General features: G+C 70.3%; 9 protein-coding genes across 10 annotated transcripts; 5 read left to right on the forward strand and 4 right to left on the reverse strand.

Annotated features, from left to right (window-relative positions):
- Nucleotides 1-27,303: 27,303 nt before the first annotated feature.
- On the reverse strand, nt 27,304-33,360 carry OGFOD3 (2-oxoglutarate and iron dependent oxygenase domain containing 3). Its single transcript, XM_084238362.1, has 9 exons — nt 33,239-33,360; nt 31,708-31,925; nt 30,993-31,068; nt 30,254-30,296; nt 29,944-30,008; nt 29,700-29,756; nt 28,702-28,855; nt 27,823-27,946; nt 27,304-27,708 (listed from the first exon to the last, which is right to left on the reverse strand). The coding sequence occupies exons 1-9, from the start codon at nt 33,310-33,312 to the stop codon at nt 27,572-27,574; spliced, it is 948 nt and encodes a 315-aa protein (XP_084094488.1). The 5' UTR covers nt 33,313-33,360; the 3' UTR covers nt 27,304-27,571.
- An 873-nt stretch (nt 33,361-34,233) lies between these two features.
- Nucleotides 34,234-41,958, forward strand: HEXD (hexosaminidase D; the record flags this gene model as incomplete). Its single annotated transcript, XM_084238335.1, has 12 exons — nt 34,234-34,317; nt 36,257-36,366; nt 37,121-37,208; nt 38,336-38,500; nt 38,911-39,094; nt 39,538-39,609; nt 39,837-40,032; nt 40,470-40,552; nt 41,015-41,093; nt 41,172-41,273; nt 41,461-41,550; nt 41,673-41,958. 12 exons carry the CDS (start codon nt 34,234-34,236, stop codon nt 41,854-41,856), a joined length of 1,437 nt encoding a protein of 478 aa, XP_084094461.1. The 3' UTR covers nt 41,857-41,958.
- Nucleotides 41,959-42,862: 904 nt separating this feature from the next.
- On the reverse strand, nt 42,863-44,680 carry CYBC1 (cytochrome b-245 chaperone 1; the record flags this gene model as incomplete). Its single annotated transcript, XM_084238372.1, has 6 exons — nt 42,863-42,983; nt 43,138-43,282; nt 43,527-43,623; nt 44,010-44,083; nt 44,236-44,277; nt 44,596-44,680. 6 exons carry the CDS (start codon nt 44,678-44,680, stop codon nt 42,863-42,865), a joined length of 564 nt encoding a protein of 187 aa, XP_084094498.1.
- Nucleotides 44,681-45,784: 1,104 nt separating this feature from the next.
- Nucleotides 45,785-53,710, forward strand: NARF (nuclear prelamin A recognition factor; the record flags this gene model as incomplete). Its single annotated transcript, XM_084238336.1, has 11 exons — nt 45,785-45,811; nt 46,018-46,098; nt 47,818-47,961; nt 49,598-49,730; nt 50,351-50,485; nt 50,571-50,689; nt 51,711-51,840; nt 52,418-52,481; nt 53,003-53,137; nt 53,226-53,383; nt 53,469-53,710. The coding sequence occupies 11 exons, from the start codon at nt 45,785-45,787 to the stop codon at nt 53,708-53,710; spliced, it is 1,368 nt and encodes a 455-aa protein (XP_084094462.1).
- Nucleotides 53,711-60,206: 6,496 nt separating this feature from the next.
- FOXK2 (forkhead box K2) lies at nt 60,207-80,769 on the forward strand (the record flags this gene model as incomplete). Of its 2 annotated transcripts, XM_084238312.1 has the most annotated exons (9): nt 60,207-60,589; nt 69,787-69,981; nt 70,669-70,816; nt 71,499-71,645; nt 73,703-73,896; nt 74,442-74,617; nt 75,212-75,508; nt 75,594-75,803; nt 80,573-80,769. In XM_084238312.1, 9 exons carry the CDS (start codon nt 60,207-60,209, stop codon nt 80,767-80,769), a joined length of 1,947 nt encoding a protein of 648 aa, XP_084094438.1. The 2 variants fall into 2 exon arrangements, with proteins under 2 accessions (XP_084094438.1, XP_084094439.1); XM_084238313.1 differs by lacking the exon at nt 75,594-75,803.
- Nucleotides 80,770-86,584: 5,815 nt separating this feature from the next.
- On the reverse strand, nt 86,585-94,958 carry WDR45B (WD repeat domain 45B; the record flags this gene model as incomplete). The annotated part of the gene is made up of 10 exons (XM_084237603.1): nt 94,875-94,958; nt 92,310-92,384; nt 89,965-90,066; nt 88,802-88,889; nt 88,491-88,585; nt 87,802-87,992; nt 87,514-87,599; nt 87,069-87,170; nt 86,778-86,899; nt 86,585-86,691 (listed from the first exon to the last, which is right to left on the reverse strand). The coding sequence occupies exons 1-10, from the start codon at nt 94,939-94,941 to the stop codon at nt 86,585-86,587; spliced, it is 1,035 nt and encodes a 344-aa protein (XP_084093729.1). The 5' UTR covers nt 94,942-94,958.
- A 3,019-nt stretch (nt 94,959-97,977) lies between these two features.
- RAB40B (RAB40B, member RAS oncogene family) lies at nt 97,978-102,469 on the reverse strand (the record flags this gene model as incomplete). The annotated part of the gene is given in 7 exon segments (XM_084238116.1): nt 97,978-98,378; nt 99,370-99,552; nt 99,555-99,591; nt 100,043-100,120; nt 100,495-100,798; nt 100,991-101,080; nt 102,327-102,469. Coding segments are annotated over 7 exon segments (1,236 nt in total).
- Nucleotides 102,470-108,573: 6,104 nt separating this feature from the next.
- FN3KRP (fructosamine 3 kinase related protein) lies at nt 108,574-112,089 on the forward strand. Its single transcript, XM_084236725.1, has 6 exons — nt 108,574-108,726; nt 109,060-109,211; nt 109,508-109,599; nt 110,059-110,141; nt 110,765-110,887; nt 111,059-112,089. The coding sequence occupies exons 1-6, from the start codon at nt 108,586-108,588 to the stop codon at nt 111,395-111,397; spliced, it is 930 nt and encodes a 309-aa protein (XP_084092851.1). The 5' UTR covers nt 108,574-108,585; the 3' UTR covers nt 111,398-112,089.
- A 2,071-nt stretch (nt 112,090-114,160) lies between these two features.
- FN3K (fructosamine 3 kinase) lies at nt 114,161-120,492 on the forward strand (the record flags this gene model as incomplete). Its single annotated transcript, XM_084237071.1, has 6 exons — nt 114,161-114,301; nt 115,258-115,409; nt 116,634-116,738; nt 117,115-117,184; nt 119,480-119,602; nt 120,095-120,492. The coding sequence occupies 6 exons, from the start codon at nt 114,161-114,163 to the stop codon at nt 120,431-120,433; spliced, it is 930 nt and encodes a 309-aa protein (XP_084093197.1). The 3' UTR covers nt 120,434-120,492.
- Between the last annotated feature and the right edge of the window lie 1,404 nt (nt 120,493-121,896).

The raw sequence follows: 121,896 nt of genomic DNA on the forward strand, positions 1-121,896 counted from the left end.
CGGCCCCAGCGGACAGTCAGGCCCAGAGAGGCCAGGCCCGCCCGGCTCCGCTGGCCCCTCTGGCCGTGGGCCGCGTCCGGTGAGGAGCTCGCTCTCCAGAGACCCCGAGCGCCCGCACGTCGAGGGCCAGCTGAAGGTCAGCCGCCCAGGCCACGCTCTCCGTCACACGCCAGGGCCACTTTGGTGCCAGTCTTGCCTCCCTTGGGGAGGCCCTTCCAAGAGGTCGGGGTCCCCCTGCCGGGAGCCCTCCCTCCTGGGTCACCCATGGGTTCCGGCCGGCCTGCGCGGGAGCCCTGAGGCTGGGCCGTGGAGAGCCAGGAAGCCCAGGAGGAGGGGGTCGGGACCGGGAGCGGGAGGGGCGGGACCCCGGAGGGGCGGTGGTGGTTTGGGGGTGGTGACAGGCGGCCCGGGACTGGGGTTCCCACAAGAAGGCGCCGGGAAGGCAGGATGTGGCCTGCGCGCAGCAGACGTAAACAGAAACCCCCTCCCCCACCCCGCCCCCGCGTCCGCAGCGTCCAGCTCCGCTGGCCGCGTGAGGCCTGGCCAGGCTCCTCCGAGTGAGCCGCAGGCGGCTGCTGGGGTCGGGCTGGCTCCGGCTCCCGAGGCCCCGGCTGCGCGGGCAGGCGCTGGCCCGAGCGGGGACCGTCCTCAGGCGCGGCCTGGGTCAGGCGGGCGGGCGCCTCTCCGGGTCTCAGAGAAGCGGAGCCCCCAGGCTGCTCTCGGGGGGCAGCGGGCTGGACACGGCCTGGCGTGCTTGTCCCGTCGGGCCACGGCCCCCAGGGCGGGTCTGGGCAGGGAGCCCCCTCCCGCGGGGCGCGGCCTCGAGGCTGGACGCAGCGGGTGGACTCCAGGGCCTGAGCGAGAGGGGCGGGGGCTCGGGTGGGGGGGGCTGCCTCCTGAGCCAGCAGCCCCCGCCTGGGGTCCCGGCCAGCGCCCCGTGCCAGGTTGGGGGGAGGTGGGGTTCAGAGGATAGGTCCTTGGGTCAACTCTGGGCACAGTTTCACCAGAGCCCCTTCTCAACAGCGCCCCGTGTTCCCCCAAGGCAGAGAGGTCACTGCAAGGGCACAAGGGCCCCCCGACTTGCTGGAGAGTGCGTCTGGGGGTGGCCGACTGGGGCTCCGGCCCTCGGCCGCTGTGGGCACCCCTTGCCCGGTGTGGGGGCACAGCTGTGTGCCGTCACCTGGGTCAGCGCGGGGCGGGGCCCGGGCTCCTGTCGGGCCGCAGGTGGCGGCGGGGGGGGGCTGCAGGCGCAGGGCCCAGTGTGAGAACCTGTGGGGGCACCGGCCTGGCGGCTCTCTCCTCCCCGGCGGCTCCCCAGGCCGGCCCACGGGGCTCTGCGGGCAGCTGACCTTTCAGCAGAGCTGAGCCGGGCCCCTGCCTGCACAGCCTTGGCCCAGGCCTGCCGCCCCACACGGCCCTCCCAGCGCAGCCTTGTGGAGACCCAGCCCGGCCTCCGGCTGCCCCGCGCCCGCTGTCCGGGCATCCGCCGCCTCGGCCCCAAGGGGACCTGTCCCCCTGGCCTGCCCGCCAGCTGCCCTGGAGCCTGGGTGAGGCCCATCGCCCCCACTCCTGCCTGAGTGGTCCCCGACACGGGTGGGTGCCGCCCCCTGCCTTCCCTCTCGGGGCCCTGCCTCCGGGGTGCTGGCTCGGGGACCCCGGCACCCGGGCCTGCCCCACAGAGCGGCTGCCCCCGGTACGGGCCGGTGGCCGTGAGGTGCTCTTGCCCGGGTTGGGCGTCCTGTCTCTGTCGGGCCCAGGGCTGAACCCACGGCCAAGACCGCGGGTGACCCCAGGAGGGCGGGGGGGGTGGCCCGGCCCACCACAGAGGCCCACAGGCCAGAGGCGGGGTGCGGGGAGACCTGGGCTGCCCGCAGGGGCCGGTCCCGCGGCGCACTCTTGCCTCCGCCAGAAGCAGCGGCCCCGGGCCGGGCAGGGCCAGGCTCCGCCCCCGCAAGGCCGACGTGTCCTCCCGGAGCTGGTGTCCGGCCGCCAGAGCCCGGGCCGGGAGAGGGGCCCCCAGGGCCATCCTGGGGTGCGGGGCCACGCGGGGGGGTGGCCTGGCCTCTGGGACGGGCTGTGCGGTCAGGGGGCTCCCGTGTGCCGCCACCCCGGGCCTCCAGCTGGACGCACATCCGAGGCGGGTGTGTGCAGAGGCCCCACAGGGGCTCCTGCCCGGCCGGCCCAGGGGTCCTCGCACGGGGTGTGCGGCCGCAGGCAGAGGGCAGGCGCTGGGAGAGGCCCGGGGCCGGGTTCCTGGAGGCCGCGGACCCGGCCTGCTGCCCAGCCGCTGGCCGCCAGGAGGAAGGGGAGCGTGTCTGGGTGTGGCCCTCACTCCCACCCGGCTCGGCTCGGCTCTGAGAAGGGCTCGCGGGGGGAAGGTCCCCCGCCTCGGCCTGTGGTTTTGCTCCTCTCCCGTCCTCTCTGCGCGGACCCTGGGTCTCTCCAAGCGGCTCAGCCCCGCCCCTGCCCCGCCGTTTCTTTCTTTCTTTTAAGATTTATTTATTTGTGCATAGACGAGCTGGGGTACAGGCCAGAGGTGCGGGGTGAGAGGGTTCCCCAGAGAGGGCAGGGAGCAGAACAGGCGGGTCCACGGGGACACACTGCTGGGGGGCAGCGGGAGGCAGGAGGGGTCTGCTGCGGCCGTGGGCCGCTCCCTGGCCGGGGTCAGACTCAGGCTGCAGTGGCCGGGCCAGCTTGACCGCGCTGAGACTAACTCCTGCGCCCCCAGGAAGGCCCTGCCCGGCCACGGCTGACCCTCAGCTGCCGCTTCCCGCTGGTCAGGGGGCTGCGGCAGCCGCCTTCCCTGCGCCCCCCCCCCCGGCCAGCTGGGGCTCCCGCTGCTTGTTGCCTTCCGTGTCCTCCGCGGCCCGGGCTTACTTGTGGTCTCAGGTCGGGCCTTGCTGGAGCCCCTCCCGGCGGGGCCGCCCAGGTGGGGCGCGAGTCTCCCTCGCGCCGTCCCCGCAGAACCGAGCCTCTCCAGCTCGGGGGTGTCGCTGCCGGCCTGGCGCAGCCTGTCTCCGAGGAGTCGCAGGTCTGGGCTCCCCTGAGCCCTGGCGTTCTCGCCGACCCCAGCAACGGGGTGGGGGGGTGTCGTCTCCTCCCTGTTGGCCGTCCGTGTGGTCCCCTCGTGCTGGTCCTCAGGCTGGCGCTCGCTCGGGGCCGCCCCTTCTGGGGCCTTCCCTGCCCTGCCGTGCTCCTGCCCCTCAGGAGCCTGCGGCCGCCCAGGGGTGCTCCAGTGCTGCTTGGGTCTGGAGCTGTTGGTGCAAGGACTGGGGGGACCCCAGGACAGAGCCCCCAATCCATCTAGGGGGCCGGCGGCGCTCCTGTGCTGGGGGCCTGCTCCCTGGGGCTCCCTGGGCTGGCCTGAGGGCTCTGGGCTTGTTGCTGCCTCCGTGGGGCGGGGGCGGGGGCGGGGAGGGGCGCCAGGCACACCCCTGGCTCTGAGCTGGCTGAGAAACAGGCGCTGGTGTCAGAAAGGGGGAGCTTTTTTCTGCCAAGCTGGGTTGGGGCTGGGCCTCCTGCTGCCCTCTGCCCCGGGAGGAGAGGACACAGCAGGACGGAGGCGCGTCCTGGCCGTGGCTCCCGGTGCCGGGGTGAGGGGGGCGGCCCGGAAGACTTCCCGGAGGAGGCGTCGCCAGCCTGCCCGCGGCCCGGGAGTCTGCACTGGGCGAGCCCGGCCCCTGGGCTGCGGCGGGTCCTCGGAGCTCCCGGGCGGAGGGCTCAGTAGTAGGGGTTGGGGGTGGACATGGTGCTGCGGCGGCTGTGGGTCATGTCCTCGTAGATCGCGCACGCAGAGTGCTTGGCCCGGGCCCGGCAGAGCGCGCTGATCTGAAAGACACGGGCCGTCTCCTCCCGCGGCGGCTCCGGGGCCTCTCCTACGAGCCCCTGGAGCTTCTAGACCAAGTCGCACCCAGGCGCCAGCTCCAGGGGCTCCGCAGGGTGGGGCAGGGGGTATCCTCGCCCGGCCCCCAGTCCCTCACGGGCAGGCTGCACAGCGCAGTGGAGCTGACCAGGGCGATGACCCAGCACTGGCCGCCGACCGCTGACCGCTGCCAGCCACCCCAACTCCCCCCCACACTCAAGCACACGCTGCGTCACGACGAGGCCCCATGCACACTCGCACGTGCAGCCAGCCACACGAGACTGACCAGCTCCCTGGACCCGCCCTCCTCCCCGGAGGCCTGGCCAGGTCCAGCCCCGTCCCCCCAGCGGCCGCATCTCTAGGGCTTGGCCAGGCTCCGGCCCGGCTTGGCCCTGCTTCCCCATGGGACCAACCCACTCCCCCAGGGGAGAGGAGCCGTCCCAGGGGCCCGGCTGACTCTGGGGCGCACACTGACCTCTGTCCTGTTCAGCGCAAACACGGCCCCCAGGCCCAGCCCGGCCAGGAAGCAGGCCACAGCCAGGACCACGAAGTGCCAGGCCGCCGGGCTCGCCGTCTCTGCAGAGAGGAGCTCTGTTCCGCCGGAGCCCATGGCAGACGTCAGGGGTCAGGGCGGGCAGGGCTCTGGGGCAGTCCAGGGGCTTCCTGAGGCGGGGGCTGCGGGCAGGACCGGCGGAGCAAGCGTCCCCAGGCGTGGGGTCCTACCTGTCACCACCACCAGGGTGCTGGGGCCGTCCACCTCCCTCTCCTCGGTGACGGCCATGCAGATGTAGGCGCCCGTGTCGGCCGGCCGCAGGGGGCCCATGGTGAACGTCAGGTTGCTCTGCGGCCCCGAGAAGCGGATGCGGCCCCTGAAGCTCTCGTCCACTTTTGTCCCCTTGCCTTCCCGGTAGTAGGCCACGTTGGTCTCGTCGTTCCTGGGGCCTGACCACGTCCGCCTCAGGTAGACTGCACGTGGTGCCACGCTGGCCGAGCAGGTGAGGCTGGCGGAGCCGCCCTCTGGCACAATGGCAAAGGGGGGCTCTTGCTGCACCCCTGTGGGGGGACCCGCACTGTCACCACGCCTGGCCACGGGCAGGCCCTCCACGGCGTCCCTGGACCCCTGGCTGCCGGCAGGACCCTGGGCCCGGACAGGTGGACCCCTGCTGCACGAGGCCCCGGCCCTTGGCTGGCTGCGTGGGGGCTGCGGGGGCCGCGGGGGCCGTGGGCTGCGCCGGCCGAGCCCCTTGACAGATGCCATGGCTGGCTGTAGAAAGTCCCGCTGCCCGGGGGTGGGGGGCGATCACAGCGGCCGCACCCAGACGTCACCCGCCTTTGCTGCTGGGTGTTTGGTGACACCCCTGGGGGGACCTGGCCCGGAGGGTGGGGGCTCCACAGGGGCCGCTCGGCACCCAGACACTGCAGCGGGGCTGCCCGAGGCGGCCAGGCACTCACCTGGGGTGGCCAGGGCGGGCAGGGCGGGCAGGGCGAGCGCCTGGAGCAGGAGGAGCAGGGGGCGTCCCGGGGCCATGCTGGGTGGCGGGTGGGCTTCCTGCTGCAGGGCTGAGGTCCTGGCGCGACTGAGCGGATGTGCCCCGGAGGCTGCAGACCTGAGGGTGGGCGGAGGGTGGGCGGGCCCAGGTGGCTTCCTGGGGGTGCGGTGGCGAGGGGAGGGGCCTTTGTGGCCAGGAAGTTGGGGTGTTGCCTGCCATGGGCCCAGGAACCCAGAGCGGCGGAGGCCGGGCCGCGTCCTGCTTGGTGGGCGTCCAGGCTGGCCCCGGCGGACCCTCTCCCCGCAGCCCCCTCCAGTGCCCGCCCTCCCCGGGGCCCCTCAGCCTCTGACCGCAGCGGGTCGCCCTCGCCCGGACCCTCCTGGCCGGGGTCATCAGAGCCACAGTCCCCACCGTGCCTGCTGCCCCCCACAGCCTCCCGGCCTGCGCTGGGGCACGTGGGGGAGGCGGCCTGGGAGGGAGGTGAGGGGACCCCAGGTGGGGTCGCTCCAGCCCCGTCCTCTCTGCTGGGGCCTGTGTGTCCAGAGCCCGGCCTGTTGGGCCGGTCACCCCGTGGTGGCGGGGCCCACAGAGGGCTGGAGGGAGAGAGGGAGGCTCAGGGGGTGTGAGGGGGTCGGGGGGGGCACTGAGGGGCCGTGAGGCGGGTCAGAGGCGGGTGACAGGCGGGGGGATTGCAGAGCACCCCGAGGGCTCCGTGAGGACCAGACAGACTGTCCTTGGCAGCAGCAGAGCCCCGGGGAGAACCAGCCCCGGCCGCCTGGAGGCCGCGGAATGAGGCCCAGGGCCCACGGCAGGGCTGCAGGGCCCTGACCTCAGGCTGTCCAGGCAGGACGGGGGGATTCTGGGGCTGGGAGATAGGGAGCCCCCGGTGTGGACCTGCCGGGCTTGCCGGGGGCAGCCTGGGGACCCCTGTTCCTGGGAGCCCCTGGGGCCCCCGGCTGAGGGCGCCAAGCCAGCTCTGCGTGCTGTGGCCCTGACTGCCCCGGGGACAGAGGCGGCCCGCCCGCGGCCCTCGGGGGTGGTTGCTTGCGCCCGGCCACCAGGCCCATGGGTTTCGGTCTGGGGCTCCCTGGGGACCCTCTGGGCCCCTGCAGACTTGGCGCTCCAGGACCCGGCGCGCCTGCTCTGGGTGGGTGTTCAATTTCCTCTCTCTCTCTTTATTTAAAGATTAATTAATTTATGCTACAAGAGCTGGGGCGCAGGCCAAAGTGAGTGGTGAGAGGACTCCCCAGAGAGAGTGGGGAGCAGAACAGGCGGATCCACTGAGACACACGGCTGAGGCGGCAGCGGGGAGACAGCAGAGATCTGCTGCGCCCTGGGGGTCACTCCCTGGCTGGACATGACCGCCTGAGATGACCCCCAGGCCTCAGGGGACTCTGTGCTGAATCCTCAGGCAGGTGGGCCCAGCCCAGGGGCGGTCAGCTCCCCGGCCCATCTGTCCGGCTCGAGGGAGGGGGCGGGGCGTCCCCCGCAGGCGCCTGTGAAGAGCACGCGCAGCCGTCACCCCTCCTGCCGCGGGATCTGGCGGGACCGAGGGGCCAGCAGGTGGGCAGGCGTGGGAGGGGAGCCGCCGGGGAGAGCCCAGGGAGAGGGGCACGGGGGGGCACAGCCCCTGTCCCCCCAGAAGGCTCCCCTGGACCTGCTCCCCTAGGGGAGGGGACCCACAACCTGCTCTTGGGCCCGGGACAGGCCTGCGGGCAGACCAGGGGGCCAGACCCGCCCCTGGAGGTCACACCCCGCTCCTGGGGACGCTGCCCAGGGCTGGGGCACGGGTGGGGCACGGGTGGGGGGAGGAAGGAGGGTGACAGCGGGGCCCTGTGCCCGTGGGGGGCTTCGGGGGGTGGAGGGGCTGAAGTTCCCAAGGGGAGCGCGGAGGGATTTTGAAGAGTTGTCAATGGCTCCATTTCCCCGGTGAATCGGAGGGAGCGAGCCCTGGCGCCGGAGGGGGAGGCCCTGTGGGGTGCGGGGGGGGGGGGTGGCGAACAGGGTGGCAGGCAGTGGACGGCGGATGGTGCGGGAGAGAGCGATGGTGGACTTGGGGGGCAGGTCAGGGAGCCGGGGCCAGTGGGGGGGGCCCTGGGCTCTTATCACCCAACCCCAGTGACGAATGTGCGGGACGAGTGTGGACACCAGGCACACAGCGAGGGAGCAAGGGGCACCCCAGGACCTCCAGGGGGGCACCTGGGTGCAGGCGCTGGACCTCGGGGTGAAGTTAAAGCACCTACCCAGGGAGGCGCGGGGACCCTGACTTGGCGCCTTGGCACAATGAGTAGCTCTTTGGGGGTGTTGGCCCAGTGGGGAGCTCGGCCGGGGCTTCTGCCAAGGAGACAGCAACGCAGGTCGGGAGGCCTGCCCAGGTCCGGCCCCCAAAGCCCCACCCAGGGTCAGGGCGGCCTGGACACTGAGGTCACTTGCCCTCAGGCCCCCGACCACACAGCAAGCTGCCAGGGTCCAGCTGCCGACCCCCCAAGGCTCGCGGTCATCGAGAGGAGACTGAACCCCTCATGCCCGAGCTGATCCTTCCGAGCCTGGGCCTCCAGGACCAGCCGGACCCAGCGGGCAGGGAGGAGCCTGACCAGCATCCTTGCTGGGGGCCGGGGGTGCGGGGGCTGTAGGGCTGAAGCAGGGAGGGGTGCTGAGCTGGGTCGGCCCCCTCCAGCCCCCCAGCTCCCCTTCACACGCGGGCTCACGGCCTCCGGGTGCCCGAGCCCCAGGGGTGGAAGCTTCTGGAAAGGGTGTGGCGGCTCCCTGCAGGGCCGTCCTGGCACCTGGACCAGGCCTGCTCAGTCTTTCCCGGAACGTCTGGCAGTTTCCTTTCCATTAAGGGTTCTGTCCTCAGCCCAGGCCCAAAGGTGCAGGGGTGGGCGGGGGCCCCGCGGCTCAGGGGTGCTGTCCGGGGCTATGTCCAGGGGGGTCGAAGCCTGGTGACCCTCGCGCCGGTCTCCAGCCTCAGCGGCTCTGGGGGCCTTCGCAGGGCCCCTCCCGACTCACGGCCTGCGCTGGTGGCCGGTCCCCTTCTGACCCCCTCCTGACCCCCACTCCGCAGACCAGGCAGGCGACGAATCCCGGGACCCGCCAGGGCAGGGTCAGCCCACGCGGGCAGTCGGTCACCCGGGCGGCCCCAGCAGGCGACCAGGCGGGTGTGATGCCCCGACCCTGCCCGGCGGGCGCTGCGGGAGGCTGTGCCGGGAAAGGAAAGCGAAAGCGGCCGTGGGCCCGGGGCCAGGAGGGGAGGCCGGGCCCCGGAGGGCCAGGGCCAGGGCGCCGGGCCTGGGTCCCGGCAAGCACACCCGTGTGCTGGATCCTGACCCCCCAGTGGCCTGGCAGCCCCACCCGGGAGTCCCCCCACCCGCCTGGGTCCGGTCTCCCTGTCTGCCTTCCTGGTGGGCGGGTGGGAAGCACCCACCGAGGAGACCCCAGACTGGGCCCGGGTCCCCAGCGTCTGAGCCCACCTCTCGCTGCCCCCTTCCTGGGGTCCTGCCGCGCCCCTGCACCCCCAGGATGGCCGGAGTCCCGGGGTGCCCTGAGCCCCACCTGAGCCATCCCCTTGGGTCCCACAGGCCAGCCGCCCTCCCCAGGCGGGGTGCCCGCCCTGGCCCTGGGCCAGCTCCCCTGGGGAATCCCGTCCTTACGGCCAGCACTGGCCTCCGGGTCTGTTTGCCAAGCAGGGACTTTGCCCGGGGCCACCGGGCGGGACGCACGGGCCAAGCCCCGGAGTCCCCACAGGTTCCCCTGGGCACCAGGTGCTGGCCCGGCCCTGCTATCCAGGAGCATGCTAGGGGGAGGGACCCTGGGATGAGGCCCCAGGGGTCTGTGGCGCCCCATGACATGGCAGAGGCTTCGGGGCTTCCCCAAGCCCAGGCCTCAGCTCCTCGCCCTTCTGGGGACACCGGCTCAGCACCCCCGGCACCCGGGGCTCAGCTGGACCAGCACCCGGGCAGGCGGGAAGGAGGGAGAGAGCTGGGCTGCTTGAAAATGGTCCAATCACGGGCCTCGCTGGGGACGCACCGTGAAGCTGTCCGCGCGCTGCGGCCTGAGTCCACCCCCGCCAGGGAGCTACCCACGGGCGGCAGAGCTGTCCTGCCTCCCGCTGCTCCCCCCGGCAGTGGGTTTCTGTGTCTGCCTGCTCTGCTCCCCGCTCCGGCTCTGGGGCGTCCTCTCCCCCCACCCCCGCCCCTCTGGCCTGGGCCCGCTCTTGAGTGCGTAAACGAGTAAGTCTTTAAAGACAAGAAAGGAAAAACGGTCCAATCAGACGTGCGGGCGGGCGCCCCGGCAGAGGCCGCAACCAGGTCAGAGGGAGCCGGAAGGAGAGGCCATGCAGCCCCGGAAGGAGGAGGCCGCCAGCCCAGCCAGGCGACGGCAGCCCCTGAAGAAAAGAAGCCGCTTCCAGCCTCCGAAGGAAGAGGAAGAGCGGCCCGGCGGCCGCCCTGGGGGGGGGGAGAGGAGCCCGAGGCTCTGTCAGGCCCGGGGCCTCCGTCCTGTCTCTGCCGTTGCCTGACAGGACCCCAGAAGCCCCGGCCTGGCGCCTCAGAGAGCTGTGGTGCTGGCGTCCCCAACCTCTCAGGGCGCCGTGACGCCTCTGGGGCGCCGGTGGCGGCCGCCGCACTGCCCAGTGCCGTCCAGCCTTCCTGGGGCCGGCGGGGGCCGTCGCCGAGGCTGCCTGGGCGGGGCGGCCGCCGCGTGCGGCCGTGAGCTCCATGTCCGGGTCGTGGGAGAAGCGCCGTGGCTGGTCCCGGAGCCCGGCGCCCGCGGCTCTGTGCGCAGGAGGCCGCGGGCCGGGCCTGGCCTGTTGGGCCTCGGCCTTAGTGGGGCTCGGGCCCTTGGTTCTGGTGTTTGGCTTTTGGAGCTGTCGGCAGCTCTGGTCTCAGAGCCCGGGCAGGCGGGCGGCCGCTCCCGCCTCCCCTCCCGCCTCCTGCCTGGCCGTCCTGGTGTGGCTGCCGCTGCCCTGCTCCGGGGGCGCAGAGCCAGGCCTGCGTGCTGCGGCCCTGACCGTGCCCTCAGGGCGGTTGTTTGCGCCCGGTCACCAGGTCCCGTGGGCTCTGGCGCGGGGTCTCTGGGACACCCCCAGGCCCCTGCGGACTCAGCGCTCAGGGACCCGGCGCACCTGCTCTGGGCGTGTGTTCAGTTCCCTCTCTTTAAAAAAAAGATTTATTTATTTTTGTGTAGAATTGGCTGCCCTCCAGGGGTGCAGGGCGTGGGTGCGGTGGACGGGGACGGGCTGGTCTGTCCCACACCTGTCCCCAGGGTGAGCCAAGCTGGGGTCCCAGAGGGTTGCAGGACCCCCGTGCTGGTGCCCGGGTGAGGGGGCCGGTGGCTTTGATGGGGGCATGGCCTCTGGGGTCGGGGCTCCTCGGGCAGAATTCCAGATGCCAGAGGGTCTTGTTCTCTCTCCTCCTTGTCCTCGCGCCGCGCTGCAAACATCCACATCTGGCCAGGGGACGGGGAGGTGGGGGACAGAATGTGCCGGTCATGACGGGAACACTCAGCGGGCGGCACACACCCTTGGGACACGCACCCTGTGGGGCTTGACACGCCCGCACTCTGAGGAGCAGAGGCCTCCGCCCCCGCTGCAGCCCCCCAGGGTGCCCTGGGACGAGGAGGACTCGGCAGACTCTGGGGCCCAGGGCCTGGACAGCAGGTGGGACCTGGGCTCTGACCCAAGGAGCTAAAGCGCTGGGGTCCCCCACAAGAGGGGTGCCACTTCCCTGGGCACCCCATCCTCCCCTTTCCCCCCATCCCTAGTGCAGGCCTCGGGGATCATTGTCCAGGTGGCCCGGGTTGACCCACAAGTCCCCCCACGGGCCAGAGGGCGAGCAGGGGTCCCACCTGCACCAGCTTCTCCAGGTTTGAGGGTCCTCGGCTCCTGCGCCAGGCGTACAGGCCGACCGCGGCGAAGCACAGGAGGACGGCCAGGAGGAGGCCGCCGACCACCATGGGGTGTTTCTGTGCCTGGGGCGGCTCTGATCCTGCAGGGGGAGGGGGGCTCTGCCGTGTGTGCACCTGCAGGAGCCTCGCCCTGTGCCCAGGACAGGGACATCCCGACCCCCGGGGGGCAGCGGGCAGGGTGGGGGATGGGCGTGCGGGATGAGTGTGGACACCAGGCACACAGGGGGGAGCCCCAGGGGGACCCCAGGACTTCCCAGAGGACACCTGGGGGCAGGCGCCTCCCTGGACCTCAGGATCACGTTAACACCTACCCGAGGGAGGCACAGTAGGGAGCTCGTCTCCGGGTGTTGGCCCAGTAGGGAGTTCGTCTCCGGGTGTTGGCACAGCGGGGAGCTCATCCGGGGCTTCTGCCAAGGAGACACCACAGCAGGTCGGGAGGCCTGCCCAGGTCCAGCCCCCAAAGCCCCACCCAAGGTCTGGGTGGCCTGGACACTGAGGTCACTGGCCCTCAGGCCCTTGACCACACAGCAAGCTGTCAGGGTCCAGCTGCCGAGCCCCCAAGGCTCGGCGGTCATCAAGAGCAGACCGAGCCCCTCGTGCCTGAGCCGACCGTCCTCACCCGCTCCGGGGGGCGGAGCAAAGCGGGTCAGCGGGTCGGACGGAGCCCAGGGCGCCGGGAGGGGACGCCTCAGAGCAGAACCGCAGTGGGCGAGCCGGGCCGCGGCGGGCCAGGGTCCCGTTCCGGGACGTCTCGGGCTGACCCGGGCCCACTGGGGCTGACCCTGGCCTGCCAGCGCCCGGCTTCCCATTCTGCTCCTGGTGCCCCCTGAAGGCTGGCAGCCCCGGCCGGAGGCAGAGTTGGGGTGTCCGCCCTGGGGTGGGCGCTCTTGCCGTCTCTCTCCACCCCAAGGCCACACCGTCGGCCTCCACGCCCCGGGCACAGCCCTGCGGGGCAACTCCTGGGTCCAGGGCCCCGGGGCTCCCTGGCCGCCTCCCAGGCCCCGCCTGGCTGGGCCCTCCCCGCGCAGGGGGGAAGCCGACCCCCGCCCCCGCCCCATCTCAGCTGAGCGGGACCGGCGCAGAATGAGGGGTGGCGGTGAGTGATCCGGGGGCCTCGGGGGACACTGGGGGAGCCCTCCGCTCAGGACGGTGACGGGGGCATCGTGATGGGAGCCCCCGCGCTCCCAGAAGAGGCTTCCGCGTGCGCAGCCGGACTCGGGGCCCGGGCGGGGGAGGGTTTGGGGGTCTGGGGACTCGTCTGCGATGTGCCTCCATTTCCCCAGTGAGTCGGAGGAGCGAGCCCTGGGGACGGCGGGGGGACGCCCGGGGGTGCAGGGAGGGGGAGGGGCGGATCAGGTCGGCAGGTGGTGGGCGGCGGATGGTGCGGGAGAGAGCGGTGGTGGACCCGGGGGCAGGCCAAGGGCCAGGGCCTGACGTGGGACAGGGGGTTGGAGCTGTTGCAGGTCATCAGGGCCTCTGGGCTTGGAGGCCAGAGTCGGGCCAGTGGACGGGGACACGCTGGAGAGGGCCGGGGCCCGGGCTCTGGAGCTGCAGGAAGCGAGAAGCCGGACCACGGACTCTGGGTTGTTGGGGGACAGTGGAGAGCCAGCTGGGGCGTGCGTGGGAGGACAGGTGCTGGCCCAGGTCTCAGCTCCCAGGCCCTTGGAGGAGAACTCCCTTGTCCGGTGGGGATCCCAGCACCCCTCATCAGGCACCGTTCCCTGACTCCAGGCCCCTCAGGTGGCAGGAAAGGCCCCTGGTGCCTGCTGTACCCCGGCAGGGAAGGCTGGCGTGCCCGATGCCCCTGCTGTCCCCCCTCACCTGACACATCCAGTCTGGTCTTTTTTGTTCTTAGTTCTTCTCCTTCAAGATTCCAGGTGTACTCTCCCGCCTGGGCGGGCTGGGCGTCCTGGATGACCAGCTGGGCCTCGCCTCCTCGCACCAGGAGCCGCCACCCAGCGCTGGAGAACTCCCCTGGGGTGTGCACTGTGAAGATGCGCTGCTTGTCCTTCCCGGGGGCCGAGATGTTGATTTGTTTGAAGGGGTTGGAGATGTTGCAGGTCATCAGGGCCGGCTGGCCCCGGGGCACAGACACCACCTCAGTGCAGGAGGGGTCGTCCCACGCTGGAGAAGGGGGGACAGCGCCTGGGTGGGGTCCGGGTCCCCTAGGCCCCTCAGTCTGCTCCCCCCACCCCGGGAGAGGCAGCAGGACGCTCACCTGCCTGCTGAGAGCCCAGGAAGGGGGCCAGGAGCAGGAGGGCCCAGAGCACCCGGGGGGCGGACAGGGCCATGGGGGCCGCGGGCGGGGCAGTCAGAGCGCCTGGTCCTCACTGGTGGAGGCTCCTGGGACGGGGTGTCTCCTGTGTCGTGTCCCAGGTTGGGACCGCAGGGCGGCCAGCGGGAGGCAGGAGGACACGGCACCGGGCAGACACTCAGCCTTGGCCCCTCCGGAGAGTCCGCGGGTCGACGCGCAACAGACCCAGGGCCTGGGAAGACGACACCCCCTTTGTCCAAGGTCTGGGGTGTCCCTCCCCTCGCTGTGCGGGGACACGCAGGCCGCTGAGGCCTCTAATCTGTGGGCAGAGCTGGAAGGGACACCCCAGAGGCCAGCGAGTCCCCCAGAGGCCTCCCGCTGACGGGCTCCAGGATGACCGGGCAGCGTGTGACGAGACCCTGGTCCCGGGACCTGCTGGCCGAGCCGCTGCCTCCTGCTGCCCCCGAGAGCCCAGCGCGGCCCAGGGCCGGGGGGCCGCCACCTGACTGTTGGGCCTGTTGTTCGGGGCGGGGGGAGGGGGGCTGCGGGAGCGGCGGGGGTCTTTGATCTTGACCTCAGGAATCTTGCCTCTAGGACCGGCTGGACCCAGTGGGCACAGGTCAGACGAGCCGACCCGGGGGAGCCTTGGCCGACCCTGAGCCTGTGCCTCGTCCCCCCATCCCCAGGAGCTCTAGGGAGGGGCACCGCCCCGGACTCTGGTGGGGCTGCAGGACAGGGCTGTGGGGCAGGCTGCCTCGCCCTGAGCCGCATCCTCGCTGGGGGACGGGGGTGCGGGGCTGTAGGGCTGAAGCGGGGAGGGGGGCGCTGACCGGGTTGGCCACCTCCAGCCCCCCAGCTCCCCCTCAGCTCCCGTCACACGCGGGCTCACAGACTCCAGGTGCCCAAGCCCCCACGGGGGTGGAAGCTTCTGGAAAGGGTGTGGCGGCTCCCTGTGGGCCGTCCTGGCACCTGGACCAGGTCTGCTCAGTCTTTCCCGGAACATCTGGCAAAGTTCCCGACCCACTGACGGTTCTGCCCGAACGCCAAGGCGCCCCGAGGCCCAGGCCCAAAGGGCTGTGCTTGTGGCCGGTCCCCTCCCTGTGGCCCGGAGGACGCCCCGCTTGGGGACACCCCTGGGCTGGCCCTCGGTGGACACACAGTTGTCTCTGTGCCACCTTGGGCTGTCTGGGTCCCTGGCAGTGACCGTGGGGGCCGTGGCCCGGCAGGCCACCCAGGGCCCAGTGCTGAGCGCCCTCGCCCTACAGGCACAGTGCAGGCAGCCCTGCGGGCAGGGGGTGACCCAAGTCTCAGGGCCAGCCCAGGCCCCCGACCCCACTGCATGGACAGGGCAGCGGCTGGATCCCAGGACCCTCCAGGGAACGGTCAGCCCACGTGGGCAGTTTGTTGCCCGGGCGGCCCCAGCAGGTGACCAGGCGGGTGTGACGCCCCAACCCTGCCCGGCGGGCGCTGCGGGAGGCTGTGCAGGGAAAGGAAAGCGAAAGCGGCCGTGGGCCCGGGGCCAGGGCCAGCGGGGGAGGCCGGGCCCCGGAGGGACAGGGCCAGGGCGCCGGGCCTGGGTCCCGGTGAGCACACCCGTGTGCTGGATCCTGACCCCCCAGTGGCCTGGCAGCCCCACCCGGGAGTCCCCCCACCCGCCTGGGTCCGGTCTCCCTGTCTGCCTTCCTGGTGGGCGGGTGGGAAGGACCCACTGAGGAGACCCCAGACTGGGCCCGGGTCCCCAGCGTCTGAGCCCACCTCTCGCTGCCCCCGTTCCCGGGCTCCTGCTGCTCCCCTGCACCCCAGAATGGCGGGGCCCCGGGCTGCTCCGAGCCCCACCTGAACCAGCCGCGTCCGGCCCTGTGGCCAGTGTGTCCCAGGCCCGCAGGCCAGCCGCCCTCCCCCAGGCTCCGTGCCCGCTGCCCCGACCCTGGGCCAGGTCCCCTGGGGAATCCCGTCTTTATCGGCAGCACCTGCCCCTGGTCTGTTTGCAACGCGGGGACTTTGCACTGGGGCCACCCCGGGCAGGGCGGGAGTAGTGGGTGGTGTTTCCCCTGGCCCGGGCCCATGACCTCGCTGTGGGGTTGGCCCTGGGCCGAGGCTGGCAGCTCTGGGTCCTCCTGCCCACCGGGCCCTCAGGGCGGGACCAGGGTTTTCACTGAACTGAATTCAGGCCCCGACTGGAGCATGATGCCTGGCCCGGCCCCGGTGGCTCCGCTGGCCCCAGGCGCCCAGCCGGCCGCGTCTGTGTCCAGAGGGCGCTGGTGGATGTGGACACGTGACTGCCGGGCCCTCCTCAGACTTCAGCGTCCTCTTGTTTACGTCTCCCACGGGGCCTGAGAGCTCCAGGTGCCATGCAGCTGGACTCAGCGCCCACGGGCTGCTGCACTGGGCGGCCTGTCCCCCCGTGCCGGGAGGGCCCTGTGCCCGCTGACCGGGCAGGCCTGAGGCCATCGGGCCGGGGCCGCCTGAGGGGAGCACACCCCCCAGAGCCGGGCATCCAGGGAGCGCCCGTTGGCCTAGCCCCGCTGTCCACTGCCCGCCGTCGCTGACTGTGAGCGCTGCCCGAGCCGCCCTCTGCCCCCCCGCCGGTCCCTGCCCATCAGAGTGTGTCCAGAGCTCAGGTTTCCCTGCAGGTCCTGAGGGGCTGCAGCCGAGCTCACGCCGGGGTCAGGATTTGGGCAGGTGTGTGCTTGTGTGAGTGTGAGTGTGTGCGCGTGTGGGTGTGTCAGTGGTGTGGGAGGGTGTGTGGCCCTGCACAGTGGAGTTGACCTGGCCTTAGGGGTGCAGGGGGGTAAGGGGTACAGAGTGGCTGTGGCTGTGCCTGGGTGGGTGGTGGCATGCGCAGGGGTGGGGCCCCACTTGGCCTGGCCTTGGATGTGCCTCCCCAGGCTGGGGGCGCTGAGTCTGCTCAGTGGCCTCAGGTAGCCCCAGGTGGCCCCTTTGTCCCCAGAGCCAAGTCTGGGGTGCCCTGTGGGGACACAGCCCTCCCTCCCACCCCCTACAGCCGCTGCTCTGCCCTCGGGCAGTGAGCAGCCACCCTGAACCTGCCCTGACCGCCCCCCCCATGGGCCTCTGCTGACCTTCGCGCAGGTGCCTCCTCCGGCTCAGCCCCTGCAAGTGGCCCCCCGCCGCAGGCCCCTCCACTGTGCCTCGGTGCAGCTCCGCCCTGCTGTCTGCTCCTGCTCCGCTGGGCCCTGATAAAGGGGCGCGGAGGGAGGGCGTGGCGGGGCGGGCACCGCGTGGCGGCAGGAGGGCGGCGGGCACCGGGATGCTCTGGGCCGGGAAGCAGCCGGGTTCTGGGAAGTCACGCGAGGGCTGAGTCCTGGGGCTGCCAGAGTCCGGGGAGGGGCTGGGCTGTCCTGGGGATCCCTGGGCTTAGGGAGGAGCGTTTCCTACCCCGCCCCTCCTAGGGAGCAGCGTCCAGCGCTATGAAGGGGTGTCCCCGCTGCACCCCCAGGGGGACAGAGGAGGCAGGCTGGGGCTGGGGGGGCTCTCCTTTGGGTCCCATCTCCGGGCTGTTCATCAGCCCCCGACAGTTGCTTCCCTCCCTGGAGGCAGCACCCTGGGCCCCCTCAGTGCCTGGCATTAACCGTAGGTCATTGCGCAGACTGACGATGGCTGGAAAGACAATCCTTCATTTGTTTTGATACCAAGTTTGGTTTTTTTTTCTTTAAGATTTATTTATTTATTTACACAAGAACTGGGGTGCAGGACAGATGCACAGGAGGGTGAGATGATCCACCAGAGCCAGAGCGGGGAGCAGAGCAGGCAGAAGGACCGAAGGGCACTGCTGAGGGGAGCAGCGGGCGGCAGGAGAGGTCTGCGCGCCATGCGGGACCCTCACCCGGCAGCCGGGGATCAAACTGGTGCTGCAGAGGCTGCGGGCAGCTTCACAACCCAGCGCTCAACCGCTGCACCACTGGGGAGGCCCCCAAGTTTGGTTTTTAACTCGTTTTATCCCCAAGCTTTGCCGCACGTCTGATTGGACCGTTTTTTTCCTTTTGTTTTTATTTTATTTTATTTATTTATTTTTTATTTATTTATACAAGCACTGGGTACAGTGAGAAGCGCGGGAGGGTGAGAGAATTCACCAGAGCCAGAGCGGGGAGCAGAGCAGGCAGAAGGACCGAAGGACACTGCTGAGGGGAGCCGCGGGCGGCAGGAGAGGTCTGCGCGCCGTGTGGGACCCTCCTCCCGTGGCCGGGGAGCAGCCGGGGATCGAACCAGCACTGCAGAGGCTGCGGGCAGCTTCGCAACCCAGCGTTCAACCGCTGCGCCACGGGGAGGCCCTCCTTTTGTTTTTAAAGACTTACTCGTTTATGGGCCCAGGCCAGAGGGGCGGGGGTGGGGGGAGAGGACGCCCCAGAGCCGGAGCGGGGAGCAGAGCAGGCAGACACAGAAACCCACTGCCGGGGGGAGCAGCGGGAGGCAGGACAGCTCTGCCGCCCGTGGGTAGCTCCCTGGCGGGGGTGGACTCAGGCCGCAGCGCGCGGACAGCTTCACGGTGCGTCCCCAGCGAGGCCCGTGATTGGACCATTTTCAAGCAGCCCAGCTCTCTCCCTCCTTCCCGCCTGCCCGGGTGCTGGTCCAGCTGAGCCCCGGGTGCCGGGGGTGCTGAGCCGGTGTCCCCAGAAGGGCGAGGAGCTGAGGCCTGGGCTTGGGGAAGCCCCGAAGCCTCTGCCATGTCCTGGGGCGCCACAGACCCCTGGGGCCTCCTCCCAGGGTCCCTCCCCCAGCATGCTCCTCCGGGCAGGAGCTGCGGGGTCACCTGGCAGCCTGGACCCCTTGTCCACCGTGGGGACCTCATCCCTGGACCTTGTCCCCTGCCTCAGTGTGGTCGATGCAAAGGCCGCATGTCCTGAGACCCAGGGTGTTGGCTGGGGCTGGAGTCTTAGGGGTGAGGCAGGCGAATGGAGGAGCAACGGGCACCACCTGCCTGGCCCTGAGACCTGACCCGCGGCGGGGGAGGGGGTGAGGGAAGGTTGGGTCATCGCTGGGCAGTGCAGGGCCTGTGCCCCCGGGGGTGACTCTCACAGGGACCAGGGCCCGTCCTGAGGCCCCAGCCCCACCGCCCAGCAGGCAGAGGTCACGCCCCTGAGCCCCGGGGCCTTTGCCCTGTGTCCAGCCGGTGCCGCCCCCTGTGGACCGAGGCAGCCCCAGGCGGCCCCCACCTGAGCCTGGGGGCTGGGGAGCGCCTCTGTGGGCCAGGCAAGCTCTGCTGTGTCCGGGCTGGGCCCACCTAGACTCCCCAGATTCTAGGGTTCCCAGAGGCGGCATCTTCCTTCTCCTGAAAGTCAGCCCCACCCAGGCCCCTCACCCTGCCCGTGAGGATGGTCTCCGCGGTCCGCAGCTGTGGGGTGTCTCCCTGGGGTCCCTGGGGTCTCCCCAGTGTCCAGGAGGCTTGTTTGTCCTGACCCCGCCCCCCCAGCCCTCCTCCACAGTCCCCCAGCCCTGCACACTCCGCCCCAGACACCCGGGACCACCACCGGGACCCACCCGCCTCCCCTGGGCGTCCCAGGTCATCTGGAGGGAGGAGCCCCACCTCCTGCTCCACCGCGTCCCTGAGCAGCGTCTCTGCCCCCCGGGGACGCACAGGACCACCCGCTCCGGTCCCGGCGCCGGCAGGGCTGAGGGTGCTCACGCGGGCTCGTAATGGGGACTAGGCCCAGCCGCCCCCCAAGGCCCTTGGCTCGAGGCCGGGCTGAGCTGCCGCCCCAGGAAGCTGCTGGGCTGGGCAGGGACCCCGCAGGGTCCAGTCCACACAGCAGGTCCCTCAGCACCCGGGAGCAGCCTGCGCTGGGGCCTGCGGGAGGGGGCATGGGGGGCAGCATGGGGGGCAGGATGGATGAGGGGAGGGAGGGCCTCGCAGCCTGTGGAGCCCAAGCCCCGCCCCCTGCTCTGCCCCTCACAGGCCCCCAGGGGTCCCAGCTCAGGGTCTCCCGGCTTCAGCCTTCACCCTCCTGATGCCCAGTCCCCGCCTGAGGCCTGAGGGGAGGCGGTGGCACAGGGGCTGGGGAGGCGCAGGGGACGCCAAGCCCCAGGAAGGCCCCGTGGGCGAGCTCTGGGGCCGGGGGGATGGGGGGCTGCTCCCTCAGGAGGGGTGTGCAAGCAAGCACCGGGGACCCCAGGAGAAGGCCCAGCTCCTCCTGCGACTGCCCTGGACCGGGCTCCTGCCCGGCCCAGACCAGCCCAGGTGCCCGCGGCCCTCCTGCCGCGGCCAGTGCCCGCCCCCCCACAGCCTCCCACAGGCCTTTTCCCTGCCCGCGGGAACAGGAGCGGCAGGAGCGGGAGGGCGGCACAGAGGGACAGCAGAGGGTGCTGCACCCCCCCTGCAGTGACCCTCAGACCAGCGGCAAGAGGGGACAGTGGAGAGGCCCGCAGGAGCGGCTGGGCAGGAGGAGGCGCTTGTGCCCAGGTGAGCAGAGCCCCAGGAGGGGCGCCCAGTCAGGGACCGGGGGCGGGCACACCCGGGTGCGTCACGAGGAGGGTCCGGGTGCTCCGGGCATCCAGGGATGGACACTGGGGGGCAGGGGACCCACCTGGGCACGGGCTGGCTTGTCCGCTGCAGGGACGAGCGAGCGGGGGGGGCCCTCTCAGCTGGGACAGCCCGGCCGGGCCAGCACCAGTGCCGAGGGGAACCTGTGGGGACTCCGGAGCCTGGCCCGTGCGTCCCGCTGTTCGGCTCCAGCCCAGGGGAGCCGCCCCGCCCGGTGGCCCCGGGCAAAGTCCCTGCTTGGCAAACAGACCCGGAGGCCGGTGCTGGCCGTAAGGACGGGATTCCCCAGGGGAGCTGGCCCAGGGCCAGGGCGGGCACCCCGCCTGGGGAGGGCGGCTGGCCTGTGGGGCCCAAGGGGATGGCTCAGGTGGGGCTCAGGGCACCCCGGGACTCCGGCCATCCTGGGGGTGCAGGGGCGCGGCAGGACCCCAGGAAGGGGGCAGCGAGAGGTGGGCTCAGACGCTGGGGACCCGGGCCCAGTCTGGGGTCTCCTCGGTGGGTGCTTCCCACCCGCCCACCAGGAAGGCAGACAGGGAGACCGGACCCAGGCGGGTGGGGGGACTCCCGGGTGGGGCTGCCAGGCCACTGGGGGGTCAGGATCCAGCACACGGGTGTGCTTGCCGGGACCCAGGCCCGGCGCCCTGGCCCTGGCCCTCCGGGGCCCGGCCTCCCCTCCTGGCCCCGGGCCCACGGCCGCTTTCGCTTTCCTTTCCCGGCACAGCCTCCCGCAGCGCCCGCCGGGCAGGGTCGGGGCATCACACCCGCCTGGTCGCCTGCTGGGGCCGCCCGGGTGACCGACTGCCCGCGTGGGCTGACCCTGCCCTGGCGGGTCCCGGGATTCGTCGCCTGCCTGGTCTGCGGAGTGGGGGTCAGGAGGGGGTCAGAAGGGGACCGGCCACCAGCGCAGGCCGTGAGTCGGGAGGGGCCCTGCGAAGGCCCCCAGAGCCGCTGAGGCTGGAGACCGGCGCGAGGGTCACCAGGCTTCGACCCCCCTGGACATAGCCCCGGACAGCACCCCTGAGCCGCGGGGCCCCCGCCCACCCCTGCACCTTTGGGCCTGGGCTGAGGACAGAACCCTTAATGGAAAGGAAACTGCCAGACGTTCCGGGAAAGACTGAGCAGGCCTGGTCCAGGTGCCAGGACGGCCCTGCAGGGAGCCGCCACACCCTTTCCAGAAGCTTCCACCCCTGGGGCTCGGGCACCCGGAGGCCGTGAGCCCGCGTGTGAAGGGGAGCTGGGGGGCTGGAGGGGGCCGACCCAGCTCAGCACCCCTCCCTGCTTCAGCCCTACAGCCCCCGCACCCCCGGCCCCCAGCAAGGATGCTGGTCAGGCTCCTCCCTGCCCGCTGGGTCCGGCTGGTCCTGGAGGCCCAGGCTCGGAAGGATCAGCTCGGGCATGAGGGGTTCAGTCTCCTCTCGATGACCGCGAGCCTTGGGGGGTCGGCAGCTGGACCCTGGCAGCTTGCTGTGTGGTCGGGGGCCTGAGGGCAAGTGACCTCAGTGTCCAGGCCGCCCTGACCCTGGGTGGGGCTTTGGGGGCCGGACCTGGGCAGGCCTCCCGACCTGCGTTGCTGTCTCCTTGGCAGAAGCCCCGGCCGAGCTCCCCACTGGGCCAACACCCCCAAAGAGCTACTCATTGTGCCAAGGCGCCAAGTCAGGGTCCCCGCGCCTCCCTGGGTAGGTGCTTTAACTTCACCCCGAGGTCCAGCGCCTGCACCCAGGTGCCCCCCGGAGGTCCTGGGGTGCCCCTTGCTCCCTCCCTGTGTGCCTGGTGTCCACACTCGTCCCGCACATTCGTCACTGGGGTTGGGTGATAAGAGCCCAGGGCCCCCCCCACTGGCCCCGGCTCCCTGACCTGCCCCCCAAGTCCACCATCGCTCTCTCCCGCACCATCCGCCGTCCACTGCCTGCCACCCTGTTCGCCACCCCCCCCCCGCACCCCACAGGGCCTCCCCCTCCGGCGCCAGGGCTCGCTCCCTCCGATTCACCGGGGAAATGGAGCCATTGACAACTCTTCAAAATCCCTCCGCGCTCCCCTTGGGAACTTCAGCCCCTCCACCCCCCGAAGCCCGCCACGGGCACAGGGCCCCGCTGTCACCCTCCTTCCTCCCCCCACCCGTGCCCCACCCGTGCCCCAGCCCTGGGCAGCGTCCCCAGGAGCGGGGTGTGACCTCCAGGGGCGGGTCTGGCCCCCTGGTCTGCCCGCAGGCCTGTCCCGGGCCCAAGAGCAGGTTGTGGGTCCCCTCCCCTAGGGGAGCAGGTCCAGGGGAGCCTTCTGGGGGGACAGGGGCTGTGCCCCCCCGTGCCCCTCTCCCTGGGCTCTCCCCGGCGGCTCCCCTCCCACGCCTGCCCACCTGCTGGCCCCTCGGTCCCGCCAGATCCCGCGGCAGGAGGGGTGACGGCTGCGCGTGCTCTTCACAGGCGCCTGCGGGGGACGCCCCGCCCCCTCCCTCGAGCCGGACAGATGGGCCGGGGAGCTGACCGCCCCTGGGCTGGGCCCACCTGCCTAGGATTCAGCACAGAGTCCCCTGAGGCCTGGGGGTCATCTCAGGCGGTCATGTCCAGCCAGGGAGTGACCCCCAGGGCGCAGCAGATCTCTGCTGTCTCCCCGCTGCCGCCTCAGCCGTGTGTCTCAGTGGATCCGCCTGTGGGCAGCATCGGGAGCGGTGGGCAGGGTGGGGGTCAACGGGGGACACACTCCAGGAGCACAGATGGGGCCTCGGGGCGGGCGCTCCTCCGACCCCTCCTGGCCCACACTCCCTGCAGCCCCCGGGGCTCCGGTCCGCTCTGGGGGGAGAGTTAGTTGCCAGTGTTGGCTGTTCTACGCAGTTCCATAGTTTCACCCCCGTTTCTCGGTTTTAATTGAAACAACTTTTCATCAAGCTTTGTTTGTGCCGCTGGTCCCTCGGCGTGAGGGGGCCCCGGCCTTCTGGGGCGATGCCCCAGAGCAGGGCGCCCTGGGCAGGCGGGGAGGCCCCGTGGGCGTTTGCGTCACAGTGTTTGGCTTCAGGAACAAGGGCGTGTTACTGAACGGTCGTGGCGTCAGGTAGTTTAGTTTCAATCCTCGCCTGGCAGCAGCCCCCAGCATGCCCGTCGGACGCCAGTTCTGGCGAGAGGAGGGCAGCGGGGGCACCACGCACAGGCCTGGAGGCGGCGGCGTCCCAGGAAGCTCCTTCCGAGCTGCCGAGGGCAGCCTGCTCTCGAGTGTGCCCCGGGCTGCCCTCCGGTGGGCAGGCAGCGCCCTGCAGTGCTCCGGTGCCCTGCCCTGTGCCAGCATGTGCCTGGCGTCGCGTGCAGACGGTGCCCGGCCCTGCCCTCGCCCTGTCCCGCCCCGTCGGGCTAAATGGCGCCTTCTCCACAAACCCCGCCCCCGCGGTCTTGTGATGTCCGTCCCCCCACCCCCAGCGTGCTCTTGGGGATCCTCTGAAAACGGGGAAGCTCCGCTCTCAGGTCACCGTGGAGCCCAGCGGCCAGTGTCCAGAGGGGACGCAGCAGCGCACAGACGGCCCCGCTCAGGGTGGTCGACGCGGCCGCAGGCGCGAGAGCCAGAGGCGAGCTCCGCAGCGGGGTGCGGGGTGGCCGGTAGGCGCCCCAGACGGCGCAGCACAGGCGGGAGTGGGCGCCGCTGCTGAGAGGGCTGGGCCTCCGGGGCCGGAGAGGCCGCAGCGGCCACGAGACGCGGCCCCAGGGCTCGCCGCAGCTCACCCGTGTGGGTTTCGTCTGTTCTAACACGCCGGAAGGAAACGTAGCCCGTGGGAGGCACGAAGACCCCCGGCCCCAGGTCAGTCCCCAGAGCAAAGGCCCCTGCCCTTCAGGCAGCTGCAGCCCTCGGGCTCTCCCGCCAGGACGCGGCTGGCCCCGCCAGGGGCGCAAGCGGCACCAGCCGGCCGCGTCCTGGCAAGGGCCTCCTGGCGGTCCCTCGGGCTGAAAACTTGCTGGAGGTGGCGCGCAGTGGGGGTCACAGGGGCTGGACGTGAAGCCTGCGGAGCCAGCCGTGGGCAGGGCCTGGCAGGGGCGAGTGTGCAGAGCTGCGGCCTCCCCAGGGGAGCAGGAGGTGGGCTGGCCGGGCCCCGTGAAGCGGCGGGACAAGGGCACCGTGCCAGTCACTACCGCCTCGCTCCCCGCGGCCCCCACCCCCGCCCCCTGGGGAGGCCGCCTGGCTGTCCTGACCCGGGGCTGCTCGGTCTGGGGATGGAGCTTTCCCGTTGGAGGAGCCTGGGATGGAGCTTTCCCGTTGGAGGAGCCTCCGCTTCTGGGGGGTCCCGGGGTCAGTGTCCTGGTTAGGCTGCGCCTGGGGGAGTGCCTGGCGGGGGCCGTGGAGCAGGTGCCTCGGGAAAGCCACTCCCCCGGGACAGGCCAGCACTGTCTGTCGCAGGAGAAGGCAACTGGGACCCGAGGCCCCTCCCTGACCTCCAGGCCCTGCCCGCCCTGGCTGGAGAGGTCCCCGCAGCCCCCGGGCCGCCTCCACGCACCCTGGGCACCTCACAGGGCATCGGGGCAGGAGCTTTGGGAGGGGGCAGGGAGGGGCGTTTCTGCAGCCCGCCGCGGCCCCTCCCACGGGCAGCCCTTGCTCCCCAGCTTCCCGAGTGTGGGGGGCAAGTGGGGTGCCGTGTGCCCTTACCCCCGAGCGCAGCACCCGCGGGGACACTGAGGACTGGCCCTTCCGCAGAGCCCACACCTGGCTGGTGTGTCCCACCTGGGGAGGCTTTAGGCCCCTCCAGGCTCCCCTGTCCCACCCCAGCGGGACCCAGGCCCCTCCCACACCCCTGGGGCCACCAGCACCCCAATTCTGGGCTGGGCCCCGGTGAGAGTCCCCGGAAGCAGGAGGCAGTGGTGGGCGGAGGGGTGAGGGCGGGGCCAGGGGCCCCGAGGCTGCGGTGGGGGCACCCGCGGGTGTGGGCAGGGGCAGGGGCAGGGCAGTCCTGCGCTGAGAGGGAGGGTGGGGGCCTAAGGTGCAGGTGTGGTGCTCGAGGGAGCCCCCACAGGGACCCCAACAGAGCGGAGGCTGGAGACCCAGGCAGGCGTGCACGTGCACACACACGGAGACACGTGTGCACACAGGCACTGCACACACAGCACGCGTGTACAGCACACAGGCAGACACGCTTGCACACATGACCGCCAGCCTGCACACACACGCACACACAGACGCGCGCGTGCACCCACCGCACAGGGCGGGGCCGGGCGGGGCGGGGGTGACGGGACACACAGGGACACCCGCCCCTCCGCGAGCTGCAGGCCCCGGGACTCCGGCGCCCACCACCGCGGGGCCCTGGAGCTGCTGCCCACGGCCGGCGGGCAGGCCTGGGAGCTGACGCAGGCGGGGCAGGGCCCCCCACTGTGGGGCGGACGCGGGCTCCTCTGTGGGTGCTGGTCGAGGGGCGGCGGAGCCGCTGCGGCCGCGTTTACAAGCGCTGCCCCCGGCGTCTGCGTAGACACGGGCGGACGGTGCCTCCAGCGCCAGGCTCGACGTCGGCGCATCGGGGTGCCCAGGAGTCCGCGGCGAGCCCCTGGCCGCGCTGGGTGGGGTGTCCGCACACTCGGCACAGGTCGCTGGCAGTGGAGGGCGGGGCGGGGGGAGGCCTCCGCGGGGCCAAGCGCAAGGCCGGGATCTCGCTGGGTCCCGGGGTCACTCCCTGCCGGGGGCGGCCAGGGCTCCCTTTCTGGGCCAGGCGCTTGCTGGCCCCACGAGCCCGTCTGGGAGCAGCCCGCAGGCTGGACGGCGCCCTCCTGCCACCTCTGTCCACCCCATGCCGCTGGACCCGGGGTGAGCGGCCCCAGCGGGAAGGCGTGGGCTCCGAGGGCCTGGAGCTCGTGTGCTGCGCAGGGCCGGCCTGACTTCGGCGGGGGGCGGGGGGGCGCCACTGGCCACAGGCAGGGGTCCGGGGCAGTGGCAGGGTCTGGGGTGCCAGTGGGTGGCCCCAACCTGCACTGAGGCCCTGCCAGGCCGGGTCTGCCCCCGAGACGAGGCCAAGGGCCATGTGGACACAGAGGGGCCTTGAGGGCAGTGCCCACTGCACAGGCGTCCCCAGACACAGGAGGGGCCGGGGGCCGCCCCCACCTCACTCCCAGTGGCCAGTGCTGCGGCCAGGGGCCCCGGAGGGGCAGGAGGACGTAAGCTCATGGTCACTTTCCTGGGTGGGGCCCCCTCCCCTCCCCTCCCCTCCCCTCCCCTCCCCTCCCCTCCCCTCCCCTCCCCTCCCCTCCCCTCCCCACCAGACTGTCCTGGCCCCCCCCCAGCTCTGCCCGGGGCCCTGATGGGCGTGAGCGTCATGGGTCACGGGCACCACAGGGCGGGGGGGGGGGGGACCAGCCTCCGGCTGTCTCCGCCCGAGCTGCTCCGTGGAGACCCCACCTGCCTTGGCCCCCGACAGCGCAGCCTCGGCCTCCCCCGGAGCAGGAGGTGCCCCAGAACCAGTGAGACCTTGGCGTGGACACCCGCTGGCCCTGGGCTGCCCGCCCATCTCCAGGGGTGGGTGGGGCGGGGAGGGAGAGGCGGACTGCAGGGAGTGAGTTGGGAGAGGGAGATGCGGCTGGGGTCCCACACGAGGGCGGGGCCAGCGCGTGTGCCCAGGCAGCGCCCCCAGTGGCCGGCTCCCGCCCAGGGCCTCCAGGGGCCTGAGGGCGCCGCGGGGAGGGGGTTCACACCACGGCCCTTAGGGACTCACAGCCCCCACCTGGGGGACGGAAGTGTCCCAGCCTCCCCCTCAGGAGCCCCTGAAGAGGTGGGGGCTGGACTCGGGCCGCACAGGGGAGGGGACGGACCCGGCAGGCAGACCCCAACGCTGGCCCAGCAGCCCGTCCACCAGGGGAGGCACTGCCCGCGGCGTGGTCCTGGCCGGTCCTGGTTTCCTGGGACCCTGGAGGGGAGCTGAGCCGGCGGCTCAGGTGGGGGACAGGCGGGGGGCGACACTGGGCTGGCTGGGGCAGGTGGGGCCTGGCGTCCCGGGTGACCACACCCAGAGCCCCCCCCCGTGAGGGGCCACCTGGCCTGACCCCAGGCCCTGCCCCCGCTGCTGTCCCAGGCCCCACTGGGGGGCGAGGGTCCAGGAGGACCCCCATAAGGGCCACGCCGGCTCCCAGCAGCAGGGAGGAGCCCTGCCGGGGGTCCCCAGGGCCACATGTCCGGGGGAGGCCACTGCCTGGACGCTGGGGGCTCGGCCCGGCCCCCTCCCTGCTGGCCGCTGCTTGTCACTCCGCTGTTCGCTCCCGCCTGGGCAGGCCTCTGCCCGTTTGTGGCGAGAACCCCCCCGGCCCTCCCGGCCCCTGTGTGACGCCCGGAACCCCTGGCGCCGGCCCCTCCGCAAATGCAGCCTCTTCCGGGGACGGCCACGCTGCCCGTCCGCGGCCGGGAGCCGGGCCTTGACGCCCGAGAGCAGACGGGAGGCCGTCGGGGCAGCGGAGCCCCGGCCCCACGCCACGCCACGCAGACCACGCGCTGGTGGGGAGGGCGCTGCCCGCTGTTTACTCGTGGACGAGCCACCCTGGAGACAGACGGGCCGGTCCCGGAGGCACCTTGCCCGTGGGGGCGGGGAGGGGCGCGGGGCGGCTCCCTGGGGCCGGAGGCTACGTGACCGCGGGGTCGGCGATGCCGTGGTCGGGGTTGCAGGTGAAGGCGATGGTGATGGCGTAGCGGGTGCCCCAGCGCACCTTCTCCACCCGGTGCAGGTTCTCGGAGCCGGAGGTGAAGAAGGAGACACGGCCTGGGAGGGGAGGCTGGTGACGGGGGCAGCCCCGGCCCCCCCACCCGCCCGGCCCCCACCTGCCCCGGTCCCCGCTCCCCCCCTGGCCCCCCGCACCCCGCCACCCCCGCCCACCGGCTCTGGGCTCCACCGTCCGGTTGGCCCCGTCCTCCAGGAACACGAAGCGGCCCCCGCCGAAGTCGTGCAGGTAGTCGGAGAGGTACAGCAGCGAGGTGTAGTCGAAGGAGCCGTAGGTCACCTGCGGGCCGGCGGCCAGGCCGAGCGCCCGGGTCAGGGAGGGCGGCCAGGGCCCTCCAGCCCAGGGCGGAGGCGGCGGGCGTCCCGGGGCCCGGAGGGGGCGAACGCGATCACCGCCGCCGCCCCCACGTCTCCAGACCAGTCCTCCCACCCAGGCCCAACCCCGCTGCGCCGCCCCCCCCCAGCCTGTCTTCCCCTCCCAGGCCCTGCACGGGCCATCGGGGGCTCGATGGCTCAGCAGGCCCAGGGAGGCGGGTCCCCCGGAGGCGTCCACACCTTCGTATCCCCTGCAGGGGCTCCCCGGGGCTGGCCCACCCACCAGCAGGCCCACCCACCACCCACCACCAGCTCCCAGCCCTACCCGCAGGCTCCGGCAGCCCTGGACCCACCGCCTTGGGGCAACGGACACTGGCCCTCAGCTGACCGACTGCGTCAGGTGCCCCAGGTCGCTGGCGCATCCTCCACGCAGCCCCCAGGGTGCCCCCCACCCCGCAGCTTCCACCTCGCTCTGGCGTCAGGAGACCCTGGTCCCCCTGGCATCCCGGCAACCGGCCGCCACCAGCCTCCGGCAGACGCTGGCCCCACCATGCCGTGCTGGCCGGCTGCTCTGCGCGCCGGGCCGGCTTCTCGGAGCCCGATCGGGGTCACCCAGCAGGCGTGGCCGTGGCCAGGAGGCCGACAAGAGGCAGGGACGCCCCATGGACACTGAGAGGCAAGCGGTCAGCCCAGCGAGGGAGGACGGGGCGGGCGGCGCACCTTGTCCACGTGGGCGTGCCAGTACTGGTCGTGGGCCGTGCGGGCGGCCGAGCTGTTGATGCGGGAGAAGAAGGTGGGCTGGGTCAGGTGCAGCGCGGACGCGCTGATGCCGAAGGCCTGGGCGATGGCGCGCTGGACCTTCTGCCGCACGTCCCTGGGGAGGACGGGGGTCAGCGGGGCGCGGAGGAGCCACCAGGGGTCCACGGCGGGGGGAGGGCCCCACGGGGGGCTCCAGGGGGGACTCCGGGGGGGATGGGAGGGCCCCATGAGGTTGCCAGGCCAGCAGCAGACACGTGGCTGGTGGGACGGCCCCGCGGCGCACAGCCCTGAGGACAGGAGTCCGAGGCGGCTCCTCTCGGGGGTGGGCTGGGCGCCAGGCCCAGGGGACAGTGCTCGCGGGACAGACGCGGAGCAGATGGGGTGTCGGGGGGCTCCCGGGCCGGGTGGAGGGCACAGTCCCCGCGATCTAATCATCCCACAAAGTCTTCCTGAAAAACGACTCCAGGCAGGGCTGCTCCTGGGGCGGGGCTGGGCCGCTGTTGGGGCGCAGAGGTCCCAAGTCCAGCGAGGAGACAAGCCCCAGGCAGGACGGGCTGCACGGCAGCAGCAGGCCTCTGGGCCGGCTCCGCCCCACCAGGGCCCCAGCCACACGCAGGCGTCGGGGCCAGGGACGGCCGTGGGGGGCGCGAGGCCTGTCCCCTCCCGCGAGCACCATCATCCAGCCGGACCCATGGCCACCGGGGCTGCCCTCTGCACCACTCCCTGGGCACACGAGGGCGTCAGTGTGGTGCCCGCTGCGCTGCCGAGGATGCCACAGGGCCCCTGAGCTCAAGCAAGGACAGCAGGCGTGGGCGGGCGAGGGTGGACATGCTGGGTGGATGGGGGTGCGGGTGGGGTGCGGACGGGGTGGGTGGTCTTGATCCCTCGGCTCAGCTCCCCCCGCCCCGGAACACACCCGCCCCGCGCAGGTGGACGCGGGCCCAGGCCGGGGGCCTCACCGGTAGAGCTGGAAGTCCTCTTCCGAGAAGACGTTCTGCGCTCTCTCCCCGAAGTACCTGTGACAACGGGGCGCCGACCCACGCTTCCTCCACCTCCTTCCCGTGACTCCCGCCTCCCAGCACAGCACCCAGCTCTGCCCTGGTGCTGCCCACAGGGCCGAGCATCTCCCAAGGGGGCAACCTCCCGCTGGGGACCCGCCCGCCTCCCCCCCAGGAGACCCTGCAGGGCGAGCCCGGCTCTCACCTGTACAGGTTCACAAAGTGCTTCCCCACAGACAGGGCCCCCGAGTGCAGGTCCAGGATGGACGCCTGGGGCAGTCCAGTGGGGCACGTGGTCAGGGCTGGTGGGAGAGCCGGCCTTGCTCCCCACCCTGCGCCCCTGCGTCCCTCCTGCTCCCCCTCACTCCTGCCAGCTCTGCACCCCAGTGCAGCTGGGACAGTCTGGTGAGCCCCAGGAGCGCACGCGCACCCCACTGAACGGACGCGGCCATCGGTGGGGCTGGAGCACCCAGAGGACCTGCCCACCCGCCGCCTCCCGCTCCTCCGGGACTCACCCCTCCGTCAGAGCCGCCCAGGGCCAGCCCCTTCTCCGCTATGCTGTGGGGAGAGGGCGCGGTCAGAATCTTCCCGAAGCCCCGGCAGGTCCCGTCAGCAGCGCTAGCCGAGGGCCACACCGGTTCACCTTCGACGCCAACACGCAAACAGGGACTCTGCCGCCTCGTGACAGGCGCTCGGCCGCCCCGACCTCGGGCCCACATGGAGGCCGAGCCCAGTCCAGCAGCTCCCGCGCCCGCAGCCCTCCCCGGTTATCCAGCCCGGCCTGCTGACCGCAGCTCAGGAGGCAGAGGCCGGCACTGCCCAGCGGGCCTGAGCCCGGAGCGGCCCGGAGGAAGGGCAGCCGTGGGAACGTGGGGACCCCGCCCCGCAGCCCGGCAGCAACGGTGGGGGGGGGCACAACGGCCAGTGCCCCGCCAGGGCGCGCACGCGGGCCGCGCCGAGACCAAGCGCTCAGATGCTCTCTGGCCGCGACGGGGAGAACCTGGCCAGCTGCGAGGGCTGCCTGCCCTCCCTCCGCGACACCCGAGGGGCGGAGAGGGGTGGACCCGCTGCCCCCCGCACCTGCCCTCCCAGGACCCAACACCCGCCGGGCCCTCCGAGGCGCACGGGAAAATCCCAAGAGGCGCACGGGCGCAGTTTCTGCCCCACCCCCCACCCCCGGTCGCCCCTCCGGCTCTCTTGCTCAGTGGGCGCTGACCCTGCAGGCGCCGGGGAGAGCACAGAGCCCCGAGGTACCTGCGGATGCGCCGGGCTTCCTCCTGGGTGATGACCGTGTCGCTGACACCCCGCCCACACCTGCGAGGGGAGCATCCTGCAAGGACGGCGGGGTGAGAGCCACTTCAGGGTCGCAGCGACTGGGCCGCGGGGCCCCACCTCGGGGAGACCAAGGCCGCTGCCCAGGCTCCGACCCACGAGTTCTAGGCCCCCGACCACTGCGGCCAGCGCGCTCGTGGCTGACCTGAGGACACGAGCTCCGCGGCCCGCACATGCGAGGGATCCTCCGTCCACAGCCTCACCCCGACACCCACTCCCCTTCCGCGCCCGGAGCCTCTCCATGTTTCAGGGCACTGAGCTCTGAGCCCCCAGGCTCCCCCCACCTCTAAGCCAGCCCCGTGCCCCCCCCCCGCCCCATGTTGACCTCCCTGACCTCCCCCATCCTGACCTCTCCCTCCACCTGCCCACTCCTGCCCCGCCCTGACTGCCCCTCCACTCCGTCTTCCACTGTGCCTCTGTGGCAGGGCAGGGCAGGGCCTCTGGCATGACTCTCCAGGACACCCCACCTTCCGGTCCCATTACTCCCCTCCTCAGACCGCGCCCACAGCTGGGCACCCCAGCAAGGCCAGGCCACCGCCTGCGAGGCCAGTCCGGGTGTGGCGGGCCAGCCTGGGGGAGGGGGGAGGGGGAAGGGCGCTGCCCCCACTGGCCGGATTCCCACTGACTGGCCACGCACCTTCAAACCGCCGGTGACCGTCGTAGTCGTCCGAGCAGGGCACCTCGATGAACCTGCCGGGCAGGACCTCGCCGCGGCCAGCCAGGACCTCGGTGACGTCGTCGTCGGCCCCCTGGCCGCCCCAGAGCAGGAGCACGGCCAGCGCGGCGCAGGCCCCCAGGACGCCGGCCCTCAGCCACCTCCTCCGAGCCTCCCTTGGCGCACGGCCGCCCTTCCCGCTGCGGAGGAAACAGCAGCACTGCAGGACGATGGCAGCCGGCCCACCGGTCACGGCAGCGCCCCGGCGGGGACGGCACGGCCACGGGGCAGGACCAGCACCCCGGGAGGCCTTCCAGTCCCCAGCGCAGGCCACGGTGAATGCCTGGAAGAGGCCCAGCTCCAGAGCGGCCGCCCTCCCTCCCGTGCCCTGCCGGACTCTGTGGCCTCGAGGCTGTGGCTCTGCCCAACAGGGGCTGCTGGTTACCACCGCGGGCTTGGGCTGTGTCTACCTGGACAGAGCCTGCTGGGGCAGTGGAAAGGCCCCCCTCATTCCCTGCCCCAGCCTGGGGGGCTGCGCTGCGGGCCGGCTCTGCCTCCCCACTCTGCGGCCCCGCGCCTCCAGGGGCCAGGCAGGGAGCCTTCCCCTGCATCTACGCATCGCCCTGGCCCTGGGGGTGGGTGTCACGGAGGGATGAGGGCAACTAAGTGGGATGGGACCCGGGGAGGGGGCGTCTGGGCAGCAGCCCACAGGAGTGGGCAGGTGGGCTGCCCATCCCCACCCTTGTGTGTGCCCCCCAGCCCCCGCCCCGCCCCCGCAGCAGGCCCAGACGAGACCGGAGTAGCCTGTGGGGCTGCTGGACACAGGCCAAGCCAGGCGGGGGGTCAGGCTGGGGGGGGTGGGGGGCGTGGAGAGGCTGCGGGGAGGGCAGGGCTGCCTCCGCTCCCGCGGGGCTCTGGTCTCCTGCCCCGGGAGGCCACTGTCCGGGTGGGCTAGGGCAGGGTCTCAGGCCCAGTCCGGCCTGCCCGCCCCAGCCCGCGGCAGGCCGTGCCCCAGGGCAGCAGCTGGGGTTGCCGTGAGAAGGGGCAGCCCAGTGGCCGAGAGAGCGGGGCGCCTGGGCCCAGGGGAGTGGGAGGCGGGGCAGGCCCCGCCGGCAGCCTTGGCCGTCCCTGTCCAGGCCCGCCGGGCGCCGCCCCCTCCCCAGATCAGGGCGCCCAGCGAGCCAGCCGGCCAGCGGGGTCTCGAACAGGGCTGGGGTCATGGACAGGGCTCGGCGCCCCGGGCAGCACGTGCCCCCAAGCCGGCTCCCCAGGGCTCGACCCGCAGGCCCCGCCCCCGAGCGCGCCGGCCCCGCCCCGCCCAGGCCCCGCCCACCGCACGCCCCGCCCCGCCCCGCCCCGCCCCCGGAGCGCCGAGCCCGCCTGGGCCCGGCCCGGCCCCGCCCCGCCCAGGCCCCGCCCCGCCCAGGCCCCGCCCCCTGCGCTCCAAGCCCGCCCCGCCCCGCCCCGCCCCCGCCGGCCCCGCGCTGGCCCCCGCTCCGCGCGCAGCCGGTACCTGGTCGGGCGCCGGCGCTCGGCCGCCCCGCTGCCCTCGGGCGCCCGGGGCGCGCCCCTCCGCTGAGGCGCCATCGGCCCGGCCGGCGCGGAGCGGGGTCGCGCGCGGGAGCCGCCCCAACCCGGGGCGCGCGGCGGGCGGAAGAGCGAGGCCGGCGCGACGCGGCCCGGGAACGACGCGCTCGGCGCTCGACAGGGCGGCGGCCAGGCCCGAGCAATCGGAGGCCGAGCCCGAGGACCGGCCTCCGCGCGGGTCCGTGCGGCCCCGGCCCCGGCCCCGGCGCTGCCCCCCGCGCTGCCCCCCGGGCCCCCCCCCCGCGCCGCGCCCCCCGCCCTGCCCCCCGGCGCCCCCCCGCGCTGCGCCCCCCGGCGCTGCCCCCCCCCGCGCTGTCCCCCCTAGCGCCGCCCCCCGCGCTGACCCCCCCGCGCTGCCCCCCGCCCTGCCCCCCCGGCGCCCCCCGCCCCGTGCACGCCCCGCCCCGCCCCCCGGGACCTCCGCGCCCCCGCACTTGTGTCCCCCGGGGCCCCGGCTCGGGGCCGGCGCGCGGGGGAAGGGGGCGCCCCTGGCGGCCGGCAGAGCCGCGGCCTCGGCCCCGGTGACCCCCCGCGCGCGGCCACGGGCGCCCCGAAGCGACCCGGCCCCGGCTGGCGGGGAGACGCGCGGGGTCTCCGGCCCCTCCGCCCGCCCCCGCCCCCGCGGCTCCTCCCCGGCCCTGCGCGCCCCGCAGGGGGAAGCCCGGGGGTCCCCGCCCCGCTCGCTCCGGCTCTGCGGGGCTCTCGGCGCCGCCCAAACCCGGGACCTGCAGGGGCGCCGGCGCCCAGGAGGCTTGAGGCTGGGGTGCTCTGCGGACAGTCCTGAGGGCACCCCCGCCCCGCCCCCCCAGGGCGCCCTGTGCGGCCCTCGTGCCCCCAGAGCTGAGGGCAGGGCGGGGCCCGGGTGTGACCCCCGGTCTCCCCGCAGGCAGCGCCTCGGGCGAGGATTTCTGTCCCCCCAAGATGGCCCGACCCTCGCCCTTCAAGATGCGCCTGGTCCACCTGGACCTCAAAGGGGCGCCGCCGAGGGCCTCGTACCTCTCAGAGGTGAGCGCTGCACCCCTGGGCCCTGCTCCGCCCGCGCCGAGCGGCCTCTGGAGGGGCCGGGCCGGGCAGCTTGGCTGTGGACGCCCCGGGCCCCCTGACGAGCGCAGAGCGGCCGGGATGGCCCCCCGGAAGGCGGGACGGGACTCCACGCCTGGGGTCCCTGCAGGTGCGGGCGGCTGGAGCGGAGGGCCCAGGGGCGGGCGGCCTCGGCCGGGCGTGGGGTCCTGGCCAGGAGAGGGGACGCGACCGCCGCCTGAGGGCAGACGTGCAGACCAGCCCGCGGCCGGGGGCCGCTGGGGCGATGCAGCAGGAGGATCCTGCGGGTCCCCACAGCCTGGGGATGCACACGGCCCCCCCAGCCCCCAATTCGGGGCTTCTGACCCAGACGGAGAGAGCTCTTGCCTTAACCCCCCCAGTTGTGACTCCAGAAGAGCAATGTACTCTCGGGGTGCCCGTGAGTGCCCCAGTGCAGGCGTGACCCCAGGCGGGGGGTGGGGCAGGAAATTGGCTCAGAGGGTGCTGGGGAACCCCAGGTCCTCGGGCTTCCAGAAGTACCTTCCAGAAACTTCCTTCCGGGAAAGGTCGCGGTCGCGCTGGGCGGGAAGGCTGGGCGGGGAGAGAAGGGTCTGTCTTCCCAACACACGGCCTGTCCCCAGAGGCACCCGGAAGCAGCAACTCAGGTGGGGCAGCGCAGGGCACCCAGAGCCAGGGCTGAGTGAGGAGGGCCCGAGACGGGGTGGGGGTTGCAGGGGACGCCCCAGAGCCAGGAGCGAATCACAGAGGAAGGACCCATCCGAGGTGCGGGGAGCAGAGCGATGGTCCCCAAGGAAAGCTGGGTGCTGGGGTAGTGGCAGAGCAGGATGGGCCCCGACAGGCAGGATGGGCCGTCTGGCTCCTGCCACAGGGTGCCCTGGCTCGGGCGCGGACCCACAGCCGCAAAGGCCTAGGGCAGGGACCCCTGCGTGCGTTAGGGGCCTGGTGCCAACTCCTGCGCCCCGGTTCTCTGGGCGGGCTCCCCCCTCCACGTGGGGCTCCCCTTCTGAAGGCCAGGCCGGCTCTGCGGCTCTCTAGCAGCTGACCGGTGTTGGGGGTGCTCAGGCGCCAGGAAGCTGCAGCTCGGACCCCTGGGGTTAAAGGGCGGCCGCCCGCCAGCGGGGTCGGTCACCTGTGCTGGAGGAGTTCCCAGGCCGCCTGCACCGGGCGCCTCTCGTGAACACCGGCGACAGTGGGCAGACGCATCGGCACCCGCGAGGGAGGGCCTGGCTGGCTCCAGCCGTGGCCACAATCCCGGGGCAGGAGGCTCGCGAGCCCCGAGCTGGAGATGCTGCAAGAGTAAGACGGGCTGAGGGCTCCGCGATTCAGAGATGACCTTGGCCTTCAAAGCCGCCGCCGGCTTACAAGCCCCCGGAGCCGACTGGGCTGGCTGCGAGAGGCCGCGCTGCCCATGGGGACTGGACAGCGAGTGGCCGCCAAGAGGAGGGTCCCCCTGAGGAAGGGCCCTGCTGCCAGGCCCAGGAGGAGCCACATGACAGGGACCCCTCCTCGCGGCCCCGAAGGATCTGGGTTGACCGGGTCAGGCACCGGGCGGAGTCCGGGGCAGAGGGCGGCGCCCCGAGCCCCTGGCCGGCGTCCCCTTGGGATGGCCAGAGCCACGGCTGAGCCCGCTGCCGCGCCCAGCTCAGCCCACGGGACGGCCGCTCCGGGCCCCTGGGGAGTGTGACCCGTCGACTCCGGGGCTGGGAAACCAGGACGAGCAACAGGCGGGAGTGAGAGCAGAGGCGACCGCAGCAGGCCCAGAGCCCGGAGACCCGCTGCCCTGGCCCTGGGCGCCCAGGGCGCGGGGGTGGCCGTCCCGGGAAGGCGGAGCCCCGGGGCCGGGCCGGGGGACCCCGTGCGCCTGCGCGGCAGACCACGCTTCGTGACCCCCGTCCCCCCGCAGGTGCTTCCCCTGTTCCACGCTCTGGGCGCCACCGGCCTCCTCATCGAGTACGAGGACATGTTTCCCTACGAGGGCCACCTGCGGCGGCTGCGGGCCCGGCACGCATACAGGTAGCGCGGGCGGCGCCAGGCAGGGAGAGCGGGTGGGCGGCGGGTGGCACCCGGCAGGAGGGACGCCAGCTGCGCCCGCCCGCGGGGACGGCCGGAGTCGGACGCGCCTCCAATTCCGAAGACGAAGCAGCAGCCCCCGCGGCCCGGCTGTGCGGGCGCCCCTTTCTCTCCCCCGGGAACCCCGTCCGGTCCCAGCTGGCCGGGAACAGAGAAAGAACAAGCAGGTCGCGGGCGGAAACACTTAAGCAGAAAATAACTTGTCGCTGGGCCCCTGGAAGAGGCGCTGCTGGCGTTAGCCGGAGGCGCCGTGCGGGGGAGGCCTGGGGGGAGAGGGTGGGGGGAGGCCTGGGGGAGAGGCTCGGCAGGCGAGTCAGCGTCCTCGCAGCTTTTAGGCGAGGGCTTGGGTGTAAGTCGCCAACGGCCAGGGGCCGAGGACGCTCACTGGACTGCGAGAAACGGCCACCGTGGTGGGGCTCTCGGGGAACCAGCATCCGAGGTCCCCAGGGTGGGGCGGCAGCCCTGCGCCTCGCCTGGAGGAGGTGGCCACCCGGGGGTCAGAGCCGGCGCCCGGTCTTGGCGGCTCTTGCTCCCGCGGGAGCGCGTGTCGCTGGGATGGGGGGGAGCGGCCGTCCGGGTGCCCGCCAAGCGCTGGGCAGCGAGGTGGGCACTCAGCCCCCGGGACCGCCTTCCCGTGTGGGGACCCCGGGCCGCAAGGGCGGGGCCGGGGCCTGACCACTTGCTGTGGCCCCTGCAGCCCCTCGGAGATCGCGCACATCCGGCAGCTGGCCGCGCGGCACGGGCTGGAGGTGGTGCCCCTGGTGCAGACCTTCGGGCACATGGAGGTAGGGCCGGGGGCACGGCCGGGCGAGGGTGGGGCCCGGTGGGGTGGGGGGGTCAGCGTGGGGGCCGGGGCCGGCACGGGGGCCGGGGTCCCCCGGCGGGGGTGGGCTCGGACGCAGCGGGGGAGCCCTTGTCCTCACACCCCCGCAGGTATGGGGGGGCCGGGGCGCCCCTGTCCAGGAGAGGGGGCCTGGCTCCACGCCCCGCCCGCGCCCCACCCCTGCTGGGGTCTCCCCTCCCCGTCTGCGTGCGGCGCTGACGCCTCCTTTCCGACTGCTTTTCCCTCTGGCTCCCTCACGCTTGCTTCAAAGCGCAGAAGTGTGGACGCCGGGCGCGCAGTGGACGCTGCCCCTGCTGGGAACGTGTCCGGTGCCGCCTGGGCGGGCCTGAGCCTGGGGCTGTTTCCTCTGAAACTCGGGTTCTCGCTCCCGTAGGGTGGTGCCCCGCTTGGCAGTAGCTTTTGCGAGCTTGGGGCTGAAGCCGCGTGGACGGCTCGCGCGGGGCGGGCGTTCTGGGAGCCCGGTGCCCGGCGCCGTGGCCGGGAGGGGCAGCGCGGTCTGCCCTGCCGCCTGCGCGTGGGTGGGGCGAGGGCGCAGCCCCCAGCGTGGCGGGTCAGGGCAGCCTGCAGGCCTGGCCGCCCGGCCCCGCGTCTCCTGCTGCCCCGGCCGCTGGGCTCTCCGCCGCAGGGGCGTGCGGACCCCGAGGCCTCTGGAGTTTCTGATGGGGGACGCGGGGGCCGCCCCCGGGTCTCAGCTTCCCGCCGCCGCGGGCTGGGGGCGCTGAGGGCTCTCGGCGTGTGTCCACCTTGGGGTCGCGGAGCCTCTGGGCTGTGCAGACGGAGGTCGGAGCCCACCCTCCTGCGCCGGCGCCGTCCACCCGCGCCCTCGCCCCGGGGCTGCGCGGCGGCCGCTGTCCGCTGCTTCCTGGTCTCCTCCTGCCGTCCGGGTTGAATGCGGGTGACGTGACCCCATTGCTGGACGGAGGTGGCCCCACTTGGCCCCGAGCCCTGGGCAAGGTGGTGCTGGTCTGCGGGCAGGACTGGCCGCCCCCCTCCAGCGAGGACCCGGACCAGGAGCCCAGCCTCGGCCCAGCGCCTCACGGCCCCCGCCCACCTCCTGTCTCCTCCCAGTTTGTGCTGAAGCACCCCGCGTTTGCTCACCTCCGAGAAGTGGCGCCGTTCCCCAACACGCTGAACCCCCACGACGCGGGGTCCCTGGCCCTGGTGGGGGCCATGCTGGACCAGGTGCTGGGGCTGCACCCGGGTGCCCAGTGGCTGCACATCGGCTGTGACGAGGTGGGTGCCTCCCGCCCGGCCCTGCCCCTCCTCCCCGACGGGATGGTGGTGCCCGCAGCACAGGGCGAGCAGGGCCGCGGAACTGGCCCTGTGGATGGGTCACCTCCACGGCGCCCCGCCCACACGCCACCCCCGCCGGCTCCGTGCCCCACCAGCCAGAGCAGGCCCCCGATTCCGGGGAGTCCCCACGGTGCCCGGGTTGGCACAGGTCACTTGGCAGCTGCAGAAACGCAGGGTGGGGATGAGCCTCTCGCCTGCTCGCGACCCGCGGGATACAGGACGGGCCGGCACAGCTGGCACCTGAGCCCGGGCGCTGGCTGGGCCTTTCAGCCCAGAGGCTGGTCCTTTCCTTCAGCTGGGGGAGTGGGCAGCAGGGCCGACGGCGGGGACAGACGGACGGTCCCCCGCAGGTGTACTACCTGGGGGAGGGGGCGGCCTCGAGGCAGTGGCTGCAGCAGGAGCAGAACACGAAGGCGAAGCTGTGTCTGTCCCACATGAGGGCCGTGGCCAGCCTCGTGCAGGCCCGGCACCCGGCCACGCGCCCGCTGGTGTGGGACGACATGCTGCGGGACGTCCCCGAGGACCAGCTGGCAGGTGGGTGCTGGGGGGGAACCGGTGGAGGGGGGCAGGGGATGCAGGGTGGGGGGCTCCTGCTGTTTGTGCAGAGCTTTGCACTAGGACGATGTGCTACAAGGGGCACCCACGTGTGTCCCAGAACCGTGGGCCCCTTGGGGTGTCAGGGGAGGGGCCACAGGGGACAAGAACCAGCACAGGGGCCCCTGCCCTGGGGGGAGGCCGGTGAAGGGACGGGGCGCCCTTGGGGCCCCAGGGCCGCGGCGGCTGTAGGAGGAGGTGGGAGGCCGTCCTGGGTCCCTGCCCGCTGCCCAGCTGGATCCTGGCCGAGGCGGCTGGCGCTGACAGCTAGTTCCGGGAGGGCACGAGCCAGAGGTGTCCGGTCGTGGGCCAGCGCCCGTGTGGGTGAGGCCCTCTGGGCCCAGAGCTGGGCACTCATGGCCCCTCTCCACCCCCTCGCCCAGCCTCGGGGCTGCCACAGCTGGTGGAGCCTGTGCTCTGGGACTATGCAGCCGACCTGGACGTCCATGGCAAGGGTCAGTACCACACACTGGTAGGCCCTGGCTAGCCCCACCCTGCAGCCCCCACCACCCAGCAGCAACTCAGAGCCCCGGGGCCTGCCCGCACTGGCGCGTGGGGCCTGCCGTGGGTTGCCCCAGGCCGCGCTGTCCCGAGCCTCGCGTGCCCCCCCGGGCCCGCCTGGGCAGCTGGGCATGGGGCGGCCGCGTGTGCCGGGCCAGCCACCCAGCACTTTCTCGCTCAGTCCTCCTCATGGAGAAGTTCCGGAGGTGCGGCTTCTCCCGGCTGTGGGCTGCCAGCGCCTTCAAGGGGGCCACAGGGGCCAGCCAGGCCCTGACCCCCGTCCAGCACCACCTCGGGAACCACATGCGGTGGCTGCAGGTGGCGGCCAGCGGGCCCGCAGACACCCTGCAGGGCATCGTCCTCACCGGCTGGCAGAGGTGAGGGGGGCAGGGGCCCTCAGGTGGCGGGAGTCCTGGGGTGGGGGTGGGGCTGAAGCCACCCCCATCTAGTCCCCGGGTCCTGGCCTGCCCTGGGGGGGATGGCCGCACCGCGGGAGCTGCAGCTGCAGGGAGAAGCCACTTGGAGTCAAGCCCCTCAAACCCTGCACTGGCCCCCTACACTGCAGAGGGGGCCCTGTTGGGGCCCTAACTCCAAGGCCTCAGCAGGGTGGGGGACACCGGGGGGGGGGCAACGGGGTGGCCAGGTCACAAGGGCACCCTGGACTCCAGGGTCACGCCCTGCTGGCCCTCAAGCCCCGCAAAGCCACGTCAAGGCTGGCTAATGGGGGTTCAGGGAGGGCTCCCCCCGGCAGCCGGCTCTGCGGACCTGCCCGAGGCCCGAGCTGGCGGGCAGGGCTGCTGCCGCCTCCCCGCAGGTACGACCACTTCTCGGTGCTGTGCGAGCTGCTGCCCGCCGGCCTCCCGTCCCTGGCCGTGTGTCTGCAGTGCCTGCTGCACGGTGAGCCGGTGGCCTGCGCCTGGGCTGGGAGGCGGGAGGCGGCTCCTCGGGCTCAGGGCCCCCGGGCTGCCGAGAAGGCCGTGCCTGTGCCAGCAGCTGCAGGCTGTGCCCAGCCGGCGCCGTCCCGCACCCGCTCCCGCTCCCGCTCCCGCCTCGGCCGGGGCAGTGGCCAGGGCACAGAGGGCTGCGTCTCCGTCCGGGCGAGGCGTGTGGCTGAGCACCAGCGGCAGGAGGGGCTCCCCAGAACTGGGGTTCCAGGCGTAGAGAAGGCACGGGGCGGCAGGCCATGGGGATGTGCTCCAGAGAGCCCGCTGTGAGCAGCCCGGGACAGCTGGCTCACGCGGCCCTCCCCGGGCACTGTGCCCACCAGCCACTGCCGAGAGCGGGAAGGGCGGCTGGCAGCGTCCGGGCCCCGGGCCTCCCCTGGGCCCACGCCGACCGTGTCTCTCTGCCTGGCGTCAGGAAGCTTTGGTGAAGACGTTAAAGCCAGAGTGGAGAACTTGCTGGGGATGCCCGGCCTGGACGTAGCGGACATCGCCAGGTAGCCCCGGCCCCGGCCCCGGCCCCACCTCCCCTCCCGGCTCCCTCCACCCCTCATGACGGCTGCCGCTCTGTGCAGGGAGGGGGCGGGCTCCTTCCCCGGCAGCGACATCCTGGCCCTCGTCACCCAAGTCAGCCTCCACCTGCGCGACTCCGTGGACGCCTTGCTGGAGAGGGACAGGCGAGTGGGGGTAGGTGGGTGGGGGGCGGCAGGCGCGGGGGGCCGGGCCCTAGCCCCTGACCTGGCGGGAGGGCAGCCCGGCCTGCAGAAGGGCTCTCCAGGGGGAGCAGCTCCTAAGAGCCTCCGCCACACCCAGGTGCTCAGAGGTCAGTGGGCCCGAGAGGCTCACCTGTAGCGCGGCCCCCAGGTACGTGACCGGCTGGTTCAGCCCCTACCACCGCAGGCGGAAGCTCGTCCACCCCGTCATGGTCCGCCACATCCAGCCCCAGGCGCTCAGGTAGTGCCCGCCTGCCCTGCCCCCCACCGGCTCTGCGGGCCCAAGGCTGGAGGGAGCTCGGCGGCAGCTGGGACCCCAGGCGCCCCAGGACTTCCTCCCTGCTCACAGCGCCCCGTCCGCAGCCTGCTGGCCCGCTGGGGCGCCCTGACACAGGAGCTGGAGGCCGCCCTGGGGCGCGTCTTCTACCCCGACGCGGTGGAGGAGTGGCTGGAGGAGAACGCACGGCCTGGCCTGCGGCGGCTGCAGGCGCTGCTGCGCGACCTGGACGAGGCGGCCGGCCCTGTGGACGTGGCCCCCGAGGCCTGATGCCCCCGCGGGTTGTCAAGGGAGCCCGGAGCGGAGGCTGGACGTGGCCCTGGACAGGGGCTCGGCAGCCCCCGGTGGCAGCTGTCTCCATCCTTGCTCTGGAGCTGGGGGGACCCCAGGGGCCTGCACCCCACGTCTTAGAGGGAGGCTCCGGGGCGCACACACTGGACCGAGCACAGCAGTCACATTATTTATTTTTTAAAGAAAAAAAGCACTTTGGATTCCTCCACTTAAACCCTAGCACGTTTCGGTGTCCCCGTCTGACAGCTGAGGAGGGGGCCCCTCACCCCAGTTGTCCAGACTGCCGCCCCGCCCCCCCGCCCCCCCGCAGCCTCGCCCGGGACTCTTGGCAGCCCGGTGGGGCCCACCTGCGGCCAGGACACCCTCCGCGGGGGAGGGGAGCCCTGGGACGGCACAGCAGGTGCCCCGTGTGGGCCACACCCTGCCAGCACAGAGGCCCCTAGGCCAGGTCTCCCTAGGCTGGGGAGAGGCCGGATCCCTGCCTCGAGGGGCAGCTGGCTTGTAGACCCTTGGAGGCCACGCCAGACCCGCGGGCCTGGTGAAGCAGCAGTGCTGGGGGAGGGTGGCCGCGGGGCTGGGCAGAGCGCGCCCCTGTGGGCGGGGGCTTGAGAGCAGGTCACACGGACACCCCTCTCCCCCTACCGCTGGCAGGCACCTCACTTCTGACCATGGAGAACAGCTGTGGGAAGGGGCAGGAGAAGCAGGGTTCCCTGGGGATAGTCCTAGCTGCCCCCCACCCTGCTGCGTCTGGATGCAACTGGCAGCCTCCCGCCCTCTGCTCTGGAAGCCCCGGCGCCCGCGGTCCTGTTCAGGGCTGGGCCGGCTCCGCGGGGGCGGGCTGCGCTCCACACGCCCCAGGCTGGCCCTCAGATCCTGCAGGCGGGTCCGGCTGTGGCTTTGCTGAGGGCAGAAGCGGGCAGCAGGGATGGCCAGGCCCACGGGCCCGCACCAGCGCCATCAGGAGGGAGGCTGGGGCTGGCGGCCGTCAGCTCTGGCCCCCGGAGCCCTCGGCCTCGCTGTCGCTGCTCTGGGACAGCTCCGAGGGGCTCTCCGGACGGCGCAGCTCCAGAAAGCTCACGATGAGCCTGGCGATGGCGTCCACATCACTGGGCCGGTGGCACCGGAAGGAAGGGCAGGTCACCTTGGCGGCCAGGAGCCCAACGTCTGCCTCAGCGGCACGGGGTGCGGGACCCCCGCGCCCGCCGCCTGTCCTCTGTCCTCGCCAAGGAACCCCGACTCCCCAAGCAGTGGCGGCCTCACCTGCGGTGGCCCAAGACCGCGTTCTGGGTGAGGGGGTGGGAGAAGCCGGTCACGGAGCGCAGCACCGCCACGTAGCCCTTCCCGAAGTAGCGCACGGTCTCCTCCTCCACGCTCACGTCCCGGATGTCGCTCAGCATGACCACCACTGTGGGCAGGGCGGACCGGTCAGCGGCGGAAGGCCCAGCCCACCCCACTCCTGCTGGCCAATCCACAGGGCAGGGCGTCTGCACACCCTGACCTCAATGCTGACCCTGGCGCGGGGTCATGCAGCTGCTGGGTGATGCCCCCTGGGCTGAGAGTGCCTGGGGGCACCCCAGGCCCACGAGGCAGGACACCCATCCCGGGCAGTGAGCTTGCCCAGTTGGCCCGTCAGACCCCCCGGGCCTCACCCTGCTCGTGGCCCGCTCTGAACAGGGTCAGGAGCTTCTTGTACAGGCTGAAGGTCTTCAGGGTGACCTTCCCGGTGCTCTTATTGAAGACGGCTTCCTGCGGGGCCGGCCAGAGGTGCTCGCCACTCACCCACCCCTCCCCGCGGCAGCTGCTGGGGAAGGGGCTCTGGTCTTCCCACCCCTGTCGGAACCCCAAAGCCCCAAGCACTGCTCTGTCTGAGCCTGTCCGCTCCTGCTGGGGGGCTGGGGTGGAGAGACAGAGCAAGGCTCTGTCCTCTGCACCCAAGAAAACAGGTCAGGTGGCAGGGGCTGGGCTCAGGGTGCCAAAGGCTCCAAACCGGGGAAGGGGGCAGCCCCCAGGAAGGCAGCGCTGCCGCTCCCGTCCGCACACCAGCACCCGCCGCCCGAGCGTGAGGGGCAGGCCAAGCCTTCCTCCCGCCCGCGCCGGCTGGGGCCCCGGCTGGGGCCCCGGGGCGGCCTCACCTCCCAGTCCTCCAGGTTCTGCACGGCCACGAACAGGCAGCCCGTGACGTAGAAGAGCTTCCAGCCCAGGCTGTCTGGGGGCAGACGGGGCGAGTGGGCGGACGGGGCTCGACACCCACCGCCCAGCAGGAGTGGCAAGCGCCCGCCCCAGGCCGCGCCCGCGGGGTCCTCCTCTTTCCGGGCGCAGAGGGGCGGGCGGGCGGGCGGGAGGCGGCCCCCCACTCACCTCCGCTGTAGTAGGCGGCCGCCAGCCCGATGGACAGGATCCCTGCAGAGAGGACGCAGGTGTCTCCCCGCGGCCACCGCGGCCGGCGGCCTCCCGACCGGGGCGCAGGCCGGGGAGGCCACCGCAGGCCCAGGGCTGCGCCCCGGCATTCGCGGGAGGCCCCGACGGCGCGAGGCGAGCAGACCAGGCGCACAGGACAGCAGCGGGCGACCCGGGCCGGCGGGGCAGCGCCCGAGCTGGGCCGGCGCGGGGACCCCCAGCGCCCGCCCGCGGGGCACAGAGGCCGGGCGGCCGAGCGCGGGCGGAGGGGGCGCCTGGCTTCGTCCGCACCCCGCCTGGCCTCGGGCCGCGCGCGCTTACCGACCAGCAGGGACCAGGACCTGGCGCCCGGGGCCCTCTTGAGGCGCAGGACGGCGCCGGAGCGGGTGTCCACCTGCATGTACATCCCGGCGCTGCGCAGGACAGACGGGAGGACAGACAGCTGCCGCGCCCCGCCCCCGCCCCCGGCCAAGCCCCGCCCCCGGCCAAGCCCCGCCCCGTCCCCCGCCCCCGGCCAAGCCCCGCCCCCGCCCCGCCCGCGCCCCCCGCCCGCTCCCGCGCCCGCCGAGGGGGGCGGCAGAGGCTCCCCCGGCGCGGCGGCGGCAGCGGGACCCTGCGGTGCGGGCCCTGGGAGCCCGCCCGCCCCCCGCTCTCCCGCCACCCGGCGGGGCGGCCCCGGGCGGCCGCGCCCCTGCACCCACCGAGCGGACCCAGCGGGGCGGCGGGTGGGCCTCGACTTCCGGGTGTGGGCGGGGCCTCGACTTCCGGGCTCGGGCGGGGCCTCGACTTCCGGGTGTGGGCGGGGCCTCGACTTCCGTGTGTGGGCGGGGACTTCCGTGTGTGGGCGGGGCCTCGGCTTCTGGGCTCGGGCGGGCGGGGACTGGGGCTGGGCGCCCTGCGGCGACACGGGCCCGGGGGGACCAGCCGCCCTGGCCGGGGTCCCGGCCGCGCCTCACGCCCCGCCCCGCCTCGGCGGGCCCCGCCCCCGCCCCGCGCCGCCCCGCCCCCGTCCGGCTACGTGCCGCGCGGCGGGGCGGCCATGGCGGCGTCCGGGGCCGCGTCCCCGCCCCTTCTAGCGGGCGGGCCGTCCCCGCCGCTCCAGCCGGGCGCGGCCTCCGAGGGCCCGAGCGCCCGGAAGACCCGGCTCGCCGGCCCGGTCCGGCCCGCTCGCTCGCTCCCGCGCCGCCCCCCCCCCCCGGCCGCGCGCGGCCGAAGCCCACGCGGGAGCCGGCGCCGGCCTCCGCGCTGCGATTGGCGCCGGGGCCCGGCCGCCCCTCCCCCGCGCCTTCATTGGCTCAGCCTGCGCCTCGTGGGTGGAGCCTCATGGTTCTTCCTTCGCTCCTATTGGTCCAGGGGCGTGGCGCTCCCGTTCCCGGAGCTCTCATTGGCCGGCGGCAGTGAGGGCGGCGCTGCGCGGGGGCCGACGACAACAAAGGGCGGCGGGCGGCGGTGACGGCGGTGGCCGGAGCGTCCCTGGGTGTCCGCCGCGGCCGCCGCGCCGCCGCTCCAGATGAAGTGCGAGCACTGCACGCGGAAGGTGGGCGCGGGCGGGCGGCGGGCGGGCGGCGGGCGGGCGGCGGGCGCGGGGCTCCCTGGCTCCACGCCGCGGGCGCCGGGGCGGAGTGGCCGCGGCGCGCCCGCTGACCGTCCCTGGAGAGGCCGCGGGGTCGGCCGGGCCCGCGCGCGGGGGCGGGGCGGGGCGGGCGCCGCGGAGACGGGCAGGGCTGTGCGCCTCGCCCGCAGGAGTGCAGCAAGAAGTCCAAGACCGCCGACCGCGAGGATGCGCCCGCCGCGCCGCCGCGCCCGGCCCGGGAGGGCGCAGAGGCAAGTGGGCGCGCGCGGGGGCGCGGGGGGCCGCTGGGCCGGGGCTGGGGCCGGGCGAGCCGCGCTTAACGACCAGCCCCGTTCTGCGACCGGGGGTCCGTGGGCCCCGCGTGGGCGGTTCTGCGCTCCCGACCGGCCGGTTCTCGCGCTCTGGCCTCGCCGCGCTCCGCTCTTTGAGCCTAGGTGGGCGCTGCTGGCGGCGCGCGGAGGTCTGCGGGGCTTGCTGCCGTTCTGTGTGGAGGGGCTCCCTTGGGGGCCACCGCCTGTCCCCTGTGCTGACGGCTCCGGGGCAGAACTGGCAGTCGCCCCGAGAAGCAAGAGCCCGCCCTTCGGTCCTCGGTCAGCGGCCGTGTAGCCTGACGCCCGTGCTGTGCCTGTCGGGCTCGGTGGCTGGACGGGATGAGCTCGGCAGAAGAGAGGCAGGCGGTGCGGGGAGCCGGCCCTCCAGCCTGGGCTCTGGGGTCCCCGACCGACCGTGACGCAGAGGTGGCTCCCTCCGGGGCTGTGCTGAGGGAGGTGATGTGTGCGGCAGCCAAGGGGCAAGTCAAGGGAGGAGCCGCCGGGTAGGCCGCGGATGGTGGGGCGAGGGGATGGCACGCAGCTGTCCTGGCCAAGGAGGGGTGTGTGCAGGGGCCCGGAGTGGCGATGGGGAGACGGGCCAGAAGCTGGGGGTGCTACGGGCTGGTGCTGGTGGGGGACACTCGGGGCCACCCAGGAGGCAGAAGGCAGGGAGTGGAGGCGGTGGCGGAGCAGGACAGGGTGCGGCTGGGGAGCAGAGTGCTCGGCCCTGGCCCTTGCACGGCATGTGGGGCAGACCTGCGAGGGCAGAGGGGAGAAGGACGGCGGCAGGCTGCTGCAGAAGTGCAGCTGCGGGGCAGGGGGTGGGGGGGGGCGGGAGGTGGCCATGAGGGCCCCCTGAGAGCAGGAGCATCTTGTCAGGCACCAGCTTTGTGCCAGGCCCCTGCTCCACCCCAGGGCACCTGCTGGAAGTGCAGACCACTGGAGCCACCTCGCAGGCACCCGTGACAGGGCCTGGTGCTGTGGCCGTGTGCAGGCCGAGGCTGGGCTGGTGGGAATGGCTCCCGGGGCTTCAGAACATCCCGCGACTGGGCACGACGCTCACTGAGCACCTGCACCCGTGGGGTCTCGCCCGGGGACAGACCTGGGTGCCCTCATGCCACACACAGCACGCAGGGCTGGGGTAGGACAGGATCAGCGATGCATCTGTGGGGCCAAGACCCTCCAGGGTTCTCAGAGAGCCTTCCCCGCCGGGTGGCACCCCAGCAGCCAGGGCATGTGGCCGGAAGTGAGAGCAGGGATGATGTGGGGGAGGGGGTGCCGTTGCACCACAGGCTGCAGGGGGCGTGGTGCCAAGCAGGACACAGGCATGGGGGCACACCAGGTGGTCATTGGGCATCCAGGTGAATGCAGGTGTTCTTGCTGAGGATGAGAGTGAGCCTGGCCGGGCAGGACGTGGGCATGCAGGGCCTGCAGGACCCCAGTCACTGCGCCGTGTTGCCCAGCCTGCCTGGTCCTGGGTGGGGGGCTCCCGGCTGCCGTCCCAGGCTGAGACCGCCACCTGGCAGTCCCCCAGCATGCAGCCGGGCCTGGCGGGCCATCTCCAGCGCAGGCTTCTGTATGCTGCTCACCCCGCTCCCCCTGGGGCCGCGCGGCAGGGGATCTCTGTCCAAGAATCAGGCCGAAACCTCCCTCTTCCAGAAGGGAGAGTTCCACAGGCTGGCGGACGCGAAGGTGTTTCTGAGCGACTGCCTGGCGTGTGACAGCTGCGTGACCGCAGAGGAGGGCGCCCGCGTCTCCCAGCAGAACGCCGAGGACTTCTTCCGGGTTCTGAGCCTGAATAAGGTGCGCACCTGGGTTGTGGGCCAGCCGGCCGTGGACAGGGACAGCGGAGCGGGCCTGGGGCTGGCCCAGGGCTCACAGAGGCTCTGCTCTTCCCTTCAGCTCGACGAGAGCTCCATGGCGCCTCCCGGTGGGGGAGGGGGAGGCCGCAGGCACCTCCATGTGCCAGCGCAGGCCACGTCCTGCAGGGCTGTCGCCTGGTGTGGGGAGCTCAGCCAGGGAGTCCTCCAGAAACCCTGGTCTGGCGTGAGCCCCATGCGCAAGGCACGGAGCTGCTGTCCCAGCCACGTCATGCAGCCCTTTAGGTCAGTTTAGAAAGAAGCGGGTGGCCTGGCGTGAGGACCACCCAAGCCCTGTGTTCGGCCCCCACCTCCACCCCGCTCCGCATGTTCCTCTGGAACGAAATAGCTTTAGCCGTTTTCCAACCTCGTGGAAACTGAGCTGGACTTCATGCCCCTGAGCTGCCTGCAGAGCCCTGCGGGCCCCCCGAAAGTGGCTGTGTCCCTTTCACGACCACAGCGATGGGTCGGACCGCCTACGCCAGGCCGTCCTGAGCACGCGCGACCGTGAGGGGACGTGCCTCGTTTGCATTCTCCCGGCGGTCAGAGGCCAGCGTCGCAACATGCCTGCCCACCCGCCTGCCTGCTGGGGCCCCGCGCCAGCTGCTGGCCGCCGGCTCCGACGACAGGCGTTGAACAGGCCAGAGGCTGCGTCTCGGCGGGGGGAGCGGGCCTCTCTCTCAAGCATTGTGTCTGCAGGTCGGCCCCTTCTGCCTGGACAGCCGCTGCCAGGCGGCTCTCTCATGCGCAGTCCAGGGTGGTGCTGGGCGCGATGCTGGCATCCACCAGCCGTGCCGCCCGGGGACGGTCCGAGTGAGCGCCCGCGTGCAGACGGCCTGGTGTCAGTGTGTCCACGGCCTGGGGGTCAGCTAGCGCGGACAGTGTTTTCAGGACAGCTAGTCGGCGAGGACGTCCACTCCTGAAAAAGAGCCCAAGATGATGGGGCTTGCGGCACCCGCAGGGCAGGTTTCAGGGCCGACCGGGGTCGCGTGGCTGTGTGCTGGGGAGTCGTTCAGTGACTTGGGGCAACGTGGCTACTTTTGTTTTTCCTCGAAGTCGTCTCGTTTCTCCAGGCGCCCGCGCTTAGTGACAGGCGTTTTTTTATTTTATTTATTTATTTATTTATTTTTTTAAAGATTTATTTATTTATTTATACAAGCACTGGGCACAGTCAGAAGCGCGGGAGGGTGAGAGAATTCACCAGAGCCAGAGCGGGGAGCAGAGCAGGCAGAAAGACCGAAGGACACTGCTGAGGGGAGCAGCGGGCGGCAGGAGAGGTCTGCGCGCCATGCGGGATCCTCCTCTGGTGGCCGGGGAGCAGCTGGGGATCGAACCGGCGCTGCAGAGGCTGCGGGCAGCTTCGCTAACCCAGCGCTCAACCGCTGCGCCACGGGGGAGGCCCGACAGGCGTTTTTTTAAAACAGACAGAACGTCATGGGACGTCTCGTTTGCTTAAATCTGGGTTTTGCTTTCTCGCCTCTGCTGCCCGCGGTGCCCGGCACTGGCCTGTGGCCTGTCTTTCCCGAGCTGCGCTCTACCCCCGCCGTGCTTGTGACGTCCCTCTCCCTGTCTCCCTCTAGAAATGCGACACCTCGAAGCACAAGGTGCTGGCAGTGTCGGTGTGTCCTCAGTCCCTGCCTTACTTTGCTGCTAAATTCAGCCTCAGCGTGGCTGACGCATCCAGAAGACTCTGTGGCTTTCTCAAAAGCTTGGGTGAGCTGCACCTTTGGCGTGACGGCTGCAGCTTGAGCTCAGCTGCTCCTCCCTCCTCTCGAGTTCAGTCTCCGGGTGTAGACGAAGTCCCCACCCTCTGGTCCCCTGCTCTGAGCCTGGCAGGAGGCGCTGCCCTGGGTGACACAGGGGTGCTGTGTCACAGCTGACCCCTGGCGGTAGACAGTGTCTATGGCCGTGACCCAGACGCCTGCGGAGCCCCAGCTGGAGGGTGGAGCCGCCACAGGCCAGGCTTCTGTGTGGCTGCAGCCCTCGGTGTGCTCTGCCCCCAGCTTCAGGACCTGGCAGGGCGCTCAGCACTGACTGCCACAGAGGGGGTGCGGGCGGCCTGAGCCACCTCCCCAGGGCAGAGCCCAGAGTGCCACATGGAGCGCACGGCCCTGCGGACAGGGCTGGACGGGTGTGTGGCTGCAGGTCTCAAGCCTGGGGTTCTGAGGCCACTGCTACTGTGGGGAGCCGGACCCCACTTCTGTGGCCATCTGTTTGGGAAACCAGTTGACTTTGAGGTCGCCGTTCTTTAAAGATGTTCTCTGGCCATCCTGTTGAAAGGCAGCCTGGGCCGCGCAGCCAGCCCGCCGAGGCTCAGGCACCCTCTCCCGCAGGGGTGCACTACGTGTTTGACACGGCCATAGCCGCGGACTTCAGCCTCCTGGAGAGCCAGAAGGAGTTTGTGCGTCGGTATCGGCGGCACAGCGAGGAGGCGCCGGCGCTGCCCATGCTAACTTCGGCCTGTCCCGGTGAGTGGCCGTGGCGGCGCCTGCCTCATGTCCGGGCGGGGGCGGGGCAGGGCCGCCAGCCAGCTCAGTTCTCCCTCGCACCCAGGCTGGGTCCGATACGCGGAGCGGGTGCTGGGCCAGCCCGTCACCCCCCACCTCTGCACCGCCAAGTCACCCCAGCAGATCATGGGCTCGCTGGTCAAGGACTACTTCGCCCGGCGGCAGGTACGCTGGCCACTTCCTGGCATGTGAGGGCGGGCACTCGGGAGGAGGGGCCGGGGGGCGCACAGGCTGCCCAGGTGCCAGCTCAGGCCCAGTGCAGGTGCCCTTCCTGCTGAGGGGCTCCACACCTCCCTGTGCCCTGGACCCCGCGTCTCTGGAGCAGCCATCTGCTCACACCCCTGGAAAAGCCGGTCGCTCCTGTCCTGGGGCCCATTGCTCCCCAGAGTCCTCTCCTGCTGGGGCTGCGCTGCCCCTCCAGGCCCAGCTGGCGATTGCTTCTCCGGAGCTCCGGCGGCCACCAGCCGGGGGCCCCATGGCACTGGGCTCAGCACAGCCTGGCCGGCCCTCCAGACGCTCTCGTGCCTGTGGTCTCTTCGGTCAGACCCAGGTTTCTCCAGGGACTGCTGAGGTCAGTGGCCAGCAAGGCAGATGCGGATGGAACCCCATGGGCTCAGCCGGCTTCCAAGCCCACGCGTGTGATGCCCATCAGCCTGGTGCAGGGTGATTTTGCCCGGCTCTTTGAGGTGCCCCGGCCGCAGGTCATGATGTATGTTCAGTCGGGCAGGACCGGCTGTCCGTGCGCCCTGGGTTGCCGGTGGAACACGCTCTCTCGCCCCACATGCTGTCCCATGGAGGAGGGCTGGCAGGCCGCGGGAGCCTCCTGGGGCCCGGCCTGTCCCTGTCCTGCCCTGCCCTGCCCTGCCCTGCCCTGCGGGGCCACTCCCCCCAGGCCTCCCTCGAAGGTCACTCACGACTGCCAGGTGTGGCCACCGATGCGTGTCTGGCCGTGGGCAGCAGGGGTGGCCTCGGGTGGTGCTGCTGGGGGTGCCTGCAGGAGGTAGCCTGTCCTTGGCATCCTAGCACAGACTGGAGCTGGCCAGGCTGTGGGGCCCAGCAAGACACGGGCAGGGTGGGCTGGGTGTTGGGGGGGAGGTGGACAGGAACGTGGTGTGGGGTGTGCGACTGGGACCCAGAGTAGCCGGCCTGTGCTGCATACCCAAGTCTTGGTCTGCTCTCCCCGCAGAACCTGTCTCCAGACAAGATTTTCCACGTCATCGTGGCCCCTTGCTATGACAAGAAGCTGGAAGCCCTGGAAGAAGACTTTTCCGGAGCTCTGGGTGGTTCCCGGGGTGCCGACTGTGTGTTGACCTCAGGTGAGGGCTCTCTCTGCGCCGGATGTGCTGCCTCGCAGCGCTCCTACAGATGGAGCGGGTGGCTGGCCGGGCCGCTGGGGCTCTGCGCAGATTTGGCCGGACGTGCAGCCACTGAGTCTCCTCCTGCATCCGCTGACTCGCGGCCCAGCACGTCGCTACCCTGGACCTTCCCTCGGGCTTCCACCCGCCTGCGGGCCTCCCAGAAGGGCCTGGGCCTCTGCTGGCCTCGCGTGCTCCATTGCCCGCTCCCAGCCCCTCGGGCGTGTCTGGGGCACAGCCACAGCCTTGGATCCCTCCCTCCCTGCTGGGGGTCTCCTAGGGAGCCTGACCAGTCCCGCTTCTAGACGCCAAGGTGCTGCCTGGTCCACATGGGGTTGTCCCACAGACACGTCCTGCCTGGAGATGGGTGGCTGGCTTGTGGGGGTCACTTCTCGCCACTGCACTAATGTCCTGTGTTTCATGGCTCTTCGGTGGCTCCCGCTTTCTGGGGAGTTAAAGCAAGAAGGACATCCAAGGTCACTGCCCGTGGACTCTGGGGGCAGAGGCAGCTGGGCCTGACTTCTCCATGTGTCTGCAGGGGAGATCGTCCAGTTAATGGAGCAGAGCGACCTCTCAGTGGAAGATGCCGCTGTGGACACGCTGTGAGTGGCTGCAGGGGCTCTGAGAGTGGCATGTGTCTAGGGCTGCGAGCTCCAGACTGGGTCCTGTGGAGTTCTGAGGCAGGGCGGTGGCCCCGGTGGCCTCCTGTGTGTGTCTCGTGAGGCTGGCCACACTCTAGGCGCCTCCTTGTTTGAGCCCTGACCGTCCTCCGCACTCCTAGCCCTGCCTGCGGGGTTTGCAGTCTCAGGCCCACTGCCCCGGAGTGGCAGGCTGGGGTGGGCACTGCCCCTAGCGTGACACACGGCTCTTGGAGGCAAGCGGCTGACCCTGGAGGGAAGCAGCTCCAGGGCACGGCCAGGGCCTGGCTGGCCAGCTGAGCTCGCGCCCTCCTGCTGGCTGGGCCCAGACAGGCCCCGTGCCGGCGCTGCAGTCCAGGGGCTCGGCCAGACAAGCTTCCTCGCGGGCTACCGCTCAGTGGGGTGGGGGTCCTGCTGCGCCGCGGGTCCCAGGAAAGGGCTCCGGCCCGCGCCGGTCTGACCTGCCGCCCCCTCTCTGCCGGGAGCTTCGGGGACCTGGAGGGGGAGCCGCGGCGCCACGATGGCTCCAGCTCCGACGGGTACCTGGCCCACGTCTTCCGTCACGCCGCCAAAGAGCTCTTCGGCCAGGACGTGGGAGAGGTGACCTACCGCCCGCTGAGGTGTGTGCAAGGGCCCCGGGGCCTCGGGGCTTCTCGGGGGCTGAGGCACAGTCAGAAGGGCACTCGAGCAGGCCCCGTTGTCCCGCAGGAACAAGGACTTCCAGGAGGTGACCCTGGAGAAGGACGGGCAGGTGCTGCTGCGCTTTGCTGCCGCCTGCGGCTTCCGGAACGTGCAGAACGTGGTCTTGAAGCTGAAGCGCGGCAAGTTCCCCTACCACTTCGTGGAGGTCCTGGCCTGCCCCGGGGGTAAGAGCCACCCGCTGACCCCAGGCTGGCCCCAGGCCCCAGGCCTGCTCGGGCGTGACTGCGGCCCCCCTCTCCTGTTTTCCAGGCTGTCTCCACGGCAGGGGCCAGGGCCCGGCCCAGGGCGGCCGTGCAGACAAGGCCCTGCTGCGGCAGGTGGACGCCCTCTACGCCAGCGTCCCCGTGCGGGCCCCGGAGGGGAGCAGCCGTGTGCGGGAGCTCTACCAGGAGTGGCTGCGGGGAGCGGAGTCCCCCCGCGCCCAGGAGACTCTGCACACCGAGTTCCGGGGCCCCGGGCGCCCGGCCCTCAGCCGGGATTTCAAGTGGTAAAAGCCCGAGGGCGTGCGGGGCTGCCAGGGGGGCGCTGCCAGGGCGCTGGGCGAGCAGGAGCCCCCGCCCCCTGCCCGCTCTCTCGCGCCCCCTCCCTTCCTCAGGGGAGCGTGGTGCTGTCGTTGGGACCCAGGCCGGGGTGCCGGTGCCAGAGGACACCCGGCTTGGGGATCCCTGGACCCAAGACGAGAAAATCCCAAAGAACAGAACGTGCACGGGTCACTGCCGTTAGTTTTCCAAACTCCTAGAAGCATCTGGCAGAGCTCGGGCTGCAAGTGCCACCCGACCTGGCTCTGCCTGAGTACTGGAGAGCGCCCGCCAGGGTGGGTGCCTAGGTGGGGCGCCTGGGCCCAGCCCTCCACAGGGCCGCGCCCCCGTGCAGGGTGGGCGAGGGCACCGGACACCTCCACATGCTGTCCTGGGGGCGCCGTGCAGGTGGCCCCTACGCGGGCCTCTTGGCCCCCTCACCTCCCAGCCACCCTCCCTCCCCACGCCTGCGCTGGGCCACCTGCCCGTGCTGTGGGGGGAGGCGGGGAGTCGACCCCAGCAGTAGGCAGCAGGGCAGCAAGGCTGGAGCCAGAGGTGGCTGGCCGGCTCTGGGGAGCTGATGGGCGCGGCCCCTCCCCTGTTCTGCCCCCTGGGCTGATAACTGGATTCTTGTGTGAAATCATGTATTTTTTGCTTTGGGCCTGCACAGCCGGGCCCTCCGGGCTCCCTGAGCACGGAATAAACAGTGGAAGCGAGTGTGTGTGTGTGTGTGTGTGTGTGTGTGTGTGGGGCTGCGGCTGCCAGCCCTGTCCCTCCCTCGGCCACAGGAGCAGCAGCACCGCGCCCCGTCCCCGGAGGAGACGCTTTGGGTGCTGCATGGCCAGAGGCAGGGCTTGCCAGGACTCCCTGCGCAGGCCCGTGGGGTCCGCATGGAAGGGCAGAGCCTGGCCCCAGCCCAGCCACGGCCTGGGCTCCTGGCGCCCGTGGCACTTAGGGGACGAGTGCTTGCTGGGGTGCTCACGGCCCCCCACCCCCTCCCCCCAGCCAGAGCCCGAGTCGGCGTCCCTTTCTGCCACCCAGCACCCGTCCCCGCCACTCATCCAGCCCTGCGCCATGGCTGGGCTTTGGGAAGGTGCAGGAGTGGGTGTCTAGCTGCGAGTGGCCCCCGGTCTGCACCAGCACGTGCTTCCCTCCAGCCCCCTGCTGCCCCTCCCTGCTGCCTCCAGAAGCCACGGGGGCTCTTCTGCGCGAGAGTACCTGGAGAGCACCGCACCAGGGAAGTCTAGCTCAGCATCATGATCGAGACTCATCCCTGGTCGTCAGGGAGGACAAGTTGTTGCCCTGGGGGGAGGGCGCCTGGCAGGCTGTGTGTGGCAGAAGCACCCCGGGGAACGACCCACAGCGGGCACTTGGGCCAGCCAGCGCAGGGAAGGCATGCGAGGCCGCAGCTTCTAGGCGGCTCTCAAGGCCTGGTGGCCGTGGCCAAGGGCAGCCTCCTGACTGCAGGGCTGTGGAGCACAGCCCCAGCCCCAGCGGCCTCTCCCGCCAGCCTCCCTCCCTGGGGGAGGGTGCGCCCCGGCTGTCAGGCTCTGGGCAGCCTCAGGTATGCACCAGTCTCCCCGTGGCACCTGCTGCCCTAGCTAAGGGGCCCTGAGAGCCCAGCTGGCCCTGCCACCTGGCCCTCCCGAGCACCCGCCATGGGCGCCCCCCAGCCCACCCCACTGGCAGTGCCCCCGACTGCTGGCTGTTTGTGGGCAGCAGACTGAGGGGCACCCCAAACCGCACGCGCTAAGTGGGCTCTGTCATCTGCTGCATGAAGACAAAGCAGACGCTTCGTGGGACAGCTTTAACAGCAGTGCACGCCCGGTCAGATGCCCACAGCCCCGGCCCTCGTGGGCAAAGCCCAGCCAAGCACAGGGTGGTGTCACTGAGGCCGAAGGCCTGCACCGCGTCCAGGGCACCTTCTGGGGGCACCCGCGAGAGGGGTGGCCATCGTGGAGGAGCAAGATTGAACAGGGGCGGGGGGGCTGCCCTCACCAGCCCCTGGGGCCTCTCACCCAGGGCTCTCCGGAGTCTGGGCGGCTGGACTTCTGTGTTCCCATCCCCGGTTCCAGGCCCAGTGGGTGGCACAAGAGGGCCCTCTTCGGGGTCTGCCTGGTCTGTGGCTCTGCTGCCCACCCCAAGACCCCACACCCCCTCGCTCCCAGAGCCCAACTCCACCCCTCCCAGGCGGCCTGGGCCAGGGCCCTACTACAGAGCTTCCGGTGCGGCCAGGGTCAGGGCCCTGCTGGGGACATGTCCTTGCAGCCCTCGCTCAGAGCTCCAAGCCGCTGCCTCCAGGCGATCCTGGGGTGGGGCGACGGGCCAAACGGTGGCGCCAGCCACTTGATCCCGGGCCTCAGGCCCAGTGGCCACGCCCCTTGCGGTCACGTGCCTTGGGGTCACACGCTAGAGCATCCCGCGATCCCCCATCCCCACACGCCCACCCCGCTCTGCCCCCGATTCTGCTAGCCCCGCAGGCTGGGGTCTCCGTGCAGGTTTGGGGCGCCTTTGAGGGCAAACAACAGACGGGAGGCGAACGGAGAGGCGCCCGATGCACAGGCCCTGGGGCTTGGAACTGACCCCACCGCGCGTCTCTCCGCAGGCCCCGGGACCAGGCCGGCCCTGCGCCGCCACCACCCGCTGTGTCCCCTAAGGGGGGGCCGGGGACTCGTGCAAATTCCAGGAGGGCCTGTGTCTGGGGAGGCGCCTGGACAGCCCTGGGTGTTGGGGGGCTGGGGGGGGCGTGAGCTGGGGAGCTTTCAGCAGCCGTGACCCTCCCGGCCGTCCCCGTGCCGGCGGGTCTTGGGGTTTGCTGGGGGAGGCTGTCGCCCCAGTGCCTGGACTGCCCTGGGCACCTCATTCCGAGGCAACCGTCCGGGCGCCCGTTTTCTTTCGGTCCGCTCCCGACGTCTCTGCCGGCGCGGGAAGGAAGCGCGGCGGCCGCTCTGCACGTGGGCCCGGGGTCCTGCGCTTCTCCGGCCTCCAGCCGGGTCTGCGCTGGGCAGGGTCTTCGGGCCTCGGGTTCCCCTCCTGTCCCAATTGTGTGCCTGTGTTGTTCTTGCCTGTTGCTCCCACTGGAGCTTCTAGTCCATGTCGATTAACAGTGGGGCGGCCTCTCCCTGTGTCCTCACGGCCGTGGGTGCCCGGGCCCCGAGCTGAGTCTCGCTTCCGCCCCCACCAGGCGGTGGGCAGCCTGGGCTGCCCGCTGTGCCTCTGCTGTCCAGCGGGCTGCGTGGCCGGGGAGGGCGTGTGTGCTGTGGCCGTGGGGCAGCGTGTGTGGGGGGGTGTCTTAGCCCGTCCTTTGGTGCTCGTTCCTGTGGCCCCCGCTGGGCGACCAGCTCACACCGCTTCCCCTACTCAGGGGCTCCCCGTGGCGGTGGCGGCCCCCTCCGCGGCAGAGGCCTTGCCACAGCCGTCCTGACCCTGCTGCGCTGGGGGCGTGGGCGCCCTCCTGGCCCAGCATGGCTGTGGGGTCCTGGCACGTGGGGTCTGCCTGGGGCTTCTTGGTTGCCGCTGGGGGGGGGACGGGGGGAGGGTCTGCGCCCCCGTCCAGAGGTGGGTGGGTCCGACGGCCACCATCTCGGTGAACAGGCCCCGCGCCCTCCGAAAACCTGGCTGGGGGAGCGCCTGTCTCCCGCCTGAGCGCAGCCAGTCTCCTGCTGGAGCCGCAGGCTGGGGCACTGGGCAGAGGGTGCGCCCCGAGGCGGGGACAGAGGAAAGGGACGGTGACGCCGGGTGCTCGGAGAAGCGGGAGGGCCGTGTGCCAGGCAACCGTCCCTGGGTGCACGGAGTCCTTCCCACCCCAGCATCTGAGTCCCACTGGGGCCCTCCCGGGAGCCCCTAGGATTTTCCCGGAGGCCAACCTCTGGCGACATCTTCCTTTCATTCATCTGGAGACCCCGCCGAAGGCTGTGCGGTCTGGGCTCATTGTCCTCGGCCCCCACCGCGGAGCTGCAGCACCCCCCCGGGGCCGCACCCCTCCCCCGAGCCCGTACTTGCGGGGTCCACTCCGGTCCCCTGGTGCCGGGAGCTGCTCTGCTCTCGGGCCTGTGGCTCCTGCAGCCCCATCGGTGCGTCAGACCCTCCTAGCTATGCCTCCTCCCTCCTCCTGGGGCCTGGGCCCTTCCCGTGGGCCTCTGCTCGCGCCCGAGGTCCCCTCTTGTCTCCTCGTTTTCCTTCTTTCCTCTCTGCCCCGCGAGGCCGAGGATTCCTGTGATGTGACTTTGAGTGGGAGAGGCCCCCTTCGCTGCGTCTGCAGCCTGCGGGTCTTCACCTGAGTGCTTCCTGCACTCCTGGCGAGCGGCCGAGTCCTCACCGTGGCCTCCCTGGTGTCCCGGAGGCCCCAGCCACCGCGGTGCTGCGGTCCACGCTCCCAGGACTGCGCCCGGCGGCCACGCAAGCCCCTCGAGCTGGGAGTTTCCTGAATGCGTTGATGAAGACCCGGGTGGTGCCGCCCCCCATGGTCTCAGTGCGGGCGGGCAGGCCTCGAGGCCGCCGGCTCCCGGGAGCCAGCACCCTCAGGCCCCGCAGCCGCAGCCGCAGCCGGCGTCCACATGGCCGGTCAGTGGCGGGCTGACGGCACCGGTGCCGCAAGCCGTCTGGGAAAGTGCTTCCACACGAGGCCCCGGCCCGGACGGCCGGCACTCCCGCGGGTGGGGCGCGCACGCCTGTCCCCGCAGGGATGACGGGCTCCTTGATAAACTATGTCCAGGCGTGAAAACCTACCGTGTTTGGAATTAAATTTGTGGGGGAATTTGAGTGGAGATTAGTTTAGGAAAATCAGCCCAACCGCTGCTGACCAACAGGTGGCGTCCCAGACAGCTGACAGCGGGCGGCAGTCAGAGCCCTTGACCCGTCCAGGTCCCTGCTGGGCCGCGGCTCGGCCCACATTAGTGTCCACCGCCCCCACTTGCGCACGACGGGGTTACTGTTGTCTTAGATCTGGGGCTTCTGTGCGCTCACAGAACTGGTTCCCTGAGTGCTTCGGTGGTGTCTGAGGGCTGGGGCACCCCCGTACCCCCAGGCACCACAGGGACACAGGGTCCCCTCATTCGCTCTGCTGCTTCTCAAATAGGATGATCTTGTGAAATGTGAATCCCGACCACGTTGTCCTGAGTGGGAAGCTGTTTCCCCTGCTCGGGGCCCTGTCTGGGGCCCCCACTGTGTGCCCAGCCCCCCCCATGCAGACGCCCCTTCCTGAGCCCTGCACCCGCATCCTGTGTGCAGACCCCCATCCCGTGTGGGGATCCCACCCCCATGCAGCACCCCCCAACCCTGTGTGCAGTCTGCACCCCCTTCCTGTGTAGAGCCCCTCACGCAGAGCTGGTTCCCCCATGTGGACCCCCCAGTTTGGAGCCCCCCATGTCCAGAACCCTTGTGGAGCCCCCCATGCGGTGCCCCCGCCTGTCGAGCCCCCCATGTGGAGCCCGGCGGGTGGAAGACCCCGGGGCCCTTCTGGGGCTGCTGACGCGCCCGAGGATCGCGCGCCCGGGGCCAGCCCCGGCTCTTGGCCGGCGGTCACTGTGGCCCCAGGTCGGCGGCCGCGGGCGGCCCCCGCGTCGGCTCCCGCCCGTGCACACCTGGGCCGGGCCCGCTCCGCGCGGCCTCCGCGGGGCCCCTCGCGCCCGGGCTGGGGGGACGCGGGGCGCGCGGGCGACAGCGGGCGCTCCTGGGCACGGGTGCGCGGCGTGGGCGCCGGGCGGCCGCCCCCGCTCAGGACCACGGGCCCGGCGCTGCCCGGGCGCCGCCCTGCCGCGGCGGGGGGCCGGGGGGCGCGGGGCGCCGGGCGGGGGGCGCGGGCCCGGAGGGGCGGACAGGGGCGCACGCGGGCGGGCCGCGGCCGCGGGCGCTGGCCGGGGAGGGCGGGCACGGGCGAGGGCGCGGTCCGCAGGTCCGGCCCAGGCGCGCCCTCCCCCGGGCCCCGGGCTGCGCCCAGGACCCCGCGACCCGCCAGGGGGGCTGCGGCTCCCGGGCCGGCGCGGCGTCGGGGTCGCGTCGGGGGCTGAGGGCCCGGCCTGGGGCGCCGCGTCCGCCGGCGCGGCCGTTCGGCGACTGGGCCCGGGAGACGCCGGCGGCCCGGGGCAGAGGCGCCCGCGGCGGACGTCCGCGCCCCCCGCGCCCCCCGCGCCCCCCGCGCCCCCCGCGCCCCCCGCGCCCCCCCGCGCCCCGCGCCGCGCGGCTCCGCGGCCAGGTCCGACCCGGGCTTTGCGGGCCGCCCGCAGCCGGCCGCGTCCGACGTCGCCGCGACGTGCGTGCGTGCGCGCCGGCGCGCCCCGCCATTGGCCGGCGCGGGTAGCCCCACTGCCGAGCGCCGTCCCCATAGGCGGGCGCGGCCGTCCGTCGGCGGCGGCGGCGCCGCTCGGCGCGCGCCGCGCGAGCGCCCGCCCCTCGCCGCCGCTCGTCGCTCGCCGGCCGGCGGCCTCGCGCGGCCTCAGCTCCTGGCGGCGGCGGCGCCGGGCCTCGGGCCATGGCGGCGGCCGCGGCGCTCCCGGGCGCGGGCGGCCCTCCCGCGGGCGGCGGGGCCGGGGCCGGCGCGTCCCCGCCGGGCGGCTGGGCCGTGGCGCGCCTCGAGGGCCGCGAGTTCGAGTACCTCATGCGGAAGCGCTCGGTGACCATCGGCCGCAACTCGTCGCAGGGCTCGGTGGACGTGAGCATGGGCCACTCGAGCTTCATCTCGCGCCGCCACCTCGAGATCTTCACGCCGCCGGGCGGCGCCGGCCCCGAGCCCCCCGCGCCGCCCGGGCCCGACGCCGGCGGCGACTTCTACCTGCGCTGCCTCGGCAAGAACGGCGTGTTCGTGGACGGCGTGTTCCAGCGGCGCGGGGCGCCGCCGCTGCAGCTGCCGCGCGTGTGAGTGGGCGCGGGCGCGGGCGCGGCCGGCCCCACGGGGACCCCGTCCACGGGGACCCCGTCCACGGGGACCCCACCCGGGACCCGCCACGGGGACCCCCGTCCACGGGGACCCCCGTCCACGGGGGCCCACCCGGGACCCGACCGGGGACCCCCCACGGGGACCCCGTCCACGGGGACCCCACCCGGGACCTGCCACGGGGACCCCCGTCCACGGGGGCCCACCCGGGACCCGCCACGGGGACCCCCGTCCACGGGGGCCCACCCGGGACCCGACTGGGGGACCCCCCACGGGGACCCCACCCGGGACCCCCCACGGGGACCCCTCAGGGACCCACCCACAGGGACCCCACCTGGGACCCACCCACCCACGGGGACCCCCCACCCGCCCTCCTCCCACCCAGACCCTGATCCCATGGGGACCCCCACCCACCTGGGACCCCACCACCGGGACCAGGACCTCCACCCCCCCGCACCCCAACTGCATCCAACCCACCCGGATCCTGACCCTACAGGGGCCCCAAGTCATCCAGCCCCAACCCCACCGGGACCCTGACCCACCCGCACCCAGGACTCCAGCCCACCGCGACCCTCGCCCTACTCAGACCCTGACCACACCCAGGGCCCCGGCCCCACCCAGACCCCAACCCCACCGGGCCCCCGCCCCATCGGGGATCACAACTCATCACCCCAACCCCGCCAGACCCCGACCTAGACCCCAACTCGTCACTCCAACCCACCCAAGGCCCTGACTCCTCAACCCCACCAACCCGGGACCCCAACCTGACATCTCGATCTCACTCGGGACCCTGCCGCCACCCACCCGCAACCCCGGACCAGCCAGAGCCTGACCCCGCCCGGGACCCCGATACTGATACCCTGACCCCGCTGAACACCTCCATCTGACCCGGGACCTGACCAGACACCGAGCCCCAGCCAGCACCCCGCCTCTGGCCCACCGCTGGCCTGACCTGGGACCTCGCCTGATCCGGGGCCCCGGCCTGGACACACACCCCGGTCCGCCGGGACCCCCACCCCAGTCTGTACCCAGACCTCACCTGTCCCCTGCCCGTTCCCTGTCCCCCAGCCTGCACTCGGCTCTCCAGACGTCACATCCCCAGGCCCGGGATCTCCCACACGCCAGCCCCCGGCTGCGCCCCGGACCAGGGACCGCGATCTCCCCTACCCCCTGTTGCCGCCACCACCCCAACCCCAGTCTGGGCCATGACCCCTGGGCCTGGCCTCGTTTCCCCACCCCATCCCAGCCCGTCATCCTGGCCAGGTCCCCCTCCAGCCTCCCTGGCCCCCCACGACTTCCCAGAGGCCGCCGTGCGCCCGCTCCTGCCCGCCGGGCCCTCCGGGTCAGACTGCCCAGGGCCAGAGCCTGTGCCGTCCCGGCCGTAACGGGCCGTCTGGCGCGCCCTTCTCCGTCGTCTGCGGCCGGCGGGGCACCTCGAGGGGTTTTCAGGCGGAAAGGGCTTTCCCCCGCGGTGTCCCCTGTAGCCTAGACAGGGACGACTCCCCACGCGTGGTGAGCTTTCAGATCTGCGCTCCGGGCCGTCCGCGTTTTGGGGAAACTGGATCATTCTGACGCGACTCTCTGAGGCCGGGCGAGCGTGGAAGCGAGGCGTCCGGGTCGGGCCTCGCGGGCAAGCGGGGTCCGGGCCCGAGGAGGGGCCCTGCCTGCCTGGACGATGCTCTCGCTCCCAGGAGGGGCGGGGCGGGCCGCGGCTCCCTCCTCGGCGCCCCGGGAGAGCCCTGCCCTGGCTGCCCGCTGGGATGGCCGCTGCTGTGGGCAGAGGGACGTCCCTGGAGCCGCCGCTGGCTTCCTCCCGGGTGCTTGCGCCGCGCCCCGAGAGCTGACCGGCGCCCTGATGACGGGACGGGGCCGCTGTCTGTAGCGCGCACGGCCTCCCGGCTGGCAGGTTGGTCATGCGCGAGCGGCCTGGTGACATCACAGCCCGGGCCGCGTGTCGAGGCGTCACAGAAAACCGTCCTGCTGCCGTCCCGCCGAAGCCCTGGTGCCGACGGCCTTCCGTTCGCGCCTGCCGCGGGAGCGGAGCTGGGCTCTGGGGGGCCCGCGGAGCAGAGGAGCGGCGGGCCACGAGCTGGCAGCGGGCGCGCAGAGGGCAGCCTGGGCTGCGGGGGCCCGTGGGGGGCTTTGCTTGTTCTGCGGGGGGCGGCCGCGGCTCCTCCCATCCCGCGAGGGTCGCTTCCGACTGGGCCGGCTGGCGGTACGTGCAGCGGGTGAGCTGTGGGGACGGCTCGTGTGGGGTCAGCGCGGGCGCCGTTGCTCTAAAGATCCCTTTCTTGACGTTGAGCCGTTGCGTTGCAAGTTCTTCCCGAGCTGGAAGCCCAGCCCCTGTGAGCCCGAGGCCCCTGCCGCTCAGGGCGCTCGTGCGGGGGCTTCGGGGCCGCCCGCCGCTTGGAGGTCCCTGTCGAGGAAGACGCTGGCGTCCTGCTGTGCCCAGCGGAAGACGGCGGCTTTATCCCGGGGCCAGCCTCGGGCGGGCACGCTCTGGGAAGCGAGCGAGAACTCGGGTCCGGCTAACGTGGGGAGCCCGCGCGGGGTGGAGGGAGGCGAGGGCCGCCGCTGCTGTCTGCGCGTGGCACGGGGTCGGCGCTGGACGCGTCCGTTGTCCGCGGCGGCTGGCAAGCCCCGGGCCCGTGCCCTGCTCAGAGTGTGTCTCACAGGCGCGCCAGGTGTGTGGTTTTACAGGAAGCCAGTGGCATCCGGCTGAGCCTTTGGGGCCGTGTACAGAGAGGACCCCGCTCCGGGAGCACTGGCCGGCCGCTGGCACCGGGGCTGGGGCGCGCTGGGCGAGCCCTGGGTCACCCGGCTCCCAGAGGCAGCTCTCTGCTGTGGCTGGCGGGTGCCTGGCGCTGGTCCCGCAGCAGGTGAAGTTCGGGCAGAGGGACCCTGGGGCTGGTGAGCGTGGGGGGTCCGCCTGGGCCTGGTGGGAGCGTCCACGTGGCCGGTGACGGAGGAAGAATGTGCCGTCCGAGGCCGACCCCTGGTTTTGTCTGAAGCCTGGTACCTGAGGGCGCGAGTAGGGCGGCGGGCGCTGGGCCCGTCGCCATGGCAGCACACCGAGCGCGTGTGTGGGTGAGCGCGCAGCCCCGACGGCTGCTCCGGCCCCTGCTCCGAGACGCCGCGCGCCGGCTGCGGTGGGATCAGCGAGGCGGGCGCCCCGGCAGCAGGCGGAGGGACTGGACGCGCCGCTGGTGTCCGGCCGAGGGTGTATCCGCCGGGAGGGCGGCTGCATCCTCCCGGGAGACTTTCTCCTTAAAAGCTATGGCAGCCGCCGAGGTGAAGGCTCGAGCGAGGCCGGCAGGCCGGCTTCTGGAGCTTTCTGGGGGAGTCGCCTGGGAAAGAACGCAGGAACGCAAGTGACCAGGAAACGGGGCTGGGCGGGCGGAGGTTCCCAGAGAACCCCAGTGCCAGGGAGGGGGCGGCCTGGGGAAGGCGCTGCCCCCGCGCGTCTGCAGCGTCTGTGCTGGGGCTTGCGGGTCAGGCGGTTCTGGAGGCCAAGGGAGGAGGCTGGGGAGTGGGGTGCGGTGTCAGCGTTCCTGGGGTGTCGGGAAGAGGGAGGAGGAATGGAGGCTGCGGTGCCAGGGGAGGGGCCAGAGGCGGGCGGGAGCGGAGCAGACCCCGGGGGTGGGGCCGTGCCAGGACTGCCGGGACCCCTTCGTCTCCCGGCCCGAGACCTACCAGCTTGTGAGCCCGCCTGGACTGGGCACCCTGAGGGGTCACGGGTCTGGTGGGGGGGCGGGGGGGGCCACGCCTGCCCCTTGAGGCTGCGGGACCTCGGCGCTTTTCTGGGGCCACCGCAGGCGCCGCCCCGGCAGGCCGCCCGGGGTCTCGGTGCACGCCGGGGATGGGGGTCCGGGCCGCTGCTCTGGCGCTAGCCTTCGAGTCGAGACTGACCCGGTGACTGGTTCCTGCCTCGCCGGGTGCCGGTTCTCGCGCTGGCGAAACTCAGCGTGACGTTGACTGGACGAGCAGCTGAGGACGGTCCGGATTCAAGACAGCTGGACCGCCTGGCGCACCTGAGAATCGGCCCTGGCCACGCCGTGGCGGGGGCGGGGGGTCCAGCCCTGCCGCCTCGCCGGTCCGAGCCTCAGCCCCCGCGGGTGGTGACAGCGGGCGGCACGCTCCGGGTCTGCGTCCCGCTGGACACTGGGCGGCGTCTGTGTTGTCCCCGCGGCACCCCCCGCCCCAGGCTAGCCCCTCGCCTGGGGCCCACGCACAGGCCGCTGCTCAGCGCGTTGACCCCTCCTCCCGGAGCTGGCACCGTCCGTGGGGCCGGTCATCTGGGGAGCCCTCCCTCAGCGGCCTCCTGACGGGGCTTGCGCCTGGCTCGTGGGCGCCACGGCCTTCCCATGGGGGTGAGGGGGGCCTGCCAGGCTGAGTCGTCCAGGTGGCCCCGTTGGAAGCCGACGTGTCCCAGCGGTGGTTTGGAAGCGAGGGCGGCCGCTCTCCCCGGTGAAGAGGTTGGCGGTTCCCGAGGGCCCACCCAAGCGGACCCTTGTCGCCTGGAGGCTGGGGGATATGACCCCCCCCCCCCCCAACGCAGCCAGAAATCCGGGTGGGACTTTCGACTCCCCCCAGGTAGCAGCTGCCTGCCTGTTGCTGACCGGCGGCCCGAGGGGGTCCTGACCCCGGGGCGGCAGGCGCGAGCACACGTGTGCGCCTGGGCTGTTGCTACCACTACGGGTGTCGCCGGGAGGAGAGTCTCGTGGGGGGCACCTGGGTGCTTCCTGGGCATCCATTTGTGGCGCTGGTGGTGGCCAGACCCTGCAGGGCGGGGGCTCCCCGGCTGCTTTCCTGTTTGAACCGTTGAGGGGTGACGCGCCGCACGTACTCGGACCCGGGCCACCGTCTCTCCTGGGGTGCTGCTGCCTTAGCCCCGGGCGCCCGCGGCTCTGACTGGGGGGACTCCCTTGGCTCCACCTGCGCTGCGGTTCTTCACGTTTAAAGGTTTATTTATCTATGCGGATGAGATCTGGGGTGCGGGCCAGAGGTGCGGGGGTGAGAGGACTCCCCAGAGACAGAGTGGGGAGCAGCAGGGAGACAGGAGAGGTCTGCTGCGCTCTGTGGGTCACTCCCTGGACAGGATCGGACTTGGGCTGTGGTGGCTGCCGACAGCTTTCACTTAATCCTGCGCCCCCAGGGAGGAAAGGGCAGGTCCCCTGGCAGGGGAGGAGCAACAAGGGCTCTCCCCACCCCCCCCAGTCTGGCAAGGGGGACCAGCCCCGATGGGACTGCCTCCCCGGGAACGGCTGCGCCGCCGTCACTTGCCCCAGATCCCGGCACCTGCTGGCTGCGACCTCCGCCCCGAGTGTGGCTGGGCCCGGACGCCCTGGGCAGGTTCGGCTCTGGGTTTAGCCCCCCTCCCCGCCCCCGGGTCCCGTCGAGACCCCGCCCCCAAGTGCCATCGTCGAGACCCCGCCCCCAAGTGCCATCGAGGCCTGTAGTGGCGGTACCGGGCCGCCCCCTGAGGGGTGGCCGGCGAGGAGGCCGTCGGTCCCGCGAAGGCAGGAACCCGCGCTGTGCTGAGCAGACGGGGCTTTTTTTGGAAAACGAAGAGAAGGTTTCTAAAATTAGGACGCTTTTATCGAAAGCAGCGTGCGTTGGGCGCTCCCGTCTCCCCCGTGTCTCCGCGCGGCTCCCTCTGGGCTGCGGAGCGAGCCGCTGAGTGCGCGGCAGCGGCGGCCAGCGGGCGCGCTCTGGCCCGGCCCCGGCGAGGAGCTGACGCCTGCACCCCCCGCGGCCAAGGCCCGGGCCCAGAGGAGCCCGGCCCCCGCCGGCTCGGCGCTGGGGGTGCCCAGCCGCAAAGGCCCGTGGGGCGTTGCTGCCGCTGGAGCCCGGGCCTCCCCGGGGCCGCGCCTGGCGGGGACAGGGAGGCCGCCAGCGGCCGCAGGACAGCCCCCTGCAGAGGGCCCTGCCGGGCCGCGTCCCTCCCTGCCCGTCCCCTCACGGACCGCGGGCAGAAGGCTGGACGGGCGCCCGGGGCAGCGCTCGGCTCTCCTCGCTCTCGCGCCGCCTCCCCGAGGTCTGCGGTCCCGGCCCCGCTTCCCAGAGGCGCCTGCGCCTCTCCGACCTCGACATCCCCGTCACCTCTGCCTCCAGGGCCTCCTATGCTGCGTCCCGAGCGGGAGGGCTTGGCGTTCACCAGTCCTCTCAGATGACCCTGGCGCTTTGCGGTCGGGGCTTCACTGGCCCCTCGTCCCTGCTGGTCGGCGGCTTCTGTGTCCACGTCCTCGTCCCCGGGAGGAGCGCGCGCCGCGTCGTGTCGGCCGCTGGGGCCAGAGTCCTGCAGGGCCGCCGCTCCCCGGCAGCCACATGCCCTTGAGGCAGCGCCGCCCCGGCCTGTTACCCCGCGGCCGGGCCCCCCTTTGCCGCGGCGCGGGCGGACGGTCGACCGACTCCCCCCCCCCCCCCCCTTTGGCTCGCCGGGAATGTCTTTGTTTCTCCTTCCCTTTGAAGGACGCGTTTTGTTGTTTTTTTAAATGAAGACTTTATTCATTTTTGTGTACATTCGGGGTGTAGGGCAGAGGTGCGGGGGCTGAGAGGACTCCCCAGAGACAGAGCGGGGAGCACAGCAGGAGGATCCACTGAAACCCACTGCCTAGGGGAGCAGCGAGGAGACAGGAGGGGTCTGCTGCGCCCTGGGGGTCACTCAGGCCACGGCTTTGGGGAAAGCCTGAGACTGACCCCGGGTCCCAGGGAGGCCTCATGAAGGGCAGTTCTGCTGGACATAGCCACTGGCCCTGTGAGCGCCGGCCCGGCCTGGGGTCTGAGGAGGCTGAGGAGAGCCGCTGTTGGCGTCGCCGAGCTGCAGCGCCGCCTCCCGTCATGCTCCGAGCCCCTTCGTGTCTGCCTCTCGGGCCCGCGGCGTGTGTCTTCATCGGGTGCGGGGCCCGATGCTTCATCAGGTGCTCTCTGGCCCCGGCGCCGCCCCCTCCGTGCACGCGTGGTCAGCGTGGGCGTCTCCTTCCGCTCCCCGGACGCCGCCCCGCCCTCAGGCGCCTGGGGAGAGTGGGCCACCGCGCGGGTCTCTGCTCGCACGAGCTGCTGGCTCCGGGGTCCTGTCCTGCTCTTGGGGCTTCCACCTTCTTGTCGGACTCGCGGGTCCCTCCACGTCGGGCTTTCTGAGTCGGCTCTCCGTGCTCGCCTTTGTTTCTGGAGTAAACGCGAGGTGGGGGTTGTCTCGCAGGTGGTTGCTCCCAGAGTCCTGCTTGTTCCTGTGCCTTGGCCTGTGTTGCTGCGAAACTGAAAATTCGGCGTCACCTGTGGTAGCCCTGGAGGCCGCCTCGCCCGCCCTGGGGCCTGGCCTCCCTGCGTTGCTGCTGCAGGGGCTGCGCCCCCGGCACATTGGGCCCGCAGCGGCTGTCCCGCGGCTTGTGACAGCTGGTGTTGGACGGGCCCTTCGGTGCCAACCGCCCCCTCCCCCCGGCTTGGCAGCCGGCTCTGAGCCACACCCCTGCCCTCCCTCAGGCGTGCCCGCTCGGGCCTGGCCTTGGGCATCTCCGTCCTTCGGTTGTCTGCTCCCGGGCGGCTGCAGGCCCTCGTTGCGTGTCTGGGCTGTGAGCGGCGCTTTGCCGGAAACTCTCGAGGGGCGTTCGTTGGTGCTTTCCCAGCCTGAGTTCGGAGTGAGGGGGAGCAGCGAGGCGCACCCGTGCCGGTCACCCCCAGGCGCGCCGGGCCCTGGTGGCGAGCTGTGGTCAGGTCTGCCCCCACCCGAGAGCGGGAGGCCCCCCAGTGGCCCCCAGCACCGGCCCTCGGTGTGGTGGGGAGTCGGGGCCGTGGCCCGCGGAGTGGCGTCTGTCGGGGAGAGTCACTGGGTCTCCCGTCGCAGACTGGGCCTGTGGGTCCCGGCAGCTGTGGGCTTAGGGGGAGGCGTCGGCCCAGGGCCCCTTCCTGGGGCGGGTGGCACGGGCGGGGCCGCTTGCTGTGGGCGCCGTGGAGACTGTCTCGGCCACGCGAGGGGAGGCGGGGCCCGGGCCGGCCGGGGGTGCGGGACTCCCTGGTTCCGTCCTCTTCTGACGTGCCGTCGTTGTATTTTGAAACGCTCTTCTCGGTAACAGCTGCCCCCCGCGCGCGGCAGGATTGCTGAGCGGAAGGTGCGGGGGCTCCTTCCCGCCCCGCGAGGCCTCCTGGGCACCCCGACCCACGGCCAGTGCCCCCACGGCGTGACGGCCACACCTGTGGTGCCGGCCCCCGGGGCGAGCTCCTGGGGGTGACAGCCCACTGAGGCGCCGGGGGTGGAGAGGAGCTGCCCGTTCTCCTCCCTCCGGAGACGCTGCGCCTGGCTGAGGGGACGAGGCTGCCCCCAGTGGCTGCCCCTCCCGCCCCAGCTCGCGCTTTGGGAAGATCCTCGTGAAGAGGTGCCCGTGGTGGGCATGTGGTGGTCTGTGCTGGCCCGTCCCTGTCAGGCGCCAGACGGGTGCGTGGGGGAGGGGAGCTGTTCCTTCCTGCCCTCACAGCCCGGTGCTGGCGAGCTGGGGTCACCTCGAGACTCAGATCGTGAGTCAGGGGCGATTTTGAATTTTTTTTTTTAAGATTTATTACTTATGTATGTAAGAGCTGGGGTGCAGGGCAGAGGTGCGGGGGTGAGGACTCCCCAGAGACAGAACGGGGAGCCTAACGTAACAGGCAGATGGACCAAAAACTCTGCTGAGGGGAGCAGCAGGAGACAGGAGAGGTCTGCTGCGCCCGGGGGGCTGCTCCCCAGCCGGGGATGGACTCAGGCCGCAGCAGCTGCAGACAGCTCCGTATGCCGAGACTGACCCCCGCGCCCCCAGGGAGGCCCTGGTTTTAATTCCTTAAGCAAGAAGCGCCCGACCAGTCTGGCTCACGGCCCCGGGGGCTTGTCCGCGTCCGTAGCAAGGGCGATAGGTGCCGACGGGCGCTGGAGTTTGGCTTGAATCTGCTCAGGATCTGGAACGAGTCTGTGCGTCCCCAGAACGGGTAACTCGCGCAAACGTGTCTGAGCGTGGCCGCGTCTGCTGCTTCCCCGGCGTTTAGGTCCCGAAGGCCTGGGCTGTGGCCGTTTGGCTGACGGGGCCCCGGGGCTTCCGCACCAGCAGGCTCCGAGGGTGCGCTCTGCCCTTCCCCCGCCCCCTGCCCGCCAGCGCCCCCACCCTGTGCGGCCTCCGGGCGGCCAGCAGCGCTGACTCGCGGCTCCCCGCAGGTGCACCTTCAGGTTCCCGAGCACAAACATCAAGATCACGTTCACCGCCCTGTCCAGCGAGAAGAGGGAGAAGCAGGAGGCGCCCGAGTCGCCGGTGAAGCCCGTGCAGGCCCACATCTCGCCCCTGACCATCAACATTCCAGACACCATGGCCCACCTCATCAGCCCCCTGCCCTCCCCGACCGGAACCATCAGGTACGCCAGGCCCCGCCCTCTCCTGCCCCCGGCTCCTGGGCCCGCTCACGGCCTCTTTGGACCTGAGCGTGCGTTGAAGGGGCCGTGATGCTCCCCGACCACGCTGGCTCAAGGCCTGAGCTCTTCCATCTTGCGGCGATTTCCTGTGATGTGCTGGCGCCCACTTTGGCCCAAGTGAGGTGATGGCAGCGGGCGTGCTTGTCGTGTGGTCCCAGGAGACACGGCGCCTCAGGCAGGGCCCCCCTCGGTGGCTGCCTGGTCTGCTGGGCTCTGGGGTGTCGGCCCCCTTCGGAGCGGCTCTCGGGCGGTGGGTGAGCTCACTGCGGGCAGCGGGGGCCAGCGAGCCAGGCAGGGGTGGCTGGGGGCCAGAGGGGCTCTGAGTGCAGCCTCTCTCACCTCAAGAGCCGGCTCCCTGCTGGGCCTTCTAGAGCTCTGCATCGCCTGCCCTGGCTCTCCGAGCCCCTGGCGCACTGAGGTCGCCTGCTCTGTGGTGGCCTGTCCTCACACCAGGGATCTCTGGGGCCGCAGCAGGCGACCCCCGCTGCTCCATGCTAGCCTGACGTGCGCCCCTGCCCACGGCAGCGCCGAGCCCCTTCCCTTCTGGGCGCGTGTCCGTGGGCCAGCCGTGCATCGGGCAGGGCCGTCTGCTCTGGCGGGCGGACAGCGACGACCCTTTCTTGTCCACAGTGCTGCGAACTCCTGCCCGTCCAGCCCCCGGGGAGCGGGGTCTTCAGGGTACAAAGTGGGCCGGGCAGTGCCCTCTGACCTCAACCTGATGGCTGACAGCTCACAGCCAGAGCATGAGAAGGAAACTTCCGGCGGGGACAGCCCGAAGGTGAGTGCTCCGTGGGCATGGACCAGTCCAGCTTCTGGGCAGGGTGCGGCGTGGCTGCGGGGCTGACCTGGGGGTCCCTGTCGAGCACAAGCTTGTCTTCCCGTGTGGAGCCAGGGTCTCCGGGCGCGGGGTCTCCGGGAGGTGGCTGTGGGTGCTGGGACCGGGGCAGGGCGGCTGGTGTCCACCCCCCCGTGGGGCCATCTGGGCCTCTGCCGCCCCCATGCATCCGGGGCTGGGCCTCGGTCTGGGCTTGTTCCCAACCCCCGCCATGCACATGGGGCGCCAAGCTGTCTCCCTGCCACGCAGGGACCCCCCAGCCTGGAGCCCAGCTTGGTGCGGGCGCAACACCCTTTGCCGGGTGAGGGCGGGCACGTGTGACTGCGCTTGCCCATGAGCCCCTGGCCGCCCGCCCGCTGCACCCCGTGTCTGGGCACAGGCCTCTGACCCCGCTTGACGGCCGAGCTGCGACTCGCGGCCGCGCGACTCTGCTTTTCTGTCCTGGCAACGTGGCTTTCCCATGTGGCGTGAGCCCGGCTCGGGCTGCTGTCGCGGGTCCAGGGGCCCCATCAGGTGGCGTCGCTCCTCTAGCGAGAGACACACCATCCTCGCGGATGCGCCCGCAGAGACGCTGGCGACAGACTCTTCGGTGACTCCCCTGCCTTTCTCTTGTGGCGTCAACTAGGACGACTCGAAGCCGCCGTACTCCTACGCGCAGCTGATCGTGCAGGCCATCACCATGGCGCCCGACAAGCAGCTCACCCTCAACGGCATCTACACGCACATCACCAAGAACTACCCGTACTACCGGACGGCGGACAAGGGCTGGCAGGTAGTGGGGGGACCCGGCTGCCCCCGGGCGCCGGGTGGGGGGCGTCAGCTGCTGTTTCTGGCGCGGGGGCCTTGCGGTGCTGGGGAGGGCGCCAGGCTCATCCTCGCCGCCCGTCTCCCGGAGCGTGGCTCTGCCAGATGTTTCCTTCGGTGGCCCCGCTCCCGCAGGAGTGGAGTGGCGTGGAGGGTGCCCCTGCCCTCCGTCCGGCTCCGGCAGGGTGGGCGGGTGGACACCAGGCCTCCGCGGGCGCCCGGCTGGTGCCTGCCCTTCCTTGCTCAGCTTTTCAGCTTAACTTGATTTCTAAGCTTCACGTTGTGGGTTTTTTCTTGCACTTGTGTCCTGGCTGTGCCGTGGGCCTCGCGGGCGGGGGCATCCGGGGCAGTGCGGCGAGGGGGGCGCATGTGGTTTTTGGGGTCGTGAGTGACCAGGGCTGGCAGCAGGTTCTCTGAGTCTTTGTGCCAAATAGTCCTTTGAAAAATGTGTCTGGCGAACCGTGTCACCTGGTGCCATGAGTAGGGCGAGGAGATGCGCCCCCCCGCCTCCCCACAGCCACGTAGAGTTGCCGTCGTGAAACAGGCAGTCAGGGCAACAGGCGGGATGGGAGGACGAAACTGCTGCCCACCTGCCCCGCCCTGAGAGCAGAGCCGCCAGACGGCCCCAAAGCCAAAAGCCGACCAAGGGCTGCAGCAGCGCACACCCCGCAGCAGGGCCTGTGCTCAGCAGTCAAAGGCCAGGGCCCGGCAGGGGACAGGTCAGCCTGGAGGTCTCCTGCGGCCGCACGAGGCCTGGGGCTCCGGGAACACCCACGGGGTTTCTCTCACAAACGGGAGACAGAGCGCTCCTGTGGCCACCCGGGGCGGCTGCCCCGCCCGGACAGCGTCAGTGACGGCCACCGCCGCCCACCAGGAGTCCGGGCAGCACTGGCCAGTGTGATGGTCGTGCGGATCCCCAGAGGCGGCTCAGGACACCCGGGGTCACAGCCGTGGGAGCAGCCGGGGGTGCGGCAACTGCAGCTCTTTGAGACGCCAGGCTGGGCTCTGGGCTCCTCTCAGGGATGGAGGGACAGGACGGAGGCCCCGACCCCCAAAAGTCTTTGGCTCCTCCCCTCCCTGAGGGCGGCTGCTGGACATTTTTTCCTTGGGAGGCTGGAACAGTGTCCCCGGAGCTCCTCCGGCCCTGCCTTGTGTCCTCTCTCAGAGTCCTTATGTCCACGAGCCTGCTTGAACCCTTCTTCAGTCCTGTGGCTGGCCGGGCCTGTCCACAGCCCAGGAAGGGCGCGGCTGTGTGGATGGATTCTGCGGGGCCCTGATGCTTCCGGGGACCGTAATCAAGACCGACGCAGTCTTGAGTGTTCCTCTGTGAGGGTCTTGAGTTGCGTGCAGGCCGCGGGTGTGTAACACCAGAGCAGCTCCCCCTCCGCTGCTGGGCTCTTACCTTTGGCGGTGGCGCGAGCGCTGGGGCTGGCAGGTCTCCCGCTACGTGTGTGTCCGTCTGTGAGAGTGCGGCTGCACATCAGAGAGCGTGTGCAAGGGAGGAGCAGAACCGTCCAGGCAAACTGGGCCCGTCTGTGGCTGCGGGGGCAGGCCCCCTTCAGTCAGCGCGGCCTCCGTGCCAGCGCACCCCCCCCCCCCCCCCCCCCCCGCGCCCGCCTCTCTGCGGAGCTGCTGCTGAGCTCCTCATTTCTGTCCAGGAGGAGGAAGGGCAGCTTCGGGCTGTGCTCCAGGCGAGTCAGGGCGGGGGCTGGGCCTGAGGTGCTGGCGTGGCTTCACTCCGGGGCGGCCAGCCCACCTTGGCCTAACCTGCCATTGTCACCCTTCGGCTGCGAGCACTGACAGGTCCTCTTGGTCTTGGAGGACCGCGGTAGCGGTCACTCGGGTTTCTGGAGGAACTGTGGAGGCTGAGGCGTGTGGGGCTCTGCGTGGCGCCGGCACAAGTCCCTTGGACGTGGCAGCAGCTGCCAGGCCGAGCCGTCCCCAAGACGGGGTGAGGTGGAGCTGGCAGGTTTGGAGCTTCCCAGCAAAGAAACAAGCGGATTCTGCCTGTTTTTATGTTCTCAGAATTCGATTCGCCACAATCTCTCTCTGAATCGCTACTTCATCAAAGTGCCACGTTCCCAGGAAGAGCCGGGCAAAGGCTCCTTCTGGAGGGTCGACCCCGCCTCTGAGAGCAAGCTGGTGGAGCAGGCCTTCCGCAAGAGGCGGCCCCGGGGCGTGCCTTGCTTCCGAACCCCCCTGGGCCCACTCTCGTCCAGGTAGGGGAGGGCAGCCCTCGTGGGGGGACCCACCAAAGCCGGACTGTGGGGTGGAGCGGGAGGTGAGACAGTGTCCGGCGTCACCTCGTCTCCAATTGCCCGGGGCAGCTCGGGTCCTGAGTGCCGACCCCTGCGTCCCGAGCAGGCGCTGCCTGTGGCCTCACCCGTTTGCTGATGGACGGGACGATCGAGCCGTCCCTTTTTCTCAGTGGGAAAAGCTCGAGATTGACTCAAGCTAATTTGCCTGACCCTGAGGTCACGTTGCTACCGGCATTGATACTTTGTTTTAAAAGAAAAAAGCAGAGCGACATGTCCTGCTGCCTGGCTGGGAGGCTGGCCAGCCTGGCCCTGGCACTGCCCTGCTGCGAATTGACCACTGCAGCCCAGTGAGGCCCGCTGCCTGTCTGCCCTGGCTGTGGCGCTCCCGGGGGCGGCGGGGGGGGGGGGGGTGCTGCAGGAGACGGGCCAAAGACGGACGCTGCCCCTCTGGACACGCACGCATCAGAGTGACAACAACTCATCAAGTCTTCCCTCTGGCCACACAGGAGCGCCCCGGCCTCGCCCAACCATGCCGGGGTGCTGTCCGCCCACTCCAGCGGCGCCCAGACACCCGAGAGCCTGTCGAGGGAAGGGTCCCCAGCCCCTGCGGAGCCCGAGCCTGGCGCCCCACAGCCCAAACTCACCGTCATCCCCGAGGCGCGCTTTGCCCAGAGTGCCCCAGGTGAGGCGTGGCCGGGGGCCCTCGGGAAGGGACCTGCTTCCCACCCAGCCTCTGCGCCCGGTGGGCCCCGGGCGGTTGAACGCCTGAGAATCAACAAGCCCCCTTTCTGAGACCTTGGCCGCCGCCTGGGGCAGGTTAGCTATTTCTGAGTGGTGTCTTCATTGGAAACCCCACCCCTCAGCATGAATCAGAAAGAAGAACCAGGCGTGGCGGGAGGGGTGCCCCCATCCAGCGGACGGGAAGGGTCTTGAAATTCACTTGGGCAGCGGGGGTGCCGAGGACCCGCCTGCCCCGCCTTTGGCAAACATCCTCTGAGTACGTGGCGTGGGCTCGGCCCACGCAGGCCCCACTGTGGCCCTGGTTGGTTGGCGGACGTGCGTCTGGCCTTGCCAGGCCCGCTGCCCCGCCCGTCCACGGCCCCGAGTGTCCTCAGCCCCACTGCGGCTTCCTCCCACCTCCTGTGCTGGTGTTTCCTCCTCCCTGAGAACGGGGGCGGGTGCTGTGGGGACCCCAGCAGGGCAGCGGCTGCCTTCTTGGGAGCTGGGCTGGGGTGGAACCCTCCCCTCCCGTGCCCTTACCTGCCTACCCCCACAGGCTCGCCCTTGTCCGGTCAGCCCGTCCTGATTGCCGTGCAGCGGCCGCTGCCACCCACCATCAAGCCCGTCGCCTACGCCGTCGCTGCCCCTGCACCCACCCCCACCCCCCAGCAGCCCGTCGTGCAGACCGTCCACGTTGTCCACCAGATCCCAGCTGTGTCCGTCACCAGCGTGGCCGGGCTGGCCTCCGCGAGCACGTATGCAGTGGCAGGGCAGGCGGTGGTGGCCCAGGCGGCCGTGCTGGCCTCCCCGAAGACCGAGCCACAGGAGAACGGTGACCACCGGGAAGTGCGAGGTGAGCCACGGCCCCAGATGCCCCCCACCCCGACTCTGCGCTCACAAGCTTCCCAGTGACCCCAGCCTCTTCTCTCCCGCTTCAGTGAAAGTTGAGCCCATCCCAGCAATTGGCCACGCCACGCTGGGCGCTGCCAGCCGCATCCTCCAGCCATCGCCCTCCGCCCCCGTCCAGACGGTCACCCTCGTGCAGCAGGCCCCTCTCGGCCAGCACCAGCTCCCCATAAAGACTGTCACCCAGAACGGGACCCACGTGGTGCCGCTGCCCACCACCGTGCCCGGCCAGGGCAACAACGGTAAGTACCAGCCCCCGCCTCCACTCAGTCCTGCTGCTACCGCAGCTGCGGTTGGTCGCCCGAGAAGACGCCGCATGTCCACCCGCAGGGAACCCAGGAACCATGGGCCTGGGGGTGGCTGAGGATGGGCTGTTGTGGGGCGCCCCTCGGTAGAGTCATGTGGAGATACCGGAGCAGGGTACAGACCCTTTCCCCAGTCTCGCTGCTGGGCACCCTCAGACTCCCGCAGTTGGCGCTGGAGCCTGCTGTCTGGCCCTGTGGTGTTCCCACCTACCGGTCAGGGCAGCTTCTCCCCAAGAGGCTGGGCGCGGCGTGTGGGTCTCCGCTCTGATGCAGACTGCGGGTGGGGCTGCGGGCCAGGGAGCCAGTCCCCTGGGGCCTGGCCAGTGCCGGGGGGCTGTGGGAAGGGCAGGCGTCCCGCTGGTCAGTCAGCTCAGCAACATAGGGTCCTCAAGCAGGTGTAAGAGGCTTCTGCGGTGAGCTCTGGCCCGGGCCTGGCGGGCCGCACCGTGGCTGTCTCTTCCCCGGCACTCGCCTGGCTCCTGCGGGACTCGGGATGGAGGCGGAAGCTGCCGTCCGAGCGGAGGGCTCTGTGCCCGTGAGGAGGACAGGATCTCGGTCGCGTTGACTCTCCAGCCCCCACTGAGCCAAAGAGCCTTGAGACATGCTCGCACCTCTGTGGGGTGCGGGTCCCCACCCTGCTTCCCCCGGCACGGATGGAGGAGCCAGGTCCAGAGCCTTCTCTGAGAGAACCAGTCGGCTGAGGGTTGTTAAGTTCCAGCTAACACGGAGGCCTGTGGGCAGTTCGAGGAATTTGCGGCCATTTGCTCATTTAAAGTGCTTTCCTCCCGGAGCCACGCAGCGGCGTCACGGGCGGCTCGGGCCTCTCCTCCCTGCCCTGAATAGCGTCGTTCCTGGGGCTGGTTGTGGTGCCGCGGACCTGCTGTGGTCGGCTGGCAGCAGGCGGCACTGAGAAGTGTCTGCGTTGCCCCTCCTCGGCCCGAGCCAGGCGTTCCTGGACAGTAGCGCCCCAGAATCGCTCGAGGCGCCTCCCAGAGTCCCCGCCGGAGAAGGTCCGCCTGGTGCCCTCACTGCAGCCTTCGGGGCCTTTCTGAGCCAGCCTGTCCCTCAGACTCTGGAAGTCCGTGTGCGTCCCTGTCTCGGGGTTAAGCTGGCGCCTGGTGTCTGTCACCGTGAGTGTAATAAGCAGGAAGTTAGATTTTCCACTAGTGAAAAGAGCGGTTGTTGACGCAAGTCCACACCGGTCTTCCCTGCGGGCGAGCTCCGAGGCCGCTGCTCCCGCTCCGTGGTGCCCGCCCAGGCCCGGGTCTGCGCAGAGGTCGTGACCTTCGTGCGTCAGAGTCATCTACTGAGCACGTTTTTTGTTGCAACCAGAAAACATGGAAATGTTAAAAATGTATGGGGCTATGAAGATTGATTCATCAGTTGCTACTACTGCGGGGTGCATTAAGGCCGAAAACACAATTGGTAGAAACCCAAAACCCCGATAATTAAAATCCCGTCCAAAGAGCGTTTCCTGGTGCATCTGGGCTCGTTGTAAGGAGAACGCGCCCCTCACCCGGCCCGGAGCAGGCGTCCAGGGAGCCCCAGCCCTGGTCTCGCGCGGAAGAAGGCCAAGACGCCTGCCAGCTTCAGCCGCCGCGTTGAAGACTTTTTAAATGCTCTGCTAGTGGGAACTTTTATTGACTTGCCTTCGAATGGGGTGAAATTTTCCTGGAGTCTCTGGCTTGGAGCAGGATTAATCACCCAGCAGCTCCCGCCCTGGCACCTGCAGCCCCATCCCGTGCTCTGCGCAGCGGGAGGAGGGGGGCGTGGACGGAAGTGGTTTCCTCGGAAGCGTCACTTGCGCACTGCCTGACCTGGTTTGAAGGCCTCTTGGCGGGTGATCGTAACTCTGGCCTCCCCTCGGAAGGCGCCCCAGAGAAAGGGAAGCGGCGTCTGTGTGTGAATTCTGAAAATCAGACCCTTGCTATTACTTTCCGGAGCTCTCTGAGAAGGAAAACACCCAGCACCACGTGTCCATCTGCCTCCCGGCCCCGCCCTGTGCCCGCCTAGGCCCGGACACTGTCCCTCTTGCCTACGGCTTTTCCAGCGTCTGGAGGACGAGGCCCGGTAGCCCGCAGGCCTGGTGTCGCCTGTGGTTCTGGTTTATGCTCTTGCCCGGAACTCCGCGGGGGTCAGAGCATCCATTTGGCTGCTTTTTTTTTTTTTTTTTTGAGATTTGTTTATACAAGAGCTGGGGTACAGGCCAGATGCACGGGAGGGTGAGAGGATTCACCAGAGACGGAGTGGGGAGCAGAACAGGCAGACGGACTGAAGACACTGCTGAGGGGAGCAGCGGGGAGACAGGAGAGGTCTGCTGCGCCTCGTGGGTTGCTCCGAGGCCTGGCGGGGATCGACCAGCACTGCAGAGGCTGCGGACAGCTCCACAGCGCTGCGCTCAACCCCTGCGCCCCCGGGGAGGCCCCATCCTGGCTTTTCCCAAACAGCACAAATGTGGGGTACGCAGAATGCACGGCTCCTTGCTGGCTCATGCCTCCCCCGAGAGGCGGTTTGCCGTCCCCCCTCTGCTCAGGCCCGTCACCACCGTCCACGCGGCAACTGGGCCAGCAGCTCCCTCCTGCGGGCCACGTGGTCTCGGTGTTTACTCGTCCGAGGGGACTCGGGCGGGCCCTGAACACCGGGGTGCGGGGACTGGTCTGCAAACACGGCCTGGACATGCTGCACCTCGCGGGGACGTGCGGAGGAGCTGCAGAGCCTGTCGTGTCCCCGCGGCGGGGGGCGTCTGCCATGCGTGCTGGCCGTCGTCAGGCCTCGGGTGTGCCGTGGCGGCCCCCACGATGGGCCGTGCTGAGCGTCTTCCTGGGGCTGCAGGTTCGTGTGTGTGTCGTCGAGGCCCTTTGGCCGCTTCTCGGCCGGTGTCCGTTTTGTTGCTTCCAGAAGCTCGCGCTGTCCCCAGAACGCAGACCCCGCTCAGGTGCATGCGCGGCCGTTCTCGCCGTTCTCGGCGGCTGTGCCCCGCCTGCGGCGCCCGAGTGCGCGGAGTTCCCTGTTCTGGCGGGTCTCTCCCCTCTGGTGCCTCTTCTGAGCACCGCGGAGCCCGGGGCCGTGGGACCCGCCGCCCTCTCTTCTGGGAGCTTTGCTGTCCGGCTCGGCTCGCGCTCAGGGCTTGGGCGTGTCTGGCTGGACAGGCCTGGGCCCAGCCCCGCCCGGCGGCCGCGGCCGCGCGAGTCTGTTTCTTGGTCTGTGTTGCTGGCGTTCGTGCCTGGCCCTCCCTTCACCCAGGCTCGGCTCGCGACCGTGGCCGTGGCGGAGGCTGTGACACAGGGAGTCCGCCAGGATCGCCGTGGCTGTCCCGGACGCCCCGCGAGTGCACGTCCGTTTCAGGGCAGCTTGTGCACGGGCGTTCGCGGGGGACCGTGAGGCCGCGCCGGGCAGTCAGGCCACCTCCCCCGTCAGTCTCCCCAGCCTGCGGGCACGCGCGGGGCGGTCGCTTCCACGTTTAAAGCGTGTGCTTGCCGGCGTGTGTGTCTTGCAGCGACTCCGTTTTGGTTACATTTATTTTATCCCTTTTGATGTTTTTCCTGAGGGAATTGTTTCTCCGCCTCCTGCTCGGCCCGTCATGCCGGCGCGTCCGCTCTCCTGTCTGCGGCCCCGGGCGCGCCGGCGGTGACGGCTCCGCTCCAGGCGCTGTGCTTCCCTCCCTTCCTCCTCCTGGCGGGGGGCGCCCGCGGGCACTGCCCTGGTCTCGGGAGGGAGAGTCCAGGCCGTCACGCGGGGGCCCCGTGCTGACGCAGACGACCTCGTTCGGTCAGCGTTTCCCCGTGTTCCTGGTTCGCTGCGAAATTCTGTCGGGAGAGGAGGCTGAACTTGGTGAGATGCCTGTTCTGCGTTGCGTGGTTTTCCCTCCACGCTCTCCGATGTGGTGCAGCGCGCTGGCTGGCTTCACACCCCGAGCTGTCCCGGCGTGCCCGGGCCGAGCCCGTGGGCGCGAGTGTGACCTTCAGCAGGCTGAGCGCGGCGGGCGGTGGGGGGCCTGTCGGGGTCGCGTGCGGCTGCCCTGCCGTGTCCTCGCGGGCCGGCGCCGGGGTGTCACGGCGGCGCCAGTGGGCAGGTCAGGGTCTTCGACTGCGGGAGGGACCTGGAGGCCAGGCCGGGGCCAGTGCGTGGCAGGCCCTCTCCTGGGGCTGCTCGTGCTGCTCCCCCGAGACCACAGGCCCTGCTGCCCGCGGCCCAACCTGGCCGCCATCTCCCTCGCTGTGTGTGGCCCGTCCTGGCCGGGCTGGGGTCGCAGCTGACGCGGTCCTCGCCGCCTCCACTGGCCGCACGGGGCATGGCTGAGGCCGGGCTCTGGACGGGGCGACCCCACTCCTGGGCCGGGCGTGCAGGGTTGACCGTGTGCCGCCCACCGGCCGCCCGGCCAACGCGCCGCCGCCTCTCCGAAGGCCCCAGCGGCTGCTGCCGCGCCTGGAACCGGGTCAGGCCGCGGTTCTGTGTCCCCCTCCCCCCTGGCCTGGGCTTGTGTGTGGCGGCCGCAGCGGAGCAGGCCGTCTAGCCGGTCGTCTGGGGTGGGGGCCCGAGGGCGGGGCAGCGCCCCGGGAGGCAGCGGCGGGGGATGTCTGCTCGGAGACTGGTCCGGCCTGGCCCCCCCTCTGCCACGCCGGGGTCAGCCGGGAGGGCTCCGAGCCCGTCCGTCCCCGGCCCAGCCTCCCGAGGGCCCGCGGGTCTGACTCCCTGTCTCTTTGCAGCGGCGGCCAGCCCCCTGCACATGCTGGCGACGCACGCCTCGGCCTCGGCCTCCTTGCCCACCAAGCGCCAGAACGGGGACCCGTCGGAGCAGCCGGAGCTGAAGCGCGTCAAGACGGAGGAGGGCGAGAGCCTCGTCATCGCCCTGAGCGTGGACGCGCCGCCGGCAGCCGGGAGGGAGAGGGGCGTCCAGAACTAGGGCGCGGCCGTCTCTGAGAGACCGACTCCCGGTGCTGGAAGGCGACACCGCGTGTCCCGGGGGCCGCGAGGCCTGCGGCCACCTCAGCCCCGGGGCCTCACCTGGGGGCCTCAGAGCCCTTGGTTTAGAGCTCGACGCGCCCCGGGACACCGACGTCGTCCTCCCCCAAGACTCGCGGCCGCGGCGGGGCGGGCCTGCTGGGGCGCCCGGACACGCAGACGCCGGGGCTCAGCCACAGGACGCGCGTCCCCAGGGGCCTCGCGGGGGCGACGGTTTTCTCGCTTTGTTTCCAGACCGGCGCGGTCACCGTTGTCCGTCCCGCTCGAGTCCAGGGGGGGCTGCTCGCCGGCGTGGCCCGCGCGGCGCCGGGAAGGACCCACCCCGGGCGGGCGCCGGGGGCTGCATGTGGCCACGCCCGGACAGCGCCCGCCGCCCGTCTCGCTCCTCGGTTGTTTGTTTCTTGGTGTTGACTCCTCCCCGCGAGGAAAACGCGTCTCCTGAGTGTCGTGTGTGTCGCAAGGACAGGACCGCGGCCCCTTCGCGTGGGGGCACGGCGGCCGCCTGGGACACGCCTGGCCGCCCTGGCAGGGCCTCCTCGGCTCGGAGGCACGAAGGTGAGACCCGAGAGGCAGGCCCTGGCCTCGCCAGGCTCCCGGCACAGTCCACCCCGCTGCTGGGGCCAGGCTGGGCAGCCAGCAGGTCGGAAGGGCCGCGGCCTTACCATGAGCTTTTACCTGTCATCACCATAACGTTATTTATTTAAATGTAGTTATTTTGGTATTTAATTTTTTTTTTTAAAGAGGAAAAAACCCTGTATTTTCCTGGTGGAATGAAGCGCTCAGAATGGTATATTTAGGCAATTTTAAAACATTATTTACCTAAAGACCAAATATGATAACTGTCCTGAGTATTGTGTGTCCGTCGCCGATGGGGCTGTCACGTGTCACTGCAGATAACGCGAATTAAACATGATGAAATGACCGCACCCTCGCTGGACTGGTCACTCAGCCCTTTAGAAAACAAAAGCCAAGCCATCGTGGGGACGAGCCATGCGCGCGGCGCCTGGGACGTGTGTTTGTCTGGCTCAGAAGCTCGCGGGTTCAGGACTGCGCTGGTCCCGGCTGGGGTCGCCCGCGAGTGCCCCGGCCCGAGGCCCATGCGCCACAGCCCCGGCCGCCGCCTCTCGGCAGGTGAGTGGACAAGACACTGGAGGGGAGACGTGCTTGGCCGCGGGTGCCCGCCGGAGGGAGCCCCGAGACCCCGCGGGCCACAGTCATGAGGCTCTGCTGGCGCCGAGGAGACGAGGCCCCGCTCGCCGATGTGGAGCAGAGGGCGGCCCCAGCCCACCCCGGCTGCCGGCTCGTTTGGCCGCGGACTTTTGGGATCTCGGGGAGCCGCCGAGAGAAACTCCCGGGTTTGTGGACCGCCGCCCCGGGCACGTCCCCCCTGCGGATGCAGCTCTGCGGTCCCAGGAGCCCCGTCGCGGCCCCGCGGCTCCAGCCTGGTGCTCTGCCCCCAGCCGCCCGGGCCTCTGGGCCTGACTTTTCGAGACGTCTTCGCTTTGATCTTTGCCAAACGTGGAGCCCCCCAAGGAACGAGGAACGTCCCCAAGTCCGCGGAGACCCAGAAAGGAAGCGTGTCGTCTGGATGTGGGCGCTGGGCCAGGCCCTGCCCCTGCACCGCGCAAGGCCCCTCATGCTGGGGGGGCTGGGGGGCCTCATGACTTGTGTGCGAAAATTGACATTTTAAAAAAATACCAAGTTCCTGAAATTCAATAAAATATTTTTATTAATTTTTATTGAGCGCAGAGTGTCCTTGTCATCTTGCTCCCGGGGCCTGTCTGGAGGTGGCCGTGCCCGCCCTGCGCTGGCAGGTCAGGGACGGGCCTCACCGTCACCCTGCGGGTCGCACGCGGCCGATGCCTTGGGCAGGCCCGCGCTGGTGACCGGGCCCAAGCTGGCCGATGCCAGGCCAGGGGCCGCAGCGGGGGTGGGTCCAGCTGGCCCTGGGCCGGCTTCGTCCCCACCCGGCGCAGCACATGGCTCCTGCGGCCCGAGATTTGCTGCCCAGAGGCGGCGCCGGCGCAGCCCTGTGTCCTACAGGAAAGGCTGCTCCGGTGAATGCGGGGTCACCCGGCTGGGCTGGGTAGAGGACAGGTGACTGCTCCCGGCAGGAGCCTGGCCAGGCCAGCGAGGGGGCGGAGGCGGCTCCGGCTGGCAAGACGCACTTGAGAGCGGTCAGTTGTCGGTCACGGGCCCTCCCCGGCCACCTAGACGCCCGGGGCCTGCGTGGGCCACCCCCAGCAGGCTCAGGCCTGAGCGCGGGTAGAGCCCCCAGGGGCAGCTGGGCCTCAGCACCTGAGCATCCTCTTGCTGCCCGTGGCGGGGCCGGCGCCCAGAGGCGCAGGAGGGCCGCAGGTGGCCTCTAATGACCCCACATACCACCACGGGCTGGGTGGGCCCTGAAGACGCGATTCCCGGGCCCTCCAGTCTGGGGGCATCGTGCCGCTTCTTCCTCTGCCCACTTGGGCCCGGCCAGACTCTGGCATGCAGCACCCCGGGGCTGAGCCTGCCCTCCCAGCGGAGGACCCGGACAGTGCAGGGACGGCGGAGGGCACCAGCAGAGGTGGGAGGACGGGCTGGCTTTGCCCCTGAGCCATGTTGGGCCTGGGGCTGGGCTGGGGGCAGGGATGCGGCGTGGCCCTGGGCTGCGCAGAGGGAGGGCGGGCGTTGCTGGAGGGTGGTGACGGGGCTGAGGGCCACGATGTGCAGAAAGCCCAGGGTGTGCACAGCCGCTCAGGGTGGGACAGCCGGGGAAGCCGGGAAGGCGGTCAGCCCGACGGGACAGAAGGGGCGCAGCAAGGGTCCGGCCGCCTGTGGGGTGAGGCAGACGCTCCTGCCAGGGCCCAGAAGTCATGGACTTAAAAAGGCGTTCGTGAGAGGTGAAGCCGGTGAACAGAAAACACCTGCCGGCGGCACAGGCGCTCGGCTGCAGCCACCTCGGTCGGGCGGAGGGCGGCGGCAGGACGGCAGAGGAAACACTTGGACACGCCCCACTTGCCGCGAATCTGGCGACCAGAGCTCGGCGAACTCAGATCAACCGGAAACCACGGCAGGACAACTTTTCAACCTGGAGTCGGCCGGAGAAAAGTGACTCATGGCAGGGACGACGGGCGGACGCGGCAGCGGGACCCGCCACGTGTGGGCACCGTGAGGCAGCCATGGCCTGGACTAGAAACTACGGCCCCAAGATCATTCCACGCGAAGGAAGAGGCTTCGGAAGGGGCCGGCCACGCGCCGAGGAGGGAGGCCGGCCGCCCCTCAGCTCACAGCCTGCCTCAAAGTGGATCGACGACCTGAACGTAGGCGCCAGGGCGGCCCTATCGGAAGAAGGTTCTCGAGCTCGGGTCTGGCCCTTAGGTCTAACTCCGCAAGTAGGAGCAAGGAAAGAAGAAGATCAACTGAGCTTCATAAAAATTAAAACATTTTGGGCCTCCCTGGTGACACGGGTCGGTCTCAGCATATGGAGCTGTCGGCTCTGCAGCCCGAGTCCATCCCGGCCAGGGAGTGACCCCCAGGGCGCAGCAGACCTCTCCTGTCTCCCGCTGCCCCCTCAGCAGTGGGTTTCAGTGGATCCGCCTGTTCTGCTCCCCGCTGTGCCTTCGGGGAATCCTCACCTCTGGCCTGCACCCCAACTCTTGTATGCAAAAATAAATCAATCTTTAAAAAAATATGTTTTGGGCCTCCCTGGTGGCGCAGCGGGTTGAGCACAGCGCTGTGGAGCTGTCCACAGCCTCTGCAGCGCGGGTTCGATTCCCCACCGGCCAGGGAGCAACTCACATGGCGCGGCAGAGCCCTCCTGCCTCCCCGCTGCTCCTCAGCAGTGTGTTTCAGTCAGTCTGCCTGTTCTGCGCCCCGCTCTGTCTCCGGTGAATCGTCTCACCCTCCCGCACCTCTGGCCTGTGCCCCAGCTCTTGTATAAATAAATCAATCTAAAAAAAAAAGTTTTGTGCACAAGGACAGCGTCGAGACTGAAGACAGCCACTCTCCCGCCACGGGGCAGGAGGCAGCAGCAGGGAAGCACGTGTCCTGCGAGGCCTGGCGTCCGGTTCCCGCCTGATGCTCGTGGCGGAGCCCGGCTCACGCAGCCCCAGGTGCCAGCCCCAAGACCCGCCCCTGCGGCGCCCGGAGGGAGGGCTGCGGGTTGGATTTGAGGACATGGAGCCTGTCTGGGGCGAGGACAAGCCACAGACGCGGGACTGGGACGGCTGGACCGAAAGTGACAACCGTCGAGAGTGGATGAGATGGTGGGTCCTGGGGCGTGTGTTTGGCCATAACACGCCGTGCGAAGGGCTTGAACGGACAATTCTCCAAAGACGCAGAAGCCGCAGCTGCTCTGTGCTGCTGGCCACTCGGGGAGGCGCCCGGCCCACACCCCCCGCTGCCCTCCGCAGCTTCATCTGATGTCACCCAGCAGGCGCTGGCCCCGCTGCGGCGGCCGGAGGGCAGGAGGCCGGGTGCCCTGTGGACGAGGGCCGGCCCCCACGGCCCCGCACACCAAGCGCCGCTGGGCTGACACTTGCCACAGCGCGACGGGCCGAGCCGCCGGCGGAGGCCGCACGTCCAGCTGTTTGGTGTGTCGTGCCGGGGCCGGGCAAAGCAGAGCCGCTTCTCCGCGGGGAGGCGCTGGCTGGGCCCGTGTCCAGGCTCCCGCCTGCAGAGCCGGGGGCTGGCAGCCAGCCTGACCTCAGGAGGCGCTCGGCTCACCCCGGAGAGGGCGAGCTGTGAAAACAACATCCACAAAGTAAAACCCAAAGAAAAACGTGTTTTAATCATGAACCAGAACCAGAACTCACAGAGGTGGACAGTACCGGAGGGCAGACTGCGCAGGAATGAGGAGCCCCCAGGTTGAAACAAACATAAAACGAGAAGACAACGGCGATTATATAAAAAGTTTTACAAACGAGACAATGAGCAGACACCGCGGGGCTGCCCCCGTCTGAGCGGGAAGACCCAGCTCGGCTGGTCCCGGGGCGGGGCTGCAGGGGGTGCCCACCGGGCGAGGGTGGGCTGCAGCCTCCGCCCCGCCCTGCCTGAGACGCAGCCGGCCGGCACGCGGGCCTCACAGCCACCCCGGGGTGTGCCGGGGCCTCTTCAGCGCTGCCCGCTCCCTGGAGCCAACGCCCCGGGCCCACCTGCAGGCGCCGCCTCGCGGGGGACAGCTGGGCCCGCGCTGCCCCGACACTCGAGGGGTGTGAGGGTGAGACCAGCCAGTCTGTGCCATGTGGGTGGCGGCCAGCGGGCCGGCGGGCTGAGGCCGGGCCGGGGTCTCCTGTGCGCTCCGACAGGTACAACAAAATTAGCCACTTTTATTTAAAAGAAGCATTACAAGTAAGTGTGCAAAATTAAACTTGTGATTAAGGACACACGGGCGGGACATGCAGACGGTGCAGGCGGGACAGACGCGGCCCCGGGCCCGGCCGCTGTGGTCGGGGTGTTCACAGCCGGGAGCCCAGGCCGTGACGCTTCCTCGAGGGGGGCTGAGAAGTGAGGTCTGCGCTCGGCAGGCGGCTCCGGCAGGAGGGGGTCCTGACTGGCTCTGGAAGCCCCGCAAGCCTGGCCTCGCTCGATGCTGCGGCTGGACAGGAGGAGCCCCTGGGAGGCTGCGCCGGCCCCTGGAGCCCCGAGCCCGTCGGCTCAAGCCCAGCCCCGAGCCCGTCGGCTGCCGGAGCCCAGCGTCCACGGGGCCCGGTGGCCACTCCAGTGCTGGACGCGGGTGCCCACGGGACAGCAGGCAAGGCCTGGGCGCAGCGGCCTCACAGCTTGTCATCGGTCATCTCCAGGAACTGGGCGTAGACGTCGCGGAGGCACTCGCCCTTGGGGCTGAACAGGAACCTGTAGTAGCTGCCGTCGGCGCAGATGGCTGGGCACAAGGACACAGCTTACTGGGGGCGTCTCGCGGCCCCCCGAGGGCCACGCAGGGTTGGGGGGCAGGCAGCCCGGGCTCACCTATGACGGCGTTGGGCTCCGTCCCGAAGGCGCAGACGCACGGGGAGCCCGAGGGCACCTGGAACTTGGAGAAGCTCCACTTGGAGCTGAAGTACTTGGGCAGGAAGCTCGCCGACGCCAGGCTGGACACGGGAGGGCGGGTCACCGGCTGCCAGGCGTGCGGGGAGCTCTCGCACACGGCTCCCTAACCCCCCCGCGGGGCGGCCCCACTGCTGCCGCCGCCCTGGAGCTGAGCCTGGGCAGCCGGGGAGGGGACCCCATGCCAGACGGGCCTCCCGCCCTGAGCCCTACCTGGACTGTTTGTTCCTCTTGGGGTCCTCGGCCGCGAAGACGTGCACGGTGCCGTGGTCGCTGGACACGCAGATGAGGGACGCGTCCTGGTTGAAGTTGATGCTGCGAGAGACGGGCTGCGCTCGGCCTGGGGACCGTGAGCCGCGCCCAGGCCTGCACCCCTCCTGCCCCTCAACAGCCACGGCAAGCACCCCCTTTCCAGCACAGAGCGGGCAGCACACAACGGCCAGGCTGGCCTCTGGGCGCGGGACTCCACCTCAGCCCCGGGCTGCCAGCGCCTCCTCGTGGGGGGCTCTCAGGCGGCAGCTGCTACAGACACGCCCTCTGGGGCCTCTGAGCCTCTGCCCGGGGTGGAGTGGGGTAGGGCCCCGGCGGAGTGGGCCCGGGAGGTGACGGGTGCTCAGCTCAGGGATGACGGGGCACAGGCCCCAGCGGCAGGTCTTACCAGTAGATATTGGCGGCCTGAGAGCCCCTTCGCAGCTCCTGGATCAAGTGCCCTGATGAAGTATCAAATATTCTTATAAGGGTCCCCTTGGAAAGACAGGGAAGGGGACGTCTGTGTTATCCTCGTGGAACGAGTCGCACCCCACGCCCGCCGGCCACACACCCTTTCCCAGCTCACCCCGTTCACCCAACACCCTCCCCCGCCCTGGGTCACTACGAGGGCTCTGGGTGACCCGAGAGCCCCCCAGGGGCCGCGCCGCCCACGCCGCGGGCTAGTGCCTGGGCTCACTTTCTCGGACGCGGTGGCGATCCTGGTCCCCTGCAGGTTGAGCGCAATGCAGCTCAGGACGCCCTCGTGGGCGGGGATGTCCACGGGCGGCTTCTCCGTGCTGGCCAGGTCGACCAGCTGCACGTGGCCGGTGTGCGTCCCCGGGAAGGCCAGGAGAGAGTTGTTGCTGTTCGGGCACAGGACACAGAGGCCTGCACAGGCCCCGCGACCCCGTCAGGCCCGGCGTCCCTGCAACCCCACTCCCCGCAGCGAGAGCCCCTCTGGCCTGCGCCAGACCCGCGGCCATGCACACCGGACGCGCCTAGCAGGGCCTCTGCTGAGGGCCACCCGCCGGGTCCGCGCGGAGCTGACAGCAGCGGGCAGAGGCCTGGACTCGCATGGGCAGCAGCGCCGGGCACGGGGCAGGCGAGAGCCAGCCAGACCCCACCCAGCCGGCAGCAGTGTGAGCAAAGGCGCAGGAGCTGGAACGGCCTCACGTTCTCTAAGAAGTCACGGTGCCAGCCTGCAGACATCACGGCGCCGGACAGGAAACCCAGAGGACATTCGCTGCCGGTCGGAGCCCAAGGGCCGGGGCCCCTCAGCGATCGTCTCCTGCGGGCGGGACTAGCGTGGCGCCCGCAGACACTGGGGCCAGGCCCCTGGTGGGCGGGGCCGAGGCGTGCTGGGCGGACGCCCCCGCCGGGCCTCACCTTTGGGGTTGTAGCAGGTCTCGAACACGTGCAGCTGGTGGGGGTTGTGCGTGAACGTGAACACCTTGATCATGGAATCCAGAACCACCACGATCCTGGAAGAAGAAAACGGTAAGAGCCGAGCCCCAAGAGCAAACTCCAGGTTCTGGTTTTTTTTCGTTTTTGAGATGCGGAAACATACCAACGCCCACACACGAAAGGCCCCTCCGCGGCCGCCCTGCCCGCCCTGCCCTGGGGGACACACTCGCGCCCCGCCAGACGGCCCCTCCAGCGCGGGCGAGGGCACCCTCCAGCCAGGGGCCGCCACCCACCGGTCTCGCCGCAGCTTCACGGCCTTCACCTCCGTGGAGAACTCGATCTCGATGACCGTCTTCTTCTTCAGGTCGTCCCAGATCATCACTGGGGCGGGGGCGGGGGCAGCGTCAACACAGGAGCCCGAGCTAGCCCCGTACCCCCTGCCCCCCCCCACCCCGTGGCCATGCTGAGGAGGGCGCTGGAGGGGCCGAGACGGCCCCCAGGGAGACTAGGAGCCGCCCTCCTGCTGCCTCTCCACCCCTACCCTGCGGCCATCTGTGCGCCAGGCCGAGGTGACTCGGACGACCCAAGCTGTGCCCATGGGCCGGGCAGGTGGCCCGGCGCGGATGAGGCACCACCCAGGAGAGCCCAGCCCATGACCGGGGGGCCTGGAGGCTAGACCCGGTGGAGGTTAGGCCAGAACAGGCCGTGGACCCACAACTCACATCAAGACGCGCCGCCCGGCACCGCCTCCTGCCCAGCACCCTGTGCTCACCCGGCCAGCTCTGAGCGTGACCAGAGCACGACGCCCACGGGCCCAGGGCCAGCCTCCCCAGGGGTGTCCCCGTGCTGGCTCATCCCAGCCCCTCCCTCCAAGGCCACACTAGCCCCAGCCGGAGCCCGTCTGCCCAGGCCAGTTCCTCACGCCTCAGCCGCACGTGTCCTCGGGTGTTAAGCTTGAGACCCAGCGTTTGGATCACGCTGAGGAGGATTTTTTTTTTTTTAAGAGTTATTTTATTTATACAAGAGCTGGGGTACAGGCCAGAGGCGCGGGCGGGTGAGAGGATTCCCCAGAGCCAGAGCGGGGAGCAGAGCAGGCAGACGGCCCGAAGACACTGCTGAGGGGAGCAGCGGGGAGACGGGAGGTCTGCGCGCCATGTGGGAATCTTCCCAGCCGGGCGGGATGGAACCCGCGCCACAGAAGCTGCAGTCAGCTCCCCAGCGCTGCGCTCAACCCGCTGCGCCACCAGGGAGGCCCGAGGAGGGTATTTTTAATCTTAGAAAAGATCAAACCGGTTTCCTTTCCTCAGCTGCCTTTAGCACCGGACAGAGAAAGTAAATTTAAGTCTCACTCAAAATTTCCTATTAGAATCTTGCTTTCTCGTCGGTCTGCACAGCCTCTGGCGCTCTTGCTCGTCACAGTGTTTCTACGAGAGTAACGGCCCGCGCGGCTCCTCACCTTTGTTCGGGGGATATTTGGGCTTTTTCCCTCCACCTACTAATGCCAAGTAGTTGCAGCGAAATAACATTTCAACGTGGCCCACGCCTCCTTCCAGGAACTCTGAAACAACATTAAAAAGCAGTCTGTGTCCACGTGACAGACAGAAACGTGAACACGTCACACTCCAGGCCGGAGTGAGGCCCCGGCCTCCGCACCCCAACCCTGGCCCCTCGCGTCCCCCCTCAGCGATGCGCACACAAGGCCCTAAGGCGGCCACCACAAAATACACGGAATTAACATTGGGAGGTGCAGCAGAACCAGACTCTGAGGAAGCTCGCTAGTGCTTTTTTATTTTTTAATGTATTTTTTTTTTTGTTTTAAAGATTTATTTATTTATTTATACAAGCACTGGGCACAGTCAGAAGCGCGGGAGGGTGAGAGGATTCACCAGAGCCAGAGCGGGGAGCAGAGCAGGCAGAAGGACCGAAGCACACTGCTGAGGGGAGCAGCGGGCGGCAGGAGAGGTCTGCGCGCCGTGCGGGACCCTCGTCGGTGGCCGGGGAGCAGCCGGGGATCGAACCGGCGCCGCAGAGGCTGCGGGCAGCTTCGCCACCCAGCGCTCACCCGCTGCGCCACCGGGGAGGCCCAGCTCGCTAGTGCTTTAACACAGAAGCTGCGCTGGCCTGTTCTCTGGGTTTCTTCGGCCTCCCCCCTCCAGTCTGCAAGGCTCAGGGCCGCGCAGGAATCTGGGGGAGGCAGCAGGAGACAACGGACATGCTCCCGGGGAGAGCAGTCTGGGCCCCAGGGGGCCGCCTGCCCCGCCTCCACCCGGCAGCTTGGAGGTGAGATGTCCAGCCAGGCCTGACTCCTCCCTAGCCTGGCCAGGCACAAGGAGGGTCCAGGGTGCGTGGGAGTCGGGGGCGGGGGGGGAGCGGTCTGGCTGTGCTAGCAGCTCCAGCTGTGGCCACCTCGGGCACTGTGCTCTGGTGCCCACACCACGGGGCAGGGCCTGGGTGCTCTGGGGTGCTACAACCTGAAGCCCACGCTGCGGCTGTCCCTCTGCTGGCCGTTGGGTGACGGCGGCACCCGGTGCGCTGCCCCCGCAGGCAGGGCTAGGTCAGGCGGGGCCTCAGGCACGGTCAGGCTGATGTCGAGGCCCCTGCGGTCCACTCGGTGGGGATGGGCCGGGGCTGGGCCCAGCTCCCACCCGCGGGATGCACAGGCCTCCCCACGCCTGGGCAGGGCTCCTCAGGGCCACGGTCACCCCAGGCACGGCCGCAGAGCCCAGCACCGCAGACTGACCGGTGCGTGGGTGTGGGCGGGCGCTGCTGGGCCGCCGCAGGGGCCGGGACAGGCACCGGCACAGGAGACGCACGTGCAGGCGGTCCTGGACGGGGCCTCCCAGACGCCCCGCTCACATCTCTAAGCCGCCCTGGCCGGGAGCTGCTGCGGCACAGCCTTGACAGCGGCGTCTCTCTGCCACTCCCGGTGCCTGGGCTAATCTAAGGGACGAGCGTCCTGAACCCCAAGGCTGGCGGTCGGGGGTTCCCATGACCCATCCTCGCCGCCGAAGCCGGGCGGTCAGGGGGCGCCGGGGCCCGCACGAGAAGGGGGCACAGGACAGGCAGCCGGCCCGTCCCCACTCCTCTCGCCCACCCGTCCCATGATGGCCCGAGGAGGCGGCTGCCGCCACCCTGGCCCCCCGGCGGGGCAGAGGCGGGATGCACCGAGGCCCCGGCAGCCTCACAGGTGGCGCCGCGTCCAGCTCTGAGGCGGTGGCCGGGGCCTGCGTGCAGGGACCAGGACAGCCTATGCCTGCAGGTGCCCCCCGATGTGCGCGAGGGCCTCTCTGGACAAGCCGGGCTGCAGGGGAGGGTCCCCTGGCAGGGGCGCCGTCGCCCCAGCCACTCTGAAACCCCACGCGGCGAGTCCCCGGCTGGGTGGGGTGGGGGCTGCTGGTGGCGCCTGGCGCGACCTCCCCGTGCAGAGGACACGACGCCCACCCAGGAACATGACCGCCGCCAGGCCGGGGACACGTAGCTGAAGAAAATGGACAGGCCGGGGACGTCCGCCCACAATATCATCGTTTCCCTGGAAAAAGGGCCACCGCTGCCGCGTTTCTCCACCGCGAGTCCGATCCCGCAGGGCCGTGCCAGCATCATCCAGACGCCCGGGATCGCCCCGGGAGGCCTCTCAGGGAGGGGACTGCGCCGTGTCTCATGGGGACAGCAGAGTCCGCTGACCGCGGACACACGGGCGGCCCGGCCCCGGGCAGCACCACTTGGCGCAGCCGGGCGGTAGCGCGCAGGAACACAGCCGCCCGCCCGCCGGCCCGCACTGACGAGGTGGCGCTGGCACCCTACCTTGCTTCTCTTTCTCTTTCAGCGGATCGGTGTTGTAGACCCGGAAGCCATTCTCCATGCCGCACGCGAAGCATCCTGCAGCGGGACAGAGACCCGTCAGTCCCCGCGTAGGCCCCAGCCCGCAGGCGCCTCGAAGGCGGGCTCTCCCCATGCTCGCTCGGCACCCAGCGCCCTTCGTGGTGTCCCCGCCGGCCAGGCTCCGCTCCACCCAGCCTCCACCGGGGCCCACGCGCCTCGTGCCTCTTGCCACTGGCCTTCCGTTCCGAGCCCGCTCTCCACGCCCGGCCCCGGCCGCCCCGGCTCGGGCCCACCATTCTGTCCTGTCGGCCGCCAGCCAGGTGGGGAGCACGCTTGTGTTTTTTCCAAGTTATTTTTTAAACCACAGAACATGACAAACACGAGAACTCAGTCCCCCAGCGCGTGGGGGACCACCCTCTGCGTCACCTCTCCGGCTCTGAGATGCACTCGCGCGGCCCCCTCTCCGGACACTCCGTAATCTGAGCCCAGGAACCAGAATGCTGCTTCGGGGATCCCCTAGAGGAAGGCCTCTCCCCAGGGAGGCCCTGACAAGGCGCGCGCGCGCGCGCGCGCGCGTGTGTGTGTGTGTGTGTGTGTGTGTGTGTGTGAGACCGAGCGGCCTGCAGGGAAAGGCAGGCAGAGGAGTGAGGCCAGGCTCAATGCCCGATGGACGCCAGCGTCTGGGAGACACAGTGACAGCTGCAGACACCCCTGGAAGCACGTGGCCCAAGAGGCCGGCTCAGCCATGCAGGGGGTGGGGGGCCGCACGGGGCGGCTGGGAGGGCAGCAGTCGCCCCCGGCAGGATGGTTACCAGACCTGGCCCTCACATAAGAGACACTGTCGGCCGAGCGGCCTCAGACCAGCCCTGCGCGGCGGGGCTCCCAGCTCCCAGCTGAAGGACAAAGCCAGAAGCAAAAGTAAAATCCACTTTCCAGGGGGAGGCGGCACCCATGCTACTTCTTATTCGATTTGATTTGATCAACCAGATTTACTTGGTTGTCACGCGGCATCAGTCCCCCCATCTCTGCTGTTTAACCCTCAGCCCAACAGCTGACCACAGGCTGGGCCGTGGGACTGGGGAACAGTACCCCCGCCCCGGACCGCGTGCAGACACAGCTGGCCCGGCCAGCAGGACCCCGGGCCGGGAAGACCCCCGGGCCCTCTTGAGGTTCCGGGAGGAGACAACCCCGTCCCAGCGTGAGACAAGGCCACGCCTCTTGGAAAGTGGCTGCGGGGGCAGTGAGGGCGAAACCAGGCAGCAAGCGTTTCAGGGGCGGGTGCCCAGAAGCCGGGTCATCTGTCTCTCCCACCGCGGGCTCCGCCGGGCTGCAGCGGCACGGGCTGCTTTACGAAAGGGCAGTTTCCAGGCGACTGAAACACGTCCGCTAAGACAAAGCCGTGTCTTCAGAACAGTCTTGATGAAATCTTTATTGAGACATTACGAGCGCCGCTGGTTTCCTCAGCACCAGCAGCCCGCGGCCTCCCGCGACGCCTGGTGAGACAGATTCCTCCTTCGGCTCCAGTGACCGCAGGTCACTAAGATTTTCGCTTCTGCCTGTTTCACACTCTCGCCACCGCCTGCCTCCTCTCAGGAAAGCCTGATTCTCACGGCGCGGCAGTCCCTGCCTTCAAGGGCCAAGGCCGCCGGCTGGACAGCCCCCAGGCCGCCCCGGCCTGGCTCCAGCCCAGCGGGCTCTGCCTGCTCTCCCGTGAGCCCAGGCAGCACCCCGCCGCCCTCTGGCTCCCCTGGAAGCCAACAGGTGGGTCTGGCGGCCTGTCCCTGAGGGTCCCTCCCCGGGGGGACGGCGCGCCCCTCCCCGCTTGGCCGCGAAAGCCCGCAGGCCCCAACCGCTGGCTCTGGGGGACCCCGGCCTCCGGGCCTGAACGCCCACCCGGTGGAACCAGGAGGGCCCAGGATTCCAGCCCCGCGGCTCTGAGTGGGGGCGGGGGAGGCCCTGCAGGTCGGGGACTGTGGGGCAGGGTTGGGGAGGGCAGGCGTTCAGGCCGGGGCTCCGGGCCGGGTTGGGGGAGAATCGGAGGCTCCGGCGGGGATCGGGGCGGTCGGGGCTCCTGGCCGGAATCGGGGGCTCCGGGGAGGGATCGGAGGCTCCGGGTCGGGATCGGGGTAGGGGCGGGGCTCCGGGCCGGAATCGGGGGCTCCGGGGAGGGATCGGGGGCTCCGGGCCGGGATCGAGGCGGGTCGGGGCTCCGGGCCGGGATCGGGGGCTCCGGGCCGGGATCGAGGCGGGTCGGGGCTCCGGGCCGGGATCGAGGCGGGTCGGGGCTCCGGGCCGGGATCGGGGCGGGTCGGGGCTCCGGGCCGGGATCGGGGCGGGTCGGGGCTCCGGGCCGGGACCGGGGGCTCCGGGCCGGGATCGGGGTGGGGCGGGTCGGGGCTCCGGGCCGGGATCGGGGCGGGTCGGGGCTCCGGGCCGGGACCGGGGGCTCCGGGCCGGGATCGGGGCGGGGCGGGGCGGGGCTCCGGGCCGGGGCCGGGGCCGGGCAGGCGGGGGACGGCGGGGCCCTGGCGCCCGCGGCGGCCTCACCGTGGTCCTGGTTGAAGCCGGCGTAGAGCAGCCCGTTGCCGTGGGGGTTGCACGGCAGGAGGTTCATGGCGCCGCCTCGGCCCGCAGCGCCGGGCCGGGAGGGGCCGCAGTCGCGACGGGCGCTCGGCCGCGGCGGCCGGAAGCGAGGGGCGGGCGTGCGTGCGCGCGCAGCCAGGCCGCCGCCGCCGCCGCCGAGCGCCGAGCGCCTCCACCGCGAGCGCAGGGCGGAGGGAGCGCCGACAGCGCGATCGCGGCGGCGCGGGGGCGGGGCTCGGCGGACGCGGCCTGGGGGCGGGACCTGCGCTCTGTGGGCGGGGCCCGGGGCGGAGTCGGGGCGGGGCCCGATGGGCGGGGTCGGGGCTCGGGCGGGGCCTCCTCTGGGGGCGGGGCCGGGGCCCGAGGGGCGGAGTCAGGGCGGGGCCTGCTCGCGGGGGCGGGGCCGGGCCTCCGGCCGGGTCCAGCACCCCGAGGCCCCGGGCCCTGGAGGCGGCGCCCGCTGGGCCCACGCCCCACGCGGCTCGAGCTCTCCGGCAGGCAGGTGCCGAGGGCGCGGCCAGAGCCTTTTTTCACGCGTGTTTCATCCGCGGGGAACAGCCCGAGTGAAGAGCCCGCGCGGGGTGCGCGGCCTCGGGGGTGACCGGCCTCGGGGGTGCGCGGCCTCGGGGGTGCGCGGCCTCGGGGGTGCGCGGCCTCGGGGGTGCGCGGCCTCGGGGGTGACCGGCCTCGGGGGTGACCGGCCTCGGGGGTGACCGGCCTCGGGGGTGCGCGGCCTCGGGGGTGACCGGCCTCGGGGGTGACCGGCCTCGGGGGTGACCGGCCTCGGGGGTGCGCGGCCTCGGGGGTGCGCGGCCTCGGGGGTGCGCGGCCTCGGGGGTGCGCGGCCTCGGGGGTGACCGGCCTCGGGGGTGACCGGCCTCGGGGGTGCGCGGCCTCGGGGGTGACCGGCCTCGGGGGTGCGCGGCCTCGGGGGTGCGCGGCCTCGGGGGTGACCGGCCTCGGGGGTGACCGGCCTCGGGGGTGACCGGCCTCGGGGGTGCGCGGCCTCGGGGGTGCGTGGCCTCGGGGGTGACCGGCCTCGGGGGTGACCGGCCTCGGGGGTGACCGGCCTCGGGGGTGACCGGCCTCGGGGGTGACCGGCCTCGGGGGTGACCGGCCTCGGGGGTGACCGCGCCCGCGCGGCTGCAGCGGCGGCGGGGCTCCCGGGGCAGGGCCTCGCCCGGGCTCGGAGGGCGGGGCGCAGGCCGGCCGGGACCCCTGGCCCCGCCGCCCCGGGAGCCACATCCGCGGGGCGCGGCCAGCCCCCACCGTCACCCAGGGCCCGCCGAGGCCCCACAGGCCGCGGGAGGCGAGGCCCCACTCCCAGGGCCTGGCGTTCCTGGTCCAAGCTCACGCCCTGTGGACGCGGCGCAGCCAGGGCCGCTGCTGAGGAGACCCCGTGAGTTTCTCTGGCCTGGCCGCTCTGTGGGCTCCTGTGTCCTCACACCGCGGCGCCCTGTGTCTGCACCGGTTTCGTCTCACAGACACGCTCCTTTGCTTTGCCTTTTCTGCCCAGACTCGCCTGCTTCCCGGGTCCTGGGCTCCAGCACCAACCGCCACGTGGGCAGCTGGGACCTGCAGTCCAGGCCCGAGTCGGGGGCTAGGTGTGGGCGCGTGGGGCCTCCAGAGGCTCAGGTGGGGTCTCCCTGCTCCCCAGCTGCCGGCCAGCGGCCACCGCCCGAGGCGAGCAGAAGTCTGGATGCCCACGCGCTCCACAAACCCTTGGGAACGGACCCCTGCCCGGGCATCCCGAGGGTCCCTCGCTTAAACACCAGAAGAGAAATGGAAAGGCCCGTTTAATCCAAGACTGGGGTCCCCTCCCAGTCCCCCCCATCAGCCGCCAGCCTCAGGGAACGCGAGGTCCACCTTCCCGCCTGCCCCGCGGGTCCTGCCCCTGCTGGAGCTGGGCCCAGGGCCTGAGGCTCTGCAGGCGCCGTCCTCTCCCCTCTCGCCACCTCCCTTCCCCGGCGGCGCGGCTGCCCCAGGGCGACCCGGAGCAGGAGAGGCCGGGCAGGCGTCACCATGATGGCCAGGACACACGGAGGGAGCGGGGGCGGCAGAGGGGCACGGGCGCGGGGAGGACAGAGCCCGAGGGGAGCGCCCAGGCCCCGGGCCCAGCGCTGCTTTATTGTTTTGTTTTTAAAGATTTATTTATTTATTTATTTATTTTTAAATAATAAATTTTATTGTTATATTCCCCATACAATTGCAACCCCCCATTCTGACCCCAATCCCTCCCCTCCCGCCCCCCGCCCCCCAAAAAGTGTCTCTGGTTCATAGTTTTTTGTTGATTTTGATTTTCACTTTCTTATAGTTATTCATTTTCCTGGTCCCTTATTTAAGGTTTCTAGATTCCTGCTATGAGTGAGACCATCCGGTGTTTTTCTTTTTCTTTCTGGCTTATTTCGCTGAGCATGATCCCTTCCAGCGCCATCCATGTTGCTGCAAATTGCATGTGTTTATCTTTTTTGAATGCTGAGTAATATTCCATGGTGTATATGGACCACATCTTCTTGATCCAGTCATCTATTTTTGGGCATTTGGGCTGTTTCCAAAGCTTAGCTATTGTCAACAGTGCTGCTATCAACATAGGGGTGCAGGTGCTCTTTGGAATGGATGTTTCTGGTCCTTTGGGTAAATCCCTAGGAGTGGAATTGCTGGATCACATGGAAGCTCTATGTTTAGCAGGTCCAGAAATCTCCACACAGCTCTCCACAGTGGTTGGGCCAGTTTGCACTCCCACCAGCAGGGCAGGAGAGTTCCTTTTTCTCCACACCCTCGCCAACATTTGTTGTTGCTTGTTTTTTAATATGTGCCATTCTCACTGGTGTGAGATGGTATCTCATGGGGAGCCGCCCAGCGGCGGCAGCACCCAGGCGCGGAGGTGTCTTTGGCATTTCCTCCCCTTAGCTTCGTGACTGCTGGAGCGTTGTGTACAAAATAAGTCCACGCGCGGAAAAACATGCATCTAAGGCACTTCAGCCCCAGACGTGGCGATCACACAGCAAAGCCGTCTCAGGGCGTCCCCACGGGCTGGGCCCCCGTGCCCCCACGCCCGCGTCTCTGTTCACGTGGGTTTGAAGGGGGGGGCACAGTCTCGCGCGGCCCGTCCTGCCTCTGCAGACGCAGGTGGACACGAGAGCGGCCGCTCGCCCGGCCAGCCGCGGGGGCAGGGGCCGCCCCTCCCGCCACCTCCTCGGGACACTTTGCAGACGCCCCAGGTGCTGGGCCTGGGCGGGCTCTGTGGCGGCCCGGGGGCCTTGGCCCTGCGCAGGCCGCCCCTCTTGTGGGTGTGGCTGGCAGCCACCGCGTAGGAGCGGCCGTGCATCATCCGGGCGTTGAGGCCATTGGCCATGGAGAAGGACTTGAGGCGGCCCCTCAGGGCCATGGGGAGCGGCAGCTTGTCCACCAGGTGCACAGGCGTGCAGGACACCACGGCCCGGCAGCACAGGTCCTGCAGGCTCAGCACTGCGGACAGAACGGGACCTCTCAGTGCTGACGCCAGACGTGGGCGCCCCCGCCGTGCCACACAGGGCAGGGCTGGGGACCACCCTGAATTGAGATTGTCCCCACACTTGAGTCCCTGCATCTCTCCCTCCAGATCTGAGGGCAGAGCGACCCGCGGGCGGCCAGTGAGGTCCCAGGACACGGGACCGCTGCTTGGGCCAGAGACCCAAGGCCTCAGGCGGCGTCCTCGGTGGTGCAGCCAACACCGGAGAGTGGTCAGCCTTGCAGAACCCACGGGGCGCCACGGGATGCAAATACCCCTTCGGGCTTGGCCCACGGGGCCAGCGCCAGCAGGAGGGACAGCCAGGCGCAGGCCCTGCCAGCGGCCCACCTGCCCCAGCCAGGACCAGGCGCGTCCCCCACGGTGGGGGTGGCCATCCTCAAGACAGGAAACCGCGGGCACGGGGGCGCCCTGTGCCCGTGGCGGGGTGGAGCCTGGAGCCTGCACTAGGCAAGCAGGAAGGAGGCCCCTCGAAACTCAAGACCAGCCGGGCGAACGGCAGCGCCGCTCCTGCGTATTTATGGGAGGCACGAAGCCTGTGTCCACGCGGGCTCACTGCAGTCACATCCACACAGACAAGCGGCACAGCCAAGGCTGGGGGATCTCTGACTAGAGGGGTCGGGTCTGGCGCTACGACCCCGCCCCCCCACTGCCCGGGTCCTCTGTCTTCTGGGAGCGATAAGCCGACAAGTCAGGGCAAAGGGAGCAGGACAGCCAGTCCTGGCCTCCTGCCCAGCCAGTGCCCAGTGCCCAGGGCCACAGCTCCCACGAGCCCGCCTCCCACCCTCAGTGCCGCCCTGTGAACAGGCTCCCCCGCCCCAGGCCTCCTCTCCAGCAGCCTCCTCAGGTCCAGCCCTTTGCCGCCATGCTGCCAGGTCGGTCCCTGCAGAGCCCCTCGCCGGCGGCCGCAGGAGGCGGTGCGGGGCCCCGCATGGGGAGGGCAGCGCCCACCCTTGCTTGGCCGCCAGAGTCGGTCCATGCCGTGCCGCAGCAGCATGGTCCCGGCCAGCTCCGTGAAGGACTCTGTGATGTTGAAGTCGCACAGGGGGCTGACCTCGAAGAAGGTGACGCCCAGGTGCTGGGCGTAGGCCTGGGCCTGCTCGGTGGGGACCTGCCGCTTGAAGGCCAGGTGAGGCGGTTTCCCACCAGAATCTTGGGGACACCGGGAGCGTGCTGGGGCGGAGGAGGGCGAGGAGAGAGGGTTAAGAGTGAGCTTCGGCTGTGGGTGCCTCGGGTCTCCTGGGGTGAGTGGCGTGCCCCCAAATTTACGTCCACCCAGAATCAGAGAGCAGGTCCCTGCTTGGAACTAGAGACTTGGTGTCATTAGTAACTGGCTAAGGTGAGGTCCCCAGGGTCCGGCGGAAGAGGGCAGGCAGGGGGCTGTGCGCCTGGGGGCTGGAGGGCCCCCAGCCCCTAGAGTAGTGCCCGCCCATGCCTTCGCTGCAGAGCCACAGCCTGGCCCCCGGCCATGCAGCACACATCCCTCACCTCCCGTGGGCACCGCCTGCAGATGACCAACCGGGCAGCAGGGCCCTGTGGTGTTGCTGGTGCCTGGAGCCTGGTCCTCCCTCCCTGGCCTGACACCCGCCAGCCCGCGGGGGCGCCCACAGGGCCCCGGGCCCAATTCATCAATCTCCTTGATCCAGCGATCGATGCCGTGGAAGGACCAGCAGTTGGCGATGTCGTAGACCAGGATCACCCCCTGGAGGGAGAGGCACCAGGCTGACCCGAGGCGCGACCCCCAGACCACTGGCCGTGGCTCCGGCACCCCAGCTAAGTTCCCCTTAGCCTGTCTCGACACAAACAGGTCATTTGGGAAACACCAGACGTCCCAGTCTCAGACCCTCTCCAAGGCTGTTCCGAGGCCCGTGGACCAGGAGTGGGCGAGGCCTCTCCCTTGCGCCCAGGGGCTGCCCGGGGCGGGTGGGGCGGCCGCGGGCCACAGCCCACCTGCGCGTACGGGGCGTGGACAGGGCACGCTCACACCCTGGCTCGGAGGACCGCCAGGCCGCCCACGCCCCGGCCGCCCTAGGCCTGGCCGCAGCTGGGGCGGGCCCTGACTGGAGCCCCCTCCCGCCGTGCGCCGCGCGAGTCCGAGCGGGAGACGGTGCAAAACCGCCCCCGTCCCGACGTGTCCCTGCGAGGGAGGAGCTGGTCAGCCTCCCGGGCCCACCGCCCCGGGGCTTGCCCAGGCGGGAGCTGCGGGAAGCTGGGCAGGGAGGAGGCAGCGGGCGCGGGCTGAGAGGCCGCCAGCCAGGCCGCCCGTCTGGGCGTGGGCGCGGTCCGTGGGGAGGACGTCACGCAGGTGGCCCAGGAGAGGGGGACACGGGGCAGGGGCGCCCCAGCGCCCGTCACGGCAGGAGGCCCCTCGCCCCGGGGCCTGGGCCCGGAGGGGCAGGCGGTGACCAGAGCCGCAGCAGGCCGCCTGGCGGGGGCGGGGAGCACAGGAGCCAGGCCTCACGCAGCGGCGCCTCGGGGAGGCTCCGGGATCCCCCCGTCAGTCCTGGGGTTTCCTTTCCCTTCCGGGGAGCCAAGGGCGGCTGGGAGTGAGAGCCGTGGGGGGTGCACTGACCAGTCTGGGGCCCCCTGGCGGCAGGACCCCGCTCCCCAGAGCTGCAGCTTCACACGCCGGCCGTGCCGCAGGCGGTCTTGTAGTCGATGCCTGTGGGGGTCACACAGGCGGCTGCAAACCTCCCCCCATCACCCGTGGCAAGGGCCCCTGAGCGAGGAGGACTTGGGGCGCAGAGCCCAGCGACTGGGCAGATTCACTGCCCGCAGGGGCCTGTCCCAGCTGGAGGGAGGGCGGGCAGGCCCGCGCCCTCCGCCACTCCTCCCTCCTGACCCCAGCCTGGCCCCAGCCCAGCCCCAGCCCCGGCCCCTGCCCCGGCCCCTGCTCCAGCCCGGCCTCCAGCCCCAGCCCCTGCCCCTGCCCCTGCCCAGACCCCAGCCCGTCCCAGCCCCTGTCCTGGCCCCTGCCCCGGCCCGGCCCCCAGCCCAGGCCTCAGCCCCAGCCCAGCCCCCCACCCAGACCTCAGCCCTGGCCCGAACCCGGCCCCCAGCCCAGGCCTCAGCCCCGGCCCCAGCCCACCCAGACCTTCCAGGCCGTTCCTGGGTGGGCTCTAGGTCTGCAAACGACTCGCTTAGGTTGCTGCGTCCTGACAGCTCCGATTTGGCCGGAATCTACCTGTCCCCGGCAAGGGGGCTGCACTGCTCCTCCAACGCCCACGCCCCGTCCCGGCACCCACGCTCCTGCTCCCCCCCTTGCTAGAGACACGGGAGCAGCCCGAGCCCAGCCGAGGCGGCGCCGCCGCCAGTTGCCCTTGGCTACTCCGCTGCTCTGCCCGTCGCAGTTCCCCACCCCCACCTTCCCAGCCCTCCGTCTGCCCGCACCTCTGCCCAGGCTGTCCGGTGCCGCCTGCTGGGCCGCGGGCTGCTAGGGCCTGGCTCGCCTCGCCGTTCCTGCCGGCCCTTGCCGCTTCCTGAGGGCGGTGGAGGGCAGTTTCTGAGGGCGCGACAGAGCCCGCTGCGAGCCTCGCACACACCCAGCGGGCGCCGGGCCTCCTCTTGGCTCCCAGTAGTGGGGACCGCAGCTCTGGCTCTGGCAGAAGTGACTGGGGAGCAGCCGTGTCGGGGTGGGCCCCCACTCGGTGCGGCGGCTGGAGGCTGAGCTGCAGGTGGCTGCGCAGAGGCCCGGCCCAGCTCCCCCTGGCTCCCTCCTCCCCAGAGCCCGGCCTCCCGCTCCTGCCTGGGAGACGCTGACGGGGGGAAGCAGCTGAACGAGGCCTCAGCGCCAGCGGCCCGGGTGGACCAGGCGGGGGCGGCACCTGGGGTGGGGGGAGGACACCCCTGGGCAACACCCTCCACTGCTCTGGAGCTCAGGGCCCAGACGGCCTCCAGTCCAGCGCTACCCGCCCTGCTGCTGTGCATGGAGAGCACAAACAGGAGGCCGGCGGAGCGAGGCTGTCCAGACAGAGGCCATGTGGCCCCGGGACTGTGCAGCAGAGGGCAGGGACGCCGGCTGGACGCCTCGTTCTCGCTGGAAAGCAGCCATGGAGGTCACAGGTAAACGAGGCCACCCTGCAGAGCGCAGTGGCGCCAAGATTTGCCAAACGGACCACGCGGGGACGTGGCCCTGAGAGTCCAGCACGGCTCCTTCCTATGCGTCTCACGGAAGAGGGTTGAGGGATACTAAGGCTGAAGGGAGACGGGACCCGGAGCCCACCGAGGACCTCAGCAGCGTGACGACCGGTGCAGGACACACGCAGGGGGGACCCGCCGAGGGAGAGGAACTTGGGAAAGAAAGTTTTAATTGAAAAAAAGGGAGGGCCTCCCCGGTGGCGCAGGCAGTTGAGTGCCGCGCTGTGAAGCTGTCCGCAGCCTCTGCAGCGCCGGTTTGATCCCAGCCGGCCGGCAAGGGTCCCCATGGCGCGCAGACCTCTCCTGCCGCGCCCGCTGCTCCCCTCAGCAGTGGATTTCATCAGTCTGCCTGTTCTGTTCCCCGCTCTGTCTCTGGTGCACCCTCCTGCACCTCTGGCCTGTACCCTGGTTCTTGGTAAAATAAACAAATACATTTAGAAAAAAGAAAAAAGGGAAATTACAAAGCCCAGGAGAAACATGGGAGCCTGGGCAGCAGGAGAGCCGAGCCTGTGTGACAGACTAGACACCGCGCGACACGCGTCACTAAAACTGAAGTTGCCACCACGCAGGAGCGGCCGGGGACACCCACAGGAGCCCGGAAGAGCAACAGAGAGGCCCTGGCCGCTGGGCACAGATGGGGCCTGCAGCCTGTGGGAAGACAGTGCAGGCAGCCCCGAGGAAAAGGTGGTCCTGGATTGTCCAGACTCCGTAGGGTCATCGCCAGGGCTCCCCCTGGGGAGGGGTGGTGGAAAGGGACACTCAGCTTCCACCCCTAAATCCCCCAGTGGGAGGGACACCGACCCTTTGCAGCAGGACGAAGGCACCACTGACCAAGGCGGCAGAAACAGAGAAGAGGCCGCAGAGCCCAGGCCCCAGAGAGGGCTGCAGCCTCCCACTGACACGGGGCCCAGCCCGTGACCTGCTGACCTCTGACCCAGCAGCTGTCACAGCAGGTAAGGGGGCTGCTTGCTCTCCCCCTGCAAGCTGTGGGGATCCCCTACCCCCTGGAGTTCAGGCTCCCCCACGCCCATGGGTGCTTTACTTTCCTTGTCCCAGGCGGACTCTCAAGAGTCACTTGGGTTCGCGTACTCCTCCCAGACCTGCCGCGAGCAGGCCACACTTTCCCGCCCTGTCTGGCAGACGTGCCAAGATGGCAAGAGCAGTCTATTTTGGGGAGACCAGCGAGTGGGTGCCCACCTGCTGCTGGTCAGTCTTCAGCTGGAGGGCACAGGGTGGGCTGCGGCTGGGGTGAAGTCCACAGGTGCCACCTGGGGCCTTGGAACACCCACACCAGGCATCTTTCTGGGGCTCAGCCTGCCTCCTGCTGTATGTGGCAGCCCACGGCATCTGTTTGCATGACCATGGAGACGGCTGTGGTGGCCGGGGCTGGGGCCAGGCCTGGCGGGGGCCCTGCAGCATGGGTGGGTGTCCCCACACAAGGGTGAGGAGCGTGGGGCCGTCAGGACGTGGGGACAGAGGGGTCCAGGCCTGTGGTTGACAGAGGGGGGTCCTTGGGGGTTGTCTGCGGCCTCACAACCACCCTGAGGGGGGTCTGCCCCTGCCTCTGAGGAAACGGACTCAGGCCGAGGGCTTTCCCCTGGTATTGCTATTTTCATCTTTTTTTTTTTTTAATTTTTGAGTATATTCTATACGGAGATTTAGTTGGTCTTTTAAAAGATTTATTTATTTTGGTCTCACTCATAGCAGGAATCTAGAAAACTTTAATGAGGGACCAGGAAAAAGAATAACTATAAGAGGGCCTCCCGGATGGCACAGTGGTTGAGCGCTGGGTTGCAAAGCTGCCCGCGGCCTCTGCGGCGCCGGTTCGATCCCCGGCTGCTCCCCGGCCACCGGAGGAGGGTCCCACATGGCGCGCAGACCTCTCCTGCTGCCCGCTGCTCCCCTCAGCAGTGTCCTTCGGTCCTTCTGCCTGCTCTGCTCCCCGCTCTGGCTCTGGTGAATTCTCTCACCCTCCCGCTCTTCTGACTGTACCCCGTGCTTGTATAAATAAATAAATAAATAAATCTTTTTTTAAAAAAAAAAAAAAAGAATAACTATAAGAAAGAAAATATCGGTCAGTTCTGTGTTGGACTAGAAAAAAAAAAAAAAGAAAGAAAGAAAATATCGGGCCTCCCCGGTGGCGCAGCAGTTGAGCGCTGGGTTGTGAAGCTGTCCACAGGCTCTGCAGCACTGGTTCGATCCCCGGCTGCTCCCCGGCCACTGGAGGAAGGTCCCGCATGGCGCGCAGACCTCTCCTGCCGCCCGCTGCTCCCCTCAGCAGTGTCCTTCGGTCCTTCTGCCTGCTCTGCTCCCCGCTCTGGCTCTGGTGGATTCTCTCACCCTCCCGCGTTTCTCACTGTACCCAGTGCTTGTATAAATAAATAAATCTAAAAAAAAAGAAAGAAAGAAAATATCAAAATCAACAAACAACTATGAGCCAGAGACACTCTATGGGGGTTGGGGGGCGGGGAAAGGAGGGATTGGGGTCAAAATAAGGGGGTTGTAATTTTATGGGGAATATAAAAATAAAATAAAAAAAGATTTATTTATTTATACAAGCACTGGGGTACAGGCCAGAGCTGTGGGAGGGTGAGAGAATTCACCAGACACAGAGTGGGGAGCAGAACAGGCAGACAGACTGAAGACTGCTGAGGGAAGCAGTGGGGAGACAGGAGAGGTCTGCAGTGCCATGTGGGTAGCTCCCTGGCCGGCTGGAAATTGAACCCGCACTGCAGACTGCAGACAGCTTCACAGCGCTGCGCTCAGCCAGCTGTGCCACCGGGGAGGCCGTTTCATCTTTAAATTGTGATGAAACATTCACATCCATTTGCTATCCCGCCCACCTCAAGTGCAAGCTGAGTGCACTTGAGGAGCAGGATTTGCAGCGCCTACTTGGCAGGTGGGGGCTGGCATGCAGCCTGCACCCCTGCCTCAGGCGAGTGCCCTGTGGTCTGCTGGCCTCCCGTCGGCTGGGCCTGCTGTGAGGTTGGACTGTCGTGTCTGTGCCCCGATTTAAGTCCTTAAACTCAGGAACTGAACCATGTCCCCCAAAGCCCATGCTGAGCCCTAACTCCCAAGGGACGTGTGGGAGGTCACACAGGGTCCCGACCCAAAGGGAGTGCTGGCCTGGAGGGGGGGGTACCCAGGAGGCAGCACGGGGAGAGGTCTGTGGGATCGGGGGCGCCCAGAAGCCTGGGGAGCCCATCCGCACCCCAATCTCGGGCTGCTGTCTCCAGAACCACCGGAGGGCTGCCTGCTTGGCAGGGACGGGTTGATTGCCGCTGCATCTGAGCAAGGGGCTGTGAGGTGTGCCCTGCAGGGCACAGCTGCCAGGCTTGGGTTATTCTTAAGTGCCAGTAGCCCCTGGTGGGGGCGGCTGGTGCCCCAGTGGGCATCCTGCCTGTGGCTTCTCAGACATGAGATTCCAGTGCTGCGCCTGTTTCTGCGACGAGCCTGGCCTGTTAGGATTTGTTTCTGTAGAACTCCAGCCGCAATCAGTGTGCACCCGGAGCCATGTGCCCACCGCACAGCTAGTGCCCCGCAGGCCCTGCCCACAGGCGCTGACCTGCTTTCTGCCTCTGGACCTGGCGTCCGGGTGTTTCAGTGACCGACTGCCACCTGGCGAGGCTCCAGGCGCACCCTCACGGCTGCCTACCCAGCCTTTCTCTGACTGCCGATGTCCTCAGCACAGAGAGGCCGCTGCCCCAGCATCGGACCTAGTGACTGCTCCCGGGCCTCTGAGGGTAGGGCTGCCCGTCTGTGCTGGCTTGCCTGGGCAGGCACTGCCCCACAGGTCTGCCTCAGACGCTGCGGCCGGTGCCTGCTGCAGGGCCGCTGGCCTGGAGCAGGAGGCTGAGCTGGACGGCCAGGCTGACGCTGACCGCCTGTCCCAGGTGCCGGGGTCCTCTCGGCAGGCGGGCTTACGGTCTGACCTGCCAGGCCTCTTCCTCATCCGCTGGCAGCTGCCCTTCTGGAAAAATCGTCCACTCCTCTGCCCATTTCTTTTTCTTTTTTTTTTTTTTTTAATAGAGGCATGTTTTTTTTATTTATTTATTTGTTTGTTTGTTCGTTTGTTTCGTTTATACAAGCACTGGGTACAGTCAGAAGCGCGGGAGGGTGAGAGAATTCACCAGAGCCAGAGCGGGGAGCAGAGCAGGCAGAAGGACCGAAGGACACTGCTGAGGGGAGCAGCGGGCGGCAGGAGAGGTCTGCGCGCCATGTGGGACCCTCCTCCGGTGCCCGGGGAGCAGCTGGGGATCAAACCAGCACTGCAGAGGCTGCGGGCAGCTTCGCAACCCAGCGCTCAACCGCTGCACCACCGGGGAGGCCCTCCTCTGCCCATTTCTAGCTGGATCATGTGTCATTACTGCTAAGGGGCGTGAGCTCTTCCGCGTGCTGGCTGTGAGCACGTTCTTGCCGTGGTGCCTGCCTGCCCGCGCCGCCGGGGTCCTGCTCTTCCTCTCGCCTTCGTTGCCTTTATTTCTGGTAATAATCCAAAAAGCCCTCACCATGGGATTCCCCGGCGGCCCAGGGGTTAGTCTCAGCACCGTGAAGCTGTCCGCAGCCCCTGCAGCACGAGCTCCACCCCCGGCCAGGGAGCCACCCACACGGCGCAGCAGACCTCTCCTGTCTCCCCGCTGCTCCCCTCAGCAGCGGATTTCAGTCAGTCTGCCTGTTCTGCTCCCCGCTCTGTCTCTGGGGACTCCTCTCACCCCCACACCTCTGGCCTGTACCCCTGCTCTTGTGTGCATAAATAAATCTTCAAAAAAAACCCAAAACCCCTCCCCAAAACCGATGCTAAGGAGATGGCCGCCTGTTTCCTTCCAAAAGTTTTGTGGTTTCGGGTGTTACGTTCAAGTCCTTCATCTACTTGGGGGTAACCGGTGTCTGTGCTGTCAGCTAGTGGCAGTTTCTTCTCCCTGTTTTATTTTGGGGCATGTGACTGTGCAGGCCCCAGGCCCACTCGCTGAAAGACTGTTCTCTCCCCGTTGTGCCGTCCTGGCTCCTTTGCTGTGAATATACTGAGTATCTCTTCCTGGGGTTATTTCTGGGTCTCTCCACCGTTTACTCTTGAGAACATCTGGGGGCCGCTCCCTTCTGTTCCGAGAAGAGTGTCTCTTCCGCGTGGTGGCTGGCCTTGGCGTCTCTTCAGCCCTCTTGGGGGCAGAAATTCTCCATTTTAACGAGCTCAGCGCGCGGAGTCGCTGCCGGTCTCTCTGCTGGGGACGCCGGGCGCCCGCCCGCGAGAGCCGCGCCCGGGCGCCCTTCCCAGAGCCGGGGTCTCCCGCCCCGGGGCACCCCTATCTGGGGGTTGCGGTTCGACGTCAGTCCGCGCCGGCCATTCTCGAGGCGCGCGCTGCGCGTCCGCGGGCCGCGTCTCCCCACTTCCCGCCTCAGCGTCGTCTCGCGGCGCGGCGTCCGCCCGCCCCGGCCCGCTCGCCTGAGGGCCCTGCCGTGGGCGCCCTGCGCGCCCTGCCGCGGCCCCCACCCGGGACGCGGCCCCGCGCCCGGCCCCAGCCCCTGGCGCCCCGCCAGCCCGGGGGCCGCTCGGCGCCCCGAGGGGAGGCCGTGCGGGGGGCGGGGGCGCCCGAGACGGCGCCCCGCGCCGCAGCCCCTCCCCGCGCGTCCCTCTGGCCCCGCCCCGCGTCGTGACGGATCCGCCCCTCGCCCAACCCCCGCGCGCCCCCGCGGCCCGGCCCCGCCCCGCAGCCCCTCCCCGCGCGTCCCTCTGACCCCGCCCCGCGTCGTGACGGATCCGCCCCTCGCCCAACCCCCGCGCGCCCCCGCGGCCCGGCCCCGCCCCGCAGCCCCTCCCCGCGCGTCCCTCTGGCCCCGCCCCGCGTCGTGACGGATCCGCCCCTCGCCCAACCCCCGCGCGCCCCCGCGGCCCGGCCCCGCCCCCGCGCCGCAGCCCTCCCCGCGCGTCCCTCTGGCCCCGCCCCGCGTCGTGACGGATCCGCCCCTCGCCCAACCCCCGCGCGCCCCCGCGGCCCGGCCCCGCCCCGCCCCGCCCCGCCCGGCCGCGGGAACATGGAGGCGCTGCTGCGGCGCGAGCTGGGCTGCGGCTCCGTCAGGGCCACGGGCCACGCGGGCGGCGGCTGCGTCAGCCAGGGCCGCAGCTACGACACGGACCGCGGGCGCGTGTTCGTGAAGGAGAACGGCCGGGCGGAGGTCGGGCCGGGCGGGCGGGCGGCGGTGCGGCGGCGCCGGCCTCGGCCTCGGCCTCGGGGCCCTTCCCCTCCGCGCGGCTCGCGGCGCCCGGGCCTGTGCGGCCGCGGCGGGGAGGCCGGGGCGGGGCGCGCCCGGGGCTGCGAGACGGGGCCGCGGTGCTCGGCGCTGTGCGGCCGCGCGTGTGCCTGCGGCCCGGGCCCGGGGCGGCTCCGGCCGGCGCCTCCGCCGCGGGCGGGCGGGCGGGCGGGCGGGGCCCTCTGCGCGGCCTGCGGGAGTGACCCCCGCCCCCCGCCCCCCGCCCCCCGCCCCCCGCCCCCCTTGTTTTCCGGACAGGCCCGAAGAATGTTCGAGGGCGAGATGGCAGGGCTGACCGCCATCCGGGACACGGGCACGGTGAGGGTGCCCAGGCCCTTGGCGGTGCTCGGCGCCCCGGGCGGCGGCAGCGCGCTGGTGATGGAGCACCTGGACATGCGGCCTCTGAGCAGGTGCGCGGCGCCCGGCGGGGCCTTCCCGGGCGCCTCCTGCCCGAAGCCTGCGACTCCGAGGGGTGCGAGCTCAGGGCCGGGGCCCACAGGTCACGTCCTCCGCAGAGAGGCCGAGGGCAAAGGGCCCTCGGAGGGGAGACGTGGTGCCACCAGCCGCAAGCGCAGGTGGAGGCGCTAAGGACCTTCCCCTAGCAGGGCCCGCCTCCCCTTGCTCCACACCTGCCACCCCACGCTCGCCTGACCTCCCCCGTCGTGCCGGTGCGGGCTCGCGCTCTAGCCGCTCCCTGATTTCACAGACACGCTGCGCAGCTCGGAGGCCAGCTGGCGGACCTCCACCTGGACAACAAGAAGCTTGGGGAGGCGCTGCAGAAGGGGGCCAGCACAGTGGGTACGGGCCAGGCGGCGGGGCTTCCCAGAGGGCCTGGCCGGCGTGCGAGGCGGCGTGGCCGCGGCCCCAGCCTGTGTGCTGGGTGGAGAAGTGTGTGGGCCCTGAGCTGCAGGCTTGGGCATGGGGAAGCGGTTTGGGGTGCGCCCGCTGGATCCTGTCAGCCCCTGATGGGGGCAGTTCCCGGCCTGGTGCCTCTTCGGGGTTTGCTTTGCATCTGGGAGGGGAGGCCTCTCGGAGCACTGCGGCTCTCCCTCGCAGCTCAGGCGCCCGGCCAGCCTCGGGCTGCCCGCTCCCACAGGGCATGGGTTGGCTTTGTCCACACTTCCCCCTCCGTGCCTCCCGCAGCAGCGGATGTCCCAGGCTCCCGAGGCAGGCTCCCCAGGCTCCCAGGCTCTCGTGCCGCGGGCATGGGGGGGCGCAGGGCCGAGGGGAGCGCTGGGCTCTCTCTTCCTGCACCAGGGCATGGCGGCGGCCAGGCGGAGCGGGCCTTCGTGGACCAGTTTGGGTTCAGCGTGGTGACCTGCTGCGGATACCTGCCCCAGGTGCGTGGCGCCCGCAGCACTTCAGGTGGCCCCCCTCAGCAGGGGAGACCCCTCCCCCTTTTGGTGAAGTTGGTGAAAGCCTGCTCCCTTTTTTCGCAGCTAATTTTTCCTAGTTTATTTTTTCTCAGTTTGTTCTCTTAGCTAGCCAGAGTTACCCGTCTCCCATGCCAGGGCTCAGCACGACGGGAGGACTGGCAGGCTGGGTGTCTTGTTCGCTGGGACTTTTAAGGCCTTCGTTAAGAGCCGTCCCGCGGGGACTGTAGCTCTCAGCTCAGAGACCCCAGACCGGGCCGGCACCCCTGTGAGGGCAGCGCTCAGGCTGGCAGGCGCTGGGTGCTGGCGGGGCGCGGGGGGACGACGGCAGCGGCGGTTGGCTAGGCCGGTCCCGCTGGCTCCCAGCTCCGTCAGGCCTTGGGGGGCCGCTCCTCCCCAGGACCGCAGCGTGTGCACGTGTAGGCGCATGGCCTCTGCGCCTGCTGTGCTTGCTCTTGCTGGAGGAGGGGCCCCATCGGCCCTGCTGCCCGGCCAGCACCCGGCTCTGCACCCCGCCCGCCTGGCCACTGGCCTTGCCCTCAGCCCGCGTCTTCGAGGGCTCGGCTGCCCCTCTGCTGTCGCCCTCACAGGTCAACGACTGGCAGGAGGACTGGGTGGCATTCTACGCCCGGCAGCGCATCCAGCCCCAGATAGACATGGTGGAGAAGGGGTCTGGGGACAGGGAGGCCCTGGAGCTCTGGGCCGCCCTGCAGGTGAGGGAGCCCCGCCTGCCCGCCCGCGCTGCAGGGGACCCCAGGTGTTGGCTCCCACCTGCTGAGCCCACGTGCGGGCGCCCCGCTCTGCGCCGGTGGGGGAGCCGCGCCAGGGGCACCTGCCCGCTCCCGCGAGCCCAGCCCTCTGCTGAGGCTGCGTCTCCCCTGCAGCTGAAGATCCCCAGCCTGTTCCGCGGCCTGGACATCGTCCCCGCCCTGCTCCATGGGGACCTGTGGTCCGGAAACGTGGCTGAGGACGCCTCTGGGCCCGTCATCTTTGACCCGGCCTCTTTCTACGGCCACTCGGAGTACGAGCTGGCGATCGCCGGCATGTTTGGGGGCTTCAGCGGCTCCTTCTACTCTGCCTACCACGCCCGAATCCCCAAGGCCCCTGGGTTCGAGAAGCGCCTGCAGCTGTATCAGCTCTTCCACTACCTGAACCACTGGAATCATTTTGGGTCGGGCTACAGAGGGTCCTCCCTCAACATCATGAGAAACCTCATCAAATGAGCTGCTCCGGGAGCTCTCATCAAATGAGGGCTCCAGCAGCCACCGTCCCTGCAGTCCTGCCCCGGGGCTTCCGGGTTCTCCACACACCCGGCCGCCTCGCCCGACTGCCCAGGCCTTGCAGAGCGCGTGACATCTCAGAAGGGCTGCACGGGGCCGCCGCTGCCCTGCACCTTTCCAGGCCCACCCCGCCGCGTCTGCAGAGTTGACTGGCGTCCAGGGCAATGCTTCTAGGTCAGAGGTCTGGACGCCGCCGCTGAGGGGAGCCCTGCTCGTGACCGGGCCCAGGGCCGAGCCCTTCCCTTCCTCGTCCCTCCCCACCTGTCCTGCCCACGCAGCCTGGCCGTGGGCTCCAGGAGGGACCAATCCCTGGGCACCTTTGCTAACCCTAATCCTGCGCGTCTGTGGTTTCCTAGCACCCCCTGCGCCTGCCACCCAACATCCGTGCCCCAAGCCCCCCCAGTGCCGTGTCCCTTGATTCTACCCTCGATGCCACACCCATGCTGTGTTCCCCCTGCCCTGCCCTCGCAGAGACGAGCAGCGACCGGCCCGTGCGTCACCAGGGAACCGTGTGAAGGGTGAATGAGCTTTCTGGGCTCAGGCTGACCCCCGCGTGGGTCGTGCCCCAGGTGGGGCTTTGCGGCTTGCCAGAGGCCTCTGGATCCCACTATGACAATAAACAGGCCCTGCGTGGTTTCTTGAAAGTGATGCTCGCTTGACTTTCCAGGGAGCGAATCCAGAGCGGGAAAGGGCCGGGCAGGGCTGGCTCGGGCCGCCCGGCTGTGGGAGTTCATGCTCTGGCGCCCCCGGGGTGCCCTGGGGAGCTGTGGCTGCCGAGAGCAGGTTCCCCCCCCAGGAGACAGGTTCCCTCCTGAGCAGCCTTTCAGGCCCTGAGAGTGGGCAGGGGGAGTGAGCGCGGCCTGCGATCAGAGCGTCCTTGCCTGCAGTGGCCCCATCAGTCCTGGTTGTTCTTCCCAGACCCCTCCCAGTTTCCCTCGGGACACGTCGCCCGGGGCTCCTTCCCAGTGGGGCCTGGGCTGCCTCCTGAGCCCCAGTCTAGTCCTGGAAGCGCCAGGGGCAGGACACCGGTGCGGTGGGAGGGGTCTGCAGTGCAGGGCGCTGGCCTGAGATCCCCACGAAGCAGGAGGGTGTGGCCAGGCCAGCAGGCGCCCTCCTGTCTGCGTCTGCACACTGAGGGTTCCAGAGCCTTCCGGCCAGTGAGACCAGTCACCCCGGTGCCGGGAGAGGGCGGAGGGCCAGGTTCCTGGGCACCTGAGCACAGCGGCTTCGGAGCCCACTTCAGACCCAAGGTCTGGACTAACGGGACAGAGCAGAGGGTGTGGCCAGACCCCGGGGCCAGTTCCGCCCTGAGAGGGCCTGCCTGTTCCCTGGCGGCGCCCTTGGGACACTCAGATGCAGCAGCACAGCGGGCCCTGCGCCTGGCTGCTGTCCCCGAGCACGCCTCCCGGATGGTCACGTGCCCAGCCTCAGCGTCTCAGGGCTGGAAGGCAGGCGCAGAGGCCGGGGCGGCGGAAGCTCGAGACCCGCCTTGGGACCCAGGCGTGGGCGGGAGTTCAGGCTCACTGCCGGGCTCCTCTCCCGCACCGCGGGCCCCCGGGCCGCCAGGCAGAAGGGGAGGCCACGGTGGGACCTGACCGAGAAAGGCCTCAGCCTCTGCGCGGCCTGTGGGGTCCTGTCTCTGGAAGCCCGGAGAGACTGGGCGACTTGCCCTGGCCCTGGGATTTATGCAGGCTGTGGCGGAAAAGGTTCCTTGAAACAAGGGAAGCGTATCCTGAGCCCAGGCCCCTCATCTTAACCGGGGAGGTTAGCCCGGGAGGTTCCTTGGCAGGGCCAGGCCCTGGCTCCCTGTCTGGGGTCCCTCCCATGCCAGGCTGCCTGCTGACCTCCTCCTGCCCGTGGCCACCCCCGGCAGACACCGGTCAGCAGGCCATGTCCTCGAGTGGCCGCCAGGGCAGGCCCATGGCGCCCTCCTGACTGCGCCAGTGTCATTGGGCGGCACACCTGGGCCCGCTGCGGGCCCCTGAGAGATGCGGGGCCTGCTGCCCGGCGCGCCTCTGGGGCCCGCACTCTGGCTGGCTGCGAGCCCACTCACAGGGGCTGGTCTGTCCAGCAGGGTGGGAGCCTGGCCCAGCCCAGTGCAGGGCTCTGTAATCAGGAGGCCCACCCGGGTGGGGCAGCGCCCGGGGTCAGAGCCAAGAGAAGCCTCTATCTCTGAGCAGCACCAGGCGCCCACGAGCAAACCAACGCCAGCAACGGCTGCCCGGGGTGGCCCGGACCCGCCTTGCCCGGGCAGCCCGAGATACAGCGGGTCAGCGGGTCCTTGGCCTGTGTCTCCCGGGGCGAGTCGGGTGTCTGGGAAGGGCGGGAAGGGCCATGGAACCCCTGGCAGGGAGGGCCGGCCTGGGGGCTGCAGGGAGCAGCTGAGGGATGCGGTGGGGAGGCCCCGCCCCTGCCGGCCCCCGGTGGACACCCAGGCCTCCCGCCTCTCTCTGCTGGGGACGCCCGGGCCGCAGGAGCTGGGGAGCTGGGGCTGGAGTGGGCGGGCCGCGGGGCCGGGCGCAGGCGGGAGCTTGGCTCCGCCCGTCACCCCGCCCCAGGGGACAGGCCGCTGGACCCGGCGCTGGGCCGCCCGCGCCCGCCGTCCGCTAGCGGCCCTGCGCGGCGCGGACAGCCCGGGCGGGACCCCGCGCCCCGGCCGCGCCCCGCGCCCCGGCCGCCCCCCGCCCCCCGGCCGCCCCCCGCCCCATGGAGCAGCTGCTGCGCGCCGAGCTGCGCACCGCGACGCTGCGGGCCTTTGGGAGCCCCGCGGCCGGCTGCATCAGCGAGGGCCGCGCCTACGACACGGACGCCGGCCCCGTGTTCGTCAAGGTCAACCGCAGGCCGCAGGTGCGCGGGGGCGCCGGCCCGCGGGTGCCCCGGGATGGGGACGGCTCCTCCCGCGGCAGCCCCGAGGCCCGCGGGGGCCCCGGCGGGACCCGCCCGGCTGCCGGCGGCGTGGCTGTCACGCGGGCCCAGGCGGCCTCCGTGGCCTGCTCGCTGTGACCACGAGCAACACTCGGGGAAACCGCGAGCCTGCGCGGGGCGGCGGTGGGGTCATTTCTGTGGGCGCTGGGGCGCCCCGGCCGAGAGCAGGTGCTGAGGACACCCCTGGCCAGGGTGCGGCCCGGCAGAGCCAACCGGAGCTCTGTGGCCGGCTCCGGGGCGGAAGGGGGTCCTCCTCTGGGGAGTTGGGGGCTTGGGGGGAGCTCGAGAAATGAGAAGGCCCTGGCTCAGTGCAGGCGTCCCCTGCTTCCTGCACCGCGCTCGGCTCCCCCCAGCCCAGCCCCGGCCAGCCCCGGCCCCCACCTTCCCCGCCCACCGAGAGCCCCAGTCCTTGGAGCCAGGCTGCTGCTCCTTTGCCAGGTGTGCGGGTCACCTGGAAGGGGGCAGGCCAGCCCCTTCACTGACCTGCACGCTGAGGCACGCCTGGCACACCAGGGCACCCTGAAGCACCCACTGTGCCCCTGCACCCCATGTCCCCAGGCATTTCCACGCACCTTCTGAAACCATGTGCATTATGGCAGCCCCCTGTTCTCCCTGGCGTCCCCATGGCACCTTCTGTACCCCAGTACCTCTGGAACCTCCCCCTCTTCACAGTCAGTGCTTGCTCAGGAGCCCCTGCCGCTCCCAGCCCCAGCCGGCCTCAGTCTCTGGGCCCTTCTATCCTGGCGCCCCGCGGCCCCCCCCAGGCCCAATGCCATGCTCCAGCCACACGGTGGCTTCTGCCTGGACTCCGAGCCGCAGCATAGCCTGTCCACAGAGGCCCCGTTGGCTTGGGGCTCATGGACGTGTCCTGGACGCAGGCCCGGCAGATGTTTGAGGGGGAGATGGCGAGCCTGGAGGCCCTTCGGAGCACCGGGGTGGTGCGGGCGCCGCGGCCCATTGCACTGATCGATGTGCCTGGAGGGGGGGCTGCCTTTGTGATGGAGCATCTGAAGATGCGGAGTCTGAGCAGGTGTGTGGGGGCGGTGGGGGGCAGACGAGAGAGGGAGGGAGATGGACATGGAGAGAGAGGCAGGAAGGGGGGCGCTAGAGGCAGAGCCACGACCCTGCCATTCTTGGGGGGCGCTTGCGCTCCGGCCCATGCGGCCCGGCGAGGTGTTCGTGCTGCTGCGTGGAGCCGGCGCGTGAGTGGGTGCCGTGCGCCCTCGCCTTAACAACAATGATGTGACGGTAACAAGACGACACAGAAGAACAAGGCGGCCCTGGACTTCCGAGAGCGCTCAGGTACCGCTTTTCCTGGTTCCCCAAGTTACGTACATTCCTGTAAAAGAAAAAAAAAAAAGTAGGAAATACAAGCGCATGCACAGAAACCACAAAGCTGTGGTTTTATGGGTTTGGCCGAGATTCCCTTTTTTTTTTTTTAAGGTTTATTTATTTATTTTTGAAAGATTTATTTATTTGTTTATACAAGAACCGGGGTACAGGCCAGATGTGCGGGAGGGTGAGAGGATTCACCAGAGACAGAGCGGGGAGCAGAGCAGGCAGACGGATGAAATACACTGCAGAGGGGAGCAGCGGGGAGACTGCAGAGGTCTGCCATGCCATATGGGACCCTCGCCGGCCGGCCGGGATTGAACCAGCGCTGCAGAGGCTGCGGACAGCTTCCCAGCGTGGCGTTCAACCGCCTGTGCCACCAGGGGAGGCCCAGGGTTTATTTATTTATGCATACAAGAGCTGGGGTATAGGCCAGAGGCGTGGAGGGTGAGAGGACTCCCCAGAGACAGAGTGGGGAACAGAACTGGCGGATCCACTGAGACACACTGCTGAGGGAAGCAGCGGGGAGACAGGAGGGGTCTGCTGCACCATGGGGGTTTTTCCCTTGCAGGCTGGGGATTGAACTTGTGCTACAGAGGATGCAGACAGCTTCATAGGTTGCACCCCAACCCCCTGCGCCACCAGGGAGGCCCCTGTGATTCCCTTTTTCTTTCGTGTGGCTTATGACACACTTACAAAATTCAGGAGCAGGTGTCTCCCGGCTGTCAATGCGGTGTTTGGGGCTGAACTCCAGACCCTGCCAGGCCTTCACACCGTTTTGTTTTCACAAAGACCATTGCCTGCAGTTTGCCTTTCATTTTCCGCTAAAGAACGAGTCGGTTTCCAGGCACTGATAGCAAATCTCAAAGCGAAACAGGCCAAGCTTCTGTTTCTCACCCCACTGGCCTGTTTCTGTCCCCAGCCAGGCGTCTGTCCTCGGAGAACAGATGGCAGATTTGCACCTTCACAACCAGAGGCTGGGGGAGAAGCGGAAGGAGGTGGCGAGTACCGTGGGTGCGTCCGGGCTGTGTCCACTCAGGAGCGCCGTGCCCGCTGCGGGGTCGGCCTGGACTGCTGCTCCGGGATGCTCCGACAGGGTGACTTGCACCCCACCCCTCTTGCACGGCGTGTGAAAGCGAGATAGTTAATGTGAATTTTGACGGAGCTGATAAGCTAGTAACTTGGCTGGGGCTCCCCTCCGCGCCTACCGCAGCCGGGATCGGGGGGATGGGTGTGGGCTACGGGCGGGGACCGCCTGCATGCAGGGGCGCGCGCGTCTGGTGGGGAGTGGGTGTGTCCAGCGGGGAGGGGGACGCCTCCGGCCCTGTGGCTCCCTCCCGGACCCCCACTCTAGCAGTGCGGCCCAGGCCACAGCAGAAAGACCTGCCCCTCTCCACAGGAAGGCCGGCCGAGCCCCAGCATGTGACCAAGTTTGGCTTCCACACGGGGACGTGCTGCGGCTTCATCCCGCAGGTGAGCGCAACGGTGTCCCTGCTTCGCTGCTCCTGCCCGTGCCTGGCCGGGGCTGTAGGTGGCCGGTGCCTGGGCCCACATGTGTCCGAAGGCCAAGGAGGAGGGCAAGGGGTTAAGTCCTGGTCCCCCACTCCCTGTCCCAATCGAGGGGTAACACCCATGACATTCTGGTTCTGGGCATTTGTAAAATGGCCTTGGTGTCCCTCCCTATGTGGGCAGAGGCAGTTTTTCCAGTTAGTGGTCACCTGGGCAACATCTGCCTGGCCACCACTTGGCCTCTGTGAGCAGCCCCATCTACCACCGGGTCCTGACCTCGTCCGTATGCGGGCGCCTCGGGCAAGTGTGGTGCTGAGCAGGGCAGAGCTTAGTGTGCAGTGGGGCGCACACAGAACCCCACGGGCTGAGAGCCCCCGAGGGCCCCCCTCCAGGCGGCCTCTCAACCTTCCTCTGCCCTGGGGCTCACGGATGGTGTCATGGGCAGACGTGGGCAGGTGTCGCTGATTTAGGGGCCCTCACCCCTGAGGTTCCTACCCAGCCCTGTGAAGAGCTGGCTCAGAACGCAGGAGGCGCTATGGTCCTGCTCGCGCTGGCGTGGCTTGTCCTGCTTCCTACCTGGACACTCGGCTGGCCTTCCACAGTGGCTTGTCTCGTTTTCCAGAGCAGGGGAATGGCAGTGCATGCATACCCAGTGGGTGAGGCGGGTGAGAGCGGGGCTGGTCTGCCAGGGACATACACAGGCCGCCCCTGCCACCCCTGAGCCAGCCTGGTCAGCTGCAGCTGGCCAGAGGGGGGCGACACCTGCCCACGTCTGCCCATGACACTGTCTGTGAGCCCCAGGGCAGAGGAAGGTTGAGAGGCCGCCTGGGGGGGGGGCCCTCGGGGGCTCTCAGCCCGTGGGGTTCTGTGTGCGCCCCACTGTACACTGAGCTCTGCCCTGCTCAGCACCACACTTGCCCGAGGCGCCCGCACACAGACGAGGTCAGGACCCAGTGGTAGATGGGGCTGCTCACAGAGGCCAAGTGGTGGCCAGGTCAGGGGCCACACTGCCCGGCCTGGCCCCCGCAAGCTGAGGTCACAGGTTCCCACCAGCTGTGCAGCCAGGTGGTGCCACCTTCGGCAGGTTGTCTTCGCGTGGGTGTGGGGTCACCACCCTCTGTGGCGGGGTGGGGCAGGTCAGCTCTGCTCTCCTGTTCCCAGTGCTCAAGCTGTGTCTTCATTTTTTAAAAAGATTTATTTATTTATTTATTTATTTAAGCATATAAGAGCTGGGGTGCCAGCCAGAGGTGTGGGGGTGAGAGGACTCCCCAGAGAGAGAAAGTGGGGAGAAGAACAGGTGGATCCACTGCAACACACTGCTGAGGGAGCAGCAGGGAGACAGGAGAGGTCTGCTGCACCCTGTGGGTCACTCCTTGGCTGGGATGGACTCAGGCTGCAGTGGCTGGAGACGGCCTGTGCCTGTGCCCTCAGGGAGGCCCCCAAGCTGTGTCTTTTATGGCTTGGCCACCCTGAGCAAGAATGACCCGGGGCCTGTGTCAGGAGAGGGTCCTGTCCCACCATGGGACGTGTGCTCTCTCAAAAGCTCCCCTTGACGGAGCTTCACAAAGTGACCCTCTGCATAAAATACGCTCTGCGTCTCTGCCCAAGCGGACTCCACGCGGGTTTCACCAGCCAGGATGAGCTGCGGGCCTGGCCATGGTGGGGCGGGCGGGGCAACAGTAGCTCACAGGCGCCCTGTCCGGGCCGCCACCTGCTCCCCCACCCAGAGCCAGCCTCCTGCCACACTCAGTGTTCCCTGTTTGGGGCGTCAAGTGGCACCCCGAGAGCTGGCTGCCTGATGACAGGTGTGGGCCCTGTCTGTATGCCCGGTTGCCGCCTGACAGTCCAGGGCTTGGCGCCACCATGGCTGCACTCGCCACGCGCTTTGCTTGGAGATCTCTGTGGCCCATGTCAGTGTTGCGCCCCATCTTCTCTGGGCTGCCGGTTGTGAGGAGCAGCTTTTCAACTTGCTTGTTCTTCTGTACTAAGCGCCTCTCTTGCCGTCTTCTGTCGTCCCGTCCCCACCTGCCCACGCCTGTCGCTCGGGCGGAGTTGAGAGCGCGCTCCCTCACTGCGCTTCTGGTGTGGCGGTGGGAGTCTGTCTCCTCGCCCTTCGAGTCTGCTCGTGCTGTCCCCCAGCCCCCCCCCCGCCCCCGGTTGGATGAATCCTTCTCCCACGTTGCGTCTCCCCGCGCTGACCGGCCCCAGCAGTCGCTGTGTCAGCTGGCCACACGCAAGCTGCTTTCCCTCACTGGCCAGGTGAACGAGTGGCAGGACGACTGGGCCACCTTCTTCACCCGGCACCGGCTGCAGGCGCAGCTTGACCTCATTGAGAAGGACTACGGGGACCGGGAGGCGCAGGAGCTGTGGTCACGGCTGCAGGTGGGCACGGCTGGCAGGGCGGGGTGCAGGATGGCAGCGTGGCGGCCTCACAGGTGGGCCTGAGGGTGCTTCGGCTGGGGTGGCGCGGGGGCTGCCTGGCTGCGGAAGTTCCCTGTGACTGGGAACTCTTACCCTTCTTCCTGCCCAACACGGTTGCGTCGCACATTAGAGCACGTGGGGGCAGGTGGCCCAGAGGCCCGCTCCAGACAGCTCTCAGGGCAGGGCAGAGGTGCGGGCATGGGGATGGTGAAGTGCGAGTAGTGGGGAAAGGCGGCTGGTTACAGAAACCGCTGCAGCTGTGTCTCTGCCGGACTGCAGTCCCTCCCCAGGACCCAGTGCGGAGGGCCCTGAAGCGTCCAGACTAAGCTGGCGTGGCAGTCCCATCCCTTTTGAGCAGCGGGCCCTGCCCTGCGGTGGGGGGGGGGGCCTGGGCCACGTGGGCTGCCTTCCCGGTGCTGAGGACTGGCACCTGCTGGGCCCTCTGCTTCCCAGCTGAAGATCCCCCAGCTGTTTGGCGGCCTGGAGATCGTCCCGGCCCTGCTCCATGGGGACCTCTGGTCCGGAAACGTGGCTGAGGATGACACAGGGCCCGTTATTTACGACCCGGCTTCCTTCTACGGCCATGCTGAGTTTGAACTGGCCATCGCCCGGATGTTTGGGGGCTTTCCCCGGTCCTTCTTCACCGCCTACCACCGGAAGATCCCCAAGGCTCCAGGGTTCGACCAGCGGCTGCTGCTGTACCAACTCTTTAACTACCTGAACCACTGGAACCACTTTGGGTCTTCGTACCGGGGCCCCTCCCTGGGCACCATGAGGAAGCTGCTCAAGTAGCTGCCAGCCCAGGGCGGCGTCCAGCAGGTGATCTGGGCAGCCACAGGGGGATAATAAAGCCTGGTAGGGCCTCAGGGCTGGTCCTGGCCTGGTCTCGCCTGTCTCTGTCCTCTGCAGCTGGGCTCACTGCTGGGCCAGGGTCCCCAGGCCTGAGGGTGGGGGGTGGGTGGGGGGGATCTGAGCCTTTAAGGACACTTGTATGGAAATTAACACAAATCTGGGCTTTGCTAAGGCAGAAGTTGGTGCTGGGCCCTGCCCCACCCCTGGGGCTTCTTGTAGCTCAGGCAGGGTTGGGGACACAGATGGCCCCACTTCTGAGCTGCCCCCGGGACCCCTGCTGGGCGCGGCCGACACAGCCGCCCTTCGCTCCCCGGGGCCTGCAGCCTGCGCCCTCGCTGGGCGCGGACGGCCGCGATCTTGGGCCTGCGGGAAGGGCCGGTGCCTGTCCAGGCCCCTGGCAGAACCGCCGGCTCTAATGTGGCGGCGCCCGGGAGCGCGGCTGTCGGGTCTGCGGGCGGCCAGAGCCCAAGCGGCGCCTGCGGGCTTGCTGCGCCTCTGGAGGCCGTCCGGGGCTGTCCGGGGCCGTCCAGGGCCGTCCGGGGTCGTCCAGGGCCGTCCGGGGCCGTCCGGGGTCGTCCAGGGTCGTCCAGAGTTGTCCGGGGCTGTCCGGGGTCGTCCGGGGCCGCCCAGGGCCGTCCAGGGTCGTCCGGGGCCGTCCAGGGTTGTCCAGGGCCGTCCGGGGCCGTCCAGGGTTGTCCAGGGCCGTCCGGGGCCGTCCAGGGCCGTCCGGGGCCGTCCAGGGTCGTCCAGAGTTGTCTGGGGCTGTCCGGGGTCGTCCGGGGCCGCCCAGGGCCGTCCAGGGTTGTCCGGGGCCGTCCGGGGCCGTCCAGGGCCGTCCCGGGCCATCCAGGGTCGTCCAGGGCCATCCGGGGTCGTCCAGGGTCGTCCAGAGTTGTCCGGGGCCGTCCGGGGTCGTCCGGGGCCGCCCAGGGCCGTCCAGGGTTGTCCGGGGCCGTCCGGGGCCGTCCAGGGCCGTCCAGGGCCGTCCAGGGTTGTCCAGGGCCGTCCGGGGCCGTCCAGGGTTGTCCAGGGCCGTCCAGGGCCGTCCAGGGCCGTTCAGGGTTGTCCAGGGCCGTCCGGGGCCGTCCAGGGTTGTCCAGGGCCGTCCAGGGTTGTCCAGGGCCGTCCGGGGCCGTCCAGGGTTGTCCAGGGTCGTCCAGAGTTGTCCGGGGCCGTCCGGGGCCGTCCGGGGCCGTCCGGGGCCGTCCGGGGCCGTCCAGGGCAAGCACTGACCGCCTGTCTTCCGACGCGGAGGGAGCCGCTGCGCAGGGCAGGAGGCCCAGCCCCGAGAGGAGTAGGGCTCGCGGGGTCTCCTCTGAGGCAGCAGCGGTGGGGTGGCGCGGGCCTGGTGCCTCCTCCTTCCTGGTCTGCCCCACCCCCTCAATTCCACCGTCCAGGGCCTC

Source organism: Talpa europaea (assembly GCF_964194135.1).
Source record: "Talpa europaea genome assembly, chromosome: 7".
NCBI classification, from domain to species: Eukaryota; Metazoa; Chordata; class Mammalia; order Eulipotyphla; family Talpidae; genus Talpa; species Talpa europaea.

Bases quoted from the DNA above. Each gene is read 5' to 3' on its own strand.
- OGFOD3 (XM_084238362.1), bottom strand. From the start codon at position 33,312: ATGGCGCCTCAGCGGAGGGGCGCGCCCCGGGCGCCCGAGGGCAGCGGG. The intron at 31,069-31,707 runs GTGCGTGGCCAG...CCGTCCTTGCAG, and splicing joins CGGTCACCGGCGGTTTGAAG to GATGCTCCCCTCGCAGGTGT. The intron at 28,856-29,699 runs GTGAGGCCCCCG...CGTCCTCCCCAG, and splicing joins GAGGACTTCCAGCTCTACCG to GGACGTGCGGCAGAAGGTCC.
- FN3KRP (XM_084236725.1), top strand. From the start codon at position 108,586: ATGGAGGCGCTGCTGCGGCGCGAGCTGGGCTGCGGCTCCGTCAGGGCC. The intron at 109,600-110,058 runs GTACGGGCCAGG...TTCCTGCACCAG, and splicing joins GAAGGGGGCCAGCACAGTGG to GGCATGGCGGCGGCCAGGCG. The intron at 110,888-111,058 runs GTGAGGGAGCCC...TCTCCCCTGCAG, and splicing joins AGCTCTGGGCCGCCCTGCAG to CTGAAGATCCCCAGCCTGTT.